Source organism: Nyctibius grandis, chromosome 1, assembly GCF_013368605.1.
Source record: "Nyctibius grandis isolate bNycGra1 chromosome 1, bNycGra1.pri, whole genome shotgun sequence".
Taxonomy (NCBI): domain Eukaryota; kingdom Metazoa; phylum Chordata; class Aves; order Nyctibiiformes; family Nyctibiidae; genus Nyctibius; species Nyctibius grandis.
This window is the reverse complement of record NC_090658.1, coordinates 108997805-109119700: the sequence shown is the minus strand read 5'-3', so window position 1 is coordinate 109119700 and position 121896 is coordinate 108997805. Positions and strand designations below refer to the sequence as shown.

Here is a 121896-nt window from a genome sequence, read left to right as displayed (position 1 = left end):
GGGGATCTCATGTCTCTACTAATAAGATTCTGAAGTTTATGTCTCCTCACTGATCTTCTAGGTTACTGATTATTTTAAAACTTCAATAATTTCCAAATAAAAAGTTTAGACTGTCTTCTGATATTAAACTGTTTCCTATGTGCCTGGTGTTGCTGGGAGAAGAAACCCCACTTTTAACATAAACAACTGTGGTTTTTTTTTAGGAATGAGGTCTATCCTTTTATTAAAATACAGTATAAAGCTGCGTATGGGGTAGGGCTTTCCTTCTGCCTTTATATCTCACCCTTATTACCGATTAGGCTGACCTCAGTTTCGGGAGAATCACTTGGTTAGTTCTAAATATAGCATTGCATCTGTCCTTAAATGGGAGTGAAGGGGCAGTAGCCTTTAGAGAGGGGAATTATTTTTGTTTTCCCCAGCCAGAGTGTACTAAGCTGGGAAAGGCTGGTCTTCCTCTCTGCCTTGCAATTTTTCTATATCCCTTGGTAAGTTCATTTTTCATCTAGGTTTTTCTTGTTCAGAACAAATGAGAGTGATTGTGGGAGGGTGTTGGGTGCTTTTCTGTAAAAAATAAATTACCTTCCTCAGGGAAAACAAACAATATGCAGGACACAGATTGATTTATGAAAAGAGAAACAAAAATGTAAAATAGGATTTTTTTATTATGTACATAGTCAGCTTGATTTTATTATGTATTACATTTCCTCTGATTCTTGCTGCATATAAAGAACTGTGTTATACCAACCCATAGCTGTGTTGGTATATGTGCTTCTCCAATTGCACATATATTGGCAATGCCACTTTCTTGCGTGCTTATGTTGTATAAAGAGACAAAACATGATTTATCTGAAGTATGTGCGTAATAATTAAGCATCAAATCCTATAGTAGCTGGCAAAACTATTTGACATGCTGAAGGATAGGGTGTAGCTGGGACAAAAAAATTCTACTTTTTTTTTTTTGCCTACCATACTTTCAAGTATATGTCTTCAGAAGATGCATTTCTGGTGTCTGTATTGCTCTAGGCTACGTGATGTGTTCTGTGCCACATGAAAATTCCAGCTACATACCACTGATTGATAGAGTCTTGGGAAATCGTGTTCATGCTCTTGAAACTACACCTGTATGGTGATAATACCTGTGAGCCAATGAAGGTTTCATAATGAAGGATAATGAAGGTTGAGATGATGGGAAGTGACTGACTTTCATCTCACTGAAAGTGAGTGTGATCTCACTGTCTCACGTTCCTTGCTGTCCAGTTGAAGGGATGTAGTACACTCACCAAGTGAAGGGAAATCTTAAAACTTTATGGGAACATGTTGTGACTCTTCGTGCATTTGGAGCATTAGAATGGCAAGGTTTCAAGTCAATGTGGCCAAATTCAGCCTAATTTACTTCCCAGTCATGTAAGATCATGAATTCATAAGAAAACGACTACAGAAGTACTCTCCCTGGACTATATACACTTTAGCTTGTAATAAGGAAATGGCAAGAGAAGTCAAACTGGGGGCTTGCACTCCCTTCCATCACGACAGTCATAGAAAAGCCAAAATTATGTTTTTTAGACTCACAACAATGCTGGAACTGGTGGTGCCCTCCAGAACAATGACTTCACTTGAGGGAAGAGTACCTACAGCTCTGCCTCATACCTATTTGCTGCAGAGCATAGCTGGTGGTTAACTCCATCAAGGGTTGTGTCTATGACCATGACCATGACCACCCGTGGTATATTTCAAACGGCCTCCTCACTAACTGTTATGGCTAGAGGGTGAAGAAAACCATTCAGGGACTATTGCAGGCTCAAGGCGTGCATTATAAATAATAATACATGTGCTATAGCCAAATGATTGCATTTAACCACTTAATCTACCTGTATGTCTTTGTAAGCAGAATCACTTGATGTAGTGAAATGTTAAAAGTCTACTCATTCCAAACATATGAAAATATTAACATAGACCCATCTATGATGGCCAGCATTATCAGCTGCTTGAAAATGTTGCTTTGCTGGACATTCAGATGACTAGAAATTGATGAGAGAACTCCTTTTTTAGGTTTAATGAGAAGAGTAATGCATGTACTTCTGGGGATGATTTGAACCAGATTGAATCTGTTGTCCACAAGTTTTCTGTTTAAAACCAATTTGTGAAACTGGGATAATGCTATTCCCATACAAAGGAAATATGATCAGTAAAACGCAAGACCAGCTATGATGTAGCTAAAGACATCAGAAAAGGAAAGACAAGGAATCTCAGAGCTTGCTGAGTAATGTCTGGAATTCCATATCCCAAGCAAATGGGAATTACATATACTTTTTTAATTTCAGAAGCATTTGTATTCTGTTGTCAAAAAAGTTAAAACTGAATTCTTATTATGCAGAAGAAAAAAAACTCTTCAATGGGAAAGACAGAAGCATCTTAAAATGACAGTAGATTGTGTGTTTTTTTAAGTTCATTTTTGTCCTACACAGAATGTAATTTTCTGTGTAAGATCTAAACACACAGATGCACACAGAGATAAAAGGCTGGAGAGACATAATAGCGTTTTAAAAGTTTCTTACCGAAATGGGGAAGATGTTACTAGACCCTCTACATCCCATTCTGGTTTAGACATCAGTGTCTATGAGCTGCATAATGATTCATGCTGGTTTGACAAGATTTCCACCAAAGTAAGTTTCCCAGGGGAAAATGTTCTTATGTTATTATCTGCTGCAATTTCTACAGGATTGACATAAATATCTGGAAAGGACCACATGTTTTCTGAGGCAATGTGGTAATTCTTTAAACTGGTCATTAGAAGCAACTGATGACTAGAAGGTTTTTTTTTGTCTTTTTTCTCATTTTTCCCCTTTTATCTTTCCTTGTGGTACATAGGTGGTATGGAATTAAATATATTTTATCAGCTAAATATCTTGGCCTTTAATATACCACGGAAGTATAAATTGGCAAAACAGGGCTTCCTAAAATCGCTTAACTTTGAACAATGTGGAGAACAACAAACAGGACTACAGACAGGCAGAGGAAACAATACCTACGCCATGGGAAAAACAGGACAAACCCTCAATTCAATACATATGGTCAAAGATATTTGAGAAAGTTGAGATACAGAGGAAGATCAAGAATGAGGATATGTGCATAGGAGCAGGATGTACTGATCTTTCAGCCAGAATGAGGAGGATAGGCTACGTGAGGGCAGGCAAGAACCTGCAAATTGTTTTTGGCACTTCTGCAGATGGACAAGGACAGAGATGAGCAAAGAAAGTGCATGTTGCATGGTGTAGCATTGGCAGGTCAGGCAGAGAAAGTACATGCTGTATAGTGCAACGCATATGACAGGAGCCTCCTGTGTCTAGGCATGCAAGTTGTCTATTTATGGTGAGCACAACCAAGTTCTCTTTCCCATGGCATTTGTCAGTTCCATCCATCAATTTATTTGGTTGTGTGCCTGCTCTCTGAGGCTGTGTGAATGATCATGCTAGAATTTACTGCGTGTCCTTTAAATCTTAAATTAACTCACTTATCAAACTAACAATGTCTATATCAGACCCTTGGCTTCTCTGCTCAAGAATGTGGCCGCTTGTCACGTGGTCCTAGATTATTGCTTTCTATTCAGAACAGTATTACTACGGCATGAAACTACGCATATCCTGGCTTGGGAACTGCCTTTTACTCATAACCAAGTATAAATTGTTATATACATGCTACTAAGCATGTGAAAATGTATATTTGTGTAAACTGATTTGAACAGTCTAATTCATTTGTGTTTTATGTCATTAATCCTTAAGGACATGCTGCCTGACTTAATAAATATTTTTTTGTTTGGGTTTAGTAGTCCTCTGAGTGGTTCATACAGATCATACATTGGTGGCATTTAGGTCCTGCTGTTGTCCCCAGCATTTACGGTCATAGAAATAAACAGGAATAATAATAACAACAACAACAATAATAATAATAATAAAGTAGGAGTACAATGGTGCTGTGTTCCACCAAAGAAGTAAAGGTCAGATGAAACACTGTGTTTTAGGACCATCTTGTCCTGTAACTTTGTGTCTTTTTTTTGAAATCCAGGGAAGTTAATAAGATCTGCGTGGGTGAAGTTCCAAGGGTTGTTTTTGACACATGGGCCATATATTTCAGCAAGTTCTCTGTAACTCTTGCAGTCACATACCAGTAGAATGTGGTGAAATAAACTTTAGATTTACTTTTTAATTTGTTACAATTATCCAGAAAATTAATTTATCTTTCTCTTGGCTTAGTTATGCATTTTTTTGTTGAATTTTTCAGTTTCCCCCTGGGAAATGTTTTTTTTTTTTCCTCTACACCTCTGCCAGAGCACTATCTGCATCTTGCTGTTGGGTCAGTTCCACCAATTGACATGACAGTATAATTAGGTCTCCAGCCACTGCCGGTAATAAAATCTTGGTTCACCTAAATCAATAACTTCAGTGAGGCTAAGATGTCATAGAATGATAGAATCACAGAATGGTTTCGTTTGGAAGGGACCTTAAAGATCATCTAGTTCCAACCCCCCTGCCACAGGCAGGGACACCTTCCCCTAGACCAGGTTGCTCAAAGCCTCGTCCAGTCTGGCTTTAAACATTGCCAGGGAGGGGACATCCACAGCTTCTCTGGGCAACCTGTTCCAGTGTCTCACCACCCTCACAGTAAAGAATGTCTTCCTCATATCTAATCTAAATCTATCCTCTTTCAGTTTAAAACCGTTACCCCTCGTCCTATCACTACATCTGCATATAATGTTATCTAACTATCTCTATTAGTGGTAGGTTGGCTAAATATTAGTATATATTTCAAACATCTCACATAAGTGCATATCAGTGGAAAACTGTGAAAACAGTCAGTACATTATTCCTAGGAAGACAATAGAAACTTCTCTTACCATGAACTCAAGATACTCTACATGCTCTGTAGGCTGCTGAAACTGGCTTTACAGTGGGGCTGTGATTTTACTCTTCAGATACTCGTCTTTGCAGCACTATTAAGTATTAAATACATACTCTGCAAGCATCATTGTAATTAACTGATGAAGATTATTACATTTGGAATTGTTGCCAGGCAGCTCCCCTCTGTGTTAACAGAAGGCAAAATGAGTCTGGCTGCTAACAATCTCAGCTAATTGCTTGTATGGAGGCTGGGAGTGGATGGCTATGCTTTTTTTTTTCTATTTTAAGGGTGTTTGGGTAAATGTGAAAAATATCTGAACCCAAATTTAGAGAAACCCTGGGTGCTGATTAATAGAACAAGGTATGCTAATTAAAATGTTTTACATTTAGTGGAAAAGGCTGAACTGTAAATGGGAAAGATGTTTTCTCATATCTCAAAAATAACCCAGACTGTGATCCATCCAGACACATGGCCATTACGCTGCAACCCTTATATGTCAGATCTCAATGGGAGTTATATACATAGCAACACATAAATGGCATGTTGATAAATTCACAGAATTATTTAACTGGGCCACATGTAAACATGAGTAGCACTTAACAGCTGAGTCAGCTTAATCTATGGGTTCGCCCTTTGCACATTCATTTAAGTGAAAGGGCCAATTAAAAATAGAAAAGAAGGAACATTATACCATTAACTGTCCGGTTAACGTACAAACTAAGGGGGAAGTCAAATGTCGTATACACAATGGTCACACAGTTAGACAGCAGGAAGAAAACCAGTATTTGATGTCTGCAGGTATAGCATAATGTCATGTACAGATACCAAAACTAGGAGAAGCCAAGGCTGCTCATGGGTCTGTGTAACTGTGTTCATGTAACTAAGACAATGTGTTGTATGATGAGTTAATAGGTCCGTGTCAGCTCAGTATTGCAGAGAATCATAGAAATGTTTTGGTTGGAAAGGACCTTTAAGATAATCATGTCCAACTGTTAACCTAGCACTGCCAAGTCCACCACTGGACTGTCCCTAAGCACCACATCTACACATCTTTTAAATACCTCCACGGATGGTGACTCTACCACTTCCCTGGGCAACCTGTTCCAATGTTTGATAACCCTCTTGGTGAAGAAATTTTTCCTGATATCCAATCTAAACCTCCCCTGGCACAACTTGAGGCTGTCTCCTCTCATCCTGTCATTTGTTACTTGGGAGAAGAGACTAACACCCGCCTCGCTACAACTTCCTTTCAGGTAGCTGTAGAGAGCAGTAAGGTCTCTCCCGAGCCTCCTTTTCTCCAGACTAAACAACCCCAGTTCCCTCAGCCGCTCCTCATAAGACTTGCGCTCTACACCCTTCACCAGCTTCGTTGCCCTTCTTTGTACTCGCTCCAGCACCTCAATGTCTTTCTTGTAGTGAAAGTAGTGTAGGGCCCAAAACTGCACACAGTATTTGAGGTGTGGCCTCGCCAGTGCTGAGTACAGAGGGATGATCACTTCCCTAGTCCTGCTGGCCACATTATTTCTGATACAAGGGCACATAACTTAGCTAACATCTCTGAAGGTGCTGCACCGTGCTGTACTAACTTGGGTCATGTTAACTTTCTTATTACTCTAGAAATGTGTTAATGTATTTCTTTAATGTCCCATAGAACTTTGTAAACCTATTTTGTCTTGCAGCATCTGGTGTTTTGCTTAAAGCTCTCATTCCTAAACGTGTGACTTGTCATTCTCATATCTCTTGAAAAAAGATTGAAAAGGTAACTATAGGTTATGCAGAAGATGCAGCTATCAGGTGATAAATTGTAAAAAGTCATCTCTTTAGATCTCATGACTTTTTTTTAATAAGATATATCTGCTATTAAATATACCTACTGTCTTCTCCTGCAAAGACTTTTTTCTTGGAAAAGTAAAACTAGCTGATGTGAAAACATCATGACTTGGGGGCATCTGACTCAGCTCTTGAATAGGTGAAACTAACAATCAGACACAGTTGGAATTTATTACACTACTTAATCAATAGCTAGCATTTCCTTTTGTTGGTAAATACTATATGCTGGAAATATGGTATTTACAGGTATTTTACCATGTTTAAAGGTTTAATTTCTTAACCTATAAAACACGGGGGGTTTTCAATTAATTTGGGTTTAATTTTGTACAGTTCAGGCAAAATTGCCAAACACACACATGAAATGAAGTGACTTGCTAAACTAAGAATTGCAGTCTTTCATTGAATCATCTTAGCTGCTTCTTTCTAAAAATATGCCATGTTGTATAAGAAATCTAGCTCTCATTTTTCAAGAATAAATTGCTGCAATGAAATGTAGAAAATGATTTCTTCTGCATATACAATCTGGCTAGTAATACAATTAGAAAAAATGTAAACAAACAAAACTTTCAAAATTCACGCAAAACTCTTGATAATATCTCTAATTTTTCAACAATTTTATCATTGCTTCCCATTCTCAAATGGGGATTTTGCAAAATGATTTTTCAAAATATGATACTAATAAAAATTCCATTATGTGACAAAAAATATCATTGCTTTCAGAATAAGTAATAAACATTTAGAAACCTATTTTCAGCAATATTCTGTTAAAGTACATTGATTGCATGTACTTCTCACACAGTGAAAAGATTAATGAAACAAAAAAAATTGCATTGAATTTGAAAGTTGACAATGAAGTAGTGACTGAATTTCTTCAATTTTGAACTAGATCTCATTTTACCAGAAACCACTTTTTCCCTGAAACAGTTATTAATTGAATTTTAACGTGAGTATTTTTCATTTTTTTTGTCCCCAAAGCATGTATCTCCAGGTATTTGATAGGAAACAGAACACAGCCTAAAACTCGTCAGTACCAGTGACTTTGAAATCAAATAAGAGGAGCTCATGTCATATCTAAATGAGTTTATAAGATTTCTATTGACATCCCTTTGAGCTTTCGTTTTATATATGTCGTGAGGCTGCCTACTTATGGGACTTTTTGTGACAAATGCAGACTTTTGGTGTGGGTCCAAGGATTTCCATCATGGGCAGGTTCTTCTTGGTGGGGCCTATGGCCACGCAAGGCTGGGCTGTGAAGAGCTGGAAACTGGCCCTGCTGCAGCATTGCTGGGGCAGGACTGATGGCCTCGGGGGCTGAAGTGGGGTCCTGGGCTGTGGGCAGGGTGGCGCGAGCCCTGGAGGAGGCTGGGCAGGGCCAGTCAGTTCCATTGCTGCCCCCAGGACCCTGACACCCTCTTAACATGGCCCCTGGATGAGCTAGTGTTACTTCACTTCCCATGGGTAGCCCCAAGGTGAGTACTAGGCCATGCCTCTGCCTGTGCCCCAGCTTCTGGAGTGCAGCTGACAGGCTGTGCCCCACATGGGTTTATAACAATGGGAGCACTCTCCTTACCTTTCAGGAGGAACTTAGATGTTACTGCAGGAATTTGCCTGACTGAAAACTTAAGGATTTGACCCAAGGTGCTTTATAGACTTTGTATTGGGAAAGTGTTTCCTTTGTCACTGAAGTGCAGCCATCTATTGGAGATAGTGTTGGCTGTTCGGTTGCCCCCTGGAATCTCTCACTGCCATTTAGACCAAGTGGACCAGGAGTAAAGAACCCCACATCCAGCTGAGACTGTAAATGGGACTTACTCAGCAGACTGTAGTTAGGCAAGCTGGCACCTGTTCAGGACACGACTGGTGACATTCCCCAGTTTTGCAAGAAGCTGTTATCATATTTCTAATGAACCTAAAGAGATGTGGGCACTTCGAGGTTATTTTATCACCATGGTTGGGAATTTGCTTAACTCCAACTCAGTGGTAAACATGCTCTTCCCACCCACATTGCTTCTGGGAGCTTCCTGAATGTTCCTGAGAACCTTCTATCCAAATACTGATCAAACTATTCCATGCTTTGGAGAAAGTCCACAAGAAGACAACCAGAATGACTGGAGGTCTAAAAAAAATAACCCATGAGAAAAGATTGGATAAGCCAGCTTTTTTTTAGTTTAAACAAGATAGATAGCTGAAAGGACATATGAACAAAATCTTCAACAGGCTGCTGCAAAAGTGGGTGAATATGGTCTATTTTTTGTTGTCATGGTGAACTGTACAAGAAACAGTGAGCATAAACTGCAACAAGGGACAAAGTAAAAGGTTTGAAGAGCGGATAGCTGAAACACCTAAAAATGGCCAAGAAGCTGTCAAATTTCCATCCCTGGAAATTTCTATGGAGGTGTTAAATGACATCTGCAAAGAGGAAAATGATCCAACAAATTCTCTTCTAGCTCTATCGTCTATGATTCCATGGCTCACTGTGTGTCTGATAAAACACATCCTGAGGTGCCCATGTATATCACTGATTGCTCTATTTGTCATAAATTGATGGAATTTTATACCTTTGTACATGTACACACATATGTGTATGTATGTAAAAATATCAAACCTAAGTGTCTGAAATATATGACTAAATGTGATTTCACTCTCTGCAGGAATTACTGATTGTAACAAACTGAAGTATGTCGTCAGTAGCAGTGCCATTTTACCAGAGGAGGCACAAGCACTTTGATCAGTCCTATCGCAACATTCAGACAAGATATGTACTTGAGGAATATGCAGCAAGAAAGTAAGTGCCAAGTTTTTCACATGTGGAGCATAGAGAGGTTTCTATTTGGTGTAGTCAGGTCTTAGAATCAAGATATTTATTCAGAATGGTAGTTTTCCACTTCCTTCCATTGGGATGCTCTTTGTCTATAGTCTCCCACCAGCAGAGCTAGACTTTCTAGCTATGTTGCAACTCACCTGCACAGACCTTTTAGCTCAGGATCTGTCCTATTCTTCCCTTTAGGCTCCATTTGAAACTCTGAATTAAGAGAAATTGCCATGAAATTTATTGTAAATCATTGAGACAGTTTTTTACCCACTCTTCCATATGACACAAGGATATTCCTTCTCCTGAAGTTGGCTATTCTTAATCATAGTTTTTGTCATTCAGTTTCCTTTTTTAAAATTAAATAAAGATTTAACTCCTCTCATGTGAAATCTCAGAGTTTTAGCCACAAGATATATGTTCTTTGTATCTCAAAGCTTGGAGCTTTCAATCTCAGTTGCTTAAGAATCATTATCCTCCCTCATCAGTAATTGGGATGCCTAGCTAGCCTAGGTAGCTGTCTAGCTTGTCCAGCTTCCCTTATGAAAGAGAGTTTATGCAGAAGGTTATGTGAAGTACAGAAAGGCAGGAATATTTAGCAATAGACAATGTTATAGGGATTCTATGTGATTTGTGTATTAGACAGGCTGGTACCCTTGTGGTTCACTGAAGTGCTATCATAGCACTTGAATGATTGGAGACTGAGGTAAGTATAAATTTAATAGAACTGAATGAAATAAAATGCCTAATGATCCTCAGTGACAGATGATGGGCATTAAGCCCTTGAAGGACAAGTGAGAATCAGCACCCTAGTGCAGTTAGTGAGAAATGCAAAGTAGGTTTCTCACTGAACAGTGCTCAGTCATGATATTCAGCTCATTTAAAGTAATTTCTTTGACTTTTTTTGAGTTCATGTCTTACCAGAATTGCTGGGTTATAAAAATGTCTTTTATATTTGAAGGGCTGCTTCCAGACAGGCTGCTTATTATGAATCATCTGGCTTGGGCAAAACGACATGTAGACTCTGTGCCAGGAGGGCACGCACCTTGGCTCATGAAGCAATACAAGAATCCAGAAAAAGGTAAAGCTCTGTTGGTCCCATCTGAACTATGTAATGGCTCTGGTCCCATTTAGTATCGCTCTTTTGCCAGGCCTCTTTTCAGAGTTGACAAGACCAGAGGCAACTCTGTCACTGTTCTTCACTAATCTATTTTGGCTGGAATACTAAATGACTGAGTGTCACTTTCAATCTCATATTTCAAGCCAGAGTTTTTCCCCTAATCCCCACTCTGACCCTTGAAAACAGTTTTAAAACCAAAATAATTTAGAATCTGCCTGGGATCCCAAACTTGGTTTTGAACAGATCTACTCGACTATTCCTGAATTTCTGGTTTGAATCAATTTAAACATTTTGAGTACTCTCCTATACATCAAGAGGGCTTACTGTTATGTCTCAGTTACAGCCCTGATATGAAGTCCTATAGTAAATGTGCTGATGGCAATATTCCTGTTAGTGAATATGACTGTTTCTGCTCTGCTGTGCTCTACAGTGACTGCACCAAAGACAGAGAATTTACACTACAAGAATGAATTCTGCCTTGTTTGTGGAAAATGTGTTGCAAAAATCATATATATCTGTATGGTTCTGGCACTTTGATTATTTTTAAATATATATCCTAGAAACAGAATGTTCTAGGAAAATCAAACTAATTTGTATACTCTGATTTTTTAAAAAACTGTCTTAAATTTTATCATTACAAAAAAAATAAGTGGCAGAACAAGGCTAGTATTTGAAGTACATTGAAATGGTACAAAGAAATATTTTTAAAATATCAGACAAACAATGTCTTGATCTACTGTTCACTGAATTTCATGCAAGTCTTCTCATATGCTTCTTGGCATGTTGGGTTATGCTTTAAGAGTCTTGCCATATTCTATGATGACAGCCATGTTAGAAATTTCTGATATTCAGCTCCCTTCTTTTGTCCTGTTGGCAAGGCAAAGAGTAGCATAGCCTGCTTACAGTATCAGCATGAATGCAGGAGCTTGAGCTAGTTCCTCCTGAAAACATTTATGAGTTGATTTTTTTTAGGAATTCTGAAAAATCTATGGAGTTAGATTTTCAGGGAACAATCCACAAATTTCTCAAAATGTTGTCTTTTCCTGGTAGTTTCTGTAATACTTCCCCCTCACCCTTGTCCAAGGACAGCTTTTTTGCATGCAGTGGTTCATCAAACCGTTGTGAACTCCTTGATCTGTATCTTTCAGGTGAGGTCAGCTGATACAGCCCATGGAACTAGCAGAGCTTCCCAGGTGCTGGAGTCAAGGGCACACCATAAGCAAGGCCCAACTCTTCTCAGGGGGTGAACAGGCACAGAACATGCCTTCACTCCTCTGCCTTCTTGTGTCCATGGGAAGGAAAATTAGGGGCCAGAGGAAAGCCAGGCAGGTTCTTGATCTTGATTACCAGAGGACTAAGACTCTGGGGTACCATATCAATGTGATGATGCCAGATTTCAAGACCTGAAGCTATGGCATCACATATACAGGGGGAAAGAAAATGAAGGAAAATTCATATACACTTCACATGCTACTTAGTATATGCAGATAAACTCTGAGCATAATTCCTAAATTAGATTTTACATCTTGCTGATATGGTTTCAGAGCCCTCAGTTGCCTAATGTGTATGAATGACAATTTTAAAGCTTCATATTAGTTACTCTTACCTGGTATTTTTTCTTGTCCTACAGGACTCATGAACAAAAGTCTCATGCAAGTGATGAGAAAAGGATCCGGTTTGCCAGTGAGTTGTCTGCTTTGGAAAAAGAGATTCACACAGCCAGGCACCGTGCTAGAGAACATCTGGATAAACTTGCTATACAAAGGATGGTACAGTGCTGAACATTTTGTTTCCTATCCAAGCAGAATCATAAGATAAACTGAAATTTCAGCCTGTGTGTCAAATACCAATAGTGATTTAGCATCTTTTAATTTTATGGATTTAAGATTAGATCTTCTACCCCATTTGAGTCTGGTGCTAGACGCTTCTTTTCTTTTCCTGTATTTAACAGGTAGAAGAAAATATGGCTCTGGAAAGACACGCTATTGAGGAAAGTATAAGTCAAGCTCCGGAAATTCTAGTGCGCCTGAGGTCTCACACTGTCTGGGAAAAGATGTCTGTGAGCCTTTGCTTCACTGTACAAGGATTTCCCACACCTGTTGTACAATGGTAAGATCACTGGCCTTTCCTAGCCCTCAAAAAATGTTGTTAAGCTTTTTTCATTTGGAAGTGATGGCATAACAGATAAGTGTCACATACATAATGGCTATGTTAAAACCCCTTTATAATCCTCATAGATGTGCTGGATCATAGCAGTTGATACTGCAGCGGAAGGAGTGGGAGGACAGCTTGCTGAACAGCCCTGTGCAGTTTGAGAAGCAAACTCGAGTATTTCAGAAGGCAGACTGTGGAAGGCATTTCAGCCTTTCTGGCCATTGAGTTGCCTGATGATGAAGTAGCAAATGGGAAAATACACAGAGCTCACAGGCTACTTGCTAAGTCTGTATAAACTTGCACAGCACCATTGTTGTCATGGGCTGTACCCGTGTTCACTTCGTGTCAGCCTCTGTTGAGGTGGACATTAGTGTAACATCCCTGAAGCTGCCCTCCTCTCCAGTCAAGTGCTGTCCTGTGTATGTGAGAGCCCCAGGCTGAACTGTGAAGATCTAACCTGAGGCACAGTCCTATAGCCGCTTCCCTTGTTTGTGCTGAAGTGCTTTACTGTGATCCAAGACAAAGTTTGCTTCCCATTTTGTGTCAGGACTAGTGGACCAGAAGGTTCAAGTCACATGCCATCTTCTCTCTACTTCACTGCCTGCTCTTCTGGTTTGGTTGCACATCTTCTCTTTCCGCTTTCTTACTGCAATGATGATCCCCCTTTGCCTTCATGGCCCAATGGGTATCTATCCATACATACTGGAAAATACTCTATACAGGTAGAGAAGATTTATAGAGAGAGCTCAGATGATAATAAATAATATCTGGATGTAAAAATCTAAATCAATGCAGTGAATAGTAGCTGATATTAATGAGTTAATTTTTTCTTGATTCTCAGGTACAAAAATGAGGAATTGATTACCCCTGCAAGTGATCCAGTGAAGTACAGAATTGAAAGCAAATATGGAGTACATGTATTGCATATAAACAGGTAGATTGTTCTGGGGAATATGACAGGTTTTTATACTCTACACAAAGTATTTTCTATCAAATACAATTAAAAATTCACACAAAGGCTGCAAGAGAGTTGTTAAATTCAGCACACTTCTCTGCTGGTACTCATATTTAGGCTAGAGAAGGTTCACTAAGTAGCTGAATATTAGATCAAGGAAATTAAATGAAAAATTAGATATTTCTATTATTTAACTCCAGCAACCTACATGAAGATAGAAAAGAAGAGGTAAATAGCTGAAAGAATGGTAGTTCATTGCTTATTAGGATTATACCTTCTTAGTAGAAAATTGTCTGTGTATTTTATGTTCCTGCCATGATGAAGCTCTTTAAGTTAAGCAAAAATTTAGCTGGTCAGGGCAAGGATACCCAGTCATCAGTATTTGTTTTATTATATATTAGGTTCTGTTTACTTTTACATCTCCATTTTTTTTCTCCAAAAAGTAAGGAAGTATCAATTTTGTTTTTAAAAAGGTTCTAATTTAATTAATTTTATTTTTCAAAATGATATTAACCTTGTGGTATAGAAAATGCCTGGTTAGAACAGCTTCCCAAAACTAATTCCATGCTGTCCTAAACAACTGAAATATTGCATGCTACATGTGACTTGGCACAAGCTTTTTTAAAAAATATAAAACCCAAAGAAAAATGAGGACAAGACTGTGGTATTTAAAAAGAAAATTAATATTTAGAGCATAGACCCAAAAAAAACCCTTTTAATTTCTCCGGAACAAGAGCATCATCTGTGCTGAAGCAGCTGGAATATTTGTGGCTAACACTTGGCTAGCCAAACATTTAATCTTCTACCCTGTCTCCATCTGTCAGCAGTGGATGCAGCCCTGAGCACAGCCTTGTGGCATTAGTACAGAAAATAAGTGCATCATTCCTTCTGCTTTTGGGAAGGAGTACTTGCCTTTGTCATTCTGCAACAAAGTCCAGCCCAACTGTCCACCTTTCCATAGCTCAGGATGGGAGAATAATATCTGTACAGAAGCTGTCGGCAAAAACCACCATATTGTTGCTTTTAAATGGATGCTTCTCAAAGAGCAGCAGTACTTATGAGTACTTCTAGGATGCTTGCAGTGTTCTACCCCCAGGCTATGGGTAACTTGCTGACTCCTCTCTGTATCCATGAGATGTCTCAACACAGCTGATTCTTCCCACCAATGTTACTTTTGGAGGCGAGAGCAGGAGATTAAAAGATAAAAATGCGTTGTCCTCCTGCAATCCTCTCCCTTGCAGCAGGGAAAATGGAAAATGCTCTCCTTTGGATGTGTGTGAGTGACAGTCAGGAGATGAAACTTTGGTAACTTCTTGTCAGTGAGTGACTGTGATTGTGTTTATTTCCCTTGGTTAGTGTCCATGAGCAGCTGCTTGGTGAGTCCAGATGCTGGATATGCAGTACATAGGTTCCTTTTGTGACATTTTGGGAGTAAATGGCTTTTTGAAGAAATGAGAATCAGTGTTGATGCTGCTTTCTGAGCATCTGTAACCATCAGGCTGAAGGGTATTAATGGCTTACATCCCCTTGGTGCTTTTTTTCTCTTTCTTGTGCTGGTTATCTGTCATGTAGACGCCATCCACAGTCAGCTTTGGGAGTGTTCAGACCCAGCCATATTTATTCAGACATATCACAGAGTCGTTTATTGGCACCCACTCAGGTTCCCACACACACCCATCATCACCCACTGTTTACTAGGCCCAGACCTATACATATTTATACAGAATACCTTACGTTCAACCAAGCTGCCATCTTCAGAGACTGTTGCTCCATTTCTCTTTCATTCTGTCTGGCAGTATGATCTTTTTGCTACCTAAAGATGTCCTGCTGCTCTCCCACAGGTTACCCTTCTCCACTTAAAAGAATACTGGGGGATTGTAGACCCATAATTATTATCTATTTACCATAGATTTATGCAGTTTATTAAATTAAAATGTCTAACTTTAAATTTATTTATTTAGTACTAATCTATTTTATTTCAAAACTTGACCATCAGCTGTATTTTCTGTCCCAAAAGACAGAAAATCAACATGTAGGAAATGGAAGAACGTTTTGGTAGTGCATTACTAATATTAGGTACTTCTTGTATTGAAAACAATGGATGTATAGGTATTGGTTAAAATATATATATTATTAATGTTTTTATACAAACATATATCAATTAACTTTGGGTCTTCCATACATATCTTTGTGCATATATATATATTTGGAGGTTTTTTTTTTTTTTCTGGAAATTGGAAACTTTGGGATTTTCTACCTATCCACTTCTGGGCTCTTCTCAGCTGTTCATACCAAAGTGCTGAGCTGGACGTCATCTGATCCGCAGCCACTCAGAACGGCCTTGGAATTTCTTGGCTACCATTCTAGAGCTTCAGTGAAGCTTGGGGAGTGAACTTTTCCTTCTGATGCAAGTGTGATATTTATTCCTATGAGTATTTCTTGATCCCAGTGGAAAAATTCTTGAGGCACCAACACCAGAACATCACCTTGTCATCTTAAAGTAGTAACTGGGCACAATTTCCTCCCCCACTGTTTGCTGTCTTTCAGGGCCCATAAACCTATACAGTAACCAGATCATTTTCATTTCTCCGTCTCATATTTTTATGATGCTCTGTGTCAATTTACCACATTTTCTGCATGCATTCAGTGCTATCATTATCATACAGTGCTGCTTTCTTGCTTCTTCTAGGCTTCTTCAATTGGGAGCTTGAGCTCAAGGTGTCCCTTGAGCAGTAAAGAAAAGGGGTTTGGAGTTTCCTTATATTTTTTGCATATTGCATAATTATAGGAGAAGAGACTTTGCCAGCCTGCACTGGGGTAGTGGTTCATCTCATCTTTCATCTCACTTCTGATAAGTGATTCAGAGGAGACTGTGAGGAATGCTCTGAGGGAAAGCTACTAGTAGTTGAAGTGATGGATACATGTCTGAGAATGTGAGGGTTTGTTTAAAATGTGTTTCTTTAACCCACCTGATTTAACTAAGGATATGCAAATAATACAAGAAAAAATTTCTATATCAGAGGTAGTCAAGATGAGGATGGTCTGTTGCTTTATAGCATAGGTGCAAAATATTTGCTGCCTTAGTGTATATCTTAGTAATTAAAAATCATAACATTTTGAATTTCATAGTTGCTGCCACTTAGAATCATATAGAACCATTGAATGGTTTGGGTTGGAAGGGACCTTAAAGATCATCTAGTTCCAACCCCCCTGCCATGGGGACACGTTCCCCTAGACCAGGTTGCTCAAAGCCCCATCCAACCCGGCCTTGAACACTGCCAGGGAAGGGGCATCCTCAGCTTCTCTGGGCAACGTGTGCCAGTGTCTCACTACCCTCACAGTAAAGAATTTCTTCCTAATATCTAATCTAAATCTACCCTCTTTCAGTTTAAAACCATTACCCCTCATCCTGTCACTACATGCCCTTGTAAAAAGCCCCTCTCCTGCTTTCCTGTAGGCCCCCTTCAGGTACTGGAAGGCTGCTAGAAGGTCTCCCTGGAGCCTTCTCTTCTCCAGGCTGAAGAGCCCCAAGTCTCTCAGCCTGTCTTCATAGGAGAGGTGCTCCAGCCCTCTGATCATCTTCGTGGCCCTCCTCTGGACCTGCTCCAACAGCTCCATGTCCTTCTTCTGTTGGGCGCCCCAGAGCTGGATGCAGTACTCCAGGTGGGGTCTCATGAGAGCTACTTGTTTACCAACAGGTTTTTGTTGGTTTTTTTTTTTTTTTTGTTTGTTTACAGTGATGCCTCCTTAAAGGAATCACTTTTAGCTTTATGCAGCTGTGAGTAGCTATAACATGTTCCCTCACAGCACGTTTGCTGGGGCACAGCGGGGGCAGTGGTATGCTGCTGCCTGGGGGGGGGGCGTCCCTGACCCTCGCCCCTCTGCATGCAGGCAGGTGAGCTGATGGGGGCTGGACGGCAGGAGGAGCAGGGAAGGAAGTTTGATTTTTCCAGAGCTCTATCAGTGTGATGTGGCTGCACAGTCTCACCTACACAAGGCTCGAAGTTTGGCCATATTTTGCCTTTTACTAGGGCCCTCTTCTGTTTCGTTGAGTCATCGCTGAAGAGGTGCCTGTAATTAACAGCGGGAGCGGGTGGCGGCTGCAGCGGCAGCAATGTGCGGCAGGGCCAGCAGGGGGCAGTGTGACACCTGCTGCCGGCAGGCGAGGAGGGCCCCCGGGCGGGGGGGGGCAGCGCTACAAAAAAAAAAAAAGCTTAAAAACGGAATGAACCTTCTCTTCTAACTATTCTCATTTAACAAATGACGCTGTGCAGTCAGTGCAGCGCTATTTTAGTTCGATTAGGCACAAAAGGCTTAAGATGATTTAATCTGGAGAGAGCGCGAGCGAGGCCTGCCCTTTCCCTGGCTGCAGGTGGAAGCACGGCAGAGCAGAGGCATTGTGGCGCAGGCCAGCCTCTGGCAGGGCCTTTCCGCTGTATAGGGATGAGCAGGTCATAAAATGCAGCTCCTAGGGTTTCGCAGGTGTGCGGTACTAGTGAGAGTATAGGTAGCAGGGACGGTGTACTTCTACCCTCCTTTCCTCGCTGAAATGCAAACAGCAGCCCCCAAATGAAATGGTCTGTGGCCTTCTGACCTGTCAGTTGCTGTCCCCTATAAGCTGCAATAGTTGTGAGCTTGAGGAAGAGGCCGCCTCCTAACAGAGGTCCCCTCTCCAGCAAAAACAAAACCCAGCCAAACACAAAGAATCAGTCACATTCAGTCTCATTGGAGAATCAGTACACAGGATGGTAATCCTGTAGAGGATTTCCACATTTTGATGTCATATAGCCATAACACTGAAAATTTTGTCATTTGAATTCAAAGGAGGCAACTTTAACTTGGTGTAATTTACTATGTTCTGCTTCTTGTTCTTGACATGCACTGAATTGTATTCCAATTCAAGCAAAAATGTTATTTCACTCTTAACTCCTGTGTTAAAATCTATGCTAGGCAGATGGATGAATATATGCATTTTAAACAGCTGTATCTGCCTGGGGAATATTACCCACACAAACATTAGCACTTCAGAACCTTATGTGGAATCTGGGCAATTTAATTTTCACAAAAAGTATTAGTACCTTGGGACAGATACAGCTCTGCACTCACACTTCATGCTATCTAAATGCACTCTATGCATATTTTATCTGACCTTTGTAAAGGTTGGAAAACACCTTCTCCATCATGACACAAGAACAATTGTTGGAGAGACCACACCTTGCCTCCTGGGTACTTCAAATGCAGTTTCTAACTGGTCTTGACTCAATGCATTTTACAGTGCAATTCAGGAAAACTAGGGATTTTAGCATACAGGGAAGTAGACAGTTTCCAGGATAATCCTCAGCCTGAGTATTACCTGGCACAAAAGGAGAATCAGGACCTTATGTGACTTGCCATACTGCCCAACTTTCTTCAAAGTGTGCATTAAACAAATGTGCTGTGTAGCTCTTACCCAATAACCCTGTACACTTCCAATAGCAGATTTCACAGAATCACAGAATTAAAGAATCACAGAATGTTAGGGATTGGAAGGGACCTCGAAAGATCATCTAGTCCAATCCCCCTGCCGGTGCAGGATTGCCTAGACCATATCACACAGGAACGCGTCCAGGCGGGTTTTGAATGTCTCCAGAGAAGGAGACTCCACAACCTCTCTGGGCAGCCTGTTCCAGTGTTCGGTCACCCTCACTGTAAGGAAGTTTTTCCTCATATTTAAGTGGAACCTCCTGTGTTCCAGCTTGCACCCATTGCCCCTTGTCCTGTCAAGGGATGTCACTGAGAAGAGCCTGGCTCCATCCTCATGACACTTGTCCTTTACATATTTATAAACGTGAGTGAGGTCACCCCTCAGTCTCCTCTTCTCCAAGCTAAAGAGACTCAGCTCCCTCAGCCTCTCCTCATAAGGGAGATGTTCCACTCCCTTAATCATCTTCGTGGCTCTGCGCTGGACTCTCTCTAGCAGTTCCCTGTCCTTCTTGAACTGAGGGGCCCAGAACTGGACACAATACTCCAGATGCGGCCTCACCAGGGCAGAGTAGAGGGGGAGGAGAACCTCTCTCGACCTGCTGACCACACCCCTTCTAATACACCCCAGGATGCCATTGGCCTTCTTGGCCACAAGGGCACACTGCTGGCTCATGGTCATCCTGTTGTCCACTATGACCCCCAGGTCCCTTTCCCCTACGCTGGTCTCCAACAGGTCTGCCCCCAACTTGTACTGGTACATGGGGTTGTTCTTGCCCAGATGCAGGACTCTACACTTGCCCTTGTTATATTTCATTAAATTTCTCCCCGCCCAACTCTCCAGCCTGTCCAGGTCCCTCTGAATGGCTGCGCAGCCTTCCGGCATCTCAGCCACTCCTCCCAGTTTTGTGTCATCAGCGAACTTGCTGACAGTGCACTCTATTCCCTCATCCAAGTCATTAATGAATATATTGAATAGAACTGGTCCCAGAACCGATCCTTGAGGGACTCCGCTAGACACAGACCTCCAACTGGACTCAGTCCCATTGACCACCACTCTCTGGCTTCTTTCCTTCAGCCAGTTCACAATCCACCTCACTACCCGATCATCCAGACCACACTTCCTCAGTTTAGCTGCGAGGATGCTGTGGGAGACCGTGTCAAACGCTTTACTGAAATCGAGATAGACCACATCCACAGCTTTACCATCATCTATCCACCGGGTAACATCCTCATAAAAGGCTATCAAGTTGGTTGAGCATGACTTCCCCTTGGTGAAGCCATGCTGAGTGCCCCTAATGATCCCCCTATCCTTGATGTGCCTAGTGACAGCACCAAGAACAAGTTGTTCCATCACCTTTCTGGGGATGGAGGTGAGGCTGACCGGTCTATAGTTCCCCGGGTCCTCCTTCTTGCCCTTTTTGAAGACTGGAGTGACATTCGCTTTCCTCCAGTCCTCAGGCACCTCTCCTGTTGCCCACGACTTAGCAAAGATGATGGAGAGTGGCCTAGCAATGACTTCCGCCAGCTCCCTCAGCACCCGCGGGTGCATCCCATCAGGGCCCATGGATTTATGGACGTCCAGGTTGCTTAATTGGTCCCTGTCCCAGCCCTCATCTACCAAGACAGATTCCTCCTCTATCCTGACTTCTTCTGAGGCCTCAGGGGTCCGGGGCTCCTCAGGACAGCCTCCAACAGTATAGACAGAGGCAAAGAAGGCATTCAGTAACTCCGCCTTCTTTTTATCCTCTGTCTCCAGGACCCCCACCTCATTCATCAGTGGGCCTACATTGCCTCTAGTGTTGGCTTTACCTGCAATGTATTTGAAGAAGCCCTTTCTGTTGTCCTTGACCTCTCTTGCAAGGTTTAATTCCAAGGAGGCCTTAGCTTTCCTAGTTGCCTCCCTACATCCTCTGACAACAGACTTATATTCCTCCCAAGTGGCCAGCCCCTCCTTCCATGATCTGTACACCCTCTTCTTCCACTTGAGTTTGCCCAGCAGTTCCCTGTTCAACCATGCAGGTCTCCTGGTACCCTTCCTTGACTTCCTGCCTGTTGGGATGCTCTGATCTTGAGCTCGGAAGAAGCAGTCCTTGAATGCTAACCAACTATCTTGGGCCCCCTTACCTTCTAGTACCCTGTCCCATGGGATTTCCCCTAGCAATTGCTTGAAAAGGCCAAAGTTGGCCCTCCTGAAGTCCAGGGTTGTGATTCTGCTAGCTATTCTGTTCCTGCCACATGAGATCCTGAACTCTACCATCTCATGGTCACTACAACCAAGGCTGCCCTCAACCTTCACCACTTCAACCAGACCCTCCTTGTTAGTGAAGATAAGATCCAGCAGCGCTCCTCTCCTAGTTGGCTCATCCACCATTTGCATCAGAAAGTTATCATCAATGCACTGGAGGAACCTCCTGGACTGGGGATGGCTGGCTGAGTAGGCCTCCCAGCAAATATCAGGGTAGTTGAAAACCCCCATGACAACCAGGCCCTGTAATTGCGAGACTGCTCTCAGCTGCCTGTAGAAGGCCTCATCACCCTCCTCATCCTGATCCGGTGGCCTGTAATAGACACCCACAACAGTATCACCCCTGCCAGCCTGCCCCTTAATTCGCACCCACAAACTCTCAACTCGCTCCTGATCCGCCCCTGGACAGAACTCAATACATTCTAGCTGCTCACTCACGTAAAGAGTAACTCCACCACCTCTCCTTAGCGGCCCGTCTTTCCTGAACAGGACATCGCCATCCATGACCACATTCCAGTCATGCGAGGCATCCCACCAAGTCTCTGTAATTGCCACTAGATCATAGCCCCCCGACCGAACACGGATTTCTAACTCCTCCTGTTTATTCCCCATGCTGCGCGCATTGGTGTACAGGCATTTCAGGGAGCGAGCTGGGCACACCGATTTCACCCCAGGGGGATGGGAGGCCTCCTGGTCTACCTCAACACTAGAGCGTTGCCCCAGTGGTGCAAGCCCAGCTACAGCCCCATCCCACTTCGAATCTAGTTTAAAGCTCTCCGAATGAGCCCTGCTAATTCCTGTCCCAGAACCCTTTTGCCCCTATGACATAAACCTTTCCCATGTATCACTGCCACGCCTGGTGTCTTGTAAAACCAGCCATTATCAAAGAACCCAAAGCCCTGCCTGTAGCACCAGTCTCGTAGCCAGGCGTTAATAGAGAGAATCCTACTATTCCAAACAACGTCATCACCTGAAAATGGAAGGAGGGAGGAGAAAACAACTTGTGCCCCAGACTCTTTCACCAACTGTCCTAGGGCCTTGTAGTCTTTCTTCATCCCCTTCAGACTACGGGATGCAGCTTCTTCCCCACCTGTCTGGAAGATCAGCAGGGGGTAGTAGTCTGTGGCCTTCACCAGGTTGGGGAGTTTCCTGGTGATATCCCTGATTCGGGCTCCAGGCAGGCTGCAGACCTCCCTGTGATGGGGGTCAGCTCTGCATATTGGGCCCTCAGATCCCTTTAGGAAGGAGTCTCCAACTCCTTCTCCAACTCAGTGGATTTGAAAGCAATCCACTGAATACTAGGCTATCTAAGCTGGTTTGATTTATCTTCTGGGGAGTCAGGTTAGAGATCATAGCAAGGAATTGTAAAATGCTTTCAAAGCACTGACTTCCAGAAAATGGGTAGAGTTGTAAGGACCTCTTAAATATCAGAAAGTGCCTGGACTGGAGAATTGTTACCTGTATGTTCGTAATAACTGTAAGTACCTTGTTACTCTTCATAAAACTGAAGGACGTTGTAGGAGTGTGGTCAGTCATTCAGTAAGTAACTTCTTTCTTTTGTTCTCCCTGAGAAAATTAATTCTCAATCCATCACTAACTTCTGTCATACAGTTGCTTTTAGACATTGAACTTTTTGGGCTAAAGAAGCAACCCATTCATGAATCTCCTATCTGTTCTAGAGACTTTTAAGGTCATGTTCTGTTTTGTCAACCTTGGAGACCCTCACAAACAGGAAAACCTCATAAAGAGCTGTATTTTGCTGTTTCTTATGAGAGAGCAAGTCTATAGGGATGGGATTGAGATGAGCACATATATATATCCATTTGGAAAGTTAATTGGGTATCTGCCATTCTGCTTCTTCATTTTAGGGAGACAACTTTGCAGTTCTTACACCCCTACATTTCTGATGCTTGGAGTGGTCAAGCACAGACTGGGGCCTTTTTTTCAGAATACACATTTCTATAATTTCTGGATTGTTTTTACACCACCTTGTGGTTAATGATAAATTACTCTTTAGATCCTGAATCCTGTGTAATTCTTACAGAAATGAATTCATATTGACTGTTTTATCTGTTGTTTTGATGGAAAATGAAGCCAACACTGAGAGCAGATGATTGTTTTAAAGTGATAGTTAATCAGAGTTAACCTCAGTTAAGATATACTCTGTTTTTATCACAGAATCACAGAATCAACCAGGTTGGAAGAGACCTCTGGGATCATCGAGTCCAACCATTGCCCTGACACCACCATGTCAACTAGACCATGGCACTAAGTGCCATGTCTAGTCTTTTCTTAAACACATCCAGAGATGGTGACTCCACCACCTCCCTGGGCAGCCCATTCCAATGTCTAATGGCCATTTCTGAGAAGAAATTCTTCCTAATGTCCAACCTGAACCTCCCCTGCTGAAGCCTGAGGCTATGTCCTCTTGTCCTATCGCTAGTTGCCTGGGAGAAGAGGCTGACTCCCACTCCACTACAACTTCCCTTCAGGTAGTTGTAGACTGCAATAAGGTCACCTCTGAGCCTCCTCTTCTCCAGGCTAAACAACCCCAGCTCCCTCAGCCGTTCCTCGTAGGTCAGACCCTCCAGACCCTTCACCAGCTTGGTCGCCCTCGTCTGGACTCGCTCCAACACCTCAACATCTTTCTTGAAGTGCGGGGCCCAGAACTGGACACAGTATTCAAGGTGCGGCCTCACCAGTGCTGAGTACAGAGGGATGATCAATTCCCTAGACTGGTTGGCTACACTATTCTTAATAGAGGCCAGGATGCCATTGACCTTCTTGGCCACCTGGGCACACTGCTGGCTCATGTTTAGCCGGCTGTCGATCAGCACCCCCAGGTCTCTTTCCACCGGGCCGCTTTCTAACCACTCTTCCCCCAGCCTGTAGCGCTGCATGGGGTTGTTGTGGCCCAAGTGTAAGACCCGGCACTTGATCTTGTTGAACCTCATGCCGTTGGTCTCGGCCCATCTATCTAACCTGTCCAGATCCCTCTGTAGGGCCTTCCTACCCTCCAGCAGATCGACACTCCCACCCAGCTTGGTGTTATCTGCAAATTTGCTGAGGGTGCACTCAATCCCTACGTCTAGATCATCTATAAAGATATTGAAGAGCACCGGCCCCAGAACTGAGTCCTGGGGAACACCGCTAGTGACCGGCCACCAGTTGGACTTTGCCCCATTCCCCACCACTTTCTAGGCTCGGCCATCCAGCCAGTTTTTAACCCATTTAAGAGTCCACCCATCCAAGCCCCAGGCAGCCAGTTTGTCTAGGAGGATACTGTGGGAGACAGTGGCGAATGCCTTACTGAAGTCTAGTTAGACTACATCCACAGCCCTGCCCTCATCTACTAAGCGGGTCACTTTGTCATAGAAGGAGACCAGGTTGGTCAAGCAGGACCTGCCTTTCATGAATCCATGTTGGCTGGCCCTGATGCCCCGATTGTCCTGCATGTGCCGTGTAATGGCACTCAGGATGATCTGTTCCATCACCTTGTCTGGCACCAAGGTCAGGCTGACAGGCCTATAGTTCCCTGGATCATCCTTCTGACCCTTCTTAACTTATCCTTGTTGTTAACACTCTGTAACAACAACAAAATGTTAAAGAGCAGTTAAATTGGATTTGATAGAAGCAAAGCAGCCTGAAGTAATGCTTTGTTTATGTAAGGGAATGGCCTAATACAGCAATGGTGGGGTAGTGTTCATCAGTAAGTTATGATATGGGTGGTGTAAGATGCTTAAATCATGTCCAGCCCAGGGATGGATCAGCACCTCATCAGCAATTGCAGCATGGGTCCCTCAGCACATGCCCTGTCGGATATAAGTGTGCACGATCCTCCTGGCAGGTCTGGCATATACCTGCCACTAAAGCCTAGGACTTACACTTCTGAAATCTGCTTGCCGTAATAATTTAAACACATCTTCTGCCACAGTGGCCTCCTGGCATGGGATGGACTAATTCTCTTGTCCTTCAGGAGAGGGCAACTATGTCCAGGTTGTTTTCTGGGAATGGACCCTTGCTATCTCCTGACCTGTGTCCGGGAATCCTTTTGGAGAGCTGGCACGCACCAAGGCATTCCAAGGGCTGTTCTTACACATCAGCACTAGGGTGATCAAGATCCAGTTTCTGGGGACATTACCTAACACTGTTTAATTTACTAATACATAAAGTAAGTTACTAAATATAATATGTACTATGTACTATTTACTGTATACTCAATATATGTCCTTAAAGTAGCGATATAGTACAGAGTGATGAGAACACCTTACAGTTCCAGTACAGTCAGTTCTACAATGCCCCTTCTTGTAATAAATTTTTGAGATGCCTCATTTATTGTTAGCTTGTTTCATTATAGCAAGACACTGTACTGGGCTGTGAGAAATGTGTGAATTATGTACATTTCAGTAGAGAGACATTATAACATGTCTTAGGAAAAAAATCTGCAGTTTTACTGCAGTTTTGCTTTGCTTTTGGCATTTTATCACCCAAATGTTAAATAGCGTGAAACTGGGATAGTAAAAAAATCGTTCTTGTTTTTAAGAAGTTGCTGCAAAGAAATGTCGCGAAGTCTGACAGCTTTCAAGCAAGTCCAGAATCAGTTAAGCTTTATATAGATCTGTGAACAAGTATTGGCATTTTTAAAAATCCTTCCTGAAAACCAAAAAAAAAAAAGTTGAATAATACAGAACCTAGTATTTCAATTCTTTTAAATTGTTTTTCAGACTTTGCCTGTCCAGACTGTCGTAGGGTGCTTAAGGTCTTCATACCCAACTGCAGGCTTTTTGCTTAAGTGGCCTAATCTTAGGACTTACCCCTCTGGCTTTAATAACTAATTGTATGATAAACTTTGTATTTTACCTCTTTATTTTGTGAAATGTGTGACTGAAGATTAGCCTCCAGGAGGAGCTGTTAGTCCTGTTTGTTTAGAGAGATAAAACTCATTTTAATAGAGCTTTCATCAAATTGTGTTTTAGACATTACAGTGCAGATAGTATCATTTTTGTGACATGACACTGTCCAGAATATATGCAAGAGCTGAAAAAATCGGTATGTGATGTTCCTGTCACAGGTGCTCCATGCCCCCAGATTGGTGTCCTGTTATGCGATTTATATCAAACACTTTTACATATTCTTTCTTCTCTCACACCTGGGATATATGACCTTTTAGAAGACAAGTGCAACCAGAATTTCATCCCTTTCATCTGGCAGTTGCCAAGAAGATATAAATTTGTTCTTCTGAGAGGAAACTAAGTGCATGCATGCAGAACATTGTATCTTATCACTGGAAATTTCAAATTGGCCTCCATTAAATGCAGTACTAATTGAACTACACAGAAGCGGGATTTAATTGTGTGTGTTTCAGACAGCACTCTGATTAGCTGGTGGCTCAACTTAATAGAAACTCCAAGAAATAAAAAAAAATCAACAATGTTGTTTGACAGACGTATTGTAGAATACTTGGCTAATGGAAAAGTTCAAGAAAAAATATTGAATTGGATGAAAAAAATGTTCTGTTCATTCCAAACCAAAACGTTTCATTTCATATTAGAGTATTTAGTATGCTCTCAAAACAAAGCAGAAGTAAATTCTGCAATAATTTTTTTTATTTAAAATATTCATTCTGAAATGTAAAAAAGAAATATTCTACCTTTTTCAAAATTTTTCTTCATCCCAACTAAGTTCTTTCAGCAAAATTGAGGAAATCTCATTCTGCCCAAATCTGCATTTTACCAAAGACTAGTCCAAAATATTTTTAAATTGTGTAGTCAGTAGCCACTTTTATTAAAAACATAGCAAATAAGTTTATTTCAACTGTAAATTTGAGTAATTGCACCCAAAATATATATTATACATAGTTTAGTTTCTTTTCCTTTACTTCAATTTTATGTCAATAGTTCTTCTCCTGACTGATCCCATTTTAAATAAGAAACGAACTGGGACATCAAAGTTTGTACTGATATCTTAACATCTGGCCATATATCTGCTAATGTAATTTCCTCTTCAAAGAAGGATGTAGTAAGTGAGGCAATCCATGACTGGGTTCTATTTTACATGAAGTAACTATTTTTTCTTTATTTTTGATTATATTGTCCTTGCAAAATAAATGTCTTTTCTCACTAAAAAATATATCAAGCCAAAATATTTATGCCCATAAATAATTTTCTTCAGTTTCCCTGGTTTTGTATCATTTCCTCTGTTCTGCCTAAGAAATAAGAGACGCAAAGAATGCCAGTATCCGCCTGCTGGGAATAGGTGTAGAAGGAGAAATTTCTGCAAGCATCATGTGTACTTTTCTTCCATGTCTCTTTCTTAAAATACGTGTCAGATGGGCAAGATGGATTAAGGAAGAAGGTTACATACAGAAAGGGAATAGCCAGACTGGCATCCTCCAGCTTCTCCTTTTGATCATTCTCTAAAGGTCATTTCCAGTTTGCTCAAGTTAATGCAGCCTGCACACGAAGCTGTGGTAAAACTGCAGTAAAAAACAGTACCAGCTCTCTGATTGTCTTTCATCAGTGTCTTGCACTGTGTGACACCAGCAAAGAGCTTTATACACTTTCCTTGGGTTTGACGTAGCTTGGTTTGTAATATCAATCATTAAGAGAATTTGTATTTGCATAGAGAGTCATCTGTTTTCCTCCTTCCCCTTTTCAGAGCTGATTTTGATGATTCTGCTACCTATTCAGCAGTTGCAACAAATGTCCATGGGCAGGCATCAACTAATTGTGCTGTGGCTGTGCGAAGTAAGTCCCACTTCATGATTAAAACAACAAATAAATATCATGCTCATGTCATTGAATGTTTATTGTATGCTTATTTACAGGGTTCAGAGAGGGTGAAGAGCCTCACCCAGCTGGGATAATGCCCTTCCACTGTAAGGATTCTTTTTCTTTTTGCTTAGATAGTTTATATATTCTTATCAAAGTAATGTTTTATAGATGAGGAAATTGGATACAACTTGCTTCTTCTGGCTTTGCTTTCAAAGCATTCAGTTACAATAGGAGCTGTCCAGATGCTTTCGCTTTCCCAGTTGCATTTCTAGATCAGCATACAGTATAATAAAGAGCTCCATCTCCTGTACAGATTGGACAGTAATCTGTTTGCACCAAGTACAATTTACATGTATTTAAGAATGTTTTCATTTTCTGATGCATAGTACCCCTGTCGTATGATGTTTGCTTCACCCACATTGACGTCCAGTTTCTGGAGAAGTTTGGAGTCACCTTTGGAACTGAAGGTGAAACACTGACCCTGAAGTGTTCTATGTTGATCACCCCAGACCTGAAAAGACTACGACCTCGTGCTGAGTGGTATAGAGATGGTAAGTTAGTACATTGAGTAGAAGCTACCTGGAAAATGCTGGAGGAAACACTGAGGAACCAGATCAGGCTTGGAACATGAGATTCTCAGATTAAATTTGGAATAGAGCAAACAAATATCTCTAGTTCAAATTTATAGACCTGCACTCTCTTTCAGTTAAGTGTCTTGGTCAACCTTTTCTTGGGCACACATCTACGGCAACAGGAGGTAATCTCTAAAACACAATAGTTAGAACATTTACAGAATCACAGAATCACATAGAATCACAGAATGTTAGGGATTGGAAGGGACCTCGAAAGATCATCTAGTCCAATCCCCCTGCCGGGGCAGGTTTGCCTAGACCATATCACACAGGAACGCGTCCAGGCGGTTTTGAATGTCTCCAGAGAAGGAGACTCCACAACCTCTCTGGGCAGCCTGTTCCAGTGTTCAGTCACCCTCACCGTAAAGAAGTTTTTCCTCATATTTAAGTGGAACCTCCTGTGTTCCAGCTTGCACCCATTGCCCCTTGTCCTGTCAAGGGATGTTACAGAGAAGAGCCTGGCTCCATCCTCATGACACTTGCCCTTTACATATTTATAAACATTCATTTAAATTACTTCATGTCTCTCTACACAAAGTCTCAGTACCATTGTGCCATGCATGACAGAAAGGTGACATGCAGATTTTCTAGGTAAGGACCTCATGGTTAAGTATCTCACAGGGAGGAATGTGACTGAATTTACTTTGTATGCTTCTCAGAAAACAACTGTATGCTTAGGTAATTACGTAATTTACTCCTGCAAGTTTTAGTAGCACGTGTCTTCCAGATGCTTTATTATCTGAATGTGTGTCATTTTTTAATACCTTCTTATGCAATTCAGCAAGTAGGTGAGAAAACTGATTCCTTTGCAATTGTCTGCTCCAAAGTGTATTTAAATAATAGAATAATAAACATTTATAGATATTCAGCTCCTTTAAATACAGTTCTGCTGCATTGGTTAGAATAAATTAGTATGCAGTAGGTCTTAGGGAGTTAAAAATCAAAAATAATCCAATCAATTATTAAAAAGGGTGATATGAGAAAATCTCTTGGCTAGCATAAAATATCCTGCTCATTCTTTTGCTCTGGTTTCACTAGGCAATCAGATTAATTTGCATTAATCATGGGTCACCACCTCTCATCTGTGAGAGATTAAAATTTAATTTTATTCACTGCTCAACAGGCATGCCTTGAACATTTAAATTTGGTGTATATTTATAGCAGTCTTCAGATTAAACTGAAAACTGGTCTTTAAACTTGGAGGAAGAAGTTGAGTAATCTGACGTTTGACCTGAACAGGTAGCAAAACTTATTAAAAATGAAACAAAGTTCCACCCTGCATTCATTACAGAGTATGGCAGGTTTTCATGTCATTGTTTTGAAATATGGATAGTATTTTTCTCTGTCAGTGTATTAAAAATTATACTGATGGAAATTCTGTTGTTTGCACTGCATAGGGTAGTTTGAGACCTCATATTCTCTAAAATTCACTGATGAAATAAATTTAGAGAGATGCAGATTAGTCTCTGTAGAGTTTTCTTAGCATCAAAGCACCACCACTCTGAATAAAGCTGGCATAAAGGTTAGTTTGTGCCCCTGATTAGCACAGAGCTGCATGAGGATGTAGGTTGCTCTGGCCAGCATAGTAATGTGTCTGACGGGTCTTCTCTTCCAGATGTGCTGATAAAGGACTCCAAGTGGACGAAGCTGTATTTTGGAGAAGGCCAGGCAGCTCTGTCCTTTACGCATCTGAACAAAGATGATGAAGGTTTATACACCCTGCGCATGGTTACAAGAGGTGGAGTGAGCGAATACAGTGCATACCTGTTTGTCAGAGGTAAACTTTTCATCTGTTTCTTGAGGAGAATTTAAAAAGAGCAGTAGAAAGATTAGTTTTATCAAACAATCCCATGTATTGACTGAAGTACAAAAGAAATCCAGCCTTGTGGTATTTCATAGTAATTTGATTTATATAGTAGTCTGAGCTAGAAAAAACAGTCACCTTACATGAATGGGAGCTTCAAGAGGAGCATGCTCCTGAGGACATTTTCTTTCCTCAAAAAACAGAGAAATCATTCTGTGAAGAAACAGCCTGTTTCTTTCTTTGCCATTTCCTTTCCCAGTAGGAAATAAACATCTTTGCATACTACCAGTCCTCACTGTGTAGGTTTTAGCTCTAGAGATTGCCAACTGGGAATGTGCCTTGTTGGGCATTCTCATATCCTATGCCTGGCCTTAGGAGGAGGAACAGGAGAAAGAAAAATAAATATTCCCACCGCTATACCAGTCACAGTCATCTCAATAATCAGAGAAAAGAAACAAAGTAAGAAATTAGCTCACTGAAGAAATACAGTTCTCACAAGGGACATAGATAAAAGGAGGTAAATATGTTAAAACAGAATAAAGATCACAATTTTCCCTCACATTTGCATGGACAGCTCTCAGTGACAGTGAGAATGAGCTTCCACATGTACCTGTGAGCAGAACATAGTTTTAACTTTCTTATTTTTTCATTCAAAGATGAAAATATCTCTGGCTGAAGCAGTTCTTTCACTCTCTTAAATACATTGGACAACATCCTTGATGGTTGCAAACTGGAGCAGCCCCACTGAAGCCGTTGGAGCTGTATTCATTTTAAGCCTTGTTCTTCTTGAAAATGTATTGAAACATGCATCTTGCAGAAGTGTCCAGACAGTTTGTGTGGGGGTGGAGGGATATGAATGTTTTTTCAGGGGGTTGAGATCCATCTCCCCCACAGGACTAGAACAAGGGCTTCATCAGCTTTGCAATATGTCCTGAACAAGCTACTCTGCCACCCTGGTCTCATCGCAAACAATTTGCTAAAGCTTTCTATTTCCCAATTACCTTCTGAGAAGGAAAGTACCCAGGTGAAAAAGGCCCATTAATGTATAATAACTTTCCTAGAAGTTTTTGTTTTGGTGGTGGGTCAATTTTAGGTACTTCTATTGCCCATTTTATACTATGTCTGATCCCTTTGCACGCACAGGACCCTGGCCTTGAGCTATGACATCTGCAGTCTCTAGTGTCCTCTGTTGGCCTTCCTCTTGCCTTTTTTTCATGTAGGCTGTGATCTGATACTGAGCACCAGCCACCTCACAACTGATTGTGATTAGACTATATCTAGACTCTATACAGGACGTTTTTGTGTTATAGAAACCTTTCTTTGAAGGGAGAGAACTTTACTTGTTAGGAGACTTCATTAGGATTTGTGGGTCCACATCAGTCAACACCTCTCAAAATGAAGCCACAGAAGGGTATTTTAATGGTGGAACATTGATTACTTATGCCTGTTGGTATTGTAAGACTGTAAATAAAAAGTAACCTTAGAAATGTACCAGGAGTTTGCAAACTTTTTATTCCTTAAGAGATTTATTTTCCTCAGCTACGTGTTCTTTACTGAGTACCTTGGTTTGATCACTAACCCACTGAACTACAGCTTTCAGTGGGAAAGAGCATCAAAACCACATGGGGTAGTTGGGCTTTTAATTCTCATGAAAAGTAATGGGTGTTTGATGCCTGAACTGCTTTTCTGCCTTCAAAAATATCCCTGAAAATTTTTATCTATGTGGAGATATAAACATTATGGGCCTGATTCATTAGTGCAGTGAATTAGTGTGTAATGAAATCTTTGGGCTCCCATTCATATAAACAAATAGCACAGTGAACTGGAAATCTTCCGTTTTGTCTTTGTGGTAGATTTCAGCAGAGTCAGGGTCAAAACTGATTTATTTTTAATTGTGGTCCAGATGCTGATGCATTGATCGCGGGAGCACCAGGGGCGCCGATGGATGTTAAATGCCATGATGCTAACAGAGACTATGTTATTGTTACCTGGAAACCACCAAATACAGTCAATGAGAGTCCAGTCATTGGATATTTTGTTGACAAGTATGTAAATGTTGGGATTTATTTAATTTTGTTCATTGCCAAAAACATATATATACTGAAGAAAAAAAAATTACCATTATATCCTTCAATATGTGAGTTCTTTAGATATACTTTTACAGACCCTGGGCACTGGAACTCAGTTGCTTACTGTGTTAAATTACTAGACTGTGCAAACTTTTAGCTCAGATGTGCTAGTACCTTCCCAGGCAATTCTGGGCACAGTCTGGGAGTTAGCAAGGGCCAGGGGCGATTCCCAGTAATCATTTGCAGGCAGCCACACTTTATCAAACACTAAAAATGTTCAATAGTATGGAGGTGGCTAAATCAGAGAATGAGCCCTAGCAATATTTAATTTCTAGAAGCCAGAATCCACGGGCATCTTGAATTACATTTAGTCTCTTTAATCTGTGTACCGTAAAAGCTGGAATCTAGGATTTATTACCTTATCTTTTTATTTCTGCCTTAACTGTGGCACACCAGGAGCTCAAGGCATGTGTTCCCAGAAGCTTGTAGTTTAAATCAGAATGGCAGTCCTCTCTCCTCCAGTCTGCTTTGCACTTTGCTGGGGTTTCAGCTCCGTGCAGGCAGCCCAGAATCAGGGGATCCAAGTGCTATTTTGGATGTCTCTTCCACTGAAGTGCATGCTTGCCCCTTGTAGCCAGAGCAGAACATCTGATCCTTAGTGTCTGAAACTGTCAGTCAGCAAAAACATTACTGAAATGACTTTATGATGTATACTGCTCTACACTTAAAAGGAATATTTGCAGCTCATTGCTATTTGCTACCCTGTAATTTGGTCTAATTCAGAGACAACTGTCTGGGAATTGCTGGAAAATGTTGGTTTATCAATGGCAGTCAGTATGAGGAAATGAACTTAAGCCTTGGGGACTACCATTTATATCCCATTTGTGCAGTGCATAGATCATGAGAGTATTTCACTTATTTTGTGTATAATCTAGTCAGCTGTGCCTTTTGACATTTTACTTGGATTAGTGCAGCACCAAGAAGCCCTCGATCACGGCCCTATTTTTCTTGATACTGTCAGGGCAAAAGGCAGTCTTCTTCACAAAAGGTTATAGTAGTAGGACACAAACCAGATGTGTACACACAAAGAAGCCAGTATGAGGACATCACTTTGCTCCTTGATGGCTCCTACACTCTGTGGCCCAACCATTGCTGGAGGGAAAAGCACAAAGATGCTTGCTTAAAAATATGACAAGAAAAAGATGGAAAAGACGAAGTGAATGTTGCAATTTCAGCATGTTCTGTGGAGATGCATGTTAAAAATAAAAGTGAATAACTTGTTCTTTAGATGACAAAGAAGAGAACCAAATGGAAGGGAAGCAGAAAGAACTGAAAAGGCCAAAAACCATGCAAGAAAAATGACCTTTACAATTGCATTATGAATAAATATGAGCAACATGGGAACTGGTTGTCTGACCAGAGGAAAAAGTGTATAAAGTGTGTGACTTTCATTAATGAGGTGTATGCTTTAGTTCCTCAACTTAGTGAGGGTGACTTCTGTGATTCTGACTTGATGCATGTACGATGGTGTATATTTATTGTGGGATGATACTGATAAACGCTGTCTTCTGCCACTCCCAGATGTGAAGTAGGTTTGGAAAACTGGGTCCAGTGCAATGATGCTCCTGTAAAAATCTGCAAGTATCCTGTGACTGGTCTTCAAGAGGGACGATCTTACATATTCCGTGTGAGAGCAGTGAACAGCTCTGGCATTAGCAGGCCTTCTCGAGTCTCTGAACCAGTTGCAGCTCTTGACCCTGTTGACCTGGAGAGAACACAAAGTAGGTTATGCAAGGCTGAAACAGATGTTGAATATTTCATGTTATTTTTTTTCAGATTCTGTTTTCTTAGTTAACCGAAGGAGCAGAGTTTATTTCTTCCTTTGATTGAATATCTCACTAATTTTGAAGTGGGGGATGTAGTTGGAATGGCAAAGTCCATACAGACAATTTGGCAGGACCTGGGGACTCCATCTCAATTATGGCTGTTTTAGCTTAGCTTTAAATATAGATACTCATTACCACAAGGAGCAATGTTTTCAAAAGAGCTAATATGCCCTGGAAGCTTGTCTCATTTGCACTGGGAGATGGGTCAGATCCCATAAATTTCTGTGTTTGCTGGTAGTAACTTTTAAAAATCTGTTGAATATGTCTCTTTTAGTTAAAGAAAAAATAAAAATTGTCATATGAATTCGCCGGCCCACAGACTGTTGTATTTTTCCACATCTTTTTTTCTCGGTGAAGTGCTAGTACTGGCACAAAACTCTCATGCTATAGGTTGGGTCGTCTCGGATATTGTGACTTTTCTGGCAGATGGAAAAAGTCAATCTAATGAACAAGCTCTTTCTGAAAGCTGGTCTTGTGCTCAAGGCCACTGCAGCCTGCAAAGGAGCCTTATGAGAGCTTCTCCATGAATAGAGTAAGCTAGCTTGCTCTGGGGAGTAGTTTTATTGATTTAGCCTTGTCCTAAACCCCTGTGCAGATTCTGTATATCGTGTACTTGCACACCTTCTGTTTTGTGTGCTCCTTTTACTCAGAGGGGAATTAAACTCATTATGAAGACTGTAGAGCACTGCCCCAATGTAGCTTGTAAAATTTGAGTTGAATATGCTGTTTCCATTACCTTTGTGATTAATTCCTATAACAAAAGTCCAATTCATGATACAGTTTTTTGCTAATCTGCCAGAGAATTGAATCCATCTACTGTGAGTATGATACTTGCTTTTTAGTACTGTCTTATCATTCTTTGTTTTCCTATGAAAGTAAATGAAGTCATATATGACTTTGAGTTGACTCCCTCTGTGGAAAGATTTAAAAACAGGGTTATAGAAACAGATATATAGGTATACAGGCTTTTGAAAAGCTGCTGAATAATAACTTGCAAAATTTGTAAGTTTATAATTTGTAAAATATAAGTTTTATTTGTAAAATATATTAAACTGATTCAAGAAACTAATTGAATATTTTGATTAACAGCTATTCATGTGGATGAAGGGCGAAAGATTGTGATCAGTAAGGATGACCTTGAAGGTATGTAGCATTTCTATGTTTTCTGTCAATCTGTTTCTATCCCAGGAATTTAGCATTATAATTAGAAACATAGCTTGAAAATAAATCCGTCTAGTCAGTAAACTCTTTGTAATAATAAAGACAGACAAATATTCTGGCTTGCAAGTCTGAGAGAACACAAGTGAAAGGTGAGGTCTAAAAGGACAGAGAACATCACACCCTCAACAGCACTACTTTCATTATGTGCTGACAGCATCTCCTCACCTTTTTGCTTTGGCTGGTACTAAGTTGAGTTTAAAGAGCTGAAAATTGTATTTGCCCACATTTCCCTTCCTCCTATCCTTCTGGGAGGTAAATATAGTTTTTTATACTGAATTTGATGATCTGAGCAAGTTATTTCCATTTTCATAAAAACTTCTGCAATCCATCCCAATTCTTTAATTTATATATCTGGCTGAATAGAGAGGTTGTTCTTAGAGTTAAGGTTATACACTAAATACTGTTTTTCCTCAGGAGAGCTGGGGAGATCATTACCAGCTTTTGAGATAAAGTCTGAATTTCTTCTGTCTTTGATTGTTTCTATACGTAGTGATTTTTTGGGGGGCTTGGATAATGATCTTTTCACTTAAACTGTCAAAAATGTTAACTATAATGGCTAAGTAATAAAAAACCCCTCTGCCTACTCTCTTCCACAAAGGTTATAAAACTGTAACTCAATAACATAGTAAAAGAAAAAACACCTGAGAACAGGTGTAGTTTGAAGGAGAATCAGACATTAAATGTTTTCTCCAGTACACAACCAGGACAGATGAAATTTCTCTGTTTTTACAATGGTACCCTAAATGAATTGGTATGGATATTATAGGATCACAGTCACATTATAGGATCAGAATACATTTGTCTTACTTGTTTGGCTTCCAAGAACATACTCCTGCTCTCAGGATTGCCTGAGAATGATCAGAAATTTTAAACGGTCAATCTGGAGCAAGCATGAATAACGATATTTGGATTTCTGTTTCATGAATGTGTGTATTTAATAAAGGAGTATGAATATCCAAATACCATTGTTTGTATAGTTCATTACTATCATCTGTAAGATTGGAGACCATTTCTGAAAAAGTGATCTCAGATCACAAATGGATTTCCTTTTTAGTGCCGGTTGACCTTCCATTCTGAGAGAACAGGCTGTGCCATCATGTTATATCATTACAAATTATGTCAGCTTTGGGTTTTTCAAGTATGCAAGAAAACATGTTGAGATTTAGTTATGTGAAACCAATCGGGAACCTTTTGACTTTATGCATTATGCTGTGAAGGATTATTGTAATTTTCTTGACTGTATGTCAGCAATTTTGTCTTCAACTCAGCTGATTCATGTGCCTTTCTTAAAGAAAAAGTGTATTTGTAGAAAATCAAACAGAGAAAGCATTGAGGGAAAATAAATTTTCTTTGCATATGTCAGTTTGCTTTTAAAAATCCTGGTTTTAACTGGAAAACGTATGACAAAATAACTTCAGTGTACATTTTCAGCCTGGTTGGTTTTACAGATGTTTATAAATTGTTAAAACATCACTTCCATGATTTAGAGATTATTATCGAAACATTTTTCTCTCTTTTAATGTCGAATTCTGAGCATTTAGAGGATATATGCTCCTTGCTAGCCTGAGAAGTGGCAAAACGTACCTTAAAAGAATGAAACTTTTTGCTTTCTCTATTGCAAGCCATAAAAATAAAATATTTGTAGGTATCTATCTGCTGAGTTGCTATTTACAACCTATTACCAAGAGGAAGTTTCTTCAGGGCTGTGTAGCTATGCCTGAAGCTGTCCATCATAGGTCCAAGCCTCTCCTATCTAGCGCTGTTTTACACCATTGTAGTCCCTCAGGTAGAAAAACTGGCTGCTTCTCATGCTGCGGTGGGTGAGTGTGACCACAAAGGCCCATGCTGGTTTCTTCCAGCCTGGTTCAGGGTATGCAGGTCTTGCCTGACGTTCCTGGTAACCCTGCAGGGTGAGTGGGAAGAGGGGTTTGATCAGGCCACAAAACTCGTGGAGTCACCAGAGGGCTGGTGACATATTTTTGTCTCTGATCCACAGTTTTTAGAAGTGCTTTAGACTATACGACTGGTAATACCATCATGTTACAGAATACATTATTGAGAGGTTCTTCCTTTTCTGCTTTCTGCTTTGCTTTAAGCTGCTTTTCTCCTTACTGTACTTCCCTTCCAGATATCTTCTTCTAGTTTAATTTCTTATAATAACTCTTTGGACTTCTGTCTTTGATGAAAAAATATCTCTGATTTACATATAGTGAGTAGGCTTTTTCCAAGGCATTCTGCCCAGCAGGTAGAAGTAATTAAAATCAAATAAAAAAAGTGTGACAAATGCACAGGTTTTCAGGGGGCATATTTTACTTTTACTGCAAAAGTAAATAACTAACTTTTAATACTGATGCTTCATTTCTCAAAATTTAATGGAAGTGAGCAAGTGAACTGCACAGATGATATCATAGCCCCTAATAGCTGAGCATTGCACTACAGGGTGGGAATTCAGAAAGATGAGCTGTAGCATGAGTGCTGACCCAGGGGTTAATCTGCTGTTTAACACTTGCTACGTTTATTACTTTTCCAGGTGACATTCAGATTCCAGGCCCTCCCACCAATGTACATGCTTCAGAAATCAGCAAAACATATGTTGTTCTCAGCTGGGATCCACCTGTTCCCCGTGGCAGGGAGCCACTGACATATTTTGTTGAGAAGGTACTGTACTGTACAGTGGCATTTGGCTGTAAGGTGTTTCATTGTTGTGTGCAATTACATTCAACTCATTTTTAGAACTACAGAATGAACAATAAAACTAACACTTTCTGAGGTCTCACAGGATTTGGTAATGGGATGTTAGAGAAGCATGGACAATCAAATGTCTTATTATATGATTTAATGAGCATTGAAATTCAAGGTCCAGGGAAAAGGATGCCCCTGTGCTATTTGCTTACTGCTGTCTAAAATGAGAACAAACTACACGTGTAAGGTAGCAGTTTAATGGAAAAGAAACATCTTAAGATTTCGCAATCCTACATGCAAGACTGGAAGTTTGCAGTCTGCCTGTATTAAAGGGAAGTTTCTGGTAGTCCTGTGGTAGAGCAAAGAATAAACAGTGACTCATAATTTGATCCTCACTTTCCTTTTTTCAGGCTTATGGCACCTTCTGCTATATCCTGACATTTCCAATTTATTCTCTGTAAGGTCAGCGGAGAGGCAGATGCCTGTCTCACATTCACTGCTGCCTGGTAGTCTTCATGGCTGCCTTCTTCCTCCCTTTGACTTGACAGGGGACTTCAGTGATCACAGTAGGGGAGGTTTGTTCTTCTCCCATCTAAGCTACTAAGATATAGATACATCTGTCCCTGAGCCAGGTTTCTGAATTAAGTATGTTGGGTTACAGCCAGAGGTCATAATCTTTTCCTCCTTGCTACAAAGTTTCTCCAGTAGGCAAATTGAGCCTCATACCTGACCTCTAAAACTCTTACATGCCAAGCTGTACTTAGTTTTTATGAATTATGCCCCCTCTTTAATGACCCACAAACACTAAAACTGTCCATAAAACTGCCACACATTCAATTTGCATCTTGAATATTGTGACAGCCTTTTCTCAGGCCCTTACCATACAATTTTTTCTTCTCACATCTGTTCAGCACATTCCTCCAAAGTTCATTTCCCATCCAATCATTCTGTTCACATCACTCCTCTTTTTGCAGCCCTCATCTTGTCTTTTCCTTCTCAGTCACATCAAAATCTCTGCTTTGAAAGACCTTTGTAGCCCATCTCTACATTCTTCATCCATTACCTGCTGGATGTTGGACCAACAGGTGTAAAGTGAAGTCCAGTCACTAGTTAAATTTTCTACCAAGCATGTCCATGATTTCTCCCACTCTGCCTTTCACATTCAAAAGAAGGAATGAAAATTTCCCTAGAAATAAGTATCCAGTTTTCTTTCTATGAAATAATATAGCATGTCTTCCTTGTACTTAGTTGTAGTTGCATACATCTGCTCTTATCTATAAATTTCAAGCATACTGACTCAAGGATTTTGACCCAGCTCTTGGCATGAAAATACCTCGTTGTTTCCAGAACAGGCAGAAATAGCCCAGATAAAAAGCTCAGATGTAGATTTCTGCTGAGTGGACACCTACACTTGGTTAGTTGAATTTCATTCTAAGTATGACTTCGAAAACGTATGTATCTGCTTGTTTTACAGAAATAGCTTTATATAGCTCCAGAAACAGTATAGAGCAATGACAATGATGAACAAACAAGTCTTAATTAAATGCCAAACTTACTGAGGGAAAGTGAGAATGAGGACTAAAAGGCTATTATTAGGAAAAAAGTTTCATTATACTAATCTAAAATCTTTTTGCATATAAATAACATGTATATGAATAGCTCAGTCAGTGAATGTTTTTTTTTGCTTTCCAGAGTCATCTTTTAATTTAGAAAAGCACAATTTCTAATTAATTTATTTCAAATAAAGAAGACTCAGTCTTGAAGAATAAAAATGGATTTTTAAAGGCTTCAGGAAACACAAAATGGAAACAAGTTCTTTATGCTGTATAGCAATGTTACCTTAAAATCATTGTTTAACAGATAAATCAAATCATACTACACAATAAAATGTGATGTTGATTCTTTGTGAAAATTAAATGCAACAATTAATGTTTTTTCATGCCAGAAAGTAAAATATATGGCAAAATAATGTTTATTTCATATTTTCCATCTTTTTATTGTTAAGAAAATGGAAGTTATATTTATTTTTTCTGTTGAGAACACTAGGTGGGTTCAGAATCTATGAAAAAGATTTTGATATATGGGCTCCAGCAGTTTACATTTTTATTTTTTATCTATAGTAGGCCTCATTATATACCGGGTAGTTTCCAAGCACCCATGAAACACTGTTCTTCCTCTAAGAAGTTCACAGTCTATTGGGTTTTGTTCCCAGACTCTCTGTTTCAAAATTTTACAAACATTTAATTTGTATGCACATTTCTGTCCTATGAAGGAATTTTATTTTATGTGTTTGCTGGGCACTTGGGTTTTACTAAAATTGCTGAAAGATTCCATGAACTAATTTTTGTTTTGGGTCAACAGTTTACCTGGGGAACCTAATGGACAGGCAGACTTCTCTCAGAGAGCTGGCTTACTGGCTCTCTTCTATGTGCAGTTGTGATGATGATTAGCTCAGCTGCTGCTCTGAGAATATTCAAAAGTAATTATTTCATTTGATGAATGCTTTTAGGGACATGACCTTACTCCACAGAATACACAGAATTATATTTAAGATAGTGAGTAAAGTAACATCCCCCTCCCTAGCTTTCTGCAGAGTTTGGATTAGGACTTGCTGCTTTATACCAAACCTTTGGGTGTTCAAGCGAGTTGTGCAGGACATGAGAGTAATTCTTTGGGGACCAATCACAACTGACAATCATGACACTGACTGAAGGCTAGCTCTATGTACAAGTGTGCATATGTTGAAGTCTAGACAGCAGTGGAGACAGCGAGGTATTCAGACCTTTATATAGAGTAATGGAATGCGTGAGCTATGAGAATTTGCATATGTTAAAGCAAGGCATTTGAGAGTGATCCTTCTCTTTATAGCTCTTAAATAAATTCATGACAGGATGCAATACAGCAATATGTTCATTTTTTGACAGTTCCACAGAAGGGATTCACAGCTTTTTTTTTTTTTTTTTTTTTTTTTTGTAGTCCATGGTTGGCAGTGGAAGCTGGCAAAGAGTCAATGCACAGGTTGCAGTAAAATCTCCTCGCTATGCAGTGTTTGACCTTGCAGAAGGAAAATCATATGTTTTCCGAGTCTTGTCAGCAAACAAGCATGGCATCAGTGATCCATCTGAAATCACAAACCCTATTCAACCACAAGATACTGTTGGTAAGGCATTAATTGCGTAAGGCATTAATATTAAATACAATTGATATTTTACAAAATGGAAACAGACAACTCTCATTATAATTAGATTAGTATAATTACAATAATAGTAATTGAATCTATTTGCGTTCAATACTGTGAAGGATTTAAAAAAGACCAAGATGCTAAATTTTAGAAAACCTCCAAAATCTTCCTAATGACAACAAGTCTCCTTGTTAAGACCAATAATTTTAAAAAAGTTAAATTAATTTTAGTTATTCATTCTTCAGAGTGCTCTATTAATGTGACTTGTCAAAAAGTAGGATAATACAGGTTAATAGCTAACTTAGATAATTATATTGTCTGGTTCAGGTAATTATATACTACCTAATTCCCTACAGTTTCAGCTGGATAAGGTAGCCTCCCGTTTCTTTCTTAGTATTCTAAATTGCAAATTACTGCAGGTGCAGGATTCCTGTGGCATAAAGATGAGTAGATTTCAGGGGTAGGGGAAGATATATCTACATATTCAGAGGTAACTTTCCAAATTAAAATGAAGTGTTTGTCTTGGGGCCACATTCAAAAACACAAGTGAAAATTTAAGCAGTGTTTATTCATCTTGTTGCTCAGACATTTGGTTTGCTCTTGCAGCCCCGTGTATTGATGGCTGTCACCTTAAGAGCACATATCTTACTAGTACACTTGCTAGAAATATAAGAAATATTTACAGTATCTAATATACCTTAGTTCACTAAATGTTGATAGATATAGCCTTCTTAATGTTTACTGTAATTTTAAAAAATATAATCCATCACCTTTAGCTTGATCTGTAACTATACATGATGAAATAAAACCATCTTTTGCTTTTATGTATTCTTGATTTGATGTCTCATTAATGCATATAAATATTTAAACCTTTTGACATTCCCCAAGGTAGGGAAGAAAAATATTGTATTTATTTTACTTAGTACAGAAAATAGGCTTAGTACAGAAAATAGGGGTTAACGCAAGATGCTCTGAATAAATCATAGCTATAGCTGTAAGCAGAAAACAGAAGATGCTATTTTAAAGAGAAACTGCAGGAGTATTTTCAAATATGGAGTTTACCACCTGAGCTAAAATACATCAGACACACATGGCTCCTTTTAGTCGCCTGCACATGGTGACATTTGACATTCCTAAGGGTAGCTGAGACAACTTCATGGGGATGGCAATCATTACACAGGAATTATGGGTAGTTTTGTCTCTTGAGCAGAAACTAGAGGATGGATGTGGTATCCTAGACCATCCAAAATAACACTTAATATTATGCAATTGAATTGAGTGGTAAAAGAGTATTCTGTTTGAGATTAACATCTAAATTTGGGTGTTTCCATGTAGGCATCTACAGATGCTCTAGATGTCTCTGCTCTCACTGCGGCAATTGGAGCCCGGAGGATAAGTTGGCTGATGTTGCCATAAGTTGCCCCATGGCACCCAGCTATGGAGTGTCTACACTGGGGTGAGATGAATAATTTTCAGGACTCTACCAGCCACTGATCAGAGACTCAGTTTAATTGGCCAGACATCTAGTACCTTTTCAAATGCTTTCAATTTGCCATTTCAGAGGGGTGTAGGTATTCAGTATCTCCTGAGTCATATCTGGCAGCTCCATGAAGAAGTCTCAGATGCTCTAAAATGGTCCTAAATGAATTTGTTTGGGTAGTTGTATTAAGCCCTAGCTCTTTGACTATAGTGGCAGCTTAAGAACAAGTGCTTGTAGACACCTACATATAAACTCCTAAATGTAGGTACCTTTGTCTCAAACTGAACCCATTTGGTCTTACAGATTTACAATAGTGTGTAAGTATTATTTTTTATTTTGAGATTGAAAGACTAAATGAGAAAAATGCTGCCTTTCTTTTGTTTCATGCTCCTTGTAGTTCTCCACAATATATAAATCTGAGGAGACTAAAATGCCTTCAGTAGGCAAGTGCTGGGTGCCTCTCTTAGCCTGTCATGAAAGGCTGAGAAACTGCCTTAGTTCCTTACATTATGAAAGCTCAGACAGATATTTTATAGTGTACAGACAATCTGTTGGCCCTTACTAAGATTTTTTTTTCCAGTTTAGATCTTGATGTTTCTGGTTCTATTTATGCACATTCAGGGTGTTTAGATCCGTATAAACCAACAGTGAACTTTCACTGCACGTAAAGTGAACTGCGGACTATTCTACTTTGGGAGAACTGTAGTCAACACATTGAAGGAAGCTTTATCCAGTTCTGCTTGGTGCTTCTGAGATTGATCCTGGAGTATTGGTTCCAATTCTGGCTCCTTTAGTCTAGAGGGATGAATGTGGAGGAACTGGAGAGGTCCACTGGATGGCAACCAAGATGGTCAGGGGCCTAGAGGTTGTGACCTGCGAAGAGAGGTGGAGGTAGCTGGGCTTGTTTAGTTTGGTGACTTACAAAGGTGATGGTGCTGAACTGTTCTCAGCAATGCCAGATGACAAAAAAAAAGAGGCAACAGCCACAAATTATAGCTTAGTAAATTCAGGTTGGACATACTCTCTTAGTGAAAAATCTGCAAGAGTGCAATGCTGGGAGAGGTTGTGCAGGGAAGCTGTGAAATCTCTGTCAGAAGTTTTCACAACTCGGACAAACCTGTGACAGACAATCCAGTTTAGTGTTGGTGATAATCCCACTCTCAGTGACAGGCTGGACTAGATGATCCCCAGAGATCCCTTCCAACTAATGTTCCTATGCTTCTGTGAAATCCATCTAGTGAATTTTAGCTAAACACTTAGCATTCAAATATATGCTTAAAGTTGTCCTGAAAAGCTGATCTTTTATGAATTGGGATTGTGATTAGTTGACTGGAAGGCAGTATTTCTTAATACTTATGATATCATACCTCTACAGTTTATCTGCATTTCTTACTGATGCAGTAGTGCTACAGGGACATAAGCTATACATAAACCTCTTATTCAAGCGAGAACATTTGAGAGAGAACATTTTCATATCTGTATGCCTTTATCCACATTGATATTTGAATATATGTTCTTCTGTAACTCACTCTTCAGAAAACCTATATAAAATCAGAGAGGTAGGGAGCCTCATAGCTTAAAGTAAGTTTACTCTAAGTAAACAAATAGAAAAATAAATATATTTATACACACACATATAGAAGTATCCAGACTTACAGTGACATAAATATACTAAAATATATATCATATAGCAATATTAACGTGGTAGGAGAAGTCATAGCTGTAGTGATTAAATATGACAAAGGTATACAGTGTTGCATCTACCTCAGCTTACTTTTATTTTTATGTATTTCATAATAGTATATATATTCTCTTTTTTCTTAGTTGTCCCATCTGCACCTGGTCGGGTGGTGGCCACAAGGAATACAAAAACATCAGTTGTAGTTCAATGGGATAAACCAAAGCATGAAGAGGATTTATATGGCTACTACATTGACTATTCTGTGGTGGGATCAAATCACTGGGAACCTAGTAACCATAAACCTATTAAATATAACAGGTATTGCCAATACTTCCGTATTTCAGGAAGGTTTGAAAACTGTGGGAAAGTTTTAAGCCAATTTTACATGCTAAGGAACAGTGTTATCATGGAAGATGAATGTTGAATGACTGTGAGGAAAAACAGTCTGCAAACTCTCAAAGCTAAACTCTTCAGATTGCAGGGTAGACTTTCTCCCCCGCTGCCCCCCCCCCCGCCTTTTTTTTTTCTCCAAAGAGAAACATCTTTTGTCTATTCCATGACTTTGAGTTATAGGTTCTAGAGACATGATTCTGTATGTCTTGGACATGAGTTAGCATAAAATAAATGCCTTTCTTAAAGTCTGAATTGTGTTATGGGGTAAACAAACCTGATGCACATGAGGAAGAGTATGAGAAGGAGAGGGAACTCTAAAACTTGACAGAGTGTTTTCTCCTGGAGCCCACAATCCATGGACATCAGGGCAAAAGGGCAGGCCATATCTGCTATAAACATGGTGGGGAAAATGCTTCTGCTGCTGACACTGCCGTGCAGGAAATCCAAGTGTCCCATCCCGGAAACATCAGGCCTCCCTGACCTGCTACATCTATGGGTGAAAAACAGTAGTCCCTGTTTCTAGTTCCCTTGTCATTCCCTGTCTATTTGTGAATGCTTTCTTACTCTCTCCTGAAAATATCACACTTCATTATGTGATTCTTCAAGTAATTTGCTTTGTGACAATCATGCGTACTTTTACTGGAATCACTCACCAAATGCAAAGTTTAGATATGTAGTTTATATTTTCTTACGCGTATATAACAAGCACATCATGTTGTTTAATGTATTTTGTCAGTTATTAATTAATTTTGAGTGACTTTGTATTCTGTGGAGTCCTTTGATCAAGTAGACAAGGAATTTGATCAAAGAAAAAGTAGAGACTAGTTCTTGGTCAAAGGGATTGGGACAGCACAAAAATAAGAAAAACATTTCATTTATTCATATGTGAACATATCCTACAATAGAATAGTTCTGACTATCTGCTACAATAATTACCTAGAACCTCAAATCAAAACTGAAAGCTAGTTTTGATAGTGACTATGACAATACAGTGAAAAATATAGTCACTTCCCAGAGGAGATTAGAATTTAGCAAGGCAAAGGTCAGAGGGAATATATTGTAGTTGATCTGACTACCTGGTTGATCAGCGCTAGCAATTTAATGAGTACTGTGACTTTTGTTGCAGTGTCCCATCTAATTATATTGTACTACATCACATCATTGTATTACGGTTTCCCTCTTGGAAATATTTTCCTTTTTGAAGCATTCATGAAGCTGAGCTTTCTTATTGTTGCCAACATTTCATATTGCAGCACAGAATGGTTCCTGTAAAACATATACTAATACTTGATGCTATTTTTATTTAACCCAGGTTTGTTGTTCATGGTTTGGAAACTGGAGAGCAGTATGTCTTCCGTGTGAAAGCTGTGAATGCTGTAGGATTCAGTGAAAACTCACAGGAGTCGGAGGCTATAACAGTACAGGCAGCCCTTAGTAAGTGTGATTCTGTGCAACTCAGCATCTTGTTTCTTGAATGAGTTACATATTTTCAGCAATCGATTCTTTTAGTCTCGTTTGCTATAAAGTTACATTTTGCAGCTATCGCGCACATCCCCTTAGTGAAGTTTATGCTCTGGCATGTGGCGGTTCTATGGAGAAACAGGCATTGTTAAAAAAAAAAAGTTATTTATAATATGTGATAGAAATACTGGGTCAGATTCACTATAATGGCCAGGCTGCCTTCTGCTCCTCAGTTGCAACAAAGAAACTAAATCTTGAATAAGTGTGACAAGAGGCTTCTGGGTGATTTGGAGTGGTGCAAATCAGTTTAGCGTGGAATCTGCTCAGTTTAGGAGAGTTTTAGGAAACTTCATTACCGTGTGGCTGAACCAAACAGAAAATTCCCTTTGGCTACTAAAGGCTGAAGCACAATCTGCCTCCTCTGGTACCCTGCAAGAAAAATTTCAGCGTAAGAATAGTCCATTGTGCAACCTTCAGTAGCAAAGATACATGCTGAGTGGAAGAATGGGTAATGACTTAGAACAAAAAGTACATAGATTTGGGCTACTATGGTCCAATTTTCATTTCTGCAAAGTTTCAGTTTCATACTGAAAAATTTTAAATAGAACACCTTTCCCCCACCTGAATGGCCTCCACCTCTTGGAGAAGACCAACAAGCATACTTGTCAGAAATAGTCCTCTAAAAGATTTATAATTCAGAATGGCTATTAGACGATAAATTTGAATGAGATATTACTGACAAACTTACTGTGTTTCATTTTTTTAGGACAAAGTGTGTCTCATATGGGTAGGTGGTGCACAAACACTTTCACATCTATCACCGCTATGTCGTAAATGCACTTGCACCTTTTATTTTGTCACTGTGTGCTTTGAAGATGGTGATTGCATGGAGTATGTCACCAAACACAGAGCACATGGATCTTATACACACTTAGGGAATGTGGATGGCTTTTATCCATTTCGGTAGTCTTAACAGGAATTTAGCAGGACTGTTTATAGGTGACTAAGATTAGCATGGCCAGAATCTTTCAGCAGTATTATTTTAAGGGCATTTATAGGAGTTTGCTATGGTCATTCTTATTTACCAAGAAGTGGTAATAATTGCAAAGGACATATATTATGGCCTCGGAGTATAACACCACATTTGAAAAAAGAAAAAAAGGCCAGTTCTGCTGATTACTATCTGTTTTCATGCTGATCCCTAGTACATCTACAAGATCAGGGACTGTATTAAGGGCCTCTGCTAATATTATCTTCTGAATGAGGTAAGTCACATTCTCTCAAGTTATACTGGTAATTCAGCTGAAAATATCAGGTGATCTTTAGGGGCAGGAGCTTAGCCTGTACTGACTGCAGCACAACAGGGTCAAGAAAGGGCTATCTTTGGGCAAACTTTAATGCGTGGATGGCAAATACAAAACAACGCTTGCTAGAAAGGGTGTTTGCTAGTAGTAGGGATGTAAAAAGCTCAGGAAGAGAGTTTTGTTAATCTCTAGGAAGATGCCTGGGTGACATTTCTGCTTCTTCTACAGATGGGAGTAAACTCATGAAGGTAAACTCATGAAGAAAATGTCTTTTCTGCCTCAACATAGGTTAAGCTAGTGAAAGCCTAAATATTTTCTATTCCTGATGGGGCAAAAGGCACTCTCAGTCTTCAGTAGGCATATAATATGGGGATGGGAGGGGGAAACCATGAAGGCCATAGATCAGACAGTCATATGACTTCATTTCATTCATGTTCATAGCCTTTTTTTTTTTTTCTTATTGGGTGATTCTTACTGTATTCCAGAAGTACTTAAGCTGCTTATTACGTTCTAAGAAGGACAAGATCTGATCTATTTCAATCTTCTAGCGTAATGTTTGGTCTGGAGACACTTTTGCTGGCATTACCATTTCCATACCAAAGATCATCTGTTCCTTTTTGCTATCACCTGAGAGGGCAGCACATTAGGCAGATGTTTCAAAAGCTTCCATGTTTATATTTGGAGATATAATTAATGTTGTTTAGCAGCTTTACATCTACTTTGTTACTGATACGCAGCTGATAGCAGTACACTGCAGAAAACAAAAAGCAATACAAAAAATGCTAAACAACTTCTACACTGCAGAGTTTTAGACTCCATCCTAACTCTCAGGATGCTTGTTTCCTTATAGCTTGTCCATCGTACCCTCATGGTATCACACTTCTGAACTGCGATGGTCATTCAATGACCCTTGGCTGGAAAGCACCAAGGTACAGTGGAGGTTCACCAGTCCTTGGTTATTATATGGATAAACGGGAAGCTAACCATCAAAACTGGCATGAAGTCAATTCTTCCCTTATTACTCGGACGATTTATACGGTTGGTACTTTTCAATCATTATCTTTCTGGAGTTGATTTGTACTATTTTTTTGCTTTTGTCAGAGTTCTGCTTTCTTGCAGAGAAGTTCTTTAAATGCTTACTACAACAAAACCAGGCCCTTCCATTGTGTATTTTGGAGTGCAACAAGCCTAAAAACAGGTAGAGAATCAGGGCTATCCCCTGCTATGAAATTCTAAGACCAAAAAGGCTGTTCAGATGAGGAAACTTTTGAGGAAGAAGTTGTGAAGCACATTTTTCATGAAGAACAAGATAAGCTATAAAATGCTTCATAAACTATATTCATTAATGAGTGCTATATGTATCACCACTGTAATAACATTCAGAGAAAGGACGGAAGCATTTAGCAGGACGGATGACCGTGCTGTCTGTAGAACTGGAGATGTAAATGAAATAGAGATGGGCTGAGAACAAATGTAACTGTCCCTGTGCTTACTCTCAAAATCTGCCTTCATCTGGAAAGGGAAGTATATTAATAAACCTAGCATTATGCCTCATCGCCTCCTTTCCAGAGTACCAGAGCGATGATTTTAGTTTTGAAATAAATTACTTCTGGTTGCGCTTACAATGTATTCAGTGTTTCTTAAAAGAGGAAAATTTTGATGTGAACTCCCATGAAGAAAGGTTAGGCAGATAGGATGTAGCAAGTAATTAATCAATGTGACACTTCCTAAATTAAGTTAAACAATCAGATTTTATTCCCAAATACTTCTTAAATTTATTTCTACAGGTCAGCAACTTTCCTATAAACCTCAGGGCAGAAGTAAGTCTTTAGCAGATATTTGACACTGAAGTAGAAAATAATGCTGCAGATGAGCTCAGGAAGAATGTTTCGTGCACAGAAGGCAGCTGGCAATACTCAGGTCTAATGTATGCTTATGCCTGAGTTTGTAACTGGCACCTTTGACACAGCAGATGGAGCATGGATGTTGAGAAATGAAAAACGGTGGGTAGGATAGGCATGAAAGAGCAATACGAAGCAATGCTTTCCAGATATTTTAACTTTTTAATGAATTTGTAAACAAATGAGTAATGTAAATCAAGGAAAACCATTCAGAGTTAATTAATTGGATATTTAAGTCTCAGTCCTGCCAGTAACTGTGTTTGTGCCTGAAGGTGCATCTTCATACGTTAGTTTGAATGACTAAAATCTGAAATGCTGATGGGAAATAAAAGCAAGACAGCTTTTAGTAGCACAGAATATTTTATGACATACTGCAAGCAGAGAAGACCCTGAGATAAATAGTACAACATGGGGAAATCACTAAGGGTTTAACCCTCTCTGATTAAATAATTCTATGGGAACCCCACAAATATTCTTTCCCTTAATAACCTGGGATTTCAAAACTCTTTTTACAGGCTGAGTTGTTATTCTCTCTTGTGAATCACTATCTAGATCTCTGTCTTCAGGATATTCTATCTAAATTGTATTGGTGACTGACTTTTCCTAGCTTACACTGTTTGCTTTGGTCTTGTATTTGATGCTACCCCATCATATGTTTGTTACCATGAAAAAATTCACACCAAAATCCTTTTTTATCTCACATTTTCCCAGATAATATAGTTATAGTTTATTTATTCATGAAAATCTAGAATTGTTGAGTGTCTCCACTAGAAGTGCTACCCTCAGCTGCCTCTTTCTCTTGAGACACATGATTAAATATAATTTGGGGAAAATTATGCAGAGGACTGATGTGTAGAAGACTTGTCTATTGTATTTAGGTGGTCTGGAAGAGGAAGGATGGAAGAAGGCTGCTACCATGAGGCTCTCAGGGTGTTAAGAAGCTTATACCTTATAGCTTGTCCACCTTGACCTCAAAATCTGAGATGGTGATGAGGTGATGGACCCATTAGATAAGTCAGGGCCCATTTACCAGGGGCATTTGCAGAGGTATAGCACAGATTCAGATCATCTCATTTCCAGTGCTTACTTCCTCACTTTATAGTGATAGGTAATATTAAGAGAAAGACACATACAAGCCAGAAAAAATTCCTGAGAGAATCTTTCCCAGAATTATACCAGCACACTGCTGAACTAATTGGATTGGCTTTTCCTTTAGTTTCCTGTTGTTTTCCTTTCTTCCCTGGTCAGTCCACTATGACCTCTTAGATAAAAACAGGATTCCAACTCTTGCTTAAGTGAATGGCTTATGAATAGCCATTCATAAGCAGTACAAGAAGATATTTCATGTTAGAACACTTACCCATAAGTTTCTGCTAGTGGTCATTCATTGAGTGGGCTCCCTGGACCTTTGCTCTAACCTTTTACAGCCTCTCATGTCAATATATTGAGTGCTGTTATTCCTAGGATGATGTGGCTGAAACATGGAAGTACAATGTAGATCTCTGCACTGTGTTTGGTTTAAGAGTATAATCTTCAGATTAGATCCTTTCAGTACTCCAGCACAGCAGTAAGGCTTGATAATTCATTAACCAGTGTCAGAATACTTATTTTTAAGTTTTTAATTTATTAAAAGAATATAAATTATAGCTTTTGATATATTGAATTATTTTCTCAAAAAAGGTAGAGGATTTGACAGAGGATGCCTTCTATGAATTCAAAGTTGCTGCTGCAAATCTGGTTGGAATAGGTCAACCTTCAGATCCCAGTGAGCATTTTAAGTGTAAAGCCTGGACTATGCCAGAACCTGGTAAGTCTATTAGTTCCTCATGAATTTCAATTCAGTATAGAGTCCTTAAAACACAGTCAGTGTAATGTTCCAGCCAAACTCTGCTGGATGTCTTTCGGTTAATTTCTGCCATATTACCTGTTGAGATCGCCATTGCTCCCGAGATCTCCTGTTAAAAGCTACTTCCACATCCCCACTGATGACATTGAATGTCCTGGGAAGTGGATGACCTTTACTTAGCTTGTTGAGTGCCTCCTTCTTTCACTGCCCACATCAGCTCAGAGCAGAAAGTCTTCAGCCTTTAGTCTATGTTTTTATCTCTATCAGCTCTTCAGTCCCAGCCTGACAAGCTCCACTTCACACTCACCACCTGTAAAATATATAGGCATCTCTGCACCATAATTGCAGTCTATTAAGAATATTCCTGGAGTTTCAGGCTCCCAAACTATGTTTTTTGGTCATAAATAAGACACAAAAAGGGCCTGTTTCTTGACATAGAGGCAAGTAGCAGCAGTATACCTCACACATTACAGCTAAAGTCTCCCAGTCTCAACTAGTGTGCCCTTATTCATGTGTTTCCCCTAGATTGTGCCTAGGCGTTACCTGAGAGATTATTATTAGCCAGGTGTTAGAACAACTGTGCTAACAAACACACAGTAGGAATGACTGCGTGCTAATACTCACATCTGTGTTTAGGTGGTCTGTAGTTTAGCAGTGTAAACATAGCTGAAGACTGTTAATTGCAATGCTAACTCTATAGAAAATGTTAAATAAGAAGTATTGTGAATTCAGGACCCCCCACAAAAGAAAGTTAAACTTTAGTCTGCTTCATGTGAGCATATAAATTTGTGCCTAAATGTTAGACATCTAGTGAATTGGTTCCCCTCAGTAATGCTCGAATTCTATAAATACTCTATGAAAGGGTTTTTGAAGGCCCATCTGCTTATTTTATAACAGCCTTGCTCGTACCGAGCAACACTTTTCCTGAAGCTATTTCTGATGTCTGGTACTGATTTGACTAAACAAAGGGTGTCACAGTATAGCATTCAGATACATACATTCACATAATGAAAACGTAGGCACCTACCACTTTAATATATTTGTACTTTCTTTTCCCCAAAATGCTGTAAAATACTGCTGTGTTGTTAAATCAAATTCTATTTATGACATTGAGCTTTGGTATGCAATTAAGGATTCATTCGAATACTTGTTTATGTCATCAGGAGCTGTCTGACACTTACACACATCTGTTTCATGCCTAAATGTCCATGCAGTTATTTTCTCAGTAAAGAAAAAAAAATCCAACTCCTAAATCTGGTTTTGTAAAACTATTGGAATTGCTAGTGATTTCAAAAAGTCATAATTAGCATAAGAATGCAAGAAAATTTCAGTTTTCTTTTCTATGTTATATATAAAAAGTAATTCTTGCCTGGGACAAGAAACAATTCAGTAAGATCATGGAATCATTTACTAGGAAAGACTCTGAAATGTCATCTAATTCAACGGCTTGCCCACATGCAGGATTAGCTATACCTATCATCTCGTTGACACAGGCTTGTCTAATCCTTCCTTAAAGACTTCTGCCCATGAAAAAGACCAGGTTCTTTGGACAGGATCTACTCCTAATCTTACTATGCTTACAGTTTAAAAGTTTTTCTAATATTCCTGAATCTTTCTTCCTGCAATTTAAGCCTATTTACTTCTTGTCCTGTCCACCAAAGACATGGAGAAGAGATTATTTTCTTTATGTTTAAAGACTTTATCAGACCCCTAGCTTTCCCCTGAAGTTGACAAAACCCAGTTCACGCAACCTTTCCCTGTAGATCATGTATTCCCTATCTCTAAATAAACAATTTTTTTGCTATTCTTTGAACTTTTTCTAGTTCATTCATGTCTTTCTGGAATGGTACTGCACAAACTGGAGATATTATTTCAAATAAAGTTTTTTCAATGTGGAGCAGAGAAATGGTAACTCCACACCTCCTACAATTATTTGCCTGCTTACAAATCCCCTTCTATCTGTCTTTTTAAAAAAACATTACACGGTTATTCTAAGTTCCAAGTTTACTTCTTTTTAATGCCCAGATTCTTTTCTGCAAGAAAACTGGTTGTCAGAGTTGTTCTCCATGATTTCTAGCTAAATTCTTCTGAGTTCATAAATCTTGCCTTCTGGATTTAATGACATGGCAAAGCTGTCAATAACAAAATGTTTATTCTCCTGACCTTAACTCCCTTTATGTTAATTAGATCTTCTTATAATTTTGTAATATTTAGTATAAATTCATCATCAGTGGAAAAATTATTTTCCTTAAAGAAAGGAAAATTTCCTTAAAGAAACTCTACAGTGTTTTCAAAACGTCAGTGAAATTGCCTACTGTGTAAACAAGTGAAGATTATCCTTCATTTTAAATGATATATAAAGAAATAAAATAAAAGGCACTTTCAGGAAATTAAGAGAGTGAAATTTCCATTTTCACAATGAACAATCTGACCTTTCTACTCCTTCGCTAATTACATTGTTCTCATTATGAAACTAGTTGAACAGAGAGTATTGCATGCTTTCTGCTTAAAAAAAACACCACAAACAACCCCCTCATCCCCTCCAAATCACGAAACCTGTTAAAATATTTCACAAGCCTTTTTTAGAATAACTTTTTAAACAATGGCTTAGCAATAATGAAAAGAAATAATTGAGATTTAAGACTGGCAGAAAGAGGCTTACCCTCTTCCCTGACTTACTAAAGATACTGAAGACTAATGTAATGTGACTGCAATATACTCCCAGTGTCAATGAAATATTCTTCCACCTTTTGATATGGAAGGAGGTTTCCTTAGAAAGGCCAAAACCCTTTCCAGGATTTACAGCACGAGTGATGGATTCCTTGCCCACAACCCATAATTATTTCATCTTTCTGCAGAACTCTAGACTTAGTTATCTCTGTGAGCCTCTGTGAGTTAGCAATGACAGCTAATGAATTATTTTATAGGACTTTAAAAAAAATGAAATGTCTGTGGTCTCAGAATCCTCAGAATGGAACATATTTCATTACGTATTTTCTTCTACTGTCTAGATTTCTAGCAGGTGCATCTGCCAGTGGAATTTTAATTATTTGCAGATATATAGACATTTAGGCTGGGATTTTTAAAGAGCCCTGAGAGAAAGCTTTAGGCTCCTTGAAAATTGCAGTCATTCCATGAGAAATCTAGTATTTATCCTCATAAGGTCTGCAACAGGTACTTATATGTTTCTTTTCTGAACTGTGCTTATCCACTATGGAGAAAAACTTTTCTACTGGTTTTTTTTTTGCTGTATACTTGCTGAATGTCATCCTATACAAACAAATTTCGTGTTCATTCATCACTGGCTAACATCATGTAAGCTTGAAAGGCAATTAGATTTGTTTTTAAGGTTTTTCTACTCTTTATTTTAAATGATGAGACGTGTTGTAGGGAAAAGTAATATCTTGAATTAGGTCAAACTGACAACACTGAGAAAATCCCTAAGTCTCAGGTATTTTCAGGTTTCCTTACTCTAAATTTAAAGCACAAGAGGCAAACTTACAGCTACATTATTTGGATGAGTAGCAGTATTCTGTCACAGGTGTTTTCACCATGGTAGAATATTGATATGGTTATGCTTTTATAGTCTACTAGTATAAATAAGTATCAAGAGTATAGTAAAAAAATAAATGCTACAAGTTAAACTGAATGGCACCAGAACAGTTAAGTGAAGCAGAAGGAAATTATAGTAGGGAGAACATAACCTGATAGCTACAAAGGTATGAACTCTCACTTATTCACAGAGCATCAGGATGTTTTTGGTGTAAATAGTTCTCCTAACAGATATCCTCTTGAGAAGTTTTTCTTGGCTGTCGTTATCCACCTCACAACAAAAAATTCGGTCAGGGAACATGACATCTGATCCAAAGTCCACTGGTGCCACTGGGTTTTAGATCAGGCTAGAGGATCATGGTTCATCTATACCAACAAAAAATAAAAATCCTGATGCTAAATTATGAACCTGAGTCGGGCAGTGAAGCAGCTTTGATGTAGGGCTAGTGAATTAAATAAGATGCAAGAAATGTCTATTACTTGTTGGAAATTTTTAAACTGCACGGATTTTCCACATGAATAACTTTCCCTTAGAATGAGGTTACTGAGTTCTAGCTGAGAATGGATGCTTCAGAATACTAATGTCACTCACTGCATAAAGCAGGTATTGCTGTACACATCCTTGAGGGGAGAATGACCTAAATACCACATACACTACGTTTATTGTAAAGGATGAGATTTTTGAAAGCAAAACCAATCAAAACAAAATCAAAGTGGTGCATTTTGGCCTCTACAGGGCCAGTTTGAAAAACTTTATTATATTGAAGTAAACTTTCAATATTTGACATATTTTAGGTCCTGCCTATGATCTCACGATTTGTGAAGTCAGAAATACATCACTGGTTCTCCTGTGGAAAGCTCCTGTGTATGAAGGCAAAAGCCCTATTACTGGGTACTTAGTGGACTATAAGGAAGTAGATACAGAAGACTGGATCACTGCAAATGAAAAACCTACTTCAAACCGCTATTTTAAGGTAACATTTTCATTAGTGTTAATTCAAAACTGAGTTCTAAAACATTTGATTGAATACAACAAAGATGTGTATTTGAACTTGGGCTTCTGCTAATATCTTCACAGAGGTAAACAAAAGAGTTTAGATTGTTTTTTAAATTGGCTTTGCTCTTTATCTTGTTTAAGGTCACCGATTTACATGAGGGTCATACCTATGTTTTCAAAGTTCGTGCAGTGAATGATGCTGGGGTAGGAAAGTCATCTGAGGTATCTGAGCCAGTGCTTGTCGAGGCAAGGCCAGGTAATGAACTATTTTATCTCGTCTGCTTCTAAAATACTGAAATACTTAGAAGTGAATTTAATCAATCTGATTTGATATTGTAGCACAGGTAAGTATTTCAAGAGTTAAGAAGCTCTTAGCCTTAAAACTTAAAGAAAAAATCATGTGGATACAGAGGTACTGTGAAGACATTTTGCTTTACTTACTGCAGGAAATATTTGATAATCAGTTATTTTAGTTTTTATTCTCATAAACAAATGTGCTACTTGCTATGAGTGAAGAGAAACATACATAACACTTTTATTAAAGCTTCAAGAGTGATAATAAAAGTAATTTACTTATATTACGCATATCTTCTCATATTCAGTTTCATTTTATAGATTTGTTTCTCAATAAGCATTTATTATTTTTAGTGTTCCTTTTTTTTTTGTGTAGAGTGAGAATCTTGCTAGTATGTGATGCTGAATCAGCATATGACATAAACATGCTTCAAGATCACAAGTAAGATCAGTATCTGTTAGTGAAGATGGACAGAATTTGCATGGGCTTTAGTAATTTCTGAATTGCAGCTCAAAAAAAAAATGCAGCCTTGACATATGAGTTAATTCCTATTTTGCAGGAACAAAAGAGATCTTTTCTGGTGTGGATGACGAGGGTAATATTTACCTGGCTTTTGAGTGCAAAGAAGCTACAGATGCATCTCATTTTGCGTGGGGTAAATCGTATGAGGAGATCGATGATTCTGATAAGTTTAAGATTGAAACAGAAGGATATCAGTAAGTCATGCCAGTCTATCAAATTATTAGAAATTTGTCCTATTAAAAATCTCAATACTATGAGAAACCCTGCTAATTACATCCTTCTTTATTGATGATTTTAGTTCTAAGCTGTACTTCAAAAATCCTGATAAATCAGACTTGGGAACTTATTCTATCTCAGTTAGTGACACAGACGGGGTTTCATCCAGCTTTGTTATGGATGATGAAGGTAAGTCCTTACCATGTCAAGTCCTTCTTCATTTTATCACCTCACCTGCCCTAAAAATTGTCCAAGAAAATAAAAAGAACTCACAACTCTCACATTCTTTCCTACGCATTAAGGAAAAGCAAAAGACCACACAACAGGCTTTGTGTGATTAGTTATTTTTCTGTTTATCACAATAATGAAATTTGGGATAACTTAAGGCAATATTTTCTTTTTTTAAAAAAAAAGATAAAGGATATGCCCAATTAGAATTGTTTTCTTTATGCTGGGACTATAATGCTGTTTGCAAATATCTGCTACGCTTTCAGTTAAATATCTGAAAATGTTGCTTTTTTCACTGTTTTGTAAATCTCTTTCTCTAGTACGTCACTTTTGCTATGCTTTGACTTTATAGCCTTTCACATCTTATAATAATTGGTTTTCTGTTAGCTGTAAAGCTACCATCAGATCTCTGCTTACCAAGGAGCCTAATATAGAAACAGACCCTGAGGCTCTAGATATAGTTTCATATAACTGAGATGCAGAGAATTAGTCAGAAGAATGTGAGAAAAAGGATGTTGCTTCAACAAGATCTGAATACATTGAGTTAAATTATCCTTTGGCTTAAATTTGGATTAGTTTTGCTTTATTTAATTGTAGCTATTTTGTTTCATTGGAGTCGCAATGAATTTGCTTCAGTCTGACTTTGGTTTACCATTGAGGGGTACTGAGGTGAAAGGTAAAGGGGGGAACTTTGCTATTTTTAAATAGCACAAAAATTTGGTGCTTTCCCAGTCCACGGGCTGTAATTGCTATGGCCAGTTCCTTAAGCATGAAAATCACTCTACATACCTTCTTGCTAAGTCATTTCAGGAGAGGAGATGAGACTGAATGTGAGTCTGATAGGAGGCAGGACTTTTATCACAGTGTGAACCATGTCACACCTCCTATTCAAAGTAGGTGTTGAGAAGAAATCCGTAAGCAGCCATACAAAAATACGGTTCTCCAGGACATGGACCATTTCTGTGGACATTTAGTCATTACCAATATCTGCTTCTTCTAGGGAAGCTAAACTTGTAACATTTTTAATTTTCTAATGAATACTGTAGGAAAAGACAGATACGCATTTGACCATCAGAAATTCCCTTTGGCTTAGTTTTCTAGCATCACTCTGGAACCTGTCTGTAGGTCTTGTCACCATCAGTCCTATCTTCCAAGGTTTTTTTTTGTAGAAGAATGATGAAGGTGTTTCCCATCCCACACTTAGCCTGTGTCTTCTCTGGTCATATCTGTCACCCAAAATTACATCCCCACACAAGTGTCAGATTTTGTATCTTAGCACTGAAAACCATGATTTCACTGCCTACTTACTTCCTCAAATGCTATAAATTCTCCTGTAATTTTGCTAAATTCTTGACGATGTCATAAATCCTTGCTGATTTCCTCTGGCCTTTATATTATCTGTAAATTTGTAATTGGCAGTAATGTTCATCTTCCTAATCCTTATTAGTAATGAATATGATAAATAGGGTTAGTATGAAAATCTAACAAAGTGATTTCTAGACCCTCACACAGCCTTCATGGGGATTTAGTGCATTAAATAGAACTTTCTGTACATTTTTCAGACTACCCTGCACTCAATCTTTTTTCCTGCCACAATAAAACAAGCTTTTCAGGTACAGTGTCAGAAAGGAAGTCAGCAGATAAAGGAACCTCATACACTGCTTAGAAGCTATTGTTTCCCATCTTTTGTTTAAATCCCATAAAGACTTTAAAATAGGTTTCGTCACTTGTTTAGATTCTTTTGCATATGAGAATGTGCATGAAAATACATGACATAGGAACACTCGCTAAATCCCTCTATCAGAATTTTAAGTTTCTTGAATCTTGTTTTTCAATCATCATTTTCTGAAGAAAGTTGGGTATTTCACATATAAGACTTAAGGTGATTATTTGCTGATGCTGATATGTACCTTCTTTGACACTCGTTTTCTGACTGTATTTTTCAGAATAAATTAAAACATGGGTATTTTTCTTAATTTCAGAGCTTGAACGTTTGATGGCGTTAAGCAATGAAATAAAGAATCCAAGTAAGTTGAAGATCTGAATTTATTCGATAATTCTAGAAGAAACAGAATTACATACTAATGACTAGAGTTCCTAAAAGGTTCTCCCTGAGACAACAGCAGCTTCATTTTTCATGAAACAACTTGCTTCCTTATCTTTCTATTCATTTGGAAGAATATTAGTTTGCATTGAATAAAATCATCATTGCCTAAAATTCTTATGAAGTTTATTTTTGACAACAGACTATAAGTTGCTCCTAGCCAATTCCTTAAACAATGTGCAAACTATAAGCTATGAATTCTTTTCTCCCTTTGAGAAATTAATTTAAAAATCAGCCAAAAACTGCATTAGAATCTTTTCCCTGTATAAAATTTATTCTATATCCAGCGTTCCATAAATAATAGGGAGATGCTAATATTTTACTACAATAGTCCTTTTTCTCACAAGGATTCATGCATTATTGACTTTTGATTGCTTTTCTTTGTGCAGCAATACCTCTGAAATCTGAATTAGCTTACGAGGTTCTTGAGAAAGGAGAAGTTCGTTTCTGGATTCAAGCTGAAAGTTTATCACCAGATTCTACCTTCAGATTTGTTATTAATGATAAAGAAGTAGAAAACAGTGATGTAAGTACATATTGAGTACTATATATATATATGATTTTGTTTAATAAACCTTTATGCATTAATAGGTGTTCTATTTTTATAGTTGTTTAAAACTATGTTATTATTAATGTCTGATAATACCTGAAAGAAATGTCAATCTTTAACTTGAATCTTTTTTGCAGTATAGAATTCCTGTTGCAGAGTGAGTCTATTCACACCAAAAAAAGAGAGGAAAGTTTAACCCTCAGAAGTCTGTATTAATTTTGGGTAGCTAGACAACCAACAGCCAAAGAGAAGGAGAAACTAGACACAGACCAGTATTAAACACATCTGATTAAAAGTAGTGCACAAATATTTTAGGAAAATAGCTCAAGGCAAAAAAGCTTCTTCCAGTACAGTTTTGGACTCCAAACCAGCAAGACATGCTGTTCCCAGAGGCCCTCTGATGCTACTGCTGCTACTTTTACATATAATGTGGGAGGCACTTGACAATGCAACTATGGTCACAGATGTAAAACTTTTAGATGGTGTCACTTTCTATATTTTTTTTTTAATTTTGGCCTAGACACTAGATGGGCATTGAATGGCTACGTGGAGATGAAAGAGCAGGCCACCAGCTTCCTGCATTTTTATAGCTTTAGGAAGACCTTTCATAGAAAGGGACACAAAAAAGTGGTCAGACTGGGCTGAGAAGAAAACAAGGTCATGTCTTTGCAGGGCTGGACTATGGTTCATCTACTGGGCATAAAGTACACAACTGGAAATATCTTTTCCTGTGAGGAATTCACCTCCAGTGCAGCTATTTGAAAGGTTCAGTTTATTCCTGAGGATACAAAGGCTGGTTTTGGCCAGAGAAGCTTATCTGCATCTTTATACCATAGAAAAGCAAAGAACATTTACTTTAATTACATATTGACAAGTGGAAGAAGTAGTGTTTCTGAGTAAAATACTTCTCTGTTTTTCTTACTGTGAGAAGTAATAAACTATAGCACTGAAAACCTGCATATTAGTGACTAGGATGTATTGAAATGACAATATTCTGTCTTGGCAATGTTAGTGGAACAGAATGAGCTATTTTTAGTTCACATATGTTTTGGAAGTGTTGATATCAGAGAGAGTCTTGAAGTGGAGCTGCATTATTTCACCTCTTTAATTAGTAACCCACAGGTGACATTTACGTTTGGAGATGGATGATATTTTTGTGGAAAGTCACATAAAAGCCTAGTATTTATGGTGCCCATAAAATCATTGAACTTCATCTTGCTGCATAATGGCAATAGTTAGAAGCCTAATTACGCTCTAAAATCTACCTGGAGACTGGGCTACAGTCACTGAATATGTTCAATAGACCGTTATGCTGGTGAATTGTAGTCTGATTCTTGACATCGGCTGAAGTGATAAATTTTTCCTTCTAGGTCCTTACAGGGAATGGTTTCGGTAAGATTTCAAAATAATCTGAGAGTGGAATGAACTGGGCCCCATTTAATCAGCTGTCATTTCAATCTTTTAATATATTTTTCCTTTACCCAAAGGCAAGAAATAAAAAAAAAATCTAGAGGTGTGATAAGGGATCAGATTAAAATGTACATCTTGCTCTTCTTTTTATGCTTCTGGCAAATCTCAATTTCATTGTCCCTGAGAACTCATGAAACGAATGCAAGTGTTGTCCTTGACCTCTGTGGGCAAGAGACTGTAAGCGAGAATTTGAATTTGCACTTTTTGTTAGTTTGATGAAGTTTATAATTTCTCTTTTTAACCTCCTTGGCCTATCTTCTCAACTCTTACAAATGAACCCTCACATAAGTAATTTTTCTACTTAATTTCCTGATTAATTAAATCTTGTCTTATTTTTTGACATTAAGTCTTAGAACTATATATGGGAAAGTGTATATCCAAATTATATGAGCATTTTCCCGTTATTTTATATAAATGTTATACCTCAGTCTCTTCTAAGTCATTTATTTGATAAATTGTTATCCTAATCAATCTGTTGGCTACTACTTTATTAATTCCATCATCTTTTCTCTTTCTTCATTCTTCAGTTATCCCATTAATATATAAATTAATACTATTTGTACATTTGAAAGTACCAGTAATCAATGCTAAACATCTTGACTATGTCTACACCATTCTTCCAGGCTTGTTGTCCATACAACAATGAATCTGTTCTTGAGGCTGGCTAGGAGGTGTCCCTCAAAGCTGAAGCAGATATATCTGTGGGGTCATTCCTACTAATTTTGGATCAGTACTTAAAGGTTCTTCCACTTAAGGAAGTGGTCCCAGAGAGTTTAATAAGTGGTATTTTAACTAGCTTTTTTCCCTTCCTTCTTTCTTCCCCTTTCCTAAACTTTATCTACCTATGGCTTTAGGTACTTTTTTCTAGGTTTGAAGTCCAATAAAAGGATTAATCAAAATATTCTTTTTATAAGGAATCATGTGTCCTTTTAACAGTAAGAGGGTCTATAATCATTTACTGTGTAGAACTCCTTCTAGATGGTGACATTTACTTTTCTGTTCCATTGTGAATGGAACAATTATTGTGTAATATCCTTGACCATGTTGGTTACCTGAAAGTATTCACCAAGTAACTTCCGTGGATTATTTTTGCTTTGCTTAAGGAATTTGTTAGCTGAGATTCAAACAACATCACTGTTAGTGGGATACACAGTCCTCATACTTGTTACTCACTGAATGAAAGAGGACATTACTCAGTAAAAGGTGGTTGTATCTAAAATAGTACCTGCAAATTCAAAACACATATTTTGCAAGTATCATCCAATATTTGCTTGCAATTTTCTGTTCCCTTGATGATGCCTGCCAATAATTTATCTCTCTGGAATATTTAATAGAAAGCAAACACAAAAAGGACACAAACAGTGAAAAGCATATTTAACTTTGAATTCAAGTCAATGTTTGGTGTTTTGGGTATTCTGCAAGCACTTTAGTAGGTAACTAGATGTTTTGACAGAATTCAAATTCTCTTTTGCTGGACATGATTGATCTTTTTAGTTCCCAGAAGCTTATTGGTTTTGCACAACTTACTGTTCTCATTGTCTTGCATTTTAGTGTTCTTTGATAAGAATACCTAATATTAGATAAACACATCATTATACCCTTCCTAAATAAACTTTTCTAGTGAGAAAATAAGATCCAGTATTGAGCTGCCACATATGTCTCAGAGTTATTTAGTAGTGGTGACTTTTTGGATTTGTTGTGATGGATTTATTTCAAGATCCACATTTGTGTCTACAAACATAATACTTCCAGCTATTTCTGGACTCTGCTAGGAGTAGTGCTTCATTCTGTAGCAACTGGAAGCTGTAATGCAGTTAAAGGCTGGCTGTGTAGGCTCTTCTTCAAACATGCATAGTGCCATAAACTATTATTTTTAAATCCAAACCAGCTGTATTATGATGACTCGAGGATTCCAAATGCTGCTGCACACAGAGGTTTCTGTCACCACTGGGATCTTATTGTACAACAGTAAATACAAGCCAGCCCTGTTTCCATAGTTTACAATTAAAAGGACATGAAAAATATTGAGTGTAGAGGCAGGGATATAAAACATGATTAATTTGATAGGGAATCATAAGTAATTTACACTATACTACAGTAAAGTTATTACTTGTTTATTTCAGAGGCATAAAATAAATTGTGACCGTTCAAATGGCATTATAGAAATGGTGATGGATCGATTTACAATTGACAATGAAGGTACCTACACAGTACAGATTCAAGATGGAAAGGCCAAGAACCAGTCTTCATTAGTTCTCATTGGAGATGGTATGTTCACTGAAACACTGAAACTTAGACTCTGATGAAGAAATTAAATTCAATTATTCTTTCAGCAATTTTGTGACTAACTCATTTTTTCATTCACTGCTTCTAAAATTTAGCATTCAAGGCAGTATTGGCTGAGTCTGAGCTCCAGCGAAAGGAATTTCTCAGGAAGCAAGGTAAGACGGAGTGGACTGGTGACTTTAGGCCCAGTTTGCAGTTAATGATGCATCCCTGGTGAATACTAAGTGGTTCCAACTTCCATTGATTTCCTTAGAAGATGAGTATATTGCACAGTTTGAGGAGACACTGAACCCTTAGTGGATCTTATTTTCCAACATTGTTGTACTATACATGCAAGTTATGACAGAACTTTCACTAAGTAGAGAAATAAAGTGGGAGTCCTTACGAGAGGTTATCTTTAATCTATATTAATGAGAAATGTGTCTACTGTAGGCTCTGATCCAACAAAAATTTTTGGCACGTTTAGTTCTAAGCATACAAATTGTCCCTTCAACATAATAGACAGAAGAGTAGACAGCGTGGTGGTAGACAAAGAAGATTAAAAACCTGATCCTGTGGTTTTTATCCCGGCAAAATTCCAGGAACCTAATGTATATTTGTTGCATAGTTGCTATACAGTTACAGAGTTTGTTATATACTTGTTATCAATACTGTTTGCAGTTGAAAGTAAGAATTACTATTGGATATCTAATTCAGAATTCTATCGCTGTGAAATCCTTAAAAAAAATGAGTTTGAGCTCTAGTTGGAGTTTTTACTTGGCAAGCACTTGGCTTTTAGGATGAAAGTAACAGTAATAATTAAAAATATTTATTCTAAATAGCTTAGGTAAGATTCTGTACATAAGCTACGTAATTCTATTATTTTCAGTTTTTTTGGAGGAGGGATTTTTTTTTAATGGATTTAGGAAAGGAAGTATACCACTTAGAGCATAAACTCACAAGATCTTTCAGTTCTCAGTGATTTAAGCGGAAGGCTGGGACTTTGCTACCTCCCAGGTCTGGATATTGCAATTATGGGCCCTGATCCTGCAGACACTAAAACATATAAATTTATTGACATGAGTAACCACAATAACTTTAAAAAGGCTATGTGTGTCAGTAAATTTACTTAAGGATATATGTACTTGCAGGATTGGAACCCCAGTAGGGAAAAGGAATATTTCCTCTTCTGCTTGTAATGTTTAATATATTTTTTAACTTTATATAATTTGGGCAAACAATGTCTGTCATGAGATTTTTGCTTTGAACATTTAATTGGGTGTTTGGATACATTTGTTTATTCTCCAGTTCCCTTTGCATTGAATATGTTGTTTGTACACTTGTTTATAGCTATGCTGTTTCTTTCCTGTGCTTAGTTGGCAACTGGGCATAAACATATTTAGTAAACTAATTTGTCTCACTCACCATTTACATTTTGGAATACTACATGACTTATCATACAAACTGAGATGAGCCTCAGGTTTCTACGCTGTACTGTAGACACCTGGGTCAATATGATCAAAACTTACTGCAGGATTTTCCTTCCAGTGCATGAGTAGTTCAGGAGTTCCCTCTCATCATTCTGGTGTAGGAATGTTATAATATAATTGTAACCCTTTTTCTTTCTTTCACTGAATCTCTCTGATACTCTTCATTCTACAATAATACAATCTTGTTTCTTAGGTCCTCACTTCTCAGAGTTTTTGTATTGGGAAGTTACAGAGGAGTGTGAAGTTTTACTTGGTTGTAAGGTGAGGAAATATACTTGAAATAATTTTTTTAAATGTGTTCATTAAAAATTGAGGTAAGAAAATGTGAGGAAAGATTTTGATATTTTTAAAATTAAAAGTTTAATATGAAAACTTTTTTTATTGTTTAGAAATATTTAAAATCAAAATTTCTGACTTACTACTCTTCAGCAGTAGTCTTCATTAAAAAAAAAAAAATATTACAGGACATTTATAAATGTGTTAGGTCTAATTCTTTGTAATAATTGTAAGCCATAAAAATAATTTAAACAAAATATTCATCCCTTAATGGTCCTTTTTCCTTCCTCAAAAATTAGCCACAAAAAAACAGAGTCCAAACTCTTTCTTCACTGTTTTCTGATTTGGAGGTTCCTCTACCAGAGCATCTATTATTTAATCAGCTGTAACCAAACATGCAACAAAGGCTTCTAGAATTAATTTTAAAACATGATTTTTATTATATTTGGCTTATATTATATAAGGTCAAGGGAAGTTATCCTTCCCCTCTACACTGCCCTAGTGAGGCCACACCTGGAGTAATGTGTCCGGTTCTGGGCCCCCCAGTTCAAGAAAGATAAGGAACTACTGGAGAGAGTCCAGTGGAGGGCTACAAAGATGATCAGGGGACTGAAACATCTCTCCTAGGAGAAGAGGCTGAGGGAGCTGGGTCTGTTTAGCCTGGAGAAGAGAAGACTGAGGGGGGATCTTATCAATACTTAAAATACCTTAGGGGTGGGTGTCAAGAGGACGGGGCCAGACTCTTCTCAGTGGTGCCCAGTGACAGGACAAGGGGCAACGGGCACAAACTGAAATGTGGGAGGTTCCATCTGAATATGAGGAGGAACTTCTTTACTTTGAGGGTGACAAAACACTGGAACAGGCTGCCCAGGGAGGCTGTGGAGTCTCCTTCTCTGGAGATATTCAAAACTCGCCTGGACGTGACCCTGTGCAACATGCTCTAGGGGAACATCCTTTGGCAGGGGGTTGGACTAGATGATCCCCAGAGGTCCCTTCCAACCCTAACCATTCTGTGATTCTGTGATATAATATATATTATATAATTATATAATTTGGCTCATTATATACTTTTGAATCTTAACTAATGCTAATGTGCATGGAATTCAGAGTAACTTCTGCTATTAATATCTTTATATGCCATTCTAGACTGATATATTTTAATTTTTGTTGCTCTTCTAGAGTGACTAATTAGAGGTCTGAATAACTAAGTTAATTGAATTCAACAGGCATCAAATTCTTCTTCATTGCCTTTTCCTGTAATATGGCATCTTTAGTATTCATTTTCTCCACTTCTTTTTAATAAGTTTTTGGCTTTTAATTAGACTAACTTGAATCATTCATTATGAGCAATTTACATGTACATTTTGGGGATTTTTTTCCTTCTTTTTTTCTGCTCACTAATTAGGAGACCTTTAACCTCAACTTATTCCCAGCAGAACTGACCTGGGTGGTGAAGTTACCGTTCCGTATGCCCCCATTTTAGAGCTCAACACTCATTAGCTAACATGGTACCTTTGCTAGTACTCAGCTGTATAGCTGGAGTACTTTATAATCTCGGCATGCATTTGCCTCAGGCATGAACTTTCCTTATCCTTTCGTTCACATGGGGAATTAAATGTTGCTGAACCAGTTATACTAGTGTTAATTCTCTACAAATTAATCTGAAATTATCCTTTTCATTGACTGTCGAGTCTGTTTATACCACTGAAACTGCGAAAGGCTCAGCATCTGATTGTATGCTTTTCACCAGCATACTTTTTTTCATAAGGTCAGAACATTTTATGTAAATGAAATCTAGAATGTGGACTGTTTGCACACTCATCATTTTAACTATGCAATTGACCTTATAATGTTTGTTACTGTTACTATGTGACTGGCCATTAGGTTCACATGGTACTGTTGTTTATGCCTCTTTCATTGATATTGGTACACAGGAAGAGTTTGAACAATAAAACTTCTAACTTCAAGTTAGAAGTGTGGCTACCCTGCACTATTTCTGTGGCAATAAAAACATCCAAAGAACAACCTTTGCCTACCCATGCCGTATCATAGCACTAGGCCCAGATCTCTTCTCGGCTCCGTTTAGCACTCCTGTGCAAAAATAATTGTCATGGGTGGTTTTACCTCTTGAAAGAGTGTGGGATAATGTGAAGGAAGTACCTGTATGAGAGGGCTTTTTGCCTTGACTTTCTCAAAGGCCATGGCATGAAATAGGGGAGTTAGGAAACCAGGCCAATTGGAAGCTTGTGTAGGGCAGAGGACTGACTGTATGATCCAGGTCTGTAACAGTAATAATGGACAAATATGGATTGTGTTATAAAAGAGTATATCAAAAGTAATACATGTTACCTCATATACCACTTATTTTCTATGTGATTGGACCTGACTGACTTTTGATTGATTTAGTATTTAAATCTGAAATATCTGGGATTGATGACCTTGTTCTTGGTGTTGTAGACCCTGCATGCCAGTGGGACATGTTTGTCCATCTGAATGATAATTTGATGGTGTTTGCTTTTTATTGTGTGTTTACTTTTCTTCATATGCCAGTATGTACTATCATTTTTCTTCAAGTACTTCTAAATTTCAGAATGCTCAGAAGCTGCCTGCTTTTCCATAACTTCGATCCTTATTTGTACCATGTCTGTAAAAGCAAGATTTTTGGTATGTGGTCCTAAACAGCAAAAAGGTAACTTTTCATAGTAAATGTCAACATGGAATAACTTCAGCACTGCAAATCGCATGTGTCTGAAACTCAGTCTGTTTATTGTCAGATTGAGTGCTAACAGTCTTTGATGAAAAATTGTTGAAAGCACTAAAGGCTTGTTCCTTCAAGCTTTGTTCAAATAAAATTGCCACTCATGTCATATGACTGCAGGATTAGCCACTTCGTAGTTACTGGTAAATGTGAAATGCTGCTCACTTTTCTCAAGCAAGGCATTGCTTTGGGCCAGGTTGTGATCTCAAGTACTCTGTTAGAGATCCATAGCAACCACACTGGTTATTAAGCAGCAATATATGTGATTAATTTGAGCAGGTTTTATAGAGATGTCCATGGATCAGTATTGGAGGCCCTCCTATCTGTCTAGTCACCTCTACAGAGCGCTTTCACAGAGCCATTCATCTATGGAATAAGACTTCTCTAATGTGAAAGGGTTAGAAATTGGTGCAAGTTTTTCCCTCCAAGCAAGCCACTTGAAAACTATTGCAGATCTGTGTTAACTTTTGGGCTGCCCTCTATCCATTTGCTCAGTTCTTTTTTAAGGAGGCTTTTTAAAACAACTGCCTGGGGACTGAGAAATGTCCTGCCAGCTCTGTCCTACCAAAGCCATGCTGACCGGGAATTCAAGCTACGCATGGAAATATCATTGCATATCTGTGATTTTTAGAAGGGTATGGGGATAGTGATGTCAAATAAACCATAGCGCTTGTGAAAGGGAGAAAAACAAAATATATTGCCAGAATTTCCCAAAAGAGATGGCCTTTTAGCTTCTTTGGAATTCACAGTTTGAGGTCATTCATCCAATGATATTTTAAGCACCACCAATACATAATTTACATTTCAAAACTATAGCAGTACTTGAGGTATAGTCTGCTTATGCATTGCTTAGATGAACTGCTGCTACTACAGCAAAATTCTGGCTTTCAAGCAACTTCTCTGCATTTGCACTACGTTATTAAGCCCTTTTGTGTTGGGAGAGACTGCAATTTGTAGGATTCCTCAAGTCTTTGTACTTCCCATAGGACACAATGTAGTAAAAAAAAAGGATTTCTGGTGCAGCTTGCAATTTTGAAGTCTCAAATGCTTTCAGAATAGCAGTTTCAGTTGCTCTCTGCAGTTTAGCCCTGAAAGACATTGTTTAGGTATCTCAGATAAATCTGCAAATCGACTGAAGACTTTCTAAGATAGGGCCTAGGTTCTGTGCTACAGCTCTCTGGAGACACACGGCAAACACAAAAAGATAAAGGAGAGTTCAGCAGCTCTAATTTCAAAGATACTTCTCACAGATATCTCTAGACAAACTACAACCATATAGCAAGGGTGCAAAGCCCTTTAAGGGAAGAAATTGGCAGGATTGCCTTTAAGGATTTAACAGGGCTCTGAAGACTTTTGACCATTTTTGTGCTGCAAATAAATACTGTAGGACTAAGATTTGCTTAGTAGGACTTGGTTGAAATTGTTTTTTTACTTAGCTTTATTTGACGTGTTATAAAAAAATTGTCTTCTTATGTTGAAAGTACCTGTGTGACTACCTACAGTGAGATACCTTTCTTCAGGACATAGCCAAGCTTATGTGCCTTTTCTGTTCTACAGGTTGCGAACACAAAGAAGGAGACTGTTTTCAAGTGGTATATGGATGGTTCTGGGATTGACACTGATGAAGTGCCTGATCTGCAGAAGGGAGAATGTCACCTCAGTATTCCCAGGGTACAGTATCACCTCCTGATTAGAAATGACAGCTTCTGCTTGACATGCTATAGATTTGCCAGGCAGAGCACTAAACCAGCTATCATGATTTCTGTGAACCACTTTAAGAAAAAGCATATTTGCTACCCTTCAATTAGCTGGTGAGTAACTAATGCTAGCAAAAGAGTATCTATTTTTGTTATCAGCTCAGACAGTTCATGCTTAAGTTGCTTCAGTGTCCTTAGGTGAACTCTATCTTGTACTTTCGTATTGGTCTTTAATTTTTCAATTTGTTCAAGCACCTCATTTCTGACAGTGTTTCAGTTTTATTGCCTAAAATGAATAGGTTTGAGGTATATGGCTTCTTGAGATTTATCTTTGTGCAAACAGGATAACCTAACTTGTGTCTGAAGCCTTAGCTTGCACAGTTGTTGCCTTCGTCAAGTGCCAAAACCTCCCCGGATTGAGTTTTTCTGCTTTCAGTATAATGTGCATTCCATTTAATTGATGCATTTATTTTATTTACTGGTTTCATATTCTTCTAATTTCTTCTTCATTTCACTTGCAAGAGGATATTGACATTCCAGTGGCTTCATTTTTCTTGAGTAGACTTTTTTTGGGGATGGTGGTTTCTGCTTGTCTTGAATTGCTCTTGTTACTTGTATTTCAATTATATGATGCTTCTACTATGATTTACTTGCTTGTGGACTTGTATAAGTCTATGATTCAATTAAATAACCTCCAATCTATATATAATTGTTTATATATTTTCCTTCAGGTTTTAAAATAAATTAAAATAAAACCACCCAAAACAAAAACCCCTACTGCCTTTAATGCAGTATCACTGTATTAGATTTTAGAATGTAAGCTTTCTAAGCGTAATGAATTCATTATTTACTTAGCATAGATATAATTTGATACAGTTGCTGCTTGAATAAAAGCTACTGAGTTGATATTTGGACAGTTAAAGGATATAGATCTGTTGTTATGCTTTACATAGATTGATTCAAAAAAGTAATTGTTTTGGTTGAAGAAAAACTGCATTTCTAAAGTTTGTGTGGGTTGAAGTTACCCTCTGTTACATCTTACTACACTACTTGTAATTTCTGCTGACCAAGGATCAATCCTGTTTGTTTTTTTGGAACAAGAGAACAAACATGTTTTCTCAAGGCAATTGAACTGAAATCACAATATGTTTTAAGCTTAAGAACTAACTACAGCTCCATAAAAAAAAGCATGCACAAGCCATTCATAGTTTCCATCTCATCTCTGGTAAGATTATTTAACCAGAATGTATGTGGTTTGTTTTAGAAAATCATGCAGGGGTTGAGCAAATATTGTATTATTATCAAGTTTGTCAGTAAACATCTTGTGTTTTCCTTGTAGCTGTCTCGCAAAGATGAAGGAGTTTATAAGGCGACACTATCAGATGATAGAGGTCATGATGTATCTACTCTTGAATTATCAGGAAAAGGTAACATGCAACATTCAGTTTGCCCTATTGAAGTAAAGATATCCATGTGTTCTCAGGAGGTGTCAAAGATCTATCCTTGCAAATGGCAAGTTAGCAAACATTTTTGGAGTCCTTTGCATTTCAATTATCTTCTTATGTTATAAAGGCCTGAACTGCAGATCACTAGTTTAGGAGGGGCGACACTGGGCATCATAATGATTAATCTCTAGCACTCTGATAGGCAAGAAATGAAGTAAGTTTCCAATGAGACAGACATCCCCTTTTATGTGAGATCTTTTGTAGAGAGCTCTCTCTCTCTCAGATTTCTTAAGCTTTAATGTCTACAAAAAACCCTAAAGTACCAAAGTGCTGAATATGTTGACGTGGGACTGTCAGTGAGGACTGAGAGTTATTTTGATTGTAAAATGGTAAAGCTGTTTTGTGGGTTAACCCCAGTAGGCAGCTCAGCTCCGCACAGCCACTTGCTCACTCCCCTTCGGTGCAATAGGGGAGAGAACTGGAAGGAGAAAAGTGAGAAAACTCGTGGGTTGAGATAAAGACAGTTTAATAGGTAAAGTAAAAGATGTGCATGCAGGCAATGCAGAATAAGGAATTAATTGACTACTTCCCATTGGCAGGCAGGTGTTCGGCCATCTCCAGGAAAGCAGAGCTCTGTCACGCCTAACAATGCCTTGAGAAGACCAATGCCATAACTCTGAATGTCTCCCTCTTCCTCCTTCTTCCCCAGCTTTTATTCCTGAACATGACATCATATGGTATAGAATATCCGTTTGGTCAGTTGTGGTCAGCTGTCCCAGCTGTGTCCTCTCCCAGCTCCTGTCTGAGGGACAGAAATAAAAGGCCTTCATGCTGTGCAAGCACTGCTCAGCAATAGCTAAAACATCCCTGTGTTATCAACACTGTTTTAGTCACAAATCCAAAACACAGCACCACACAAGGTGCTATGAAGAAAATTGACTCTATCCCAGCCAAAACCAGCACAATCTTTACCCCTTATTCCATACCATTTATGTCATGCTCATCTCCCACACTATCCAATACATCCTCACTCACCACCTCCTCCTTTCCTGTCCTTTGATATGTACACAGATATCATTCCTTTAGTCTGTGGATTTTCAGGTGAGGAGTATCCTGACCTCTGGAATAAAGAAAAGGTACAGCAGTTCTCCATGTTATGGTCAGGGGTCCTTCCAGCTTCCAGTGGCTATACTTCAGGTATGGCAAGACTGTGCTGTGCTGGAAATGTACAGTGAAATGCCTACTTAGAGAATTCACAGTGTCTAATTCTATGGGTCCAGGACGATTTGAAAATGTCAACCAGGAAAACCACAAGAACTGCAGTGTTAAACCAAACAGTGAGTCTCCTAAATGGTGGAGTTAGCCTTGAAACATAAAGGATAAACAGGGAAGTTTAGCATGAACGTGGCCCTGGAAGTCTGCATATTGTATGGGGCAGGTTAGTTCAAGCTCAGTGTGTGTTGGCATTCAAAAGAAGATAAATGCAAATAAGGGTAAGAGAATCTAGTCTAAAATGCGCCAATGATAGGCATTTAATTAAGTTTTCATATGTTATCAGATATCACAGTGAGCTACTGTAATTCTATGTATATTAAAATTTGTTCAGTAAAACAAATGTTAGTTTATTTCTGAGTCTATAGCAAAGACTGATCTGTTGCCAGCATAAGTGATTTTTACTCAGCTTTGGTAGAGAGAGTGTCCCTGGGCTTCTTTGCTTAGGTCCCACCAACTAGGCCGAAGTTTCATCCTGGATTCATCCCTCCTGCATGTAGACATTTGACCCAAATAATGAATGTTTTTTGCCAGGTCCTAAAAGAGGGAGAAAGACATGTTTCAAAATTCAGGTTTTTATTTTTTATTCAGTTTATTCAGTTTTACTTTTTTTAAATTCAATACTAAAGTTCTTAACAATTTTTTAGCAGGTCGGGGAAGTACCTGAAAGAAGAGGAAAAGATTAATATCAGACTGAGTTCTTAAGCTGTGTTTTACCTCAGAAGGCTGTATCATCACTTGATAAGTCTCTCAGGCATTTTTCCTCTGCATGAATTCTGCCCATTATTGTTGCAGAAAAAACATCTCATTTAGACAGTATAGGTAATATAACCCCACTTTCCCAGACCTCTGTAATGTAATGTATACATAGCATGCAATTCAGGTCCTCATGTCAACATGCCAGTAGAAGCATACTTGAGTTTGCAGAGGGTTACAGAATTGAATCATGATATATTTTGGCAGAGACAAAAAAGTGTGCAGATACAAATCAATACAGACCAAGTATACAAGTAGTATTTTCTGAACTTCATGCATTTCGCTGTCTTTCCTATTCACAAAAACACTTCAGCCTTGAATATGCATTCTTCAGATTATGGTGCTTCTTTCTTTCTCTCTCTTTCCATTTTACACAGTGACACTGAATAGGATTCTTCTGCTATGAAAGAGTTCCCTGCTCTTCTGCCCTTGTCTCCATGGTTCTCCCCTTCTGCAAACCCATCAGCTCTGTGATATTTCAAAAGCTTGATATGATACCTAGTTTCTTTCACTTGCTATTGAAGGGGTTTACATTTGTCAAATGCCATCCTACAGGGAGCAGATGAAAACTGTTTTCACCTAGAATGTGATAATATCTCTTTCCCCTGCACTCTTCTTTGAATGTGAACTATCCAGTTTTAATCACCTTTTATTGTTTCTGACCTGGGGGATTCACAGAAAAAGATTTGACAGCGGACAGCTGACTCCACACACAGAGGAGATACTCAGTGACACAGCACAGAATTCATATGCTGTACACAGACAGTCTCCAATTTGTCCCATACACCTGTTGCAATTTTAATGGTTTTCTTTGCCTAAGGATGTAAAGATTTCTCATATTGCTTTAATTAAACTGAATATAACGAAGCTATATTTTGATTGAATTTTGATGGTACATTTCTTTTTTTTTTTTCTCTTCAGTGTATGATGATATAATTCTGGCATTGAGTGCAGTCAGTGGTAAGTAAATACTGTCTTGGATTTTCATGTAGGTTTTTTTATGTTAAAGTCATCTCAGCCTGAGGCAGACAATTTTTATTGGAATTGGGAAATCTGAGAGTCATGATGCTTATGTTATTATGGTCATGTTATTAAGTTTCTGAATAGGCAGTTGACCTTGCTAATTGATGCTATTAAAAGGGAACAAAGTGTTATTCCACCTGGCTTGTTTGGTTTAGATACTACGACAATATTGTAACAATGATTTTCTTCCTGCTTCCCATTACTAAGTGAATCTTAATATGGAGAGAACAAGATTCGGATCCTGCTCCCAGTGAGAAGTTGGGAGTCATTCCACTGAAAGAAAAGAGGTTGCTGTCACGGTTTAAAGCTGGGCCAGCTATTAAACCTGTGGCAGATGCTCTCTGTTAACCCTTCCCCCCACACCCCCGCCCCGCTCCCCGCAAAGGGAAAGGGAAAAGGGAAAAGGGAGAGAGACTTCCGGGTTGGAAAGTTAAAACAGTTTTAATAAACCATAATATGAAAAAGAGAATAATAATAATAATAGAAATAATCAAATATATACAAATATATATACAAAACCAAGATCGAGCTCCCCTGAAGGCAGGCCACGTCACCACCAGCACTGCAGGGCAGGCTCCGGGAAGGCCAGGCTGGGCCCCAGCGACGGTCGAGAGCTGGATTCAGGGATGCACGGATCGGGATCGGGGGAAGCAGGAAAACAGACGGAGTCCTCTTCGGACACCGGCCATAGCAGAAAAAGAGCGAGACCCTCGTGATCCCCCCGCTTTATACTGAGAATGACGTGTATGGGATGGAATACCTTCGTTGGTCAGTTTTGGGTCACCTGCCCTGTCCGCTCCCCCCTGCAGCTGCGATCCCCCTTCGGCTCTTCGCTCGTAAGCAGGGAGGAATTTAGCAGTGACCTTGGTTTCTCTAAGACTAAGTACAGCAAGAGCCTTTCTGCATAACATCCCTACCAGCGCCTCAGCGATAACTACAAGCTTCGAGCGTTATCAGTCCTGGAAGCAGACACTGTCTGCAAAACATGCAGTTAGTTTCAGAAAGTGCAGTTACCTAGAGGGGACCTAGCTGAAAGTAAAAATCACTGAAAGGAAAATTGGCCTGGTTTAGGCCAAACCAGGACATTCCACCCCTTATTCCATACCATTCACGTCATACTCAGATCACCACTAACTACCTTTTCATTTTAATATATATACAGATAACATTAGTTTATGATTCATCTCTATACAAGAAAAGTTCATCAAGTTCATTTAATTCAGGATTGTGGGTTTCCATCTGGCTAGGAGTCTCCCAGGGTAGGAGAGATGGTATGAGCTTTGTCACAGTTCGTGCCCACGGGTTGCAGGTTAAAGATGTCAGTCTCGAGGAGGTTACTGGACGCCACTTGCAGCTAGCTTCAGTCTCATCATCACTGCTTCAACCTGAAAGACACTTATGAACACTGTTAGTATTATGCAGCAATTAACATCATGCAGTTCAGAATTAAGTATTCTCACCCAGGATTAGATCACCTTCAGGGACACATCGGACTTTACCATCCCCAGCATCTCCACCAAGTACATCCAGGTCCTTGAGCAAAAGCAATCCCACGAATGGGTTTACCTTTGCCCGTAGCAGGAAGAACCCAGACAGTTTTTCCCAACAGATTCCTTTCATGCACCACAGGGACTTTATCCCCTTCTACTGTATGTAAAAGATCTGACTGAGCAGGGCCAGTTCGATTGATAGATCCCCTGGTGTTAACTAGCCAGGTGGCTTGTGCCAAATGCTTATCCCAGTTTTTAAAGGTTCCACCCCCCATTGCTTTTAGGGTAGTTTTTAACAGCCCATTGTATCGTTCAATTTTCCCAGATGCTGGTGCATGATAGGGGATGTGATATACCCATTCGATGCCATGCTCTTTGGCCCAGTTATCTATGAGACTGTTTTTGAAATGAGTCCCGTTGTCTCGATTCAATTCTGTCTGGCATGCCGTGTCGCCACAAGATTTGCTTTTCGAGGCCCAGAATAGTGTTCCGGGCAGTGGCATGGGGCACAGAGTATGTTTCCAGTCATCCGGTGGTCGCCTCCACCATGGTAAGCACATAACGTTTACCCTGGCGGGTTTGAGGGAGTGTGATGTAGTCAATTTGCCAGGCCTCCCCATATTTATATTTCAACCACTGCCCCCCATACCACAAAGGTTTTAACTGTTTGGCTTGCTTAATTGCGGCGCATGTTTCACAATCATGGATAACCTGTGCAATAGAGTCCATAGTTAAGTCCACCCTCGGTCACGAGCCCATCTGTATGTTGCATCTCTCCCTTGATGACCTGAAGTGTCATGAGCCCACCGAGCTAAAAATAGTTCACCTTTATGTTCCCAGTCCAAATCTATTTGGAACACTTTAGCAGCCTGATCCGCTTATTGGTTGTTTCAATGTTCCTCAGTTGCCCGACTTTTAGGCACGTGAGCATCTACATGACGTACCTTCACGACTAGTTTCTCCAGCCGAATAGCAATATCTTGCCACAGTTCAGCAGCCCAAATAGGTTTACCTTTGTGCTGCCGGTTGCTTCGCTTCCACTGCTTTAACCACCCCCACAAGGCATTTGCCACCATCCATGAGTCAGTATAAAGATACAGCCTTGGCCACTTTTCTCGTTCAGCAATGTCTAAAGCCAGCTGGATGGCTTTTACCTCTGCGAATTGACTTGATTCACCTTGTCCTTCTGTGGCTTCTGTGACTCGCCGTATAGGACTCCATACAGCAGCTTTCCACTTCCGATGCTTTCCTACAAGACGGCAGGATCCATCGGTGAACAGGACATACTGTTTCTCATCCTCTGGTACTTCATTATACGGTGGGGCTTCTTCAGCACGTGTCACCTCCTTTTCTGGTGGCATTCCGAAGTCTTTGCCTTCTGGCCAGTCCATGATCACTTCTAAGATTCCTGGGCGATTAGGGTTTCCTATTCGAGCCCTCTGTGTAATTAATGCAATCCATTTACTCCATGTAGTATCAGTTGCATGATGAGTAGTAGGAACCTTACCTTTGAACATCCAGCCTAGTACTGGTAATCGGGGTGCCAGGAGAAGCTGTGCTTCAGTACCGATTACCTCTGAGGCAGCTCTAACTCCTTCATATGCTGCCAGTATCTCTTTTTCAGTTGGAGTGTAATTGGCCTCGGAGCCCTTGTATCCTCAACTCCAAAATCCTAGAGGTCGACCTCGAGTCTCCCCTGGCACTTTCTGCCAGAGGCTCCAGGTCGGACCATTGTCCCCAGCTGCGGTGTAGAGCACATTTTTAACATCTTGTCCCATACGGACTGGTCCAAGGGCTACTGCATGCACAATCTCTTGTTTAATTTGTTCAAAAGCCTGTCGTTGTTCAGGGCCCCACTGAAAATCATTCTTCTTTCTGGTCACTTGATAAAGAGGGCGTACAATCTGGCTGTAATCTGGAATATGCATTCTCCAGAAACCCACAACGCCTAAGAAGGCTTGTGTTTCCTTTTTGTTAGTTGGTGGGGACATAGCTGTTATTTTGTTGATCACCTCTATCGGGATCTGGCGACGCCCATCTTGCCATTTAATCCCTAAAAACTGGATCTCCCGGGCAGGTCCCTTGACCTTGCCTCTTTTTATGGCAAAACCAGATTTCAGAAGAATTTGGATGATTTTCTCCCCTTTGTCAAAAACTTCTGCTGCTGTATCACCCCATACAATGATGTCATCAATATATTGCAAATGTTCTGGAGCTGGAGCTGCACCCTTTTCTAGTGCAGTCTGGATCAGTCCGTGGCAAATAGTAGGACTGTGTTTCCACCCCTGGGGCAGTCGATTCCAGGTGTACTGGATACCTCTCCAGGTAAAAGCAAACTGTGGCCTGCACTTTGGTGCCAAAGGAATAGAGAAAAATGCATTAGCAATGTCTATGGTGGCGTACCACTTGGCTGCCTTTGACTCCAGTTCGTATTGAAGTTCTAGCATGTCTGGCACGGCAGCACTCAGCGGTGGCGTAACTTCATTTAGGCCACGATAGTCCACAGTTAATCTCCATTCTCCATTAGACTTTTGCACTGGCCATATAGGACTATTAAAGGGTGAGCGAGTCTTGCCAATCACTCCTTGATTTTCTAATTGTCTAATCAGTTTATGAATGGGGATCAGGGAGTCTCTATTGGTGTGATATTGTCGTTGGTGCACCGTGGTAGTAGCAATTGGCACCTGTTGTTCTTCAACTTTCAGCAACCCCACAACAGAAGGATCCTCTGAGAGGCCAGGCAAGGTAGACAGCTGTTTAATGTCCTCAGTCTCTACAGCTGCTATACCAAAGGCCCATCTGTACCCTTTTGGATCCTTAAAATACCCTCTCTTAAGGTAGTCTATGCCAAGGATGCATGGAGCATCTGGACCAGTCACAATGGGGTGCTTTTTCCATTCATTTTCAGTTAGGCTCACTTCAGCCTCCAATACAGGTAACTCTTGAGATCCCCCTGTTATTCCCGAAATACTGACACATTCTGTCCCTTTATGATTCGATGGCATTAGGGTGCACTGTGCACCAGTGTCTACCAAGGCTCGATACTTTTGTGGTTCTAATGTGCCAGGCCATCGAATCCACACAGTCCAATAAATTCGGTTGTCCCTCTCCTCCTCCTGGCTAGAGGCAGGGCCCCTCTAATTAAAGATTGGATTTGTGCAACTCACGGGGATTGTACCTTCATTTCCCCTATTCATATTTGGGAAATAGGGACCTGAGGCCCATCTACCGTGACTGGAGTCCTGCTCATTGGTAACTGGAGCAGCCATCCTCCTAGGAAAATTCTCTCTGGTATTTCTTTTAGCTTGCAACTCATGTATTCGTACCTGTAGGATACTGGTAGGTTGTCCTTGCCATCTGCTTATGTCCTCCCCATAATCATGCAGGGTAAACCACAGGATACCTCGTGACGTGTTCCGTTTCCTTTGAGCCGGTCCAGTAGGAGGGCGTTTCCTCCTAAAGGCTGCAACGCGGGCCTGTGTAGGTAGAGAGTCAAGTTTATTCTCGATCCTGGACAGTTTGTCTGACAGTTGTTTAAATGAGTCCTTTTCTTCCTTAGTCACTTTTCCCACAGCCGAGACACGGGCCTGCAGTGGGGAAGAAATACTATCTTCATACTGTCGCATACAGTTAGCCATTTCGCCCACACTAGGTCGTGCCATAGCATCTTCTCCCCAGACTAATATTGACAATGTATGGGTATGTGTTGGTGGACCACTCTTCACAACCTTCCGGAACATGGATCGGTTGCATTCCACTTCATCAGGATTTACAGGATCTACAATTTCCCGAGGGTGTTTATAAATGATCTCTTGCACAGCCAGTTCTCTAAGGTAGTTAATACCTTTTTCTATAGTGATCCATTTGCTTAGGTGGCTCATAACATCATCTTTATAAGGATACCTGCTCTTTACAGCTGACAAGAGTCGCCTCCAGAGACTGATAGTGTTTGACCTTCTTGGAAGCATCTTATCAATACCACCATCTCTGGACAGGGATCCCAACTGTCTGGCTTCTCTACCATCCAATTCTATGCTATCCGCCCCATTATCCCAGCATCGGAGCAACCAGGTAATAATTGGCTCACCATCATAACGACTAAAGTCTTTCCTTATACTTCGCAGTTCTTTCAGGGATAAGGAGTGGTAGGTTATCTCTACGTCCAAGTCCGAGTCCTCCTGTGATTGTTCTGCTTTAGAAGGATCTTTCTTGTGTGATGGGTCTGCTTTAAAAAGACGACCAAGGAAACCCCCATCTGTGTCAGGCCCTGACTCTGACTGAGAAGGGCCCTCACCTGGGTCCTGTGCTGGCTCTGCCTTAGAAGGCTCTGAGTCATCATCCTTCTCTTCACGAGCTGATTTCTTTCGGTGTTTTCTCATGGTTACAGGGGAAGCATTATACCTACAGCTGTTGCTGCACCGACATCTAATCACATAGCACACCAGAAACACATTCAGAACACCTGAAAATAAAAACATGCCCTGTTCGAATTTTGCAGGGATCAGCTTGGCAAAAAAGGAGCAGATACTATCAAAATCGGTTAGAAGACGCCCGGTGTGCGCAGCTACCGATTCGTGATTAAAGCTGCCCATCATTGTATCATAGAGATAAGAGATCGGAATAATAACTGCACAGTCTATCACGACATGAATCAGTACCAAAACCCATACCAAACGACTACGTTTCAACCAGCACACCCTGTTAAACCACATGTAAGCACTAACACACAGCACATACGGCAAGTAAGGTATTGTTACACTTAACTCCTGAAACAAGCTTTATAAAGAAAGAGGTAACACAAGGTTCACAAATGACATTTCATCTTAGCTATCTGTTTTAATTTCCAACCCCTCATAAATCTCAAAGGAAGAAATCTGATACTCTCTTGGCTGAGCTCTCCGGGTCTCCTCCCACTGGAGCTGGGATTCGACTTATCAGAGCAACCTGTCGGAGCTTCTCTCGAGCCCCACGTTGGGCGCCAATAAATCTGTCACGGTTTAAAGCTGGGCCGGCTATTAAAACTGTGGCAGATGCTCTCTGTTAACCCTTCCCCCCCGCCCCGCCCCGCTCCCCGCAAAGGGAAAAGGGAAAAGGGAGAGAGACTTCTGGGTGGAAAGTTAAAACAGTTTTAATAAACCTAATAATGAAAAAGAGAATAATAATAATAATAGAAATAATCAAATATATACAAATATATATTAATTGTATATATATATATTTATATGTATATATATATTGTATATATATATACAAAACCAAGATCGGGCTCCCCTGAAGTCAGCCACGTCACCACCAGCACTGCAGGGCAGGCTCCGGGAAGGCCCAGGCTGGGCCCAGCGACGGTCGAGAGCTGGATTCAGGGATGCACGGATCGGGATCGGGGGAAGCAGGAAAACAGACGGAGTCCTCTTCGGACACTGGCCATAGCAGAAAAAGAGCGAGACCCTCGTGATCCCCCCGCTTTATACTGAGAATGACGTGTATGGGATGGAATACCTTCGTTGGTCAGTTTTGGGTCACCTGCCCTGTCCGCTCCCCCCTGCAGCTGCGACCCCCCTTCGGCTCTTCGCTCGTAAGCAGGGAGGAATTTAGCAGTGACCTTGGTTTCTCTAAGACTAAGTACAGCAAGAGCCTTTCTGCATAACATCCCTACCAGTGCCTCAGCGATAACTACAAGCTTCGAGCGTTATCAGTCCTGGAAGCAGACACTGTCTGCAAAACATGCAGTTAGTTTCAGAAAGTGCAGTTACCTAGAGGGGACCTAGCTGAAAGTAAAAATCACTGAAAGGAAAATTGGCCTGGTTTAGGCCAAACCAGGACAGTTGCACAACAATAAAATTTTGGTGCAGTTAGAATCGTGACACTACTGTTTCACAGCAATTACGTGATTAGCTTATTATTTCACAATGGATCTTGATAGTCGTAATGCTTGTATATGACAATAAACCCAGAAACTCATACTGAACTTACACCTGATATAAATCAGCAGATATCCTTTGAGAAGCATGAACCATTGTCTCTTTGTGGCCCAGATCTTTATTTTTTTTTTCCCTGACAGACAAAGTAGTCCATTTGACTGTTTCCTGTTCATTCCACTATCCTGTTTGATCTGCATGTATTCTGTTTTACATAGGTAAGTCAGCCTCTCCACTGAAGATCCTTTGCACTGAGGAAGGAATAAGGCTCCAGTGTTTCTTGAAGTACTACAATGAAGAAATGAAAATCAACTGGTCTCACAGGTAGATGAGAATAATTTTTTCAATTTTATTTGAGAAAAAATGCCATCTTTATGATTTACTCTTTACTATTCTGTGGCATTCATCTAGTAACTGGAGCACATTTATGACTTTCTCTTTATAGCACTTCATATTCTCTTTTCACATAGATAGTACATAGAAATATTAACAGACTTGTCCAACACCTATCAGGAGGGCTGTAACAGCCAGGAAAAAAGAATCTACAGTATTCCAGCCTCTTATTCAACACAAGACTGTTTGTCTTACACTATATTTTCTGGTTGGTTCAAAGATAGCAAAAAATTCAAGCATCGTTTTCTGTTCAGGGCTGCCCTTTTCTTTAAATGGATGAAATACTCCTCCAGTACTAGATGAATATCAAGGACCTGCTCTCACAGTTTAATAAAAGCCTGTATTAGGAAAGGAATTTATTTTTTTTCAAAATGATACAGTTTTAAGTAACCCCAAATATTTTAATTCTGTTCCTCTTCTTTGAAAAGATATTCAATGGGGCACAGAATACTTTGAGAATAGCCCTCAGAGCAGAGAATACGACCAGAAATGAGCTTTAAAGTTCCCAATAGTTTTCCACCCTCATGTTACATTAATCTTTGGCTTTGGAGGCACTCTATTCATCTGTGCGTTTACAGTTAAATGTGTGTTCAAACGCTTTGCTATGTCAGGCCCTGATTTGTTTGAAACTGCAGGTAAGGTTTGGAAGGATTTTAAAACTTTCAAGTGGCTTCAACTTCATGTTCCTTGACGGCCTACAAAGATGACACACAGTGAACTTGTCTGACCTGGACAGGAAGAGGCTGGTTTATCAGCATCTTGTTCTAGTTTTGCAATGCTGACCAGCCCTTGATTCCTATGAAGACAGGAACACAAGAAAAGTGTCAGTGATCATCAGGTTCAGGGAGCTCAGGAAACATTCTGCAAGGGTGTGCATCTGTACGCATAACTCAAGCTTTGTATTCAGTAAGTTCTGCTCCTTTCAGTAAATGTGATACTAATATGATGGAAAGGAAAAGAAAAATATTTTTTGCCTCTGCCTTTTACTATATTTGCTTGAGTTTTAAAAGTGACTTAGTCCATTTCACCATCTAGTTCGTAGAAATATAGAGGATGCTATAAGGCATGCATATTTATATTTACATACAGACACCTCCCCCTCTCCACATATTTCAGATTTTATAATATCTTACACATTGATTGTCTTGAAGATCATTGAACACAGATTTAGAACAAATAAAATTTCAATTCTCCCATGAATACAATGATTAGAAGCCAGAGTTGTTAAAGCTAAAACAAAGACTAAAACAAACAAACCAACCAACCTCCCCCAGCCTCTCTAAACCTCCTGGCTCTTTTAAATGGATTTCTAGCAAATTTTTTCCTGGAAAAAATGAAAGGCTAGACAATCCATGTGCTTTTTACTGTTGTCTGCACATCATGAAACATGCCATGCAAATTTCTATCTAGCTTTGAATTATCCACTATACTGCATAGCAGGGAACATAATACAAGTCCTAAAGCCAGCATACGTCATCCGCTCACGGCACAATGGGGAGTATTATATGTAGTATTTTCTAATATATAGTAGTTTCTATGCAGGTATCTAATTTGATATGCTGAACTCAATGTAGTTATCTTACAGAAATGGAAATAGTAAAAACTCCTTTTCCCCATCAAAGTAACTCTCTAGCTATGAAGTGAAATCAGCCCTGACTGGGCAAATAAATTAACTGATAATGGTGACTTCATCTATTAAAAATTCCAGCTAAAGATGCTTGGGGAGGAAGGATGAAAAGAAAGATTTCTTGAGTTAATGAGTGAAAGAGAAACTTCTCTGCAAACCATTGAAAGTAGTTTGCTTTGCATGCTCTCTGTAAATAGCTGCTTCTGTTTCCACTCTTCAGGACAGATTATGGATCAGAAGAACCACTGATCTGAATCAGTAGGGCATTTCTTATATTAGCTTAGGAAGTGATGATAAGTCAATAGAACGCTGCTGTTTTTTAAAGACCTGTTTATTAATTATCTGCAGTTAGGAAATTTGCTTCTTGTCTTGTTCTTAAAAAAAACAAAAGTGTATTTCGAATAATAAATTCTGTGCAAATCTTTTATTGTTTTCTTAATCAATTTTTTAAGTTAATGAAAGGTAAAGAGTTTTTCCTCATCTGAAACGGTTATTTGCCTCTACTCTACTATTTTGATGTATTCCATTGTAATCTGTACGAAGTGTACAGAACTCTAATGTCGTGCATCATTTTCTCATACAGACCTGTATGTGAATATAGATAGAAACACATGATTGTGTATGTGGAGAGAAGGAGAATCAGAGGATGAACAAATTAATCTTTGGAATGAAAGCTCAAGTTAAAGGTTCCAAAGTGTTTCATATCCCCACTAGGAAGAAAAGAATCTCCTGTGAAATTGCTCTTATTCAATGCAATTTATCTGTAGTTTAGGAATAGTATGTTATCATTTGCAACTTTTTATATATGAACATCTATGGAGAATATACATGAAAAGAATGTTGAAATTAATTTCTCTTAATTTTTCAAGGGAATCTAAGATTTCTTCTGGTGAAAAGATGAAGATTGGAGGTGGAGAGGATATTGCCTGGCTACAGATATGTGAACCCACTGAAAAGGATAAGGGGAACTACACCTTTGAAATATTTGGTGACAAGGAATCCTACAAACGCACACTTGATCTGTCTGGGCAAGGTATATTTACTAGACCATATTTATATGGCAGCTTTTTGTGGATTAAACAGAATTAACTGGCAATAATCAGAGGAATGACAGTAAAAAGAGAAAGCCGTTGGTCAAAACCAGTTGCAGTTTAGTTGCATAACTGTTATAATCTTTATAGTCTTATATTTGTTTTCACCGCCGGTGGTATTGGGTTCCAGGGGTTTCATTTCCCATTTTGCTATTGTGTAACCCTGTATGGGTTTTAAAATAGGTTTAACATAGGTATGTGTTCAAATATATATACTGAGCCCCAAATAATTTGCAGATGACACCAAGCTGGGTGGGAGTGTCAATCTGCTGGAGGGTAGGAAGGCCCTACAGAGGGATCTGGACAGGTTAGATAGATGGGCCGAGACCAACGACATGAGGTTCAACAAGAACAAGTGCCGGGTCTTACACTTCGGCCACAACAACCCCACGCAGTGCTACAGGCTGAGGGAAGAGTGGTTAGAAAGCGACCCGGTGGAAAGAGACCTGGGGGTGCTGATCGACAGCCGGCTAAACATGAGCCAGCAGTGTGCCCAGGTGGCCAAGAAGGCCAATGGCATCCTGGCCTCTATTAGGAATAGTGTAGCCAGCCAGTCTAGGGAGGTGATCGTCCCTCTGTACTCGGCACTGGTGAGGCCGCACCTTGAATACTGTGTCCAGTTCTGGGCCCCGCACTTCAAGAAAGATGTTGAGGTGTTGGAGCGAGTCCAGACGAGGGCGACCAAGCTGGTGAAGGGTCTGGAGGGTCTGACCTACGAGGAACGGCTGAGGGAGCTGGGGTTGTTTAGCCTGGAGAAGAGGAGGCTCAGAGGTGACCTTATTGCAGTCTACAACTACCTGAAGGGAGGTTGTAGTGAAGTGGGAGTTCGCCTCTTCTCCCAGGCAACTAGCGATAGGACAAGAGGACACAGCCTCAAGCTTCGCCAGGGGAGGTTCAGGTTGGACATTAGGAAGAATTTCTTTTCAGAAAGGGTTATTAGACATTGGAATGGGCTGCCCAGGGAGGTGGTGGAGTCACCATCTCTGGATGTGTTTAAGAAAAGACTGGACCTGGCACTTAGTGCCATGGTCTAGTTGACAGGGTGGTGTCAGGGCAACGGTTGGACTCGATGATCCCTGAGGTCTCTTCCAACCTGGTTGATTCTGTGATTCTGTGAAATGCAAGTTATGTTCATGGACAATAATTTTCTCAACTGTTTTGTTACAGCTTTTGATGATGCATATGCAGAATTCCAGCGACTTAAGTAAGTGCTACATCTTTTGCATTTTAATGCTGTAACAATAGTGTCTTAACTTACAGAAAAAAATGTATTAATAATTTCATTAATAACATTATATTTTTTTTCCTCTCCTCCTCAACAATTTTAGGGCAGCTGCTTTTGCTGAAAAAAGTAAGTCTATTTTACTTTTTATGAAAGGTGTTTTACAATGTGTAGTCTGGTGTTTTCTTTAAGGCGTCCATCATGATATGCTGTCATAGCTTTCAGAGTTCTCTGGCTGCATAAATCCCCTGTTAGCGCATAATACTGCAATAATTATAGTAATTTGTGGGTTTATTTGTCTTTAATTTCAATGGAAACCCACTAAAATTTTACACATTTTGCAAGCCTCCACTATATCTTCTTGTGCCTGCAGATGTTTTGGGAGGTGTGAGCTTCTGGGTATCACACATGGAGACCTTGACTCTGAAAGCTGATGATAATACTAAATATTGGTATCTACCTATGAAGTAAAAAATTACCTGCTAATACCGGTTGGACGGTGCTTGCTGAGACAGATAGTGGAGAAGCTTGTTACTGTTAGGGGCTGTAGGAATTCTGGTACTTTGATATTAATTCCACTGGCAATGACAAGATGCTTCTGCCCACAAAGAGAGCAGGAGAACAAATTTTCCTTAGATTTTAGATACCACCAAAATGCTAAAAGCATCCTCTGTGCTTTGCTCTGCCCCCAAAGCACAAACTGTCAAGCTCAGCAGTAGCTTCAAGGTTGTTATGTGTATCAGTTTAGAATGCTGTAGCACAATCTCTGCTAAAACATCTGAGGGGGCCATAAAATATATTAAAAAGAAATAACACAAAATATCACAAAAAAATTATTATATTATGTTTAATTAACCAAGAACTAAATTTTTTTAATATAAGTCCAAACAAAAGTTGTGACTAATATGGCATCAAGTTAAATCATTAAAAAAATGAGTAATTTTGAGTTCTAAACTTCCCATGACCAACATATTTTTCTTTAACTCCTAGATCGTGGTAAAGTAATTGGTGGTTTGCCTGATGTTGTTACTATAATGGATGGAAAGGTAAGGATATTTTTTGCCAATGAGTCATGCTGACGGGTGAGAGATTTGCTTTAATGGCAAAAGGGGAGCAAATGCAGATGATTTTGTAAAAGCAGAAAGGAGGAGGAGAATTCAAACCACCTAATGGTAGTAATTTAATTGAGACACATGCAAAATCACAAGTGAGCATAGGTACACTGTAAGCTGACTATGCAGTCAGAGGAGGCACAGCCTGATTCAGATCTTAGGCAAGCAAGGTCAGCCTCAAGAGGAGATGGTCTTTTGTGCTGATTATGTAGAAGCTCTGAGTTAATTGCATACTCAAATCTGGGATGGCTTTTGACTCTGTGTACTGAGCAGAGCAGTTCAAGGGGAAAGTCCACTTCTGCCCTGTAGGAGAGACTGGAGAGGCAAGAGGAAGCAGCTACTTTTTGAGACCCAGTGTAACAGAAACAAAAACTAGATCCCATTGTCCAGTGTGCCAGACATAGACTGTTATGGCTGGTAAGAGTAAAGGAGGGTAAAGAACTTAACTGGGCCAAGAGGATAACTCTCCCCTCTTCCTATGTATTGTCAGCCTAGCCTCATTACAATATATAATTACAGGAGATTGAAAGCCAGTGAATATACATATTTTTTGACATCAATAATAACTAAACGCCTAGATACAAAGTCAAAATTGGTAAATCTTCGCAAAGTCCTTTCCTAGGTCAGCTTGACTGGTGGAGATGAAATTTCATGATGCTGACTGACTGGTGTCCCATACTGGGCTTTTTGTCATGGTGGAGCGGGATCTCATGCAACCTCAGCCCAGACTCTCTGTGTACTAAGATAGAAGATGACTATTAGTCTGAGCTGCTGTTAGTCCTTACAGGTGTGAGGACGTACTAGAACTTGGTCTTTCCATCCTGGGGGTGAGTTCCAGAATCCAGATACCCAAGCCTTCAGTCCAGGAAAGACAAACTCTTTTCATCCATCCCACACAGACAGCAAGTTCTTTTCTGTTTTCTCCTGAAGCAAATCTTCTTCTATTGGGTGCCCTGTCCTTCCATATGGGGAGAAACTAGGTCTTTTCAGTCTAGGAAGAAAAATGACTGAAAGAGGAAAAAAAAAAGCTGCAGCATTGTGTATGATGCAGAGGAGGTACTTGGAAATTATTATCCAGCACTTCTCACAGCACAAGAACTAGGGAGTACCTAATTACATGGTCATTATAGGCTTTAAAGAACCCAAAGGCAGTATTTTTTCAAGTGGTTCATAGTTAATTTGTGTCTTAGTACCTTAGGCGAAAATAGATTTGGGTCTAAAAAAGAAAATAGGCAATAACATGAAAGGAAGTCCAGCAGGGGCCATTAAATACAATGTTCTCGATACAACTTGTGCTTATAACCAGTTTATAAGCCATCAAATTGTGGAAAGCTGGAAGGTATACTGGGAATAGGATCACACTATTCACCCTCTGTATTTCTGTACATTTTCTTAAGAGGTTGCTTTTAACCTCTAAAAGAGCTATATGGACTTTCATGCCAAGCAGATCAGCTCATGAGCCAATATGATGCTTACCATCTGCTGGCCATCAAGAGCATGTTGATTAGGCTGTTTATGTCTCTTGTGTGAAGTGCATCTTAAGAGACTAGAGCTGTGTTCCTTTGCATGGAAGCTGTCTTATCACTGGAGTAAGAGGTTGCACACAACTCTTCCAACTATCTGTGCACTTGGCCATTTTCTGAATATCCAGGAGCAGTCTCTTTAGAAAGAAGTAGGATGTTGTGGGCCTTGCAGCAGATGCTAAAAGCTACTCTACTCTGGACCAGAGATGATTTTCCTATTGGCCCATTCCTTCCTTTGTCTCTAATGGGTGTTCACATCAGGTGCCTTCTTATTGTGGTAGGCAGAGGCACCTCACAGCAAGAGAGCTGGTCTCTGAGGAGGTTAGGTATAAGTCACTCTATGACCAACATCTTAAAACAGTCTAACTGTAAGTGAACAGCTCAGTGAAGTCACCCCTGACTGCATGCACAGACTAGCTGCAGTTTCTTCATACAATCATGCCCTAAAACCCACAACCTTAAATTAAGGAAATGCTACATAGTGAGTTTCCAGAAGTGAAAGGCTTCAAAGGGGGCCTAATCGTGTGAGGATTAAATAACAGAATGTGTGAAAAGAAAATCTCTGATTCCTGAAATCAGACAAAGCAAAATGGATCACAAGGAAGTGAAACTTTAAAATCACCTCTAAATTAAATATGAACAGGTACCATACAAGAATCATGTAAGTATAAGTGTAAGAAGTAACTATACAAAAAAAGGAGCAGAGAGTTTTCCTCATGCAATGGAATGGTATAACTACATAAATATATAGACACAAGACAAAGCTTTACTAGTACTTCTTAGGAGAGTATAAATGATTTTAAGTCAGACCTATAATTTAATAAATTAGAACAGGCCCAAATGATCTAAAATGACTGTGGAATATATCTGTTCTCTGCTAAGTTTTTAGTATTAACTTATTAAGACTTGATTAATTATTATGAATTAGTTATTAATTGCTCTTAAATGAGATCACTTTTGAGGGCAATAGTCATGAAATGTTGCCTGAGTTACAGAAAGGACAGTAAGATTTAAACTCATGCTGTTAGACATTAGTTTGATTTCCCAAAATTTTGTTTTCATGTTTGCATCATTACTCCTTTAAATATTTTATAGTAAGGATAGTTCCTGTAGGCTACCAGTTAACTTTACATCCTACATAATATCACTTCTTTAAGAATACTTACACACTTAAGTTGTCACTAGGTTGTACCCAGAGCATGTAAATCTCCCTTCAACGTTCCCCTCTGACTCCGGAGGCATATAGTATGCAAGACTGCTTCTATTTGTGAATGTATGGCACTTCTGATAACTTAAAATTTCTTGCTATTTTATTTTTTTCTCTGAGTTATGTCACACCTATTCATTCGTCATAATTCAAGCAAAATTTTGTACAAAAAATGCACGTATGCACACAGACGGACTTTCTTTGCTCCCTCTGGGTCAGCAGTGTGCAAAACCTGAAGGGGAAGATGGAGGGGAGGGAATATAAGGAAGCATTCTGGTAGAAACTATCAGTTTTGGGTTGTTCATTGTTTGTTTTTTTTTTTTCCCCTAGCACAATGGTGCATATGTGAAATTCTTAAGGTGACTTTTAATTTTCCAGGGCAGAATGTTGGGCAGAAAGAGATTCAAGCAAAGGTGGACAAAGTAGGACCTAATCAATGCAACTTCTCAAATGATTTTTTCACTCATTCTGTCATCACTGTACCTAAATAAAAAAAGTTTACATACATATACAGATAGTGGTCAAAATGGGGTTCAGCAGTAACTGTATAAAAATTTGGAAGAATGACCATGGAAATTTTATGGACTTCTTCAGTCTCAGTTCAGTCCTTGGAAAATACCTGAACTGCCAGGATGGCCTACTAGGTCATTCCAGCTATTCTCTGAATACACTGTACATGCGTGTAACACTTTTACAACTCTTATGTATTATTTATTCTTCATGAAATATTTCCACTTTATTAGTCAGCAGCACCTGGAATCAATGTCCAATGAATCATGTCTATTTTTAAGCGATATTTTTTTATCATCTCAAGCAATAACCTCAGGAGGCCTTGGTCAGAAATGATTTGCTCAATTCTTCTCCCTGCGGTGTACAGGGAAACTTCAAGGATGTTTTTAAACCTATCATTGCCTGAACCTCATGTCAGACTAATGGGTTGTCAGGAGTCTCCTGCAGGCAGGACTGCAACGACAGTCCAACTTACCATCTTCAGACACTATTACCCTGAGGCTATTACTGCATCACAGTCACTGGTAAGATGGTGGAAAGACTGAATCAGAAAAAAAAAAATATTAAGAACTCTACTTTTCAGTCCTCAAGAACATGATATCTGTCTTACTTTAATTAACTAGGAATAAGAAGGGCCTGAAAGCAATACTGGGAACATTCTGGTTAAAAAAAATCTGACTAATCCTTAAAATGACTTCTTTTTTCCTCCCTCAGACACTGAATCTGACCTGTACTGTATTTGGAAATCCTGACCCTGAAGTGGTTTGGTTCAAGAATGACAAGGCCTTTGAACTTAATGAGCACTATGCGTTTTCACTGGAACAAGGGAAATATGCCAGTTTAACAATCAAGGGAGTGACCTCAGAAGACTCGGGCAAATATAGCATCCATGTCAAGAACAAGTACGGCGGGGAAACAGTGGATGTCACTGTGAGTGTCTACAGACATGGTGAAAAAATGCCTGAAATTAAGCCAGGCCAGCTTGCTAAACCCAGGCCAATACCACCATCGGAAGAAGTCCTCAAACTTGAGGGTGAGGCAAGATCCAAGAAGTAAAGCTTGACACTATGTTTGATGAAGAAAATAGAATACATGAGCTGTAGTTGAGGTAATCCTACACATAACTAATAGGTAATGTCCAAAGGGAAACTAAGCCTTTAGGAGTATGCTTTAGGGAGGTAGCTGTGCACTGTACACTTCTATGCAACAGAACACATCTACAACAATCTCATTTTGAATATATGTAATAGAGTGGGACTTGCAAATAGCAAAAAGCCAAATGCCTGCCAGAGGTTCCCATATGCAATGGTAGGTTGCACAAACCTACAGTAAACCTCCATTTCCACTCTCCCCAGCCTTGTGCAAAAAAAAAAAAAAAAGAAAAACCCAACCCTCTGAGAACAAATGTCCCATCAATAAAAACAGACAACTGCATTTAGATACATATTCAGAGATAGTTCCTGCTTTGTTACATACACAGTCCCTTTGGCTTTGAAGCTTCTGATCATGTAAGTCTAGTGAATAGTCTCTATTTAGTAGTGATACTGTTGTCTTATAGTGTGAGTTAGTGAGAGTTGTAAAACTCTACTAAAACTCTGCTTTAGTAGAGTTTTACAAATGTTCACTGTTTACTCATTGAAGCATAGGTCACATCATAGTTGTATTTTGGTTTTCTTGCTTTGTGTTAATAAAACTTTAAAAGTCACCTTTGCTACTCACTGCTCCAAATCATACCTAACTAGTTCTGTTTACTCTCTTTCATTGTTTAATTATTGCTTATTGCACAATTTCACAGCTGGTAGCATGTAGACTATCGACTTTCAATAAAGAATGCAAATTATGGTTAATTGCAGTCACTGGGTGGCACTTGCGACATTAATTTTACTCTTTATAATACCAATCAAGATGCAAGCTCAAACTGGAATCAAAAGACATGTATACAGTTCAGTCACTTAGGATAATTATCTTTGATTCTCCTCTATCCAAAATGAACAACAGAACTCTTCCATCGGCGAAGTAATGTTCTGCTAAGCAAAGATTTCAATATGTGCTTATCATGAAACGTTCAAATAGAGTGGGCTTCAGTGAGATTACTCGCATATCTGTCATACAATATAAGCTGAGCATCTGGAACACTGGCTTTTTCAGATCAGGTTCTCTATTCAATAAAAGTCCATTTATCTACCTAGATGAACCTCTGTCATTCGCTAACTAGCTTTCAGCAAAGAGTTCTTCTAACTGTAAGTAACACTCGTGATACAAATATCCTGGATGCAGACCTCCTCTCTTGTGATTTCTTCCAGTCTCTAGAATAAACGCGAGGAAAAGGGAACATTGTGGGAGGCAAAGGAGCTTGGATGAGGGGTGGTCTGGAGAAATGGCACTCTGCAAAATTTTCACTGGAGAAACTGGATGAAAGTGTTTGGCACAATCATCGGGACTGTAGCTTGTGTTTGGGGTCATGGCTGAAAGCCAGTGCTGAGTCTCTGACAGCCTCTGAGTTTAAGGGTGGAAAATATGTGAATAATTGTTCTGGCTGCTTTATTATTATTTTTTTTTTCCAGCAGACAAACTGAAAAAACAGGAAACCGAACAGTTTCAGAGTATATTTAATCTCAAGGCTTTTTTCCTTTTTTTTTTCCCCCTCATCTAAGTGACATAGACCTTTCATTGTTTCGTCTGGCAAACAAATACTTCACTTGATTCAAAAAATATTTTATTTTTGAGACAGATGAAAAGCAGAGGAAATGAGAAGCCAGTTTACAAGCTGTCAGATACAGTAGGTGGAGCACTCATCTGGGAGACAGGAGAGCAACATTCAGTCATTCCGCTTCCCCCTCCTCTCCATCCACAGGGATTTGAACCTGTATCTCTGACCATCAAGGGTGATGGTACTAATCCCCAGTCTTCCCTGTATTTGGAAGTGCTGCTTCTATTTATCCTTTTTTTACTTTGTCTGACTAGGTAAACAGACTGAAAAAGATATTAGATCTAGGCATCCTACCTCTCACATGAGCATGTTAAATGCTATGTTTGAGAGGTTTTCTCCCTTTCTTGTACTTTATCTTAGTTTTCAGTATTGAAGGAGGGATTGAGGGTGTGGTACCGTAGAATATTTAAGAACCTGGTAGTTTGAAGAGATAATGATGAGGATGAGGGTGGATTCATTGTAGTTTCAAATTCCTCAAGTAAGAAAGACTGCAAGCCTCTGCAACTCATTGATATCTGTGAGTAATCATGATAAAAAACAACAGGCCAGCTCTGAAAAGGAAACAGTCTTTAATCATACCATATTAAAAGATGCTTTGATTTTCAATAAACAGCTTTTTGAAAGATTTGTGTACTGAGAGCCAATGAACAGTGAGTTTATATTTAAGTACAGTATAAACAGCCAGGAGTTACATTGGACATGATGAAAAATGCTTCTTTTGGGTGAAAATTTCTTGTGGTTATAGAACCACATTCTGTGTCTGGTCATTGAAGGAAAATATCCAAGAGGGTTAAAGACTCAAGAACATGATATTGCCATGAGATAGTTTAATTCAGAAATTTTAGGACACAAAGCAAAGCAAGGATTTATTCTCCAAATATCTATCAAAAGAAGAAAATGTATTTTTATATGAATCTGTGATCACAAGAACTTCAGCAAATCTCTCAGTAAAATAACTCAAATTTTCTTCTATTCTAATTTCTTTTTAAAGGCCTTTAAGATTTTCAAAATCTTACTATGGCAGTCTCACAAAACATCAGAGCCAGTCTCTGTAGCATACAAAGTGAGTATCAGCAAGAATTTAATATTATTCTTATCTCCTTCTACAGTACACAGGTTAATTTTAGCTGAGACTATCAAATTATTGCATGTTATGGCAGCTTTTCAGAGGTATCCTTGGGCACAGGAGACAAGGTTAGTTCATCTCGGTTGTACCTTTAGCTGGCCTTCTTAGTTAAGCAAGCTTCACTTATTTCCTTCCAGGCAAACAGAAATAATTTATTATGACAGTTAATCCTCTGCTGAAGTGCAGAAATTATCACAGGAACATAGTATTCAAAAGGCTAAGGACTTCCTACAAACCGTTTCACATTTTTTGGTGTTCAGTGTATCTGTGATTCTTTTGTACACATTTATAAATCTTGTTATTTGTCCTAGGAAATGAATCGAGTCAAGTCTGTTTAAAAGGGACTATCTTTTAGAGTGAACGTGCATCTAGTTGCCTGGAAGGAAAATACAATTGGACATTAGAGGGACAAATAGGATGCTCTGGTAATCAAGTTTGATGGAATACATGATGAGGCATACTAGTATTTGCACACACCCTTCATAGAATTGGTGTCAGCATTAGTTTAATTAATAAACCTTTTAAAGGGGGAAGAGAAGAAAGTAAGATTTGCTGGAGAAGGTCTGATGCCAAATGAGCCTGTCCTTGCTAAGGTCAAGGGAGATATTGACTAATCTATACTGGATGTGAATCTGGTCTGTTATTTTTACAAATCCTGGGGACCATTACAGTGAATTAGCTATTTCTGTTACCTTTAAGAAGAAATGTTTCTATTAGAATGATTTTCTGTCACACTGGTGAGTTTTGTGTTGTCTGAGTTTCATGTTGCGCTTTTCTAGGCAGTGCTAGCATGAAATGGAGCATCGTTGACTTGTCACGGGAGGCAGATAAGATGTCAGCCAGTTGTGCTGATGGGCCAAAGTCACGGCTGACTGTCATGTTGGCATTCCGCTACAAGGCTGGAAAGGCTGCCTTTTCTCCAAGCACCGGCTTCCTCTGAATCAGCTTTGATATGTTACTGTTTATTTTCTTGAAAACAAGTTCTATGAAAATTCCTCCGAAGGCAAATTTACAGGTGCTTTTTTGGAGGGAAAGATTTTTTTTTATGACAGTATTTTCCTCTAGTGTAAATCTTTCCCCAGCCCTTAAGTTTCACTTGCATCCCACTGCTCAAAAACTTGTGCACACTTCATTAATCTGCTCTTGTATGGAGACAGAGGTTCAGTGATAACAGCACCCTAAGTGATGTTAATGCACAGACAGTTTTTAAAGGAAACTTCTGAAATATAGTAAAGCACTTTATTTTCTGTTTTGTAGAACTATGGATAAAACCTCTAGATGGCACCAGAAGAACAAGATAGAAATGAGCAGATCTTAAAAAATTCTGCCAGCTGTAGCATATCCATCACTTTGATGCAAACACATCACTTAGGGAATGGGAGATTATTAAAAGCATTGTACCTGTGCCAGTGACAAGGACAGGTCCAGCAAATGACTGTTTCCGGGAAACAGCAGGTGATTTTGCAAGCAATAACGCTGCCTCTTAATCTTTGCATGACACATTAACAGGTTAATCATGCCTTGTAAAATATTGCAAGTCTCAGGTTACATCAAGTTTCTCCTTAGGATATGAAAACCACAGCATATCAACTATATTTGGGAGATTTGAATTCAAGATCCAAAGGCAAACCTCTCAGACTTCACAGCTTCCATAGGTTTTCAAAACACTGTTTCTAATATTGCAAGTCCCTTGCCCTACAATTTTTGTTCAGTCTTTACAGAGGAATGATTCCATTCGAAATTAACGGGAGGTCTGGGAGCAAAGAGCGCAGGGTCTGGCTCTCAGCACTGCCACTGCAAGATTCAGTGCTGTCGAGACCTGTAAGAAACTACCAGTAGCCTTCTATATTCATATTTCATTCCTCATTGGACTGCGCAGTAACTCAGTACCAGCTTTGTCCTTGGGTATTAGCTCAAGGTTTATAAGATTGTTATATTTTAAAAATAGCACACTTGACCTCACATAATTTCTTTTATGAACGTTTGAACTTTGTGTGGGTGCATTAAAGGACTGTAACTTGTAATAAATTTGTCTCATTTTTAAGTTAATGTAACTTCATTTTCTGTTATTGTTGCTCCTCTTTTACATTAATATTGTACAGCTGAGAGTCTGATAGAAAAAAGAGACTTAGACACCCTACTGCAGTTAGGAATAATATGGTTAATAGCTGCAGCTGAAGCCTTTCCCATGGTAACCTAAACTATCCCTCAGGGTTATCCCATGCGGATTTCACTGGGCATCAGTGTCCTCCAAGACAGAATTTGCTCTCCACCCTGCCGAGGGCCTCTGTGGGAAGCCATTATCCCTCCGATGACTCTGGTGCATACAGCATGTAGAAGAGAGGCAGATGGAAAGAGCTACAAGTCCTGTTAAAGACAGAGCCAGTGTAGCTCTTTACCATTTTAAATCATGGTAAAAATGATGATCAAAATTCTAGTCTGCTGACTTAGTGACCTCCACTGGATGACTTTGAATGAAGAAGTGCACTAAAAGCCAGTCCAACAATTGTAAATCAACCCCAAAGCCAGCCCTCCTGATTGTAAGATAAAGTGAAAAAACCCCACATAGTTGTGTGCCACTATTGCTGTCTGGGAAAAAAAGCCTTCCACATATGAAAATGGCAATCAACTTCCTGCATGGTGCTTAATGGGAGGTAAAACACAAGACGACTCCCTGGCTGGGAGTTATGAGGCCACATGCAGATGTCTCCATCTGAGCTAATCACTGAAACTCTTTTCTTAGAAAATGGAAAGAAACAAGTACTAGTAGGGCACAAGTCATGTCATTCTAAAGCAGGTGTCTCAAATAAGTGAGATGAATCATGTCTACTCTTTCCACTGACTGTAAAGGGAGCTTAGTACAACCAGGTTGGATTGAAGACATCTACATGGCTGATGTTTGAAGTTAGGTGTGATAAATTCTGCATCATGTTTCTCTAATTTAATTAGCTCTTCAGTTGAAAAATCTATTTACAGAGATGCTTCATAATAGCTGGAATTTTTGCTATGTTTTTACAGGCTGGCTTCCTCTACTGAGCTCTTGTATTCTGCAATCTTTGCTGCCTTCTCTGGATATCCATGTTATTTTGAAATCTCTGTGCAAGCATTTGCTGACTTCCAGCTGCCATTGGTCCCAACTCATAGTCGACTCTCATAATTTGGCCTTTACCAAGGCATTGTGTTAGTCCTTCTTTTCTTTTAAATACGTAAATCTTCATTCCAGTTTTTCGTTGGCTCAATCGATAGATGCTGTAAGCCTTTCATGGTCAATTAGTGCCCTTTTGCTAAGCCCATAAGACATGCCTCATGTGCAGCTTCTCTGTCATGCTGGCCAGGCACACCCTCTGGCTGGAGAAGCACAATTCTGTGGTTCTCATATGCCAGACTTCTTCCAGTGCGCCTAAGGCAGCTCAGCGACTGGCCAAAGCTCTGAATCCCCCTGGTCCTGGGATTGACCTGTCTGCTTTCATCTTCTGGTTGTCTCTAACTAGTTCCCCCTTATCTTTCTGTTCAACTCTGTTACTCTCTAGACTTTGTGGTTTCTTGGTATGACCTGTGTTCCTCTGTCATTCAGTCTGCTCTCTTTCAATACTGCTTTAATGGCAGAATCTGTATCAGTAAATAAAACAGTGCCAATCAGTAAATAAAATAGTGCCAGGCTTGATTATCTAGTCCTGGGGCCAACATCCTGTACACACTGTATTAACCTCTCCTAGTATCTACCTCAAAGTTTAATGTCATCTGAACTGCCCACTGGAGACAGGATTTACTCACCCTAACTTCAGGTCGGGAGGTGTTTAGGAGTGTGTGAACTGACCCGCACCAAAACTTTGCTAATGTCAGTCTGAACAAATAGAAGTACTAGCTAATTAAGTTCAGTGCTGATGCCTTATCACTGTTTAATTTACTATCAGAGCTTGTAACTAAAGTGTCCAAGCACCAGTAGCCATATGAAATGTGTGTGTGATAGCATCAAGACTTAGTGTCCTATTAGTAAGTAAATAACTGAGTCTATGTGGCCTGCTATTCTCATAACCACTTTCAGCAAGCAAGTCTATCCTAATGAAAACGAAATGTTTGGTTCAGCAGCCTGTGTGTCTCTGTACTGTTTGTAGCTGAACTCAGCATTTCTGGATGTTGACTGTTTCCTGTTCATGATGCCTTTTTATCAGCATCCACCACTGATTGCCTTCCCACTAATTTTTGGGTAACTTGGGGGAAAAAATGGGTTATGATTAACTGGCACATTAGTACTTGAACTCCTCTGCAATGTAAACAGCACTTTGCAGGCTTAGACCTTAAACTTCCTGGTTTTGTTCTTGGCTTTTGGATAGACCTCCAAGTCACTTACAGTAAACACATGTGGCAGCTTTTGCTCTTAAAGGTTATGTTCTGACCTTTCAGGAACAGGTTGGACTCTCGTGAGACCTTTCTCCTTATCTTGGTGCATACACCCTGCTGCTACAGCCTGTTTGGCTTTTATGCCTGGTCAATAGGCTTCCTGGTTGCCTTGGATGTGTCTTTTTTTCTCCAACTGTGACAGTGTCATCAGGTCTTAAACCTGCTTTTGTGTTCCCTTTACATACAATCACGTTTTATGTGCACAGCTCTCCTCTTACTGGTTTCAGGCAGCTAAATTCCTATGGATCTTATTCTCTTCAGGCTTACTCATCTGAAGTAAGTCTGTGTTCCATCCTGTTGTGACTGCCTGAAGCCTCCCACCGCAAATCAGAGAGTATCTCTTGCAGACCTCTCTGTCTCCCGTATCATTAAGTCACTTATATTGTAGTTCATTTAATTGGCATGATTTCCCTTCTCAGAACCTTATCCTTACCTCGTAGCACTGAAGGCTCAGAAACATAATTTCCACCACTTTGAGAGCTCCATGTGATATTTTCTGATGGGTTCTGGTCAGGCCTTATGTCCACCCCATGCCAAAACGTGAACTGATAGGATTGTTCCGTTCTGAAGAGCACAGCTAGTAATTCCTCATCCATCTGAGCACAGTTCCTTTGGGCCTGACAGGCTTTAATTGAAAATGCCATGGACCAATGACTTTTCAGTAACTGTGCTCCCAAGTCTCCTCCTGAGGCCTCGGGCTGTAATTACAGATGCTCCACAGGCATTTCAGGATTGGCAGCTTGCTTATATTCATCTTTATTCTTTCAGACGATCTTGTATCTTGATGTTCTGGTTGTTACGTCATGGTTTCTTACCTATTACCCAGCTTCACAAACATCTGATATGAAAGTGCAAACTGTAGAAAAACTGTCTTCTGCACCCGTACATCTCTAGACATTTCCTTGAATGCTCTCAGTTGCCGAGGATCTATTCAGACATGTAGAGAAGTTGGTAAGTGCTGACTGTAGGAAGAACATTTGTTCCCCACACTTTCTTCAGAATTATTCTAATTTTATAGCATGAGCCTTTTTGCAACATAGCCTATAAGAATGATAACAAACAGCAAAAATCTTGGCACATGGGCATCCCTTTGTGTTTATTCCCTTTAAGCAGGAGTTCTCTGGAGCCAGATAACTGAAAAAAGGGAATATAAGGGAAAGAAAGACCACATGGTTTCATTGTCAATAAAAAAAAACATGTACTTGTTGGAGGGCTTTGATTCTTACCACATGCTTGACTTGAAGTCACCTACACTGAGCTCACATCTAAACTTTGAAAATTTTTTCAAATGTTCCCAGGCCTCAGTTGACTTCCTGTTCAATTTATTTATTCTTTCAAGTGTTTTGTCATTTTGCACATATTCAGTCTTTCGTTGACCATCTCCTCCTTTGCTGAATCACAAATGATAGCCAACAGTTATCACGATGGACCTGTTCCTGTGCTTAAATAGGTGCCTGAAAATCCAGGATAAGTGCAGAGAACCCCATGGATCTGCTAGAGTATGAAGGAAAGCAGGATATAACTCAGTTCCTTCACAGACTGTAGAAAGTGGAGTCACTGAATTTGAGGGGGGTATTCATGTGTTTCCGGAGGCTTGAATTAGGCCATTCATTGTCCCAAGAATAATACCAAAAATTAGCAGGAAAACAAAATTACTGCACTGATATGGACCAAGGACTAACTTAATTTTCTATTTTCACAGAATAAGGCCTCATTCTTTGCCTATACTCAGTCACCTACACTATTTAACGCACATAATTCTTGTCCTTCTTGATCCTTCTTTTAAGGAGATGGAAAGATGGGGTAGCAGAGGGAGTAGAAGCACTCATGTCCTAAGCATCTCTGTGCTATTAACATTCAGGGCAAGCTATTATGAATAAACAGCTGTCAAATAGAAAATTCACATGCAGAATATTTCAATTTCAAATTCCTAATCAAAAAAGTACTGGAAATGAAAACCAAGTCTAAAACAGCACTGAAGAAACTCTGATTCTTTTCAAATCAAATATGCCTGAAATATGTATTTTGTAATAAAGTTTCTACAAAGTCTGCAAAATCTAAGACCACTGATAGCATTCTCATTCTCTCAACATTCCCAATGCATTCAGGTGTTTTGGATCAACAGAAGAACAGATGTCTGCAGCGTTTGCAACTCAAATAGTGCAAAACTGTGTTTGTGCCAAATAAACTAGAATTGACTAGAAACACAGACAAACAGAATAAAATTGACTGGCCTATATTCATTGCCTGAACCAAAAGAAAGTGGAAAAAAGTAGTAAAAATGACAATTAAATGTCTTCTTTCAATTCCTCCTGCACAATAATCTATGGTGTTATTATGTGCACAGGCAATACATATGTTTTATGGAAAAAATCCACAAACCCCTGTTATTTTTATTGTTGTTAATTCTTTAACTGTGTGAATTTAAAACATTTTCATGCAACTCTTAATTTTTATTTTCGACTAAATGAGCTGATTTTATTAAGGAGAATAAGGTAGAAAAAACACATGGAACCACACAAACACAAAACATACAGTATGTACAGTATTTGTGCTAACTGAGAATAGTACCTTCATTCATTGTTTGAATATTGCCATCTTAACCCTACCTGCAATGTAATAAACTGCACACTAAAAGCCAAGTTTAATGATCTTAATGTTTTTTGAAGTGATTTTAAGTAGCAACATTGTGCAAGAGAAAACTTAATTTTCACTGATCTACTTATGTGAATAAACTTAAGCATATTTATTTCCCTTTGAAATCTGCATTCCCACTGACTAAAGATGGTACATATGAAAGCTCACCAGCAATTCCTTTTTAAAAATCCTGTTTGCAATTGCTTATATGTTTGACTACCTATTATATTTTTTTGCTAAAATTCTTTATGGAAGATATCTACCGCAGAATGTTTTTCTTTTAGTATTATTTTATTTTGAGAGGAAAATGGCAATTTCTTTGAAAACATGTCAGCTGTTCCTATGACTGAAGTCAGGAGGAACTGTGTGAAGTACATTACATATATGCACATGTTATATATTATATAAAGTATATCTGCAAAATGTGTTTATTACCATTTTATGAGGACTAAAGCTCTCTCAAAACTCTTTGTTTTCAATCTGCCAGACATTTGGGACATGGCCTTGAAATTCATCTTGAGATTGAATGGAGAGAAGCAGGAAAGGGGATCTGCAGAAGAAAATTGCCTCTTGCTGTTCTCTTGAAAACCTGTCTAAATTTGGCCAAGTTGCTAAATTGTAGTTTGCACATGAATAGAGATTTCCTAGAGGTAAAAGTCTCTGATGGTTCTGTGCGCACAGGTCAAGCTCCAGATGACAGCAGCTTGCCCTTTCCCTGAGATGACTCCTCTGGGATGCCAGAGGCAGCGCCTGCTCTCCTCCTAACTAGATGCTGCAGCGAAGAGCACCTCTTTTCTTCCTCCTGCTTCCCTGCGGGATTCAGGCAGGGTAGGAAGAAGGAGCTGCCTGCTGCTAGTGCAGAGCAGGCAAGAGGAGATGGCTGTGGGAAGCCTGGGACCACAGGGAGCTCAGGGAGGAGAGGGGAAGGGGGACTGCAGAGATGCTGAGGGGCAGCTGATAGAGTGAGTGAACAGGACAGCTTCAGAGAGCATCTGATTGTGGGGGTACTGTCCTGGCTGCAAAAACAGACAATAGCAGGGTGAGAGGAGAGTTTGAAACTACAAGGGGAAGCACGAGCTAGAGGGGAAAGAGACTGTAATGATGGGGATGGGTAGTCAGGCTGAGATGAGTACCCAGATATGTATGTGGAAGAGGCAATAGTGAAACAGAATACAGCTGGATAGGAAGGTACAAAAGCAGGGAGAGCAAAAGTATGGGCTGGATGACATGTATTTACCTCCAGAGCCTGAGGTCATGGACATCTCTGTGTATCTTACATTAGTACATTTTATGAAATATGCTGTTGATTAGCCAAAATTACTATTGGTGGCAGTTTCTAAGGGAGCAGACCATGGCAGATGAGTGGGGTAACAGGGCTGAAATTCAGGAGAATCAAAAGATCTAAGCAGTGGAATAGAGTGACAGGAAGAGAGACACCAGTGAGAAACTGCGGGAAAGATGCTGCTGTAACTGGGGAAGAACATGTCAGACCACAGCCAGAGTGATATGGAAAGCTACCAACTCTGAGATACTAAAGCAAGACTCGGCAATAACACCAACCAGAGTATGCAGGGAAGAAAGAGAGAAATTAAACCTTCAACCAAGCTCGCAAACTGAGAAGGATATTGATAGTGGGTATATTCATGGCTATATGAGGATATTTGCAGTGTGAGTGTCAGAATTTCAGTTTTCTTTGCTGAAAGTTTTAGGTGGCAGAAGACAGTGGCATTGGAAGCAGAGATGTGTGATTGAGCTGCACAAGAAGGTTCAAGCTAGTCAGACGAATGTAACTGTTCTTTTAGTTTTAACAGATATATCTCTGCAAAGCTCTGATCTTCTACATGTGAAGACTACCAAGCTCCCTAAGGGACTCAGCTATATGATCCTAAATAAATAAATGAAAATCTGTGACCAGACCCTCAAGATGAACTTGCAAAATCTCAATCTGATACTTTCTGATAATTAAACCTGTCCCCTTCTCAAGATCTCTATACAGCACAGGACCTGCTAAACTTAATACATACAGTGATCTGAATATGTTATTCATGATGAGAAGTGGGATGCTTTCTTCTGTCTGAGGGCATACTGTTAGGGAATTCCTTAGTCTGGAGAGTTTCTTTGCCTTACCAGCTGTCTAAATGCTAACAACAACACTACCAACAAAAGAAAGTTCATGTTTGGGCTGCACAACCTGATTAAATGTTCTTTTCTGGTTGACTGGCAGTAGGATGGATCTCAAATAGGGCAGAGCAGGAACTGCACAGATATCAGTATTCTCTCTGCAGTGTCAAGCTGCATACAGCTTTCTGCTTTGGTTTTACAAAGTCAAAATCTTTCATAGGAAAAATAGTAAGAGATACTGTGGGCCTGCCAGTTTCACTGAAGTGCCCCTGGTTCTCTGTATCCAGCTCCAGTGACACATTGTGGCCAAAACCTTAATGTTTATGACTCTCTTGCTCTTCTGGCACAGTACAAAACAACCCCCAAGAATCTAGTGTATATTTTTCTTACCTGTTGAAGTACTTTGTTTTCAAGGTTTTCTTTTGTTTTCACTACCTTGCCATTGTGTCCATGAGCTATTGTGTGAAGTGTTGCAGCACTGCATTTGCAGAAAACATATTTGTATATTTTAACTGCCATTTTCTGATTTTTAAGCCCTGCCCTTTTAGATGTCTCTGTTTTCCTGAATAATAATAATAAATGCCTCAATGATGAACCTACACCTAATTTGGAAGAGAAATGGGAAGCTACTTCATGTAGCTCTTATTTTCCTTTTTTAAAAATTTTATTTTGGTGGCTAATCCCAGACAAGTATCCTCACAAGTATCACATCCTTTTTTTTTTTACAAGGATTTGCTTGAGTGCATAAACTCTTTTACAATATGAATCACATTTGAGAAGCTAGATAACAACTGCTGCAATATTTCTATTCAACCCAGAATGGCATAATCTTAGCTATCATTTACTGGAAGTACATTTTATAGTGAAAAGCTTTAACAAAACACTGTTTAAACTCTTCCCAGAAAACCAGAATGAAGAGGACAGGATAGTAGAGAAAAAGTAGTGCACTTCAGGCATAAGAAACATCATGAAAGAAATATCATGGGAAAGTGAGACTTTCTTGAAAAAATTGAAGTCATGAGATGGAGTAAAATTAGCAAGTGGGAATGTAGGAAGCTCTGACAACACAACCTGATAAAAATAGATGTTTTGTAGCTTGTCCCATCTGTTAAAATTTAAAGAAGAAATTAAAGGAAAAAATGAAAGAAGTTGAGCACTTCTACACAGTAAATGATCCACCATAAAATCTCAATTTCTCTCTGGCGTATATTTCCCTAGAGGGATAAGTTCTTCATAGGGGCTACAGCACATATACCTCTAGAAACAAATAGATGATTCTGTGTCTTGTGTGATGCAGCATTCATGAAAGCATGTGAAAAAAGCTATGTATGAAAATATCAGCAGTACTGAAGTCCAGCCCTCATTCTGTTGCTTGAAATGTCACTAACAGGTAAACATTCAAAACCAGGTATTAGGAGGAAATAACCCTCCTTGGGGCTAGCAGAATTCAAATTGGAAGCAAGTAGCTAATTTTCAACAGTGAGAATCAATTAACATATGGAACACAGCTTTCAATAGCAAATGAGACAAAGGGTCTTTCTGAATAGTTACATATTAGTTAAATCACAAATTATTTAATAATTGCTAGTCAGCTTAGTTTGTGGGTTTTTTTGTTCAATAATTGCTAGTCAGCTTAGTTTGTGGGTTTTTTTGTTCAAGCTGGTCAATTATTTTCTTCCTGCCTTAAAAATCTATAAAGCAATTGCAGTAGTCCCATATAATCTTGTGATATTAAGTGAAAACTTAATTCTTTCTTCGGCTCATGGATTTAGGGACAAGATCTTGAGCAAAAGAATAAGTGCCTCTGTCATCATGAAGAGTGTACAACTCAATAACAATAAGAAGTAAGCAAGAGGGGAAGTTCAGCTAGATGTTTCTGTGAGACATCTTCTCCCTTACTGGAGATGAACCTTTTCCTAGTGTAAAAGGTACATGACAAGATACAACTGTCTTTACATTCAGAGCCGGGGATCATTAACAATCTTGAGCTGGATGCAACTCCTTGTGTATCATCAGGCTGAAATTTTGAGTCACAAGCTTGTCATACCATTGAAATAAATGGGGTCACACTAACTGACATGTTTTTGGGCACTGGGAAGGTTTGGCCCCCAAGGACTTTATTCACCTTTGCTAATTCTGCTTATCAATCAACTGGTCGTTCACATTTAACCCTGGCACAAAAACATCCTTGCAGGAGAATCTTAATTTGTGAGCTCTTTGTGTTCTCTTGTGAGTCAAAAAGTTAAACGAATTTAATATTGCACTCCCTTGATAATGAAAAAGGCTGATGAGAATAGAAGAGAGTTTACAGCAGTGTGTCTCATTAAATAATTTTGCATTTCAGTAGTAGGATGGTTTATCTTTCAAGTGGTGTTTGTGATACAGGACAGATAAAAAAAGCTGTCAACAATCATACTAAAAATATAAGAGTTCATTGTATTTATTACAATAACATTCAAATTTCTGGTAAAAATCATGGCTGAATGGTGCTAGAAGTTGTACAAAAAAACCCCTAGATCCATCAATGAAGTGTAGTGTTGCCAATGGCTGCAATTTCTACTGCACCACCTCATAATTTAGACTTAAAGTCCTAGACTGATGTGAGTATCTCAGTTTTAATTTAAAACATAAGAATGCATTTATAATCTGGTGGTGGTGCAGAAAAACTTGCAAACATGAACTAGAAAAAGGTTAGAAAAATGAGAAGGCAAGCAAATAGAAGAATTTACCCTTGGGTGGCGGGCGAGTGCGGGGGGAATCAAGTGCATTTAAACACTTCCCAGGAGAACTGGGATTATTCTGTCCACTCTAACCACATCATTCACAAGTGTGGCCTCCCCAGATTTACCCATAGAAAAAGGCAGCCAGGAGTGGGCTGCTGCCACTGGATCAAGTTGGAGAATGAGTCTGCTATGGAGCCTCTTTCCTTGGATGGTAGCATGAGGTTGGGAAAGCTCTGCCTCAGGCCATATGAACTGTCCTTGTTACAACCGCAACCTGCTCCTCATCACCATTTTTCCTTGTGATTCTTCCCTCATGACATGACAGAATCAAATCAATTTATTAGACTTAACCCCTACTCCTTGGTTGCTACTGAACTGCCTGAAGAGAGAGGGATGCTGAAAACAGCTGTATGCTGGATTAGTTTTCTGATGGGCCACATGAAGCCCACTGGATGTGAGGTAAGCAACACTGGGGTTATAGTTTTATCATAAACCTGAAGGCATTTGGCTGATAGTTAATTATGTATGAACACAGTGAGATTAATTTTACCTTCACCTGTAATTAAAATGGTGTGAAGATCAAGATTTATCAGAAAAGAACCTGCTTAAAACTAAACCCAAACCTTTCCTTCATACAGGGGTCTGATTTCCAGGGACAACAATGTGCTTATCTGTGCACAAAGACTTCTTGATCATATTCTCATAATAGTCTACTTACTGCAACATACAATAATGTGATGTACAATGTTTAATGACAGAACTGTTATCTTTAGCCATAAATTCATATAATAAGCTTCTTTATCCAACCAAATGTGCTGTCCTTTTCATTGTTGCAGCTTGTGCTTGTGCTACTCTAAAGCATACTTTTGTATGCTCATTAACATAATTGTCACATAATGTCTCTGCTCCTGACAAGAGAAATTAAAAAAAAAATCTACAAGTTTTTTTTGTCTGAATTGAACTCACATTAAGGCAGATCTTCAGTACTTACTGTTTAGAGGGGAAAACTAAGGTCTAGGAGGTACCTAGTCCTGGATGTGCTCATTAAAAAGATGCATAAGTCAACCAGTTTAACTCACATTCACAGGTAAAAACCCCAACTTATCAACATCTAAAATGATCGTTTACAGCTTCCTGAAATAGATGTTCTCTTTGCTTAAGGGTGAAGTTAAAGAGGAAGAAGGGGAGCTGATTTCTTATTAGAATATGAGTAGAAACACTCTCATGATGCCAAAGAGACGTGTTAAAGGTTCCCAATAATGATGAAAAGCAGGTCACGTACACAGGTGCCTAAATACAGGTTAATGAGTATTTGGCCATGTGTAGCCTCTGTGCAGTGCTGCAGTGTTCATGAATCAAAGAACAGCAGCATCTTTGCAGAGTGCTGAATCCTAGAAATGTTAATGAGGCAGTATGCAGAAGTCATAACTGTTGCCACTGTCAAGTGGCCATGAAAATGATTATCTGGTAAGATATTGGAGGCAAAGCTACTATCCCCTAAATTCTCATGGAACTCATCTGATTTACTAACTTCTCATTGCATCAAGATTTTTAGTTTGTCATGGCACCATAGGAACAGAGAGAGGAGTAGGATGCCATCAGGCAGCAGTCATAATGCAAGCATAAGTTAAATGACTCTAAAGTTAATGATCCAAATTCTACATTGCAGCCGCGAGGCACACAGTGTAACTTGGGGGAGGTGCACAGATGCTGTAAATTACTTTGGATGCCATTACCATGACCCTGGGCCAGCTGAGTATCAGACCAGACCAGTGGCATAAGTTACAATATTCTAAGTGCTGCTGTGAGTGGTCCTGAATGGCTCTTGTGGCAGCCATGTAATGCCAGTGCTATGCTGGGTCTCTGCCAGGCGTTTTTTTCTCTTTCCTTCCTTACTCTGTCTGTAGGGTTGAAGGTAACATGGGAAATACTACATTTTTTCTGCCCTGCTAGAAAATTATCCCACCCTGAATAATCTTTCCTTTGCTGCTGGCCCTTTTAATTCAGTAAAATGCTGTAAGTCACCTTGAACTCAAGGGACAAGCTAAGGCAACACACTTTCCCTTGATTTGCATTTGTTTCTGTTTTATATTCTATATCATTGTAATAGCATGGACACCAATTTTGCTTTAATTGTAAAGCCTAGGTCCAAGAAAATGCTTTTAATGGTATCAAAAGGCTATTCATCTGAGTAGAAAATGGTATGTACTGCATGAAATACAATGTTATTGACAAAATTATCCGTTGGTGCAACAGCATCCTCTCTACAGTTTTCACAGCATGATGATATTAGCACACGGTAAAGCTGCCTGCCTGCTCGGCTGCCTGCTTTTTAGTAATAAGTATTATCTACTATATTGTAGGGGCTTTTGGTTAAAGCCTTGTATATTTTGCAGTTTTCTGAATATATTTCAAGATCTTCAGGTTTTATAATCTGCAGATAATTGCTACAGACAAACTAACAGAAATTAATGTAGTGGAAGAACAGGAAGCAACATCTGCAGCCAGGCACACCAACAAAGAGAAGTTTGGAGGTAGCAGTTGAATCATGTGAAACTAGGACAGACTTAGCAGGGAAGAGCCACTGCTCATCTGTGCAATAAAATCTACGCAGTTTAAGCCACAGCTGTAAAATTAATGGGGTTTTGGTGAGCTGCCCTCCCTGGGGATAACAGCCAGCCTACATGTCTAGATTTCTTACATTCTCCTTTCCTTATACCAGTAACCTAGGCTGCTGAAGTCCTTTTTGCACTGTCCTCCTCTCATTTTTTTTTCCCATGGAATATGGCAGGAACTCTCATAAAGCAGTCATTGTATTAGGAGACAGAAACTCCCAAAGCCTGGGTAAATGTCAGCGCCGTGGAACAACTTTCACCCCTGAAAGGTCACAGACTGCACTTCCAGCACATTGTGGGCCAGTCAACAAGCAACCAGTCAAGCATATCAGTTCAGTGTAATACCGCATTATTACATTTATCTGGCCAGCATTAAATGACCTGCAGTCCCATGCTTTGTTTTCCTTGACATAGAATGAATGAGCGGCTTTCATAGACCATCCTAAAGCTGTTCATTCAAAGATTAGAAAAAGGCCATGGTGTCTGATGGGGGATTTAAACTGAATGGAAACACCTAACACCAAAACCATGATCCTCAAACCCTCACTCAGCTTCTGTCTAATCCTCACCATTTACATTTGCTAAATACTTAGTACAGAACATCAAAGTTACCTGGTAGCACCTCAGTCGTGATGGGGCCATGGAGCTCCTGGGACAAGCTTTCTTCCGTCTCAGTTTGCCTCTTCTTCCTGTGTCTTGAGGTAGTATTTGCAGAGAGGTGAGTCTTGGTCTTAAACACTTCCTCCTACAAAAAGCGGTACCTTGAAAGGAAGTAGTAATTCCTATTCACTCTTTTTTTTTTTTTTCTTTGGGAGGGGAAGGGGCAGGAGCAAAAGCATGTAAGAAGTTTCCAGGCTGCAAATCCCAAAAGAAGGCTGTGATGACTGGTAGTTCTGGGGCACTAAAATCAATGCAAACCCTCTCTTCAGGACTTCCCTTTAGTCTGCTCTGTGCTCGATATCCTGGTTTTTGTGGGTCTAGCTCCTGCATGGGGATGCCTAAAGATTAGGTACCACACAGCTTAACCTTTTGATTCCTAAATTCTTGCGGGATCTTATGTTTTGTTGATTATGACTGGTTGCTGTGCATGTGGGGAATATTTTGGGAGTAAGAATTTTCTAATCTATTTATGACATTTGTTGATTTGTCAATTGGTTGCATTTGAAAAGTACTGCCAGGAACAGGTGCTTAGTTTTCTTGAATTTACATATATATATACATACATATATTTTTAACAAAACAGCAGCACTAGGAAGACATCAGTGGTCTATGCTATTAGACCCTTCACGCTCTTATTGATTATGTACCGCAATACAGTAGAGATTATACATTGATTCCATAACATTTTAAAAATATTAGCTGAAGTTTTCCCAATCACCATGACCAATTATTTAGAAGAGTAGTAATAGATCACTCATCTGATGGTTACTCACTGATAATAACTTCTTTTCCTTGGATGATTATTCTGTCAGGGATTATTGCACATCGTATAACAGTTTCTAAAGCTGTGTTTCGTGTGGGTGAGCCAGCCCTCCGTAGAAGGGCTCTGCATGGTATAACTTTGCCGTTTGCTAGGGCAGGCTGCCGATAGCTGCCTTCACTTTTCTGAACATTATCAGAACATCTAATTTCTATTCTGCTTTAGGGTAGTGCTAAGTTACCAATTTAAAACAGTTGCTGTGATGTTGACAGTTTTAATTTGTTCCACTTGATATGCTAGTAGGCCTATTGTCTGTTCAAAGTAGATTTTGTGGTTCTGAAAGAGACAGTTTCTGTGTTTTCTCTATGCGATGCAATGCAATTTGTACCCGTACTGCAGCTTCAGACGTCTCCTTGGGGCAAGTCTAATTGAAGTTGCTTGATTTCTGTTACCAATCACAGACTTTTCAAACTGGGTTTCTTTTCATCTCTAATGCTTTCAGCTTCTCCTGTATTAGCAGGCCCACTCAGGTGTAACATTTTCTCTGAATCTGTCCGCTTGACCGCAGCCCTCTGCTTTGCTTTAGTCAGTCTCCCAGCTAACATTTAAAAAGCACCTGATGAGCTCTGAGACTGTCTGATACTTATGAGAATTTGCTTATCCTTTCTTAAAGTGATTGCATGTAAATTAAGCCATAAATCTGGCTCTGATTCACCTTTCAGCAAGTTGCACCTTAAGCGGATTCCCAACAGAGCGGGGCAGGATTCAGTGTAGTTCAAGGATCACGGTCTGGCCGTCTGTCATTCAGGAGTCATTTAAAGGGCTAATATTTCAACAGTTCCTAAGCAAGTCACTTTACTGGATCACCATGCAGAACTGTACGTACATTTTTTTCTTGGGAAAAGAAGGATTTGTTGTCAGTTTCAACAGTACGCAGTGGGTTATGAAGGGATAAACATAAGTTTGTATGTATTTGCATTGGAATTAATAGTTTGTAAAAGAGGGGGTGAGAGTGGAAATTTCCAAAGGAGTACATTCTCCCATGGAAAAATACACAGATGTAACAAACACTGCTTTAGATTTTAGGAAAAACATGTAATGTATTACTCGAGGGTTTTACTTACGACTTTGATTTCAGCAAGATGGCAAGTGCTTGACATTCGTGGATCTCTTATATCTCAAAGCCATAAACAAAACTCTGTTAAGTGTAATTATCTCATCATTAATTATCTCATGATCTGGGATATTTTTGGACCTTAGTGTAACTTGCATTTTAAGTGTCTTTGGTTTGTGATGAATTTGTGTTAGACTCGCATTGTAGGGATATATCAAAATGACTTTTTTTTTCTTTCCAAGTAAACAGCTAATCATGCAAAGATTTTTTTATCAGCAATTGATGATCTGGTTTTGTCCATTTGGTTTTCCATCTACACACAAGGCTTATCCTCTCTCCACTTCCTCTCTCAACATTTGATTTTTTTTGTATTTTAGAAACAAATGTTTGAAGTTGGATGTGCCTTTTACTGAACAGCTGTCAGGAAGAAAGACAATGAAGGAGGAGAGGCAAGAAAAACTGACAGGACAACCAGGAGGTGTGTTACCAGTGTTTTCAACTCCCCTTAGCACGAGTGGTCTTTGCAATTGAGGGAACCTCTGCCCCAGGCCTGCCTTTCCCTCCCCTCAGTGCCAGCTTTTTCCCATTAGGAAGAAGAACGCAGGCAGGGGATTTGGGTCACACAGTGGAAGGGGGAGGATAGAGCCTATGGCAGGAGATGGTCAGAGTGGCTGGCAGGAGAGTTGCTTCTTGCAGTCTCACCACTGTGTTATGTTCTAGTTGCAAAATAGTATCAGAGCAAAACAATATTTGCTTCTTACTCTAGACTTTCAGTCCATTAGATGGAAGATTTATCAATCCTCTCTATCACTCATGTGACATCCATATGCTGAAATATTGGCCTGGCTACTGAGTGTATAAGGCAGGAGTTAATGGCAAGTTTCCTGTAAACTGTACAAGGTATGTTTTATCACCTTTGATCTGGAGATGGGGAAACAGGACACAGAAAATTAAGTGATTTACTTGTGGGAAGAAACATAGCCAAAGCCGGTAACAGTAGCGGAATTAAAGCACTCCCACTGCCTAGTTTTATCTTCATTTACATTTTGTCATATCGCTGCACACAGAGCCTTAAAAAATAATTTTCCTTGTGAAATAATAACTTAAGATACTAACTCAGACCTTTACTAGGTTAGTGTATTGCAGAACCTTCACAACTATTTTAGGGTGGCTCAACAGTAGCTAGGATCATTGATTATGAATTAGCTGATACTCAGACATTGTGAAAACAGACTAGATCCAGATCCAGAGCTAACACAGACCCATAAACTTCCGTTGAAATCACATTTCCTGAGCAAGTTCAGTATTGCAATATTCCCCTAAGTAGCAATATATACTAGGAAGACTATTTCAGAAATTATAGTATGGATATTATGGACAAAACTGCCATGCAAAGAATCATTATTGTTAATCCTTAATAACATCTTATATGCACAAGGGTCCAATTGTACATCATAAAGAATTTTTTATTTCAAAAGTCTTTTTTAAAGTGAAGTATTTTCATCCCATATGTAACATTCTAAAAGTTTCCAATTAAATAAAATTATGTGTAAGGAAAAAATCTCATTTTTATACAAAATCTAAACTTATAATACTAAAAAGACACAGATTGAGAAAGGCTATTATTTTTATTTCTTGTAAATATAAAGGTATGCAAGGAAACCTTTTCTCCACAGGGCTGATGACCTTTGAATGTGAATTCTTCAACAGAAAATCAGTGTTCAGGTTATGGTCTGAGGATGTATTTGGATCCTAGTAAATCTTTGCTGATAAGATTCTGCCTATCACATTGTTACCCAAAATAATGATGCTCCATTTTGATTTCTAAGTTAAATCATACTGCACTAGAAATGCATGGAACTGGTGCAGTTTACTAAATCATGCTATGAAAGATTAACGTTGTTCTGGATAAGCCTCAGGAGACTTGAGGTAGTCCATGAAGCTTTTGTTAAGCTTTTTCTCCTGATTTTGTTGTGCCATTAACTGATAAAACACATGTACCTACAGACTTCTAGTTATGTTGGAACCTTTCAAATCCAGCAAGATCTGAGTGAGAACTGTTGTATACTCACTTCCTTGATAGAAAAGTTTTCAGAAGATTCAACTTTCTCATTCAAATCAACTTCTAGCAAAGAAAGAAGAATACTTTCGTAATGAATGTTTTATACTTTCAACACATGGTGCCAATACCATGGACAGTGAGGAAAGTGAATATTATTCATCAAACCTCAGACACTGGAAAGAGTAGATTTTTTTTCTTACAATCAGGAGAACTTAATAATTTGTTTCTAGAAAAGCTCTTTGCCATTAATATATAGTTTACATATATTACAGCTATTTTAAGCCACTGAAGATATTAATGATACATACATTCATTACCATGTGGTAATCAGTGTGGCTTTATTGGGTCAGCACACCAAATTGCAACGTATAAAGTTTCATTGCTTTTAAGAGAGATTGGAATGGAGATTTTATAGTCAGAGATACTAATTATAATATAATTTATTAGAGTTTACATCAGCTGTTGACATTTTAAATCCATAGTCCAAATTTATTAATTGAGCTCAGCCGCAGAGCATCATATTCAGCTTACTGTTGACTCCTACAATTTATTGAAAAATGATCTTGCTTCACCTTATGTATCAGAATCAGTTTGCAGAGAGCTTTTTTGCTGCAGAGGTATCTGTATTAAATTAGTACCACAGATTAAAAGAGAAGGAAACGTTTAAAATGCCATTAAAATTGAGCAGTAATTCTTTCACTTTAGAAAAGAGAGGAGGAGGATATCTCATTTCTCATTTCTCATCAAAGGTAGGCAACTAATTAGTCTCACTCCAATTAATACTTGGGTTATATAGGAGATGATTGATTGTGTCTAGATTTTTATCCTTTGAACAGATGGCAACAGGGAACATGGAAAGTTTTCATCATCTTTCAACTTTCATGTTTGTTCTGGTACCTTAAAGTGTGAACGTATGGGTTATGCACAGGCAGTGGTGTATTATGTTGGCTGCAGAGATAAGTGCACGCTATTTAATCACTTTTATTTCCACTGTTCACTGCTGATAAAGAACAGATTTTTGTCATACAGAAAGCATATTGACCACCTATACAGTCTGCAGATGGCTTTTGAAAGTGTATCCAGACTGGTGATTCCATTGCAGAGCAGAGACCATAACAATAATGGCGACACATACAATTTAGGCTCAAGGTAAGATGCAGAGCCAGGGCCCAAGATGGCCTTCCAAAAAACCAACTAGCCAGTCTCAATTTCCTACAGCCAGTCCCATAAGGCTACCCACTACCCCAGCTCCTGCTTGTTCCCTTTCTTTTAAGCCTGTTGTTTGAATCTCCACTCCCATGCACTAGCACACCCTGACACAGGCTCGACCAGGGAAGGCTTTGGAACTCCCCTCTGCTTCCTCAAATAGGAACAGCTCTGCCAAAATTGCTTGCCCGCGGGCTAGCGTAATACAAGTTTTCCTGGAGTTGTATGAAAGCAGATCCAGGGGGAAACGGGTTGAACAAAACCCATTGCTGAAGATGGTATGTGGTATGATGGAGGAGAACGGTAATGGTCAAGCTCAGGAGCCCAGAACATGGGCTTTTGAGCAATCTCTTGGACTTCTCATGCTTAGAGCTGGGCCTGTCAATGGTAGGAGGAGTGCCAGAGAAATGGTTGTGCAGAAAAGTTGTAGCTTGTGCTGTTTCTAACACAGACCAATTATTAGTCTCTCCAATTTGGGGAAAATTTTACTCTCTTTCCATCCCCTCAGCCCCTTATTTGAGACACAGAGATTTAGAAAGAGTTTGCTAATCTGAGTCTTAACTTACCTTAAAAAAATTTAAATATGATTAGCTTGAACAGGTGTATATTTTAAGCTCTGTCATCTTCATTATGGGGTAGAATTTCTCCTGGCTGCAGAGAAGTTTTGCCAGGAACAGAGGGAAAATCTCTGACAAGAAGGATGCACAACCAAGTTCCCTAAGTAAATGAATACTGATCTTAGCATACTGCCCTCTCTCACTTTCAGTTGCTTTCTGTGAGCTATCTGCCTTTGTCTTTCTCGGTGTTTCTCCAGTGTCCTTTATGCCATTTATCTCCCAAAAGGGGAGATGGGATTGTTTCCCAAGGAACTGTGTAGAAATCAAGTGCAGACTGCTACAAGCACTGGGGCACCTGCCTCAGTGGCTTTCTGCATTTCTGCTGTTCAGAAATATTCCCTGGCATAGGTCACAGCAGCGCATACTGCAGCTCTTTTCTGACTGCTAATGTGCTGGCCTGCTACAAAGGGAGACGACTGACAAAATGTGGACTTACCACAGCCAGATTTCTTTCCTGTTCTGCATATTTTCCTTTTCCACATGTACATGGCATGAAGATGTAGTATAGAGGTAGGCTGTTACTTAAACACAGCTGCTCTTTGAGCCAGCAAAGCTGCTGCTAGGCAATATTGCTGGGTAGGGGCCCCCTGTTCAGTGCCATCTTTCCAAAATCCAACCTGTCTTAAAGTCTCCTCTGTAGCAGGAATTAGGCCCATGATTCTTAAGAATGTACAGAAAATGAGACAAAAGAAATTCGCTCATCCTGAAAAATAATAAACAGCATAATTTGAACAGGATATAATTGAACAATGTTACATCTGTAAGCATTTTCTGGCCTTAGCTTGTAAATTAAATCAATCCCTGATAAAGAAATACGTGGAAATCCAATATGATTACTTTACTTGTTCATATACCTTGCTAGAGAATTATTTTTCTGTAACAAAGCATATTTTCTGCACTGCTGAACTACATCCATCTTAACGGGATCTGCCTCTTTTGGATTTATACGCTTACTTGAGTGGGTGGCTTGTCTGCCTGAGAAAGGGAGTTTCTTGAATTATGAAAACAAGAAAATCTCGTATCCACACACCACTCTCTACCATTTTTATGACACAATATAAATGTTAACAGAAGAGTTATTAATTTTTAAACATAATTGTCAGTAACTATTCAGGTTTTTTCTTCCTCAGTAGTTTAAGAACTGGCAGTAAATCTTACAGTGCTTTGGTGATTCCCCTGAATCTGGGAAGAGAGTATTTCAGTGAACTAGATATGAAATAATTTTCCTTTCTTTTTTTTTTTTCCAGTATTTCCAAAGTACTTCTGCTTTTTTAAACTGCATCTAGAATGGCACCAACTGTGAGCAGTTTGTTGCTCTGTGATGAGGCACTTTGCTTTCTTGGACTGAAAGGGAGCTTCAGGAGCCAGATCCTCAGCTGGTGTGAATATATGAATAGTGCTGAAGTACATACACTGCCATTTTAGCTGCCTCCTGATGTTCCCTTTCATTCCCTTAGAGTGATGTGTGTCATCCCGCTCACACAGGCCTAGCATGGCTGATGTTATTCAAGATGCTATTTGCAAAGCAGAAGGGTTTCGCTCACTGTAAGGGTAAAGGGGCAGTGGTTCTCTATCCAATTTGTTCTCTCCGCAACTGAAAAGCTGTTAACAGGCTATTTGCTCAAGCAAATCACCACAACATATTTACTTCCAAAGCAGAAGACAATAAGCAGTTACTTAAGGGTACATGAGTAAATTGAATACAATGGAATTCTGGTCTTTTACTCTGGTTGAAGGACTGCCCTAGTTTTTAAGAGTATATTTTTAGTATCTGGCCAAATCTTCATTTTTCATACATTGGTTTCTATTGCAAAGAACTTGTTTTCCTGGTGCCCACCAAATAAGTTCAGGCATCATCACTAACCATACATAACACTGTGCAATAATTCTGTTATGTTGAATCTAGAGACTGTGGAGCAGAGACAGCTTTGCATAACGAGCTGGAGGAAAAAAAAGAGAGGTCATTAAATGATATGCAGCAGAAAGATCCTGAAAGAAGTCCCAAGGGAGCTCTTCAGGAAAAACAAACGTAGAGTAGAAGACAATCGGAGATGGTGAAAGATGAGGAAAGAAGGGACAGAGGAAAGGTGTTTACACTTGTTTGGCACTAACAGTAGGAAGGCAAACACTGCTGCTTTTTTTTTTTTTTTTCTTTTTATGGTCAGTGGTACCAACGCCTCTAATATGGATGTTTTAATTGAGCAAATCAATCTAGTTTAAGAAAACTTTTGTACATCTTCTATATGTATTCTATTTAATTATTAGTTACACTTGATTAATAAGTAGTCACACTACAAACATTTTATTGTGATGTGCTAATCATAAACTTTTTGCATTGCTTTTAAAGCTATCAAATGGCTTGCACATTAAAAAATGCTGATTTCTTTACTTTGACTATAATGGGTACTTCAGGTGAGTATCTCAAGTGTATATATCTGAGCTTCAGGCTTCAGATTAAGTGAACCTATCATCACTTCTTCTCTGGAGAAAAACTGGAAGAAGGTGATTTGCATCCTGGACAGTAGTGTAGATGTCAATGTCTGAGGCTAGATGAGAGGAACACCATGTGATGTCCTCCACTACCTTTGAGAATTTGTTACATATAATAAGACTTATATATGTATCAAAAATCATTGAAGAAACCTGTGTGTAAGTTTGGACTGAGTATCGGCACAGGTTGCCCAGAGAGGTTGTGGAGTCTCCCACCTTGGAGATATGCAAAAGTCGTCTGGACATAGTCCTGGGCAACTAGCTCTACATGACCCTGCCTGCACACTAAGTGACTTCCTAAGGCCCCTTCCAACCTCAACATTCTGTGTGTGTGTAAATAACAGATTCAGTGATCGAGAATTAACAAATGTGTGACACTACTGAACAAAATACCACCACCTCAGTATCTTTTTGTTGCTAGGGATGTAGAAATGTTTGAAAGACTGAAGTGACAATGGTCATGATATGCATTCCTATCACAGCTACAGAAATAAGTATATGCAATTAATTACATTTTCCTGGCTGAAGGACAAATTAAAAGAATATCCTGTATTATAAAAAAGCCTTGGGTTACAGCTAGTGATCGTACATAAATGTGGTAAAAATAAAACTGGCTTTTTCACTTCTTTTTTTCTTTTCAGTCTTTGAATCATGTAGCTAATAACACATTAAAAAGGTATTAAAAGTTTAATGGAATTTAGTATAAGTTACATGCAGACTTCTTTATTCCTAGAGGATAATTGTAATTATTTGAATTCTTCTTTTCATTAAAGATGCCTAAAATCAAGTTAAAGAAAGCATGTGAACATTCTTCCAAGGCTCAGTTCAGATATGAATACAACATTGCTGCCTTGGAAAAATTTGTTTAGTGAAACAGAACACTTTTTTAAAAAAAAAAAATCTAATTCCTCTAATTCTTTACTGGATTATGCATTTTTGTTGGCTGTATTGATATGGTTGGGGAATAATTGCTGGAGTTTAATTTTTGAAACTGATTTGGTAGGTTTTCTGCATCTCTGTCAATTTCTCAGAAGAGAATACCCCCTGGAGCTAATTAGAGGAGGTAAAATAAACCTACAAAACAATCTGGTTCCATCTCAACTGTTATCATAGGGGTCGGGTTCTGGTACAAAGCCTGATAAATCTGCCACAGTAAAAGCAGATGTTGGCAAACCAGAGTTTAATTATAACAATATCAAATGAAAATTTGTAGATTTCTAGAGTTATAGGAAATACAGTCATAAGTTGACAATAAAACATATCAATGTCTACCTTCTGTGAATGTCTTTATAGAAGAAAATCTTTGCAATACACCATATGATAAAAAGCAAGAATAATTTTGTACTGTAATACATTTATGTTGTAACATAGAGGACTCAATGCATGAAAGAGATGCTATGTGCAAATAGGGCACAGAACAGTTGACCTTACACCGCAGATTTGACAGGTCGGACTCAGCAGAGAGACAGGAAAAGATGGGTGTGCAGAAGACAATGAGAGAATCCTGGTTAGCCCTGCACAAAAACAGGTGCCATGTGATCTTGGTTCTTGTAGCCATTGTGGCAAAGGAAAACTTTAGAGTATTAGAAGGAAGATAATACAGGAATGAGGAGGTCTTCTGCATCATTTTCTATAATGATTCTAACCAATCAGTCACGGCAAGCTAAACTCTCAATCCTGTCTTTCCTCTCTCCTAGGGCTCTGATCTCTCATCATAGCTAAATGCCATCTGTGTTCCTCAATATTTCATGCTATTGTACCAAAATCATATGATTGCCAGGCATATCCACAGAGCACTGATTTTCCTGGAGTTTTAATTTCAGAAATATTTTTTCCTATGTACCTGTATATCTGTATACACTGATGTATACCACACATTCTTGCCCCTCAGCTTATCCTTCACAAAATCAGGCAGATTTGTTTAAAAGTCCCAAGCCACAGATTTCTGACGTGTACAAATCTGTTGTGATTGAGCCTCCCTATGGAGGACTGTTGTGGTTGCTGTGGTCCCAGTGGATTCCATAACTTCCCCTTTCTTTGGTCTCATCGTCATGCTCTGTAGGCTCTGATTTGATCTTCACAGCATTTCAATTTTGTGATCCAGCTACCCTACCGCCTGGTGCCAATGCTCACCTTGCCTGCTGTGTGGGTATTTGTCATCAAACAAATCTTTTCATGGTCAATCTGTAGTACAACCACAAAACTGGACTGCCAAAAGGTTTATAGGACACCTACTCTTTAATTTTCATGGCACAGATGATGAGTAGGTCCAGACACAAGAAACAGACCACCCGTACATACTATTTATTATATCCAAAACCTAGAAATAATCTCTGGCATATGGTCTGAGCCTTCCATAGCTTCTTTTCCTAAATGTGCCTTCTCTTTCAGTCATAAACTCGCAGAGTGCCACACCTCTTTTTTTTTGTTTGTCTGCTTGTTTTTGTTCATTCATAGCTGATCGAATAGTAGAAACAAATTCTCTCTGCTAAAAGAGCATGCTTTCCCAATTCTGTGGTTTTAAAGTCTGCACTCATATTTAGTTTCTATGGGATGTCTAAATTGTGGGATTAAGCAGAGGTAAAACAAACTGCTTGGAAGTAGTTTGGCAGCGTAGCACAGAGTTAAATGAAGGCTAATTCACTCAAATGAGAAATGGAGGATGTTAGTACACAGACGCAATATGCGTTGTGGATGATATCTAAGTTTAATTTTACCACAGCTCACCTGCTTTTAATCTTTTGATCAAGTTCAGACAAGAACAGTAGAATTTGCTTTACTGATCTTGTACATGCTAGTTTTACACAGGTAGGCATGTTCAAAACTGTACAAGTCCTCGCAATCTGCTCAGCCTGAACAGGCATGATGATATGATGCATGTGCAAGCTATTTGCCACTTGCAGGGAGTGTCTGTTGAAACAAATTATTTCCTTACATTAAGCCCTCCTGCATCAAATTGAACAGGTAAACCAAGTCACTATACCTCATAGAAGCAATACAGAACTACACAGTATTTTCACAATGCTTTTAAATATATGATGATATTTCATGGTTCATTTTGTCTGCTCTTTGCAACATCATAGATATAGTGTTATTTTTGAAGTAGAATAGAGGAGTCTTGTGGATAAAGAACATGTGACTGTCTTTTTAGCTTTCCTAAGAATGTTGAGCATGTCTGTTTATAGAATATTTGTTCCCATTTGAGCTTGTAGGACTTTTAGTTTATAGTAATTATTTCAGTTATATATTACACTCTTAATGCACTTTCCTGCTTTTGTGGTTTTGCCTTGTGAGAAAGCCCTGTGAAATACTTTCTTTGACATTAATTACAGAAAGAACTGAGTAAGTTTGGATGTTTATGTTAAAATATTCAGAGGACAATGGGAACTTGGCCTTAAATACTGTAGTTTTTACTCCATATCTTAAGATGACCAGATGTTCTCATTCCTAATGGAGCGTTCACTATTTGTTATTGCCACTTTCTGGAGTTGCCTAGCTGTTTTATTGAATGTGTTTCTGAATCAGCAGCTGTCAACAAACCTTGAAAGAGGTGTTTCTGTGCAAGGTGTCCTAACATTTTTGAAGACAGTAGGTCTTGGGACCTTTGAGGCCTCTCTGACTTTGCAGTAATATTGCTGTCCCTTAGGAACACTGTAAAATAGAGGACTAGATTATTATACTTCTTTTGGAAGCCAGTGAAACACAACCAAAGAACAGTAACTACAGTGACTTCCCTGTAAATGTACTGCAAAAGAAAGGCAGCTAGCTTTTCCTTTCGTGTAGACAGTACTTTAATAAATAATCTCTTCAGAAACTTCTTGAGCATTACTGGAGCTTCAATGAGCACTAATTTTTGCACTCA

The 121896-nt window shown here is 39.2% G+C and overlaps 1 protein-coding gene across 3 annotated transcripts; it reads left to right on the top strand.

Moving 5' to 3' along the window:
* The first annotated feature begins 396 nt into the window (after positions 1-396).
* MYOM2 (myomesin 2) lies at positions 397-92639 on the top strand. 3 transcript variants are annotated; one of them, XM_068406711.1, is made up of 37 exons: positions 397-485; positions 9378-9511; positions 10497-10616; positions 12286-12424; positions 12607-12764; positions 13651-13743; positions 28130-28218; positions 28299-28349; positions 28632-28796; positions 30493-30654; positions 32585-32726; positions 34332-34531; positions 35726-35779; positions 38388-38515; positions 41516-41699; positions 45025-45199; positions 46587-46708; positions 48890-49077; positions 51621-51747; positions 56134-56312; positions 56477-56591; positions 57190-57346; positions 57451-57557; positions 59579-59623; positions 60090-60226; positions 63844-63988; positions 64102-64161; positions 65669-65736; positions 70067-70180; positions 71546-71633; positions 74601-74639; positions 82326-82431; positions 84997-85160; positions 86386-86422; positions 86547-86569; positions 87431-87486; positions 91507-92639. In XM_068406711.1, exons 2-37 carry the CDS (start codon positions 9405-9407, stop codon positions 91846-91848), a joined length of 4386 nt encoding a protein of 1461 aa, XP_068262812.1. In that variant the 5' UTR covers positions 397-485; positions 9378-9404; the 3' UTR covers positions 91849-92639. The 3 variants fall into 3 exon arrangements, with proteins under 3 accessions (XP_068262812.1, XP_068262827.1, XP_068262821.1); XM_068406726.1 differs by lacking the exons at positions 74601-74639; positions 82326-82431; positions 84997-85160; ... (2 more) ...; positions 87431-87486; positions 91507-92639 and adding exons at positions 72723-72848; positions 73571-73605; XM_068406720.1 differs by lacking the exons at positions 74601-74639; positions 82326-82431; positions 84997-85160; ... (2 more) ...; positions 87431-87486; positions 91507-92639 and adding an exon at positions 72723-72901.
* Positions 92640-121896: the final 29257 nt, after the last annotated feature.

Excerpts from the sequence above, each read along its gene's own strand:
- MYOM2 (XM_068406711.1), top strand. The coding sequence starts at position 9,405 with ATGTCGTCAGTAGCAGTGCCATTTTACCAGAGGAGGCACAAGCACTTT. Across the intron at positions 12,425-12,606 it reads AACTTGCTATACAAAGGATG|GTAGAAGAAAATATGGCTCT; the intron begins GTACAGTGCTGA and ends TGTATTTAACAG. Across the intron at positions 34,532-35,725 it reads TGACCTGGAGAGAACACAAA|CTATTCATGTGGATGAAGGG; the intron begins GTAGGTTATGCA and ends TTTGATTAACAG.